Source organism: Bos indicus x Bos taurus, chromosome 29, assembly GCF_003369695.1.
Source record: "Bos indicus x Bos taurus breed Angus x Brahman F1 hybrid chromosome 29, Bos_hybrid_MaternalHap_v2.0, whole genome shotgun sequence".
Taxonomy (NCBI): domain Eukaryota; kingdom Metazoa; phylum Chordata; class Mammalia; order Artiodactyla; family Bovidae; genus Bos; species Bos indicus x Bos taurus.
In genome coordinates this window covers 4201990-4343074 of record NC_040104.1, presented here as the reverse complement: position 1 = coordinate 4343074, position 141085 = coordinate 4201990, and the positions used below count along the sequence as shown (strand labels likewise).

General features: G+C 52.5%; 3 protein-coding genes and 1 non-coding gene across 6 annotated transcripts; 2 read left to right on the top strand and 2 right to left on the bottom strand.

Moving 5' to 3' along the window:
* The first annotated feature begins 343 nt into the window (after nucleotides 1-343).
* Nucleotides 344-416, top strand: TRNAR-CCU. The gene has a single exon. It is a non-coding gene; the product is annotated as a tRNA-Arg (tRNA).
* A 28503-nt stretch (nucleotides 417-28919) lies between these two features.
* On the bottom strand, nucleotides 28920-96415 carry LTO1 (LTO1, ABCE1 maturation factor). 3 transcript variants are annotated; one of them, XM_027532921.1, is made up of 5 exons: nucleotides 96231-96414; nucleotides 94826-94931; nucleotides 93699-93769; nucleotides 33074-33185; nucleotides 28920-29240 (listed from the first exon to the last, which is right to left on the bottom strand). In XM_027532921.1, the coding sequence occupies exons 1-5, from the start codon at nucleotides 96278-96280 to the stop codon at nucleotides 29187-29189; spliced, it is 393 nt and encodes a 130-aa protein (XP_027388722.1). In that variant the 5' UTR covers nucleotides 96281-96414; the 3' UTR covers nucleotides 28920-29186. The 3 variants fall into 3 exon arrangements, with proteins under 3 accessions (XP_027388722.1, XP_027388720.1, XP_027388721.1); XM_027532920.1 differs by lacking the exons at nucleotides 28920-29240; nucleotides 33074-33185 and adding exons at nucleotides 89212-90568; nucleotides 90825-90942 and having other exon boundaries at nucleotides 96231-96408; XM_027532919.1 differs by lacking the exon at nucleotides 33074-33185 and having other exon boundaries at nucleotides 96231-96415.
* Nucleotides 68212-80699, top strand: CCND1 (cyclin D1). The gene is made up of 5 exons (XM_027532918.1): nucleotides 68212-68613; nucleotides 70188-70403; nucleotides 70911-71070; nucleotides 74868-75016; nucleotides 77416-80699. Exons 1-5 carry the CDS (start codon nucleotides 68416-68418, stop codon nucleotides 77578-77580), a joined length of 888 nt encoding a protein of 295 aa, XP_027388719.1. The 5' UTR covers nucleotides 68212-68415; the 3' UTR covers nucleotides 77581-80699.
* A 20434-nt stretch (nucleotides 96416-116849) lies between the features above and the next one.
* Nucleotides 116850-122079, bottom strand: FGF19 (fibroblast growth factor 19). Its single transcript, XM_027532384.1, has 3 exons — nucleotides 121703-122079; nucleotides 121198-121301; nucleotides 116850-118446 (listed from the first exon to the last, which is right to left on the bottom strand). The coding sequence occupies exons 1-3, from the start codon at nucleotides 121941-121943 to the stop codon at nucleotides 118135-118137; spliced, it is 657 nt and encodes a 218-aa protein (XP_027388185.1). The 5' UTR covers nucleotides 121944-122079; the 3' UTR covers nucleotides 116850-118134.
* Nucleotides 122080-141085: the final 19006 nt, after the last annotated feature.

Here is a 141085-nt window from a genome sequence, read left to right as displayed (position 1 = left end):
GGCTCCTCTGTCCGTGAGATTTCCCAGGAACGCAGCGTACAAAGCAGTGTATCTGGAATTATCCCACTTTCAAAACGAAACGTGGGCCTCTTCCCCGGGTCCTGGGGGGTCACCCTGTGCTGGGACTCCAGACAGTTGTCTCTCAGCTCAGTTTATTTCTGATCTTCTGAGACCAGCTGGGGACGACCTGGGTCCTTGGCCATGAGCAGACCAGGAGCAGCTGCAGTGCCACGCTTTTCTTGCTTTTCAAAACCCAAACCTTGCCTTTCTCCTCTAAGAAATAGGAATGGGGTCTCTCCATAGACAGATGTGAAGATTAAACATACAATGTCTGCCAGGGACTTCCCTGGTGGTCCAGTGGCTAGGACTCCGGGCTCCTAATGCAGGGGACCCAGGTTCGATCCCTGGCCAGGGAATTAGATCCCACATGTCCTCACTGAGACCTGGTGCAGCCCAATACATAATAAAATAAAAATAAATAAATATTTATAAAACAAGATAAAACGTTTGCCATGACGTCTGCCACGTAAAAAGCACCCAGCCCATGCGTCCTTCCCTTCCCACCCAGCTGTGATGATGGAGGAGCAGAGAGGAGGGGTGAGAGGGGACCCCTGTCTCCTGTCGCCTGGAATTTGAGGACCTCTGTTCTACGTTCTGCTTCCAGCAAGGCACGCACTTCCCACCATTGCCCTCCTGCCTCCCCATCTGGAACCCTGCAGGGTGGAGCCTGCCCCTCTGCCTTCACCCATCAGACAGTCCTTTCTCTTGGGCTTCCCTCTCTGTTAGTGTCTCTTTCAAGGACTCCTCCTCCAGGGAGCCTCCCCTGAACACATCGGCCTCCTGGGCCTCTTTCGATGAACTGGGACGGCATCTGTAGCCCACAGCACAGAGTTTGATGCTGGATGGTGTGCGCTGTGCATCTGTCTCGTCTTCAGGAGTCGTCACAAGCCCAGCCTCTTCTGTTGTCCCAGCAGTGCTGGCCATATTCCCCCAGGGGATCCCTCGTTCAGCAGGACTTTCTGATGCAAAGACAGAGGACAAAAACTAAGCATATAGTTGATGCTCATGTCAAGTTCTAGAAGCCCCGAGAAAGCTGAAGCCTCCGTATGGCTCCCAGCACAATAGGGCAGAGTTTGCCAGCTTTGACTGAGAACTCACTAGAGCGATCCAAGGCCTGAGTGGGAGCTGACTGCAAAGCGGCCAAGTGCCAGCCTGATGCCAGCGAGCTCAGGGATGTCACGACCGCCTGCTGGCGCATGCTGAACACGCGCGTGAGTCCCCCGACCGGTGAGGGTTGAGTTGTGTTCCCCCAAAATTGTGTTGGAACTAAATTGAACTGAACTGAAAATTATGTTGAAGTCTGAATCCTTGGGGCCTATGGTGTGACCTTATTTGAAATAGAATCTTAGAGATGCAATCAAATTAAAGTGAGAGCGTGCTGGATTAGGGTAGACATTAAATCCAATAACAGGTGTCCCTATTGTTGTTGTTCAGGCGCTAAGTCGTGTCCAACTCTTTGCAACCCCATGAACTGCCGCACTCCAGGCTTCCCTGCCCTTCACCATCTCCTGGAGTTTGCTCAAACTCATGTCCATTGAGTCGATTATGCCATCCAACCATCTCATCCTCTGTCGCCCTCTTCTCTTCTTGCCCTCAGCTTTCCCAGCATCAGGGTCTTTTCCAGTGAGTCAGCTCTTCCCATCAGGTGGCCAAAGGATTGGAGCTTCAGCTTCAGCATCAGTCCTTCCAATGAATATTCAGGACTGATTTCCTTTAGGATTGACTAGCTTGATCTCCTTGCAGTCCAAGGGACTCTCAAGAGTCTTCTCCAACACCACAGTTCAAAAGCATCAATTCTTCGGTGTTCAGCCTTCTTCATGGTTCAACTCTCACATCCGTAGAAGAAGGAGGAAATTTGGACACACACAGAGGGAAGTCAGGGAGGTGAGGACAGAGGTAGAAATCAGAGGAAGGTATCTACAAGCCAAGGATTGTTGGCAACACTGGAGGCCAGAGAAACAAGGAAGGACCCTCTCCTGGGGCCTCAGAGTGGGACGAGACCCTGTGACACCTTGAGCTCAACCTCTGTTCTTCAAAACTGTGAGAGAATCCACTTCTGACGGTTGAAGCCACCTGGTTAGGGGCCAGAGGACTGTACCCCACCTAACTAGCACGCGGTACAGAAACCCACATCTCTAGCAAGCTTTCTGTACAATTTTTTAATAATAAGTTTCATTTTCTCATGTTGCCATGATAAATGGTGATTATGTCCGGAAATGTTGCAAAGTATTTCCAACATTAAGTTAAGATTATAGCTACTCTGATAGTCTGCATAATACAAGGCACTTTGAGAAAGACGCAGTATTTTAAATTTCCCTAGTGAGACCAGTTGGCAGAAAACATACTAAACAAAAGAAAGCAACAAAAAATTAAATAATAACCAATAAAACTGAAAATGATAACCAATAAAACGCCAATAAAACCAAAATGCCCACAGATGTTTTTAAAAAGAGAACAGGTAAGAACACAGAAGAACATAAGCAGCCTGCTTTTGAAAATACCATCCTTTTCTGCATATATGGGACTGTTAAAAATTTTCTGGGGTATAGCTGCTTTACAATGTTCTGTTATCGTCTGCTGCACGATGAGGGTGGGGAGGACGGAAAGGAGATTGGGACTGACATAGCACGCTGGTGCCTGTTCAGTGCGTGATACGTTGCTTGCCAGAGCCCAGCACAGGGCTGCCTCTTTGATGACCTGTCATCCCCCTTAGCCTGCGGGGTCAGGGTGACAGGAACCACGTGTCCTCTGCATTCCTCCTTTCCTTCTGGGTTAGCACTCCTGGCCTGGCTAGAGGCCCCGGGCCCCTGGAGCCCACCCACTCTGGTGTCCAGCAGACAGTTCCTCCAGGGTCTTCTGAAATAGCATCTGTCTGTCCCTGCAAAGCATCTGACTTGTGATACTTTCCATCACACACACCGAGAGAGGGCTTGCAAAATATTTTCCATGGGTGGGTGTTCCTTGGATAACGAACTCACTCTTTCAGTGAACACATGGACGGTGGAGGGTCAGTCCCACACTCAGCCTCCCCAGGTTTATTTTGCAAGATGAGGCCAAAGGTTTGTGTGACTTGGGTATCCCATGGCTGTGGTCAGTGCTGTCAGACTTCAGCGAGCCCCCAGGGAGCTACGAAAATGCAGATTCTGGGGCCAGCTCAGTGGTTCCCATTCACCAGGTCCAGGTCGGGAAGGGGGGAATCTACATTTCTAACAAGCTTTCCATATGATTTTCATACTGGTGGTCTGAGGAACACTGTGCTGGAGAAATAAATACTGAGTGTGATCATCTTTTAAAGAAACAAAAAACAAAAACATGTTCTCACCAGGATCTGTCCTCATGGGTAGAATGTGGTTGTGTCTAAAGTCGGGGCCATGGACCTGAACCAAAGAAACAGCCAGTAATGAGGACCTTTTATTTCGCATATGTAATTTCCCAAACCTCGTAATGCTTTTGCAAACCAGTTATTCATTGCCAGGGATTTTACCTGCTCTTACTGAAGAAAATGAAAATATGGGGACATTGGTGGTCTGGTCCAAAGACTCACATCCAGAAAATCCTACATCCATTGAGAAGGGTGGAAACAACTTTATTGGGGTATATTTTATCTAAAAACAGAAAGTGAGAGTGTTAGTTGCTCAGTTGTGTCCGACTCTTTGTGACCCTATGGACTGTAGCCCACCAGGCTCCCCTGTCCATGGGATTCTAGGCAAGAATACTGGAGTGGGTAGCCATGCCCTCCTCCAGGGGATCTTCCTGACCCAGGGATCAAACCCAGGTCTCCTACACTGCAAGCGGATTCTTTACCGTCTGAGTCACCAGGGAAGCCCACATTTTATCTATGTATTATCCAATTCACTGATTTCAAGTGTACAATTCAAAGATAGTTAATATGAAGTGAACATACCCAGTTGCACAATCATCCCCATAAATCAGCTTCAGGATGTTTCTGTTGCTCCCACCAGATTTCCCATGCCCAGTTATGGTTAATTCCTTTCATTCTCCTCCCCCAGCACCTGCCCAGCTAATCTACTGTCTGTACAGATCTATCTTTTCTGTAGATTTCATATGAATAGAATCACAGGACTATGGTCTCTTGCAACTGGCTTCTCTCACGTACCACCATGTTCATCCATGTGGCCGCACCTTTCCATAGCTACTGGACAGCCCTTCCCTGTGCGGAGCACTACACACCGTCCATCCATTCTTTAGCTGATGGACATGGAGGTTGTGCCCATTTTGAAAACGTTCCTTATTTTAAATGCCGCAGCCTGGGTGCCCTTGGGGCTATCCGGGTGGGAGGTTGGCAGTGAGCTGGTTGAAGTGCCGTGAGGACTCCATCAGCTGAGTCTCCTCCTGGCAGCACAAGGCACGCATGGCCCGCGTGAGGCTGGTCCTCTGGACACGGAGCCTGGTGCAGGTGCTTTTTTGAGGGACAAGCCTGAGAGGGAGGGAGAGGGGGAGCTGGGATGAACAGGGAAGGGCTGAGGGAGAAGGTGGTTTCAGCCAGTCTCGCTGTGGCCCAGGGCCTGGGGATGGTCTGCGCCAACCACATCACCAAGGTGTCTTTTTCTGAGGCTGGGGCCTGCCTTTGGAACCCCCGTGCATCAGTCACTGGCATGCACTGCTCCTTGACTGGGGGCCTCCCAGTTGGCGCTCATGGTAAAGAATCCGCCTGCCAATGCAGGAGACATGAGATGTGGGTTGCATCCCTGGGTCGGGAAGATCCCCTGGAGGAGGAAATGGCAACCCACTCCAGTGTTCTTGCCTGGAGAGTCCCATGGGCAGAGGAGCCTGGTGGGCTACAGTCCGTGGGGTCACAAGGAGTCTGACCTGACTGAAGCCACTTAGCACACACACACGCTCTTTGACTGGAGGGGGTCATGTGGGTTCCTGGGCGAGGTGGATTCCAGCAGTACGGATGGCAGGTAGCCACGAACCACTGGCAGGCAAGACTCTCAGCCACTGGGGTGAGTGTCTCCACCCTTAAAGGGCACCCGGGGGGCACCCAGAGTGTCTGCCACAGCCCCACCTCACCCGCACATTCTCCAAGTCTGGATTCATCAACCAGCTCGTCCCACCTGAGTCCAGCCTGTTCTCCAACTGCCTCCCTGCTGGCCAGGCCCCCCAGGATGCCAAGCCTGGCTCTACCTCAGGGCCCTCATGCCTGCTCTTCTCTGTCCCCCCAGTGCATGGCCTGATAGCCTCTCCTCCTGAAACTGCATAGAGTGCACGTGTGTGTATATGCGTGTGTGCATGTGTGTGTACACGCATGTAGCTCCAGGCACAGGAACAATGGTCAAGTCCATACCAGGAAACCTCAAGGGGCTCTGACGACATGGATCATCTCAAAAAAACTGCTCAGGGACTTCTCTAGTGGCGCACTGGTTAAGAATCTGGTTAAGCACTGGTTAAGACTTGCCTGGTGGAGCAGTGGATAGGAGTCCACCTGCCCACGCAGGAGACCCAAGTTCCATCCCTGGTCCAGGAAGACTCCACATGCTGAGATACAACTAGGCCTGTGCACCACAACACCCTGGGGCCTGTGCTCCCCAGCGAGAGAAGCCAGAGCACTGCAACTAAAGAGTAGCCCCCGCTCATCAAAACTAGAGAAAGTCTGTGCACAGCAATGAAGACCCAGCATGATCAAATTTAATTAATCAATTTTTTTAAAATAGCTGAGTATAGGTCAGCCATGCCCATGGTGCCCAGTTCTCTGTTCCACTGCAATCAGGTCACGTGGGCAAGGCCGAGGAGGGAAGACGAGCACAGGGCAGTGTGGGAAGTCTAATCAGGGAGATGTTGGAATGCCGCAGCACCAAGAGTGACCCAGACCATGCCCAAGGTGGGTCAGGGTGAGCCTCCTGGAGGAGGCAACAGCTGGGGAGATTCTTTGAAAGTAGGACTCAGTCTAGTCATAAAGGGAGCAATGGAATTCAAGAGAGGACATGGCGTGAAAAAGACAAGGAAGCAAAGAGGCCTTGCTCCTTCAATTCAGTTCAGTTCAGTCGCTCAGTCATGTCTGACTCTGCGACCCCATGAATTGCAGCATGCCAGGCCTCCCTGTCCATCACCAACCCCGGGCATCTATCCAAACTCATGTCCATTGAGTCGGTGATGCCATCCAACCATCTCATCCTCTGTCGTCCCCTTCTCCTCCTGCCTTCAGTCTTTCCCAGCATCAGGGTCTTTTCCAAGGAATCAGTTCTTCCCATCAGGTGGCCAAAGTATTGGAGTTTCAGCTTTAGCATCAGTTCTTCCAATGAACATTCAGGACTGATTTCCTTTAGGATTGACTGGTTTGATCTCCTTGCAGTCCAAGGGACTCTCAAGAGTCTTCTCCAACACCACAGTTCAAAAGCACCAATTCTTCGGTGTTCAGCTTTCTTTATACTCCAACTCTCACATCCATACATGACTACTGGAAAAACCATAGCCTTGACTAGACAGACCTTTGTTGGCAAAGTAATGTCTCTGTTTTTTAATATGCTGTCTAGGTTGGTCATAACTTTCCTTCCAAGGAGTAAGCGTCTTTTAATTTCATGGCTAGAATCACCATCTGCAATGATTTTGGAGCCCCCTCCCAAAAATAAAGTCAGCCTCATTGCTCATTCAGGGACTGGAAATTTGCTGGAGCCGGAGTTCAGGGGTGGGAATGGAGCCGGGGGGAGGTTGAAAACCCAGATCACCAAGGGCCTTTGGAGTCTGAGTTTGAGCTCAAAGTCAGTGAAGACCAGGACACAATATGAGCACAATTGATTGTTCTATTTGCTCTCCAGCCTCTCTGTCCTAACAGAGTGGACATCTGTCACCCCTGTGGCTCTCAGGGGTGACCGGGAATAGGGGAGACCCCAGCCATCAGCACCCAGCTTCGACTGATTTCTTATTTCTCCCACTTCTCGCCCCAAGGTGTGGCCCACTCTGAGGCTCTTGTGGGCTCCACCCCTTACATGGAAAGATTGCTTACTTCTAAAGAACCCAGACCAGAGGGGCTGTGCTTAAACAGCAGATGGCCCCCAAGCCAAGGGAGGACTTGTCCACGGATGCCGCGTTTCTCCTGCTTTGGCCCCAGAGCGGTTCTGGGGAGGCTCTGACTTCACGCAGCGGTCGGAGTTGTGTGTTTCCTCTGTGGATACTCTCGTTCTCACCAGGCCGTAAGCCAGCTCTTTGTCACTAGGGCCAGAGAGCAAAGTTCTGGGTCCCCACCCGTGCTGGCATCTGTGCTGGGAGGAAGGCAGAAGATGATCCGAACATTTCCGGTTGGCTTTGGAATTCAGCGACACCTGCTCGAGCTGTTGCGGGGTCGGGGGGAGCTGAGTTCACGGGATGGGTCCCCAGCAGGCCTGGGTGGGGTGATGGATGAGAAGACCTCTGGGCACCCTGGGGAGATCGTAGGCACTGGGAACAAACTCCCTGGACTTTGTTGCTCTTGGCAAGAGGCAAAGCGTCTTGGAAATCCGTAGGCTAGGAAAACCGGTTGGAAAGTCTTAGCTGATTGTGACTGAAATTCCATGGACATGAGTCTGGGGGCTTCCCAGCCGAGCAGAGAGGACTCCCTGAGCCGATCTGGGCCCAGCTCAGCTCCCAGGGAGCCTGAGACCTCCACTTCCTGGGTCTCTGGGGGACTACTTTCCTCCCCATCAGCCCAGACCTCCTCAGGGCTTGGGGGGACCCCAGAGGCTGCGATGGGCAAGCGTGTTCAGAGGCCGTGAAGCACACGGCCAAAGGGAAGAATCACCCTGACCTGCGCTTCCACCCACGCCTGCCGTGAGCTCAGGGCCCAGCCATCCCGGCTCTGCCCACAGGCCTCCCTGGCCTGGCCACCGCCTCCCTCTGCCCGGCCGAAGTCTGCCTTCTTCCTCCCACCACTTGGCCCCAACGCTTGCTCATCCCTCAGTACCCACGTGAGTCAGCCTTACCACCTGCATCCACCCCTACTCCAGGCCAATGGCCCCTCGGATCACCACTGAGGCCACCCAGGGTCAGACCCAGGGTCCCCCATGGAGCGGCAAGGATGGCCTCCTTGCCAGCCAGGGCCCTTCCTCTTCCCGAGCTCCTGGCTATGCTCGTCTGGGGAGTTTCCTTGAGGGTTTGTATGGAAGGTTCACCGCTCTGTGTGTCTTTACCTGATCTCAGCCGGATGGGTAGCCACGTGAGGTCAGGGACCGCCCTTACACTCTGGGGACTTGGAGATGGGGACAGCAGACGTGCCTGGTGGAGACCGGGTTCATGCTTTGTTCTCTGAAGTCACAAGAGCTCCCTCTTCCTTCATTCTCTGTCTCTGTGTCTCTTCCTCTCTGTCTTTTTCCCCACCCACTGAGCTCCGAGGCTCTCCTCCAGGACACTTTCCTCACTGCCCGAGGCTCTCCGAGGCCCATGGGATGCACTCCAGCATCACTCCGAGTGTTCTCAGGCCAGAGGCAGTGCGGAGAAGGAAAGAATGTATGAGAATGCCCAGGGCATCCGCGGGCGGAAGATGCTGACTCACAGGGCCACAGGGCGGCTCATCCTGGGTTTCAGGCCTTCAGCAGGTGGAAGAGATCGCTGGCATTTGTACAGAAAACCGCTTCACCTCAGCGGGCCACCCCAGGCCAGCTGTGGGGACTGGGAGCCCAGAGGACACTGGAAGGATGGGCTGATGGCTGGCCAGGCGAGGCGGTCCTGTCTCAGCCTCCGTTTCCTGATCAGGAGAGGAGCAGGTGGGCCGAGAGACTTCAGGAGCCCTCCAGTGACTCACTCTCCGGCCCCTCATCTTGGGCTGGTTTCATGCAGCCTGGGCATCCCGAGCTTGGCCCTTCCTTTGCTCTGCTGGTCCCCACGCTCCAGAGCAAGGAGGATATCGGCGGGGGGGCGGGCGGGGGAGGTTTCCAATGCCAGACCGAAAGGGTTTCCAGTGGTGGGTGTTGGGCAGCCCTGTGGCTTCTCAGGGTGCCCTGAGTCTGTCCCCTGCTGGGACCTGCTGCCTACCCCGTCTGGCTCACACTTGGTCTCAAAAGGAACTAATTTGTGGAGAGACCAAACTGGGAGCAGCCTGAATCCAACCTCAACTTGCAAAGCAGACCCCCACCCACCCTCCCAGTTCAAGACGGTCTCAGAAGGTAGCAGCCATGGAGCCGCAGGAATGACCCAGTCCTGGGTCACCTTCACCAAAACTCCCCTGCAAAGAGGTCCCTTCGGGGTGTCCCGATGCCAGGGTGTGGGGTGTGCTATGGAAGCATCACCCATTGCCCTTCCTGTCCCTGGATATCAACTCGGGTCACTCATGGGTCTTCCACAGGGTGGCCTCCAGGAGAAGCGGCTGCGTACCAGGCTCAGACAACTCAGAGCCGGCCCTCGGGCAATTAAGCCACATCCTTCCCCAGGGATTGTGTTAACCACTGTTATTGTAATGTGCTCACACAGGGCTCTGCGGGTGGGGAAAGAGAGACGGAGAGAAGAAGAAACACAGAGACAGAGACTGACGGAAGAGCGGGCTCTTACGACTTCAGAGAAGGAAGCATGAACCCAGTCCCCACCAGGCACATCCGCGACCTCACCTCCAGCTCCCCGGGGAGTATAGACAGATATAAGCACTGTCTCTCAGCACTGACCCCAAGCCCAGGACGACCTCTGGACCTCCTGAGGAAGGGGTGTCGGGCCGCCCCTAACCAGGGGAAGACCCAGCCCCATTCAGCCTCCCCTGGTTTCTCCCCCCAGGTAGTGAAGAATGAAGTTCCCATTGTTCCTCTAAATCGCTCTCTCCTGGACCACGACCACTGGACATTCATCTTCACAGTCACGGGATCTCAGGGCCGCTGAAGACCCTACAAGACCGTTTCTACCATTAAAGCCTCTCCAAAGAAAGGCAGAGTGCTTCCCAGGTGGCGTGAGTGGTAAAGAACCGATGCAGGAGCTGTCAGAGATGCGGGTTCCATCCCTGGGTCAGGAAGATCCCCTGGAGGAGGGCAACCCACTCCAGTATTCTGGCCTGGAGAATCCTATGGACAGAGGAGCCTGGAGGGCTATGGTCCATAGGGTCACAAAGAGTCGGACACAGCTGACCGACTAACGCTTTCACACTCCATCATATACACTGCTTTATTGACTTAATGTCTGATTAGTTGTGATTCATTCTGATTAGGCTACAGAAGTGATTAATTGCATATTAGTTTTCAATGTAATAATTTAACGTAATTTTAGTTGAGCACCTACTGTATCCCAGATGCTGTTCTGGGCAGGGAGAGCCCACATGGCCATTTTTGTCTGCCCTGCCTTTGTGAGGCTCACCGTCTGCAGGGGAGGCGACAATAATTGTTACAGATTATGCAAATATATTCTCTTAGACTGCCCATGACATGAAAGCTACCACAGACTAAATTGGGGGAACAGATGGTGAAAGCTGGAGCTGAGACAATGGGAAAATAACAACATATCTCTCTCCCAAGTGCCAGACACCATTTTAAGTGTCTTTATATTGTCCCCTCGTGGCTCAGCTGGTAAAGAATGTGCCTGCAATGCGGGATACCTGGGTTCAATCCCTGGGTTGGGAAGATCCCCTGGAGAAGGGAAAGGCTATCCTCTCTAGTATTCTGGCCTGGAGAATTCCATGGATTGTGTAGTCCATGGGGTCGCAAAGAGTCGGACGCGACTGGGTGATTTTCACTTCCTATTGTCAACTAGGAAAGGTGGTCTTACTCCAAGATGCCCTAATGTATTCACCTAGCATTTTCCTGTACCGTTTTCCTGGGTTTGGTTTTTGTCCTTTTTGCTTTGTCATTCAGTGATTTTCAGTCATCTGGTGTTTATTTGGGTGTAGAGCGTAAGTATGGATCTAAGGTTATATTTTTTCCATCCACTCTGTTAATTTAAGTACAAACTATATTCTACACCCTTTAGGCCTGATACTGAATTTCCTCTTTCATTCCATTAATGTGTAAGTCTGTTCCTATATATAGGCATCATATACCGTTTCTATATCTGCACTGCACTTTCATGGGTATTTTCTTCACTGTTCTTGAACATTTATTCTTCTAGATTACTTTTAAATTCTCTTTGTCAGCTTCTTCCAAATATTCTGCTGCTGCTGCTGCTGCTAAGTCGATTCAGTCGTGTCTGACTCTGTGCGACCCCATAGACGGTAGCCCACCAGGCTCCCCCGTCCCTGGGGTTCTCCAGGCAAGAACACTGGAGTGGGTTGCCATTTCCTTCTCCAATGCATGAAAGTAAGAAGTGAAAGCGAAGTCGCTCAGTCGTGTCCGACTCTAGCGACCCATGGACTGCAGCCCACCAGGCTCCTCCATCCATGGGATTTTCCAGGCAAGAGTGCTGGAGTGGGGTGCCATTGCCTTCTCCGAATATTCTAGTGGGATTTTATTTGAATTGTGTTAAATATGTAGATTATTTGGGGGAGAGAATTGATATCTTTAAAGCCACAGGCAACCTATTAATAGAAAAGTAGTCTCTGTTACTCAAATCTTCTTTTTCCTCAGTCAAGTTCTAAATTTTTCCTGTTTTATGGTGTTCTTCCTGCAGGTTCCTTGCTTATTACTCAAGATTTTAAAAATTGGGTTGCCTTTGTGAATAAGTCTTTTATATTTCCTACGTGGCTATTGTCTGTATGCAAGATAGCTATTGGTTTTTTGTGTGTTTTTTTTGTATAATTAGTTTTTAACCAGCCACCTTCCAAATTCTCGTACATTCACTGATCATGAATATTTTAGGATTTGTAGATAGACAATCAGATTACATAAAATGGGTGTATTTTATCTTATTCTTACCAAAACTACACTTCTGCAAGGACTTTTGGAAAAATATTGAAGAGTAGTAGCGATAATGAAACCTTGTGGCCTGTTTAGGACTTAAGTAGAAATGTGTGTAGTGCTTAGTCATTGAGTGTAAAAGTAGGTGTTGGAAATTATCTGGATGATTATGGTGATTTTTCTTCCTTTTTAATTCAATGTAGGGAAATATGTTAGTAGATTTAAAAATCTAAGCTCGTCTTCCTTTCTTTGAATAAACCTGCCTGGTTAGGCTATATGTTTTTAAAAGTCGGCTGGACTTGGGGACTTTCCTGGTGGTCCTGTGGTTAAGAATCCACCTTCCAATGCAGGGGTTATGGGTTCAATACCCGGTCAGGGAACTAAGATTTCACACACCACAAGTAACACACCGCCTCATGACACAGCCACTGAGCCCACATGTTCTAGAGCCCACGCTTGCAACGAGAGAAACCTGCAGGCCACCGGCAGAAAAAGGCTTCATGCCGAAATGAAGACCCAGCGAGGCCCAAATTAGAAAAAGAAAAAAAAGCTCAGTTGGACTCGACTTGCCTTTTTTCTCTTCTGGAATCGTACCTGATGGATTTCTGAAACTATGTTGAGAATTTAGGTATGCATGCAGTTTTGTGTAAATAGACTTTTTATCTTTTTTTTTTTTAAATTAGTAAAAACAGTCTACATTGGATAGGGGTGACCACTGAGGGTTTAATGGAGTACACCCTTTTGGGGAAATGTTTCTTTGATAACTTCTCAATTTCTCTTACGGGTGTTTGTGTTTTCAGGTTGTCGGCCTTTTCTTAGTTCTGCCATGGAGCCATTTGCACTTCTCTGGACAACAGTGAACTCATCACAAGTTCCCAGTAAACCCGACGGACATGTCAGCAGCAAGGGCCACACACCTTCTCTGGAACTGGGTGAATTATCCCCATCTCTGGAGCCACTCCCCATTCTCATTCTTACTTTTCTCCTTATTACAGCTTATTGATAAAAATGTTTAATCTGTCTCTAAAAGCAATCTTGACCACACCCCATAAATGTCAGCATGGCTGTGATTTCAATTTTTACTTCTGTTTTGTCCTAATTTAGAAGAGTGTTTTTTAAAACCCTGTAGCTGGATTATAATTTTCTAGCTTTCTAGCTTTGTAATCACAGCAAATGATTTATGTAAACATGATGAAAGAGTCAGAAAATATTTCTTTTCTCTATTTGTATTTTATATCTACTTATATATATATATCACACACACGTATCTAGAAGATTTCATTATATGTAATTATATCATATGCTCTATTTTTTGCCTATTTCATGGATCTTATTATAGCTTCACAAACATTTATCCAAATTCATTAGAGTGGGCAAAGATTCAGAATTCAGAATTTTTTAGTTTTTAGAAAGATGATTCGTGGTGGGAAAAAAGTGACAGTGTTAGTCACTCAGTCGTGTCCAACTCTTTCTAACCCACCAGGTTTCTCTGTCCATGGAATTTTCCAGGCAAGAATATTGGAGTGAGTGGCCATTTCATCCTCTGGGGGAATTTTCCCAACCCAGGGATCAAACCCAGGCCTCCTGCATTGTAGGCAGATTATTTATCATCTGGGCCACTAGAGAATTTTATGCAAAACCCCAAGAGATTGACTCAATAATATTTCTTTAGTGACATACACACATATTCACAGTGAGTGAGATGAAACTCTGCATGAGTTACGTGAGCTCAGGTCCAGTTTTCCTGTCTCTTTGGCCTCAGGTTTACGAAGCAGTTTTTGCCTTTTAGAGTTTTGGAGGGATTCAAGTACGAAAAAAAAAGATGGTGAACCTTGGTGGATTTCTGTCCATTTCCCCTTATAGTTCTAACGATTTCACATTATATATGTTGGGGCATTTCTCCTTATAGTTCTAGCGATTTCACATTATATATTTTGGGGAATAGTTATCTACCACCAAAAGGCTGGGGTCAGTTTATCTTTATTGTGAGTTATATCATTTCTCAAAAGGTGATTGCCTTCTTCGATCTGCTTATGCTTCTGTTGTTGGATTTTGCTTGGGCCAGTTTTATCATTGTGACCCACGCTTTCTCTTTTATTTGCGTTCATTTAGTTCATTTACCTACACACTTACTTTCTGCCTTTTGAAAACTATTTTTAAGTGCATTTCATAGAAATGACATGTTTCAATTATTTTATCCAATTTTATAGTCTTATGAATAAAGAATCTATTACATTTACATTTACTTACTATTATAACTAAGCTATTCAGTCTTATATCTGTTGCCGTAATCTATGATCAAGTGCATGGGTTTCTGGTCATTTATTTTGTTTCTGTCTTGGTATATATAATATATGCTAAGTTTAACGCTGTAATTGCCTATAATCAGACATGGGAATTTTATAGGGTTTTGCAAGGTTCGGTCTGATACACAGCCGTTGTATTTTCTTTTGCCGTTTTGTCCATGTTAATCTGTCTCTTGACTTTTTTTTCTTCTAAATCCTGTAGGTCATTTCCACGACACTGCGTCCTGTGGACACTCTCCCATGTTTCCTGGTTTGTCCCGTATCAGTAAGCTTGTTCTTTTCAGCTTGTTTTCTTGCTTTTAAAAACTCTGAGCAAGGCAAGATCTGTTCAGGTGCTATGTTTGTAAATGAACAGGCACATCAGTCACGTTTGTTGGGTTCCTTTTCTGGGATCCCAACAGGAAAGCAGATGTTGCTCAGTTCCCATCCTGACTCCCAGGTTCTTTGGCAGGTCCTTGCCCAGGACACCATCTCTCTCTCCCACAGGAGTGGATTTTCATCAGTTTTCCCCCAGTTTTGACATGAGGCTTTCCTCTCTCTGTTTTCTGTGGCATCACACATTTTTATGTTACCAGTGTCTTTGGGCACATTTAACTAGAACTTTGAAAAGAATGATCTCTGGTTTCTATCTGTCTGTACCCACTAGCTAACCCATCTCCCAGCAACTCATGCTACCACATCTCATGTAAAGTTTGGCTCTTCTGAGTCATGCACTGAACATCTTGAAGATTTCAGCACAAACATGTAAACACAAAATGATGATGGTGAACAAGACAGACCAAAGCGTGAGACAGATGCCTTCATCTGCTGCTGCCGCGTCGCTTTAGTGGTGTCTGACTCTGTGCGACCCCATAGACGGCAGCCCACCAGGCTTCCCGTCCCTGGGATTCTAACTTCACCTAGACACATATAACATTGGCTTTCTCAACCTCATACTGACCAGACTTCCTTTGCAACGATCAGGGTAACAGGCCCAGCAAAAACTCTGACAATCACGACATCAGTTGCTGCTGCTGCTGCTAAGTCGCTTCAGTCGTGTCCAACTCTAGCGACCCCGTGGACTGCAGCCCACCAGGCTCCTCCGTCCATGGGATTTTCCAGGCAAAAGTACTGGAGTGGGGTGCCATTGCCTTCTCTGTGCTTAGCCTTAAAAAATAATGCTCCTGAACTTCCCTGGTGGTCCAGTGAATCCACCTGCCAACACAGAGGAGACAAGTTTGATCCCTGGTCCAGGAAGATTCCACATGCCGTGAGGCGACTAAGCCCTGCAGGCTCCGCACTGAGGCCAGCTTCATCATGCCCAGAGGCCTCCTCCCCGCCCCCTGGACATCATTTGTCCTCTCCGTGGCTCTGCTCCATCCCTCAGCATGGCCCACCCACCAGGAAGAGCCCCCCTCCTTCCACCGACCTCCTCCTCTTTCTGGTAAATCCAGCTCACCCTTCAGGACCCACAGTCTTCCCTGACATGCCACAGCAGGCTCAGTCGGTATCTCTGGGTCCCATCAGAACCAGGCCTCATCCCAGCAGGTGCCCTAAGCCATCACCTCGTGTTCTCATGGCATCACAGTCCTGGGACTTTGAAGGACGTGCCCACGGATGGGCCTGGGAGGTGTGCGGCAGAGAACACGGGTTTGGGCTCAGACCTCCCAGACGCACAGCCCCGGGAGGGTCAGTGGTCCTTTCCACCTCACATTCCTCATCCAAACTGGAGTGACCATCCACAGCATCTGCCTCGTCCTTGGGACAAGGTGAGAGTGTTTGTCACAGGCTTCCCCATATAGCCCACAACAGATAATTAATGCTTGCTTTTTGTTGTCACTGTGATTGTATTTCGGTTATCTTCATCACCTTTGTCTCCTGGAGCCTCAGATGTGCCCCTGCCAGGGTCAATGTCTGGAATATAAAGGAACGCCTGTCTGGGAAGCAAAGTCATGCCCTCCCCACATAGCAGTCGGTACCTGACACTTTCCGCTCACCTTTTGACTCACTGTTACACTCCCTCCCACCCGGACTGAAGTTTAAAGCAAAAGAAGTAACTTCCAAAGAGATGAGTCTGGACCAGTGGTGGTCCGGTGGCTTGCTTTGTCTTAAATGCTGTTTGCAAACCACATCTAACTGTTTACAGCAGCTCCCACATCAGATGGTTCCCTGCTCACCCCACCCCGGGTGGTTATCAGCCAGGACCTGGCACCCCTTACAGTTCCTGGCCACACCCTGGGGAGAAAGCCAACAGGCAACGTCATGAACATTCTTTTGCATCTCAATCATGTGTTTATGTTTTCCTCCAGAAAATCCACAGCGCATCCATCGGTAAACAGAACTCGATAGAAAAACCTGCTGAATTTTGACTTTCAAAATTTGCTTGTAGCTCCTTCCCCTTCTTGGAATAAAGAACCCAGGACAGACCCATGCTTCCTCTGACCGTATTCAGGAAATGAATTTTGATGACCAGGATTACGTGTATCTGTGGCATGTTTCTGATCAATGGGAGTTCTCTAGCGGCTGGTGTTTTTGTGTGTTTTTTTGGATTTTTTTCCAGTTCTGTAAGAGCTTGTTGGAACTGGACACAGAAGAGTTGAGTCAAGTTCCTCAAGTTAGTTCTGGATGTTCAATCAACAAGTTCAAGTTCTCTGCATGACCCAAGGCTGAATCACCCGCAGTCTGGCCTCTGCCCAGGAGAATAAACTTAGATGCTGACGAGTCAACTACATAATTTTTATAACAAAGTCCATTCACCAGGAAGACCGATGGCTGACCTAGGATAACATAAGCCCTGGGAGGGTTAAGGATCTCTCATATATAAAGAGCTCTTAAAAATCAATGAGAAAAAGAAGGAAAATCTATTGGAAAATGTAGGAAACACATGAGCAGGCAATGCACAGAAAAAGCCATCCAGTAATCAAGTACAAATACGAAAAGTGTCCAACCTCACTGCTAGTTAAAACAGTGGAGACTGAAATAAGGGCTTTTGCTTTTGTTTTCTACCAAATTGGCAAAGAAGGGCAAGGCTGGCAGCGCCCAGTATCACTGACTGTTGGTGGGAGCATAAATTGGTCAAGGTGGGGACCACGTGGACCTACTGATCAAACCTTAAACTTAATACATTTTTATGGCAATTACACATCTAGGAATCAGTCTAACCTAAAAATATACTTACGTGCACAAAGATAGATATAAAAGGATATTTGCTGTGGCATACCTCTTAAAAGCAAATTTTATAAATACCCCTCCACCTCGAAAAAGGACCAAGCCTGTATGTTGTTCAGCTGTTAAGTCATGTCCAACTCTTTGTGACCCCCATGGACTGCAGCATGCTAGGCTTCCCTGTCCTCTTTCACAATAAAACAGTCACGAGCCTTTCCTTCCAATACTGTTGAAAACTCTCTCCAGCAGAGAGTAAGACAGAAAACTTTCCAATTATTCTCATAAAGCAAGCGTAACACTGATTCCAAAACTTGATGAAAGCTTTAGATAAGTATCTCTTATAAATACCACAGGGAAAATCCAAAACAAAATAGAAGCAAACAGAATTTAGAAGCACATTAAAGAATACTACATTAAGACCACACCTAAGACAATACTAGGAAATGTGCTAATATACTTACTTGATCATATTAATTGGACTGCAGAAGAATTAAATGATTGTTTCCATAGTTGGAAAAGCATTTGACAAAATTCGATAAAATAAGAATAGATGGAAATGTCCCCAATATGACATAATGTATCCATCTCAGCCAGGCTCAGTCTCCATAAGGAAACTCAAAAGGCGTCCTGTCCCCACCAATGTAGGCAATAATCATTATCTCTATTGCTATTGATTTGTTCCAGAATTACTGGCAAATGCAATTGGAAAAGAAATTAAAAGTATAAAAATTGAAAAGGAGAGAAAGTCTTATTATGTGCAGAAAACTTGCTTTGATTCTGGAAAACTCCACATGATTTGTTAAAAAGTGATTACAAGCCATAAAAGAGCAAGAGAACAGAGTTACATTAAAAAAAAAAAACAGTATCTTTCATACACACACATACTCACACACCCAAAGTTGCATTGGAAGAAAAAAAAATGATTTCAGGTACTTTTTTAAAAAGATAAAATACTAGACATAAGCATTATAAGAATTTTTAAGCTCTACATTAAAAAAAAAAAAAAAACTTGTTAAACTGTTGATGCACACAAAAGAAGACAATTGGAAAAGCAAGCCAAGTTCTAGAGGCCAGTGCTCCCTTTGCTAGTTTAAAAGGCTAACTTGATGCCAATGAAAATGCAGTTTCTCTTCCTTTGACAAGACAAGGCGATACTAAAATTCATGTGAAAAAATTAAAAAGACAGCCAGGAAAACTCGGAAAAAGAAGAGGAACAAAGAGAGAGATTCTCCTGGCAGATATTAAAAATATTATAACACATCGGTTATTAAAACACTGTGAGAGTAGAAATGAAACAGACTGGACTAAGCCACAGCTGCAGACGGTCCAGATAGACTCAGGTCACGTGTAGGACTGCAGTACAGGAGAGAGAAGGCATCTCAAATCAGCCGGAAATAAATGGCCAGCCTATGGGCCGCTTACCCCATGTGGCAAGATAAACTACAAGTGGATTAAAAAGTCAAGTGAGAAAAGAAAAAAAATCATCCAATATACACACAACTCGGCATTTAAAAGCACAAACTATCTGATTAAAAAATGAGCAGAAATGAATAGACATTTTTCCAAAGAGGACATGCACGTGAAAAGATGCTCAGCATCGCTAATCACTGGGAAGATGCAAACCACAAGCACAGTGAGAAATCACCCCACACCTGTCAGAATGACCCTCGTCAAAAAGAACATGAGTACCAGGTTGGTAAGGATGTGGCGAAAGGGAACGCTCATGCGCTGTTGGTGGGAATGCCAATGCATGAAGCCAGGATGGAAAACAATATGGAGGATTCTCAGAAAACGGAAAACAGAACTGCCCTATGTCCCAGCAATCCCACACTGGGCACGTATCAAAAACTAGCAAAACTACTAATTCGAAAAAACACATGCCCTCCAATGTTCATACCGGTGCTGTTTACAATAGACAAGATATGGAAGAAACCTAAATGTCCATCGGCAGATGAATGGACGTTCGCTCGTGTCCATGCATGATGTGGTGGACATACATACACACAACGCAATCCTCCTCGGCCACAAAAAGAGAGCAGAGTGTCGCCCTGTGCGGCAACGCGGATGGAGCGGGAGGGCACTCCGTGAAACAAGTCAGACGGAGAAAGACAAATACTGTATGATCTCACGTGCATGTGGAATCTAAAAAACAGGACAATCTAAATAAATAAATAAATAAAAGAATCTAGTAAGTAAATCCAAAGAGAAACAACTCACAGACGACAGGGAGCAAGCTGGTGGTTACCGGTGGGGAGAGACTTGGAGAGAACGGAAAAAGGGAAAAAAAGGTTATTATGGAATTACATGAAATCATGTGCGTGAAACAAATCATCGAAGGGTCAGAAGAAAACATGGAAGGCTATAAGGGGGAAGGTCTTTTCATTGTTTTGATTTCTATCAAAAAGTGGATTTTAAAAATTCAGCTGCATTAAATGTGCTACATAAATACAGACGCTCACAAAACAGTGAGTCGGAAGGCGCTGCCATCCTCGTCTTGTCTTGTTCAGACAGAACTCCTTGCTCTGATAGATGAAAGCAAAGTTCACTTACAGTATCTGCCCACCTCCCTCATACAGTAAAACTAGACTTTCATTTCCTTGTGAGATACAGCACATGGATGTGTATATGTGCGTTTCCTTATTGAAGTAGACTTGATTGACAGTGTTGTGTTAATTACTGCTGTACAGCCAAGTAATCTGGTTATACACATATATACATTCATCTTTACATTCTTTTCCGTCATGGTTTATCATGGGATATGGATCATAGCTCCCTGTGCTCTACAGTAGGCCCTTGTGGTTTATCCATCCTACATCTGCTAACCCCAGCCTCTCACTCTATCCCTCCCCCAACCCCCGCCCCCTGGAGAATCACGTCTCTTCTCTGTGTCCGTAACTGCTTCTGTTTCGGAGATGGTTCCTTTGTGTCATATTTTAGACTCCAGGTATAAGTGTTAGGATAATATGGTACTTGTCTTTCTCATTCTGACGCACTTCACTTCGTATGATAAACTCTGGTTGCAGCCACGTCGCTGCTCATGGCACTGATTCATTCTACGTAGTATTCCGTTGCGTATACGCACCACATCTTCATCCCTTCGTCTGTCAGTGGACATGTAGGTTGTTCCTGCGTCTTGGCTATGGTACATAGTGCTGCTATGAGCATAGGGGTGCGTGCATCTTTGAACTACCGTTCTGTCTTGATATATGTCCAGGAGTGGGATTGCTGGTTCGCGTGGTAGCTCTGGTTTTAGTTTTCTGAAGAACCTACATCCTGTCTTTCACAGCGGCTGCACCAACTTACTGGGCCAGCAGCAGAGGAGGAGGGTTCCCTCTTCTTTGAGATACATTTTTAATGAAGCAGTTAGTTTTCACACGATTGTGACAGGCTCTGAGAATTTTAGAAAGAAAAGAAACGTGAGCGCTCATCTGAGATGACCCCATCAAATCAGGTGGATGGAAAGTCTCATGGGCTGAACTGCACCCACTGACCAAATTTAATATTTTAAGGTGCTGACCCCCAGCGCCTCAGAATGTAGCTGTATTTGGAGATAGGCTCTTTCGAGAGGCTATTAAAGCGAAATGAGGGGGATTCCTTGGTGGCCCAGTGGTGAAGAATCCGCCTGCCAGTGCGGGGATGGTAGGGGTTTAGTCACTCAGTCGTGTCTGACTCTTTGCGACCCCATGGACTGTAGCCTGCCAGGCTCCTCTGTCCATGGGATTTTCCAGGCAAGAATACTGGCGTGGGTTGCCATTTCCTTCTCCAGTCAGTGCAGGAGATGGAACCAATCCCAGGTACAGGAAGATCGCATGTGCCACAGAGAACTAAGCCCACATTCACACCACAAAAAGTGAGCCCGTGCTCTGCAACAAGAGAAGCCACTGTAATGAGAAGCCCCTGCTCACCACAGCTAGAGAAAAGCCCTCGCAGCAACGAAGACCCACCCCAGTTGAAATAAATTGCTGTTGCTGTTTTGGTCGCTAAGTCTTGTGTGACTCTTTGCAATCCCATGGACTGCAGCACACCAGACTCCCCTGTCCTTCACTATCTCCCTGAGTTTGCTCAAGCTCATGTCCATTGAGTCGGTGACACCATCCGCCATCTCATCCTCTGTCGCCTCCTTCTCCTCCTGCCTTCAATCTTTCCCAGCATCAGGGTCTTTTCCAAAGAGTTGGCTCTTCACACCAGGTGACCCAAGTATTGGAGCTTCAGCTTCAGCATCAGTCCTTTCAATGAAAATTCAGGGTTGATTTCCTTTAGGATTGACCAGTTTGCTCTCCTTGCAGTCCAAGGGACTTTCAAGAATCTTCTCCAGCATCACAGTTCGAAAGCATCAGTTCTTCTGCGTTCAGTCTTCTGTAAAGTCCAGCTCTCACATCTGTACATGACTATTGGAAAAATCATAGCTATAAATAAATAAATAAAATTATTTTTAAAATGAAGTAAAGTGGGGTCACCAGGTCAGGCCCTAACCCACTAGAGAAGAACAATGCTCCTTGCAAGCACCATCTTTTCCCCCAGACGTTGGTAAGCAACAAGGACCCATTTCCAGGCGCTATAACCAGCTTCATTTCCACCCTGAAAAATTCTCCAAAAGCAGTCATGTTCCTTGCAGCCTGCTGCTTCTTCTCACCCTTTTAGAAGCTCAAGTATTTTGAGAGAAATTTAATCCTTATGCACCAGATTCATTTATACTGAAATCATCAAAATGCTTTGTGTCTGTCTAAGGGGATTGTGGTGTTCCTTTTATAGACCCATCTAAGCCATTTTTGCTTTGAATCACGTTTCGGCAGCTATAAATGAATTCAGACCCTCTCCTGTCCCCTGCATCCCGTTCTGTTTCATTGTGAGAACACTCCAAGTCAAGAAAAGCGCTAAATTTGGCCAAACGAGTTTTGCCCTCGTCCCCTACTGAGATTGACTTGCTGCTTACGGAAGAGGTTGCAGGAGGTTCCGTGGGCTCCTGGGACCTGGGGGGCTTACCTGTCCTGTGGCCATGGAGTCCCCTGGTCTGGATTACGAACAAGGCAGAGACCCCAGCCTTGGGGGTCTCTGGGGGCAGCGGAACCCTTCATTCGAAGGGCACATTCCCCACTCCTAGCCTGAAAAACTGCCTGGTATCTGGCCCAGCGCTTCTCAAACGTGGCTACATCTCAGAATCACCTGGAAGCTCTAAACAAACCCGAGTGGATTCAGCTGGTCGGCCAGTGGGTGGCCTGCCCTCTTCTCTCAAAGCTGCTCCAGATGCCCCTGCAGGTGAGAGCTGCCTGCACAGTGCCATGCACGCAAGGAGTGCCTGACAGAGACACAGGCGGGAAAGTTCCGAGGCATGAGGCTCGGACAGCCCTGGGAAAGTGGCCAAGGGCCTGGACCTCTGGAGCATGGCTCTCCCAGCCTCTGCCCGCGGTCCCCACCCACAGGGAAGGCAATGGGGAGCCTCCTCTGGCCACTGGGGTTGCCTCCTTGGCTCCACACTCCTGTCCAGCCTGCGGGGGCCGGGGTGGCCACGGTACCCCTTTAAGTGTCTTCTTGCCTCCTGGACTTTTAACCTGTGTCTCCTCAGCTGGATGTAGATTCCCAAAGGCAGGAACTGTGTCTCTGAGCCACTCGTCCTCCTAGGGGACAGCGTGGGGAAGTGGTCTCCAGGACAAGAATGAAGATGGAGGACTCGGCTGGTCCCAGAGACCTTGGAGAGTCATTAAAAGGCATAAAACGGAGGCTGACATCACGCAGTGGACTGTCAAGGGGGTGAATGGGAGAATGCGGGAAGCACTTAACGTGGAGCCAGGCAAACCCGCCACAGCCCCCTGCAACCCTCAGACCATCGGCATCCACCTGTCCTGGCCGACGGCCAGACCACCAAGGAGACCAAGATCCATCTGCTACCAGAAGAAGCCAGAGGTTCTTCCCTTAGTGGCAGCAGGCTGGCACCTCCACCCCCGGGGAGTGGTGACCAGTGGAGGGGTAACGGGTACCTGCCAAGTCTGCCTAAAATTCGGGGACCCCGGAGTGGTCCTCACGTCTCCCTCCAGCCCTGAGGCCCGGCTAGCTTACAGCACAGCCTGGCCACCACACGGGTCCTCTCGGGACCACTGACTCAGCCCTCCACCAGCTTCATCACAGACGTTTCCCTTCAATGACAAGTCGGCCTTAATGTGTCCCAGATCCGGCGACCACCAGACCCTAGGGAGGCAGGTGGGGGTGGGGCACAGAGCCAGCCTGCCCAGTGACTCTCCGACTTGGGGCCACCAGGTGAGGGGTGCTGTGACCAGCCTGGCCCTCTCCAGCACCTAGTTTTAACCACCATCCCCAGAGGCAAGGGACAGGCCCTGGCTCCACCTGGGGGTCCAGCTTCTGGGTCCCCTCCTCTGGGGCTGCAGTAGGAAGAGGACCTGTCAGGTTGGGCCTGAAACTGGCCCCCCAGGTGAAGATGGAGGGGACGCTACCTGCGGGGCTGCCCACAGTCACCTCAATTCCTGCTGTGGTCTCAGATTCCGGCTGGGAAAGCCCGGCCCAGCCCCAGGCTCCAGCATGTGACTCTGAGTCTCCAGGACTGGGTTCGGCTTGCACACAAATCCAGGTGTGTGGAGGCCACCCCCGCCTCCCAACCAGAAGCCCTGGTGATGGGAGAAGGGATGGGAGGCACCCCAGCATTGTGCCTTCTCTGCCTAGGCAGACTGATCACCTTGTCCTCTGTCCCTGGGACAGCATCTCTCCAAAGGGTGGTTCCAGCCCACAGCCTCTGTGAGCAGGATGAGGGCTGATTCACAAGATACATCAGTCTGCTCGGCTGCAGCAACAGTCCCACACACGGTCCCTAATCAAAGGCATTTATTTCTCCCAGTCGGAGGCTGGAATCCCAGACCCAGGTGTAGGCACGGCTGGTCCTCCTGAGGCCTCTCTCCTGGGCGTGCAGACAGCCGCCTCCTCCCCCTGTCCTCACAGGGTCGTGCCTCTCTGTGTGTGTTTGTGTCCTGACCTCTTCCTATAAGGACCCCAGTCCTGTGGGATCAGGACCCACCCTAGTGACCTCATCTTAACTTGATCATCTGCAAAGACCTTGTTTCCGACTAAGGCCACACCCAGGTCCTGAGGGTTATGACCCCCACATCTTCTGGGGGACACAGGTCTGTGCAAAGCACAGCCTAAAGTAGATGGACTCTACGGGTCCGTCCCTCCAGGCCAGGAGATGCACTGCCCCGCACCCACCCCGGGGAAGCTGGGCAGGAAGCAGGCCCTGCCCTCGCACTTGCCCGTGCGCTTGTGGGTGAGGGAGCCATGCAGGATTCTTCCTCTCGCCTGCTGGTCGCTCCAGGCAGATGCAACCAGAGGCCAAGTGTGCAGAACTGACCACACCTGGCCAGAATTTTTTCAATTGTTTACTACTGTTGTCCCTGAGTCAGGAAGATCCCCCTGGAGGAGGGCATGACAACCCGTCCAGTATTCTCGCCTGGAGAATCCCATGGACAGAGGAGCCTGGCGGGCCTCAGTGCCTGGGGCCACACAGAGCCGGACACGACTGAGTGACAGACGCTTGTACTTGTTGTTATCGTGATGTAGCCACCGTTCCTCTGTTCAGAAAAGAAACAGCCTCGAGCCTCTGTCACTTCTGATCTTGGCGTAAGTACAGGTGTCCCCCAGCTGTGAGCACTGGGCCCTGCCCCTGGCACCTGCCCCTGGCACCGTGGGCAAACACCCACTGAGTCCTGGTCTGACAGAGAACTTCCCCAGGAGTCCGACCAGGGAGATGGGACCTTTTCTACAGGTCACCTGAGTCCCACAGCCCTGACTCTCAGCTTGGATGACCGTCCCGCCCCGACGAGGAGCTTCAGAAAGGAAGACTGCGACTCTCCTCCCCCGGCAGCACAGCCCTCCTCGTTCCTGCTGGGGGGCCACCAGTGGCCCCCAGTCACAGTCCCAGCGTCAAGCCTGGGAAGCTCTGGTTAGTGGTTACTCATCCCCCTCGCCAGGCCCTGAGGGCCGCTGGCTGGACAGTGAGGTGTTCACAGGTGGGGTTTATACCCTGTGGTGCAGCCCCTCCACATGGAGGGGAGAAGTAGGTACTGGAAACCTTGAGGGCGGGGCTTAGGAAGAGATCTGTGTCCACCTGGTCAAAGCCTGCAGGGACCTCTGGACCCCTGGACTCTCTTGGGGCTCACAGGCAGGCGGAAGTGGGGAGCACTGCCCCTCTGCCCAGAGAAGCACCCTGGACTCCAGGCCCAGGAGCCAGAGGCCTTGGGGACTGGCTGGTCGTGGAGGGGCCCCAAAGCATGCCCACCCCAACCACTGGTCTCCTGCAACCAGAGACGAAGACCCTGGTGGAGAAGCCAGGGCGGCAGCCAGCCTCCTAGCCGGCCCGAGGGCCCGGGGGCTGCCTGGCCTTTGTGCTTTTGTGTAGGTCCCTCCCCTGGAGAGCAGGATGTGCTGGAGAGGCCGGCTCCTCCCTGGGATCCTCTCCCCGGGGCAGCCGGCCGCCACATTGTGAGGATGCTCGCGCAGCCTGTGGGGAGGCTCGGGGTGAGGACATGAGGCTCCTGGAGGTGGCTCCCCCGGCCCCGCCAAGCCTTCAGATGAGGACGCTCCAGCCACACCTCAAGTACAATCTCACGACAGACCCGGGGTCAGGGCCACTCACCTGGAGCCCCTCCCCAGTTCCTCCCCCTCAGGAACTGGGAGAACGAAAGTGTACTCCTGCCTTCAGACGCTGCGCTTGAGGGGTCCTTTGTTACGCAGCACTAGGGAACTGACGGGCTTCCCTGGTGACTCAGGGGTAAAGAATCTGCCTGCCAATGCAGGAGATGCTGGTTCGATCCCTGGATCAGGAAGATCCCCTGGAGGAGGAAATGGCAACCCACTCCTGTATTCTGGCCTGGGAAATCCCATGGACGGAGGAGCCTGGCGGGTCACAAAGAGTCAGACAAGACTTAGCGACTAAACAACAGCAACAAAAGGTAACTGATACCCGCAGCGAGGTTTACAAGCTCGGGATCAGGGAGTGAAGTCTGGAGGCTTGGAGGCTCTGGTCAATTCAGCTGTACAGCCCTGGGTCCTGGCCCGGAGGCGGGCACCCACAGCCAAGGTTCCCAGAGGAAGCCACAAGTTATGAAACAGGATCTCAGGCAGGGCAAAATGCTCAGAGAGGACAGAAAGAGCAGTGACTGGGCATCTATGCCCCTCCTTCAACGCCTGCCAGCGTGGACAATTCCAGTGAGGTCAGCCAAGCCAAGACCCAGGTCTTAGACCTCAGGTCTGGTGCTATGAGCATCCAAAGTTATATCTGATTATATTTGACAGCTGGTTGTTACCAAGTCACTGGCTCGCTCCAGCTAGGCACTGGAGAATAAATCCCATTTTCCAGAGTTGAAAACTGAGAACAGAACAGTTAATTAAGTACCTAGAAGTGAGAGACAGAGACAGGTGTTCCTGGGGGTCTGGGTGCGGTGGAAGTGCAGCAAGGTCGGGGGGACCAAAGTGCCTTCCTCCACCCGAGGCACATCGCTCCCTGCGTGAGAGGACCTCGGCCAACCTGCATGACTTCAGCTTCCCCCAGATGTAGGTCCCGGGAGAGACCGAGCCAGCCGGTCCCAGGTCCCACATCCTCAGCATCTGCCTGCAGGCATCTATGCAAGGCGAAGAGGAACGGCTGACCACAGGCAAGGAAACGGGTTAAAGAAGCTGGAGATGGATGTGGAGATGCTCATTCAGACTGAAAGAGCAAAACAAATACCGTGTAATAATGCATGTATGTGGAATCTAGAAAATGGTACAGAAGATCTTACTTGCAAAACAGAAATAGAGACACAGATGTAGCGAACAAATGAATGGACACTGAGAAGGGAAAGGGGGGATGGGATTAATTGGAACTGACATATATATGTTATTGATATTGTTGCTGCTGCTGCTGCTGCTGCTAAGTCGCTTCAGTCGTGTCCGACTCTGTGCGACCCCATAGACAGCAGCCCACCAGGCTTCCCCATCCCTGGGATTCTCTAGGCAAGAACACTGGAGTGGGTTGCCATTTCCTTCTCCAATGCATGAAAGTGAAAAGTGAAAGTGAAGTTGCTCAGTCGGGTCCGACTCTAGTGACCCATGGACTGCAGCCTACCAGGCTCCTCCGTCCATGGGATTTTCCAGGCAAAAGTACTGGAGTGAGGTGCCATTGCCTTCTCCTGATACTGTTACTAATAGATAACTAATGAGAATCCACCGCACAGCCCCAGGAACTCTCCCAACGCTCTGTGTGACCTAAATGGGAAGGCAATTAAAGAAGAGGGGATGCACACATACGTACAGCCGATTCACGTGGCTGTACAGCGGAAACTAACACAGCATTGTACAGCAGCTGTACTCAACTAAAAATTAATTTTAAAAAAGGAGAACCTGGAGATGCCAAGAAGGGCTGGGTTCAGCCCACCCTGCAGGGGTGTGAGCAGCCCTGCCGAAGGGGTCCCAGGCGACCGTGACGCGCCGGCTCTCAGTGGCAGTGGACGCCTCCCTCGGAGTTCCCAGTCCTCCACCTTCCACACACCTCTGCCTCTTGAAACGAGATCCCACAGGCCATCTAAGCCTTCAGATGCCTGTAATTCCTTGGCTAATGCTTAGCTTAATTAAGACATTGACTTTAATGGCATTCTCACCGATTACTTTACGAAATGGCAGGTCTGTAAGAGGATATTTCCTGGTGAGCGGGGATATCGGGATGAAATCTCCAAGTCATCATTTCAACACAGGAAGTTATCGGCTACCTGGGGCAGCGCTGGCCCGGCCACACAATTGGCCCGCTGTTCCGAGCGTTATTTAAGAGGCTGAGGCATCTACGTCCCCCAGCAGCCAGTGAGGGGGGAGAAAGGATCAGTTGAGGAGGTTAGATCTGCCTATGGGCCTTCTCGATGTTTGCTTTGCTTTGATGCAAAGGAAAAGTAAGCGCTATACGTTTGAACCCATGGCTTTATCTTTGCCAGACTTCTGTCGTGCCTTCTGGTCGACTTTAAAAAAAAAGTCGTCTTAGGTTCAACTTGCATTTCTCCCTTTCTTTCTTTGTCTGTCTTTATTCCCTTTAGTTTTAAAAAAAAATAAACAGCATATTTTCATAACATTAAGAGACCAGAATGTTTGAAACTCAGCGGTCCCTCAGGAATGAGGCCACCATGCAATTGCTATTAGAACGCAGGAATCCACTAACATCTACAGGCACACCAGCCATCCACCTGATGGTTAGGACTGGGGGACAGGGGGATGGGAGACTGTTCTGTAAGGAATCAAATGCACGGTTTCTCAAATGACTCTAACAGGAGGGGGGTCTACCGCTTTGTTCAGGATAGAATCCCTTTTATTTTTTTGGCTATGTTACAAGCCATGTGGGATCTTAGACCCCCGACCAGAGATCGAACCCATGTCCCTGCTGCAATGGAAGCACAGAATCCTAACCACTGGACCTTCAGGGAAGTCCCCACATCATATCCTCTTTTTCAGCCTGCAGCTCCGTTGCCAGAAAGAACAGTCTGATGGGAGCAGAAAGTGAATACGTCCCCAAGCTGACCTATGGGAGTGCGTGAGGGGGCTCTTCCAGGGTCCCTGTCCATCATCAAAACAGGAGCCCTGTCAGAGCTGGGCTAGCAGCCCCCCACCTGCTCTCCATCCCCAGAGTTCCAGATGGATTCAGCAAGAGGACGCATCAGTGGTTCGTGTCCTTTATTAACCAGACAGGCATTGAGCGTCCATAGCAGGAAGAGGCGCTGCTGAGAAGGCTCAGAACACTGCTCGTGAATCTCACAGGATGTCGGCTTTGGAGAGGGTGGTTCCCAAGGCAGATCTCACCACGTGAACCTCTCCCTGCCTGCGCTCGGTGCCAGATTCAGACACAGCACCACTCCTGCGTGCTCCAGCACGTGACCATCCTCCAGCAGGTGTGATGATGGTGACGAAATCAGGAGGGCTTCCCTCAAACCCACAGTGGATGGAGCTGGCCACGGAGGACAGGACCACCTCCGACAAACTGGGGAGGAAGAAAGCCTGCCGTTAGTCATCCTCCTCCTCACTCTGCGTACCCCTGGGCTCCACGCCCCACGAAGAGGAAGGACCTTGCCCCCTCCCGCACGGCTGACGCTGTCCAACTTCTCACTTCCTTGGCCTCTGGGCAGCGGGCTCCTCTGCAAAGATGCACAGTCCTCTTATATACCCAGTCCCCTCGGATTTACTCATCAGGTTGAAATCACCTCTTTTTTTCCTTTTCCTTTATAGGATTCAGAGTTATGTTGTTTATTCTAAAGGTTAAAAAGAAATCAAGATCATGAAAAGTTTATAAAAAGCAATCAACTCTGTGATGTTTAACATAATTTCCATAGCTCAAAAGCCACTCAGAAGACCTTTAGAATCCAAAAGCAAAGAATGAGAAATCACCTCTTTTTAATAAAAGCCCAAGGAGAGGCAATGGAAGTAGCTCTCTGAATGCAGAAGTTGGTCCAGGGCTGGCCCACATGGGTTTTCTCATAGCCCCTCTTGCAGATGGCATCATAGACCCAGTTGACATGAGTCTGAGCAAACTCCTAGAGATAGTGAAGGATAGGGAAGCCTGGCATGCTGCAGTCCATGGGATCACGAAGAGTCAGACACAACTTAGCAACTGAACAGCAACTCTTGCAGGGTCCCTGCCACGTGCCAGGCTGGGGGCGGGGGGCAGGCCAGAGAGACCAGGGGCAGCAGTGTAGCTTCATCCTCAATTTGCCCCCTTTCAGTAGCTCTGCCCACACCCCACCCTCACCACTACAGACCTCCGTGGTCAACCCACAAACGCAGCCACTCTGTCCCCTCAAGCTCACTGCACCTCTGGGAAGCATGGGCACCCACTCGGGTCCCCCAGGAGCTCGGCTGCCAGGAGCACCTCCAGCCTCTGATGTTGGCTGTTCAGGCAGCTCCTGGTCCAGTTGTTGCTGCTGTTGTTGCTCAGTCGTGTCTGATTCTTTTCGACCCCATGGACTGCAGCACACCAGGCCTCCCTGTCCTTCACTGTCTCCCAGAATTTGCTTAAATTCATATCCTTGAGTCAGTGATGCCATCCAACCATCTTATCCTCTGTCGTCCTCTTCTCCTCCTGCCTTCAATCTTTCCCAGCATCAGGGTCTTTTCCAGTGAGTCAGCTCTTTGCATCAGGTGGCCAAAGTATTAGAGCTTCAGCTTCAGCCTCAGTCCTTCCAAAGAATACTCACGGTTGATATCCTTTAGGATTGACTGGTTTCATCTCTTTGCAGTCCAAGGGACTCTCGAGAGCCTTCTCTAGCACCACAGTTCGAAAGCACAGATTCATCAGTGCTCGGCCTTCTTTATGGTCTAGCTCTCACATCCGTACTTGACTATGGGGAAAACCTTAGCTTTGACCTGGTCCTCAACCCCATGGGAGCCCTGGCTAAGAACATCACGCTTTGGCCATCCTGGGAAACCACAGCCAGTGTCCAGCTAACCTGGTGGGGGGTGTACAAAAAGCCCCCATGGTGGCCTCAAGAGGCATCAAGTCTATTGGTGCCACATCTGACACCCCAGAGCTCCATGAGGGCCCAGGCTGAGGCCAGTCTCCGGCTGAGACCACCACCTCACTGAGGCTTGCCCCCTGCCCCATCCTGCCTCCTTCACTTCCTTTGAGAGACCTCCCTCAATAAATCATGTGGATCCCAGCCCTTACCTCAGGCTCTGCATCCGGGAAACCTGACCCAAGACCCTGCCCTTTTGTGTCTCTGGCTTTGCTGTCTCTATAACATCATGGAAGGACCACCTTCCCTTTGTCAGGGGCCAAATTGTCTCCCCCAAAGAGCCCTGTGTTGGGGTCCTGACCCAGCACCTCACGATGTGACTGTATCTGGAGCTGGGCCTTTCAAAAAGTGATTAAGGTAAAAATGAAGTCTTTTGGGCGGGCCCTAGTCTCATAGAGGTCTAGTGGCCTTATAAGAAGAGGCGGTCAGGACACAGACACACTCAGAGGGACGACCCTGTGAGGACACGGGCAGGAGATGGCCGTCTGCACGCCCAGGATGGGGCCTCAGGAGGACCGGCCCCACCCACACCCGGGTCTGAGGTTCCAGCCTGCAGCCCCTCTGGCTGGGGTGCTTTGTGACAGCAGCCTGAATAAAGTCACAGAGTCTTCCTCTCACTGAGTTTCCATTTATCCTTCAGAACCCATCTGAAATCTCATCCTAGTTTCTCTGAGACAGAAGAAATCATTTATCCGAAACGTTTTCGTGCTTCTGTGTGTGTGTCAGTGTGCGCTCAGTTGCTTCAGTTTTGTCTGACTCTGCGACCCCAGGGACTGTAGCCCACCAGGCTCCTCTGTCCATGGGATTCTGTAGGCATGAGTGGGTTGCCATTTCCTCCAATACAGGAGTGGGTTGCCCTTTCCTCCTCCAGGGGATCTTCCTGACCCAGGGATCAAACCCGCATCTCCTGTGTCACCTGCATTGCAGGTGGATTCTTTACTACTGAGCCACTGGGGAAGCCCACCTCTCTTTATATATATAATGCACATATACATATACATCTTTACATATATACATGCACATATATCTTATCCTCACTTGTGTTACAGTAGTCACATACACTCCTGTCCCTCCCAGTGCAGATTTTGTGATTTAATTTATCCATCCATCCACCCTAGTAAATTCTCCATCCATGGCTGTCGAGCTAAAACGGCCTGGGATTGAGTTTCTCGAGTCCCCAGGCCGGCCACCTCCCTCCTCCCCCGCCGCCCAGCGCAGGGGCACCCCTGATGGTATCGCAGACCTACACGAGGTGCAGGACAGGCTCAAACACCGGCTCCATTCAGACGGCCCTAGGGACACAGGCTGGAAACTTAAATTTCTTCCCATGCGGCCCAAGTCTTCCTGGGAAGTCGCTGACTGAACACACCTCGCCGGATAGATTAGAGATGAAACTGAGCGGCCGGATCGGTCTCGGTTTCCCGGGGGGCCCCTAATCTGCAGGGCCGGCTTCCCTCGACATCGACCACAGGAGTGCGGCTGCTGGGCGGCTCACCCAGAGGTCGGCTGTCCGATATGGCCGAGCCAAAGCTATCTGTTAGGCAGACAACCTGTGTGTGTGTCAGGATCCGCAACCATCATCCTTGATGCTGGGTTTTTTCTTCCTCGTTGAAATGGATCTTTTGAGAGCCAGTCAAGGGGAAAGAATGTGGAAGGATGGAGTGCAGTGGGGTACCTCCATGAAAGAGGCGCTTGATTATATGGGAAACATTAAAAACAGGGAGTTTTCCCTTTTACCACTCATTTCCTTCAGTTACCTATAAATTTCACTGTCAGAGAAACTACCCATCTGTTTTCCTGAAGAAGCGGGTAGAAAACATCCAGAGTGCAGCATATTTACCACAAATGTTCTCCATTGTCAGGAGCTGAGTTTTTGAAGTACATGTACATGCCTCTCTCCCTGCCCCCACCCCCCTAAGAATACTAAGAGCTGCTTTGCATAAGCCGCCGGTTGGGCAGACGGGGAAGGCGAATGCAAATATCATAGGATGGATTATGATCGCCCGGCCCTTGCCTTATGGACAATAGATTTCTCGACAGACCCAACATCAGCGACAGCCAGGTTGCATTTTCAAAAGGACTTTTGTGCATTTTTTTTTCTCCTTCTTAGTACTTAGGAGTCCCCGAAAAGACATCAAAACCGTTTAGTGCAGATATTCAGAATAAATGAAAGTCTTTTTTTTTTTTGCCCTTGTCGGTTGCCTTTGTAATAACGGTCTCCTTATGTGTTTGGATACTTATGTAACTTAAGATGAAAAGACATCTTATCGCCTCCAAGCAGAATGATGGGAAATTAGCGGCATACCTGCAACTCCAATTTGCCTGGGACGGAGTCCATTCCAGACCATGGGAAAGGGGCGCATTTGCTCCGTGGGATCAATCTCACGCCTTCCAATATTTCCATACAACGACTTTTCCTAAAAGCATGTAAAAAAATACCTTGGCTAACTGGTTTTGTTAATGAACATGAGAGGAAGGTGGTCATGGAGAGCCACGGAGGGTTTGCCCAAGAATTTGAGTAACTGGTTTTGGAGTAGATTTGTTGAAATTTTCATGTCCCTCACTGATTTCGCGACATTAAAATGAACCAGGCAAGTCAGGGTGGAAAACAGAAAAGTCTAGATCAAAGTCTCCAAGCAAGTCGGCTCATCTTAAAGGGCCTCAGATGACCCTGCGATGAAATGGGTATAATTATACCCAGTACATCAGGTCGCTGTGAAGCTTAATGACAACCTGAAAGTGTTCTGAGATCCTCAGATGAAAATAGACCACAAACACAGTGTTATTACAGAATTCAAAAGGATGCTTTCCTTTCTGCAATAAAACGCCGTGGGCACCGTCTGAACTTTGTCCCTTCTGGCCCTGACAATTCCCGCCATGTCCGAGTCTTCACCACACCTGCTTCTCAACCCCTTTAAAGTCCTTTGATTTCTGTGGGCCTCTTCACATGCCCCAAGACAATGGTCTTTCATTATGAATACGCTCCTTAGCAACAGTCTCCAGGAAGGAAAAGATATCTCTGCTGCGCCCAGTGGATTCTTACTCATTTCTCCATCATCAACAGCATCATCCTGGGGGTGACTGTGGTACCCACCACACCTGACTTGGATTCCACCAGATCACAACGGCCTTTCTAAAGAGCAGCCAGGGAGAGGTCTTGGGTTTGCCTCTTTTATTTATTCTTTTTTGCTGTAATCAAGGAGAAAGACTTGACTGATCATAACTAAACTTGGTCTCTAATAAACGGATGCCTGCTACACATATTTTTGTTTCCCCTTTGGATCTGCCATCTTCAAATCACAATTTTCTTGTCCAGATTATGTCCATCGGCAAGAAAAATGGATGGAGGACCCTGTGAAGCCCCTGGGCTCACCAGTACATGAAGCAGTTACATAATCCTGCTAAGCCACTTTCTCAGGGGTATTATGTGAAGTTGAATATTTTTTATTTCTAGACACTGAATGCGCTGGAATGGAAAAGACCCTCATCTCCATGAGGTGGTCCCCTGCTATCCCCTCTTAGAGGAGGGAATGGCAATCCCCTCTTGCCTGGAGAATCCCATGGACAGAGAAGCCTGGCGGGCTACAGTCCATGGGGTTACAAAGACTCAAACACAACTGAGAGACTAACGCACGCTATCCCCTCCATCCAGAACACTTCCCTCCTGATGGTCACCTGACTCCCTCCTCTTTCTCATCAGAGCTGCACACAATGCCTCCTGGCCTCTCTAGCTTCCCCCAACCCCACTGCCTGTCTCCCTCCACTGGCTCTTGGGATCTCTTGTTGTTCAGTCGCTCAGTTGTGTCCAACTCTTTGCAACTCCACGAACTGCAGCACGCCAGACTTCCCTGACTTTACCATCTCCCAGAGCTTGCTCAAACTCATGTCTATTGAGTCTGTGGACGATGCCATCCAATCATCTCATTCTCTGTCACGCCCCTCTCCTTTCCTCAGTCTTTCCCAGCATCAGGATCTTTTCTGATGAGTCAATTCTTTGTATCAGTGGCCAAAGGATTGGAGCTTCAGCTTCAGCATCAGTCCTTCCAATGAGTATTCAGGGTTGATTTCCTGTAGAATTGAACGGTTTGATCTCCTTGCTGTCCAGGGGATTCTCCAGAGTGTTTTCCAGCACCACAATTCAAAAGCATCAGTTCTTCAGCAGTCAACCTTCTTTATGGTCCAGCTCTCATGTCTAACCTTCATCTGTCAGTTTCCCCCCTCCATCGGACAGAGGATCAGCCCACAGAATGTTGACTTCCCAGCACTTCCAGATAGTGTGTGTGAGGGCTAAGCACACACCCATGGCAGTCCTCAGAGGAGCTTAGGGGCAGGAAGCAAGAGGCATGTTCAGCACGTACCTCCAGCGAGGCACCTGGTGTGGGGGGTGGGGGCGGCGGTGACAATGAGAAATGGCTCTCCTACTCCAGCCTTTGTTCTTGAACCCGTGAATTTCAACTTTGGGGGTCACAGCACCATATCTGGCTATTGATTGGGTGCACTGATGGGTAGCTGAGTCGTTCACAGGATGCTCTTGTATTCTCCCAGCCTATCTGCTTCTGACTGATGAGAGTAGGTCCTAAGACCAGTAGACCACAAGGCCGTGTGTTCAATGTGGTATCTCCCCAGCTGTAAAATGACTTCTCAATTCAAGGTGTGCAGTCAGACCTCGGGGATGGATTCTGTAAGCCCTTTGATGGATGCTGGGAAGCACTGTGAGCAGAGGAAGCAAAACCCATACCAAGAGTAATGGCAGTTCCAGAAAAGACAAACTGCTGTTCTACCCAGATTAGAAGGGCTTCCCTAGTGGATTAGCTGATAAAGAATCTGTCCGCAATGCAGGAAAGATGGGACTAGGGTTCAGTCCCTAGCTCAGAAAGATCCCCTGCAGAAGGGAACGGTTACCTCCTCCAGTATTCTTGCCTGGAGAATTCCAGATTAAAAGAGGGTGATGGACTCAACCTGCCGCTAAGGGGCCCACTGGTGCTCTCAAGGCAGGGTGTCACGTTGAAGGGTCATCATTTGTCTTGGTTGCTGAAAGTCTGGGTGTCCAGCATGGGTATTGGTGTCTATGGGCCACTTAACATGCCCCAAGACCATAGTCATTATTTCTGAACACTCTCGTAGTAACGTAATTTCCAGGAAGAAAGAGGTATCTTTGCTGTCTCCTGTGGATTCTTGTTCATTACTCCATCATCAATAGCATCATCTGGGGATGACTGTGGTCATCCAAAGAGAGCAGCCAAAGAGAGATTTGGGGTTCATCATCTTTGATTTATTCTTTTGTGCCATAACCAAGGAGAAAGACTGGCCATCATCTCCAGGACAGGTCATCCCACTGACCTGGTCCCTGCGGGCCTGAACTATGGGACAGGTCCTCTGAAGGCCAGTTGGCATCCACACACTTTTGCCCACTGCTGTAGGTCCGTCTCCAAACTAAGTTGTTCCCGATCTCCTAATACGGTTCCTTTCAGGCTCCTATCCCATAAGACAAGCCGTGTGCCCATGTCCAGGCGTCTGTGGATTTTCCTGCTTCTGGGTACTTTTCTATGTACAGTGGATGGCCAGTGTGCTGCCTGCGGGATGCCCCCACCGCCCCTGCTGTCTTTCAGGGTTACTTCTCAGAGAGGACGTGATGCAAAAAAGAGTCAGTCTTCAGCCAGCTCATGAGAGGCACTTCAGCTGCACAGCCGCCTGGAGTGCCCTGGCCAGGTGCTCCAGCCCTGTTGGAACCTACTAGCAACTCACAAGCTGTTCTTCAAACCGCCAGTGGCTTCTATATTGTAGAGAGCACATCTTGGGGCTTCCCTGGCAGCCTAGTGGTTAAGACTCTGCACTTCCAACAGAGTGGGGCACAGGCTCAATTTCTGGTCAAGAAACTAAGATCCTGCATGCTGCACAGTATGGCCAAAAAAAAAAAAAAGAAAAGAAAAATTTCTAGAAAGAGCATGTCTTCACTCAAGAACCCCACAGGTCTATGCTGAGACGTTCCTGGAGAGGTTTTCTGCACTCTCCACCTGTGCAAGCCTTCATCACCTTATCTGGTGGATCGCAAGCCCCTAGGGACAGAGAAACTTACACTCCAGGCTCTGCCTGCCACCGAGCCCTCTAAGACCTGCTCTGGGTCTCACGTGAGATAGAAAGCCTTTCAAACCACTCAATAAGCTGGTTAGAACAGAATTCCTGAGAGTGCTATCGATTTCCACCTCCCCCCAAGTCCAAACAACTTTAAGTTTTGTGCTTCTTTCCTGCTAGCTGTAGAAGATGTAGGATGGGCAGCAAATGGTTCTTTGCTTTAAAGGGAAGCCCCACGGGCCCTGGACACTGGGTCCCTGCTCATTTCATTGGCATGCAGCCCTTTATATTGTCAGAAGTCTCTTTCTCACTTTCTGCATACTCTATGCTCCGTGCTCACCACTTCCAGTTCACATGGGTTATCAGTACAGAAGACCAGCCTGATCTATAGAATATCAGGATGACTATGGTCCCTATGAGGTGTCTTGTTGGGAGAACAGGAGAGTTAGCTCCAGTCTGGAATCAGAGAGCGAATGTGAACTTCTGTCCTTCTCCTATGATGACAAATTGTTTTTTATCCTCTTCACCAATGGGATTGGAGAAGAACACTTCTAGATCAATAGGTGCATACCATTTAACTTCCATTTCTGGCTCCCAGATGGAGAAGTGACTACCAGTGGAAGCTTCCTGCCATAAAGAACCATAAAACTGGGGGGGAAAATATGAAGCAATCTTGTTTGGGCAACAGAAAGCAGGCATTAGAGACTGTGATCCCTGAGAGAAGGGAAATTCATAAGGCAATCCCATTAACTGCCCAGCCTCTCTGCCTGGGGAAATTTCCTGACCACAGTATAGGAGCGAGAGCAGAGGAGAACAATCGTATTGAGCGGAGGGGACTGTGAAAATGATGTGAATCTGTGGTCAGGGTGCCAGAGAGGAGGCAGCTGTGCCCACAGGAACACCTCAGACATTTGCATGAAGATTACCTGCAAGTCTTTGGCTAAGAGTGGGGTTGTGAGTATATAGGGAAAGACTATGTAAGAATTACCTGAGATCAGGTGTTGTGGAGTTGAGAGACCAAAGTTTGCTGAGACACACTGAAGTTTCCAGCCAACCAGAAAGGAGAAGAGACATCAGAAAATTTGTGCCTTAGGAGTAAAGACCATAACTTATAGCAAAGTCTAGTCTATCTAAGTCTAGAGCCTTAAATCAACTCTCAACAAAGCTTGAAGACAGAATTCAGAAGGAGAGTCAAAGCAACTTAGAGGGGCCCAGGAAAAGCCAGATCCAAGTCTATGCAAGTTCAACTTATCAGCCAGGAATATCCACCACCTACAAGAATAAAACCAGCAGTACTCAGAGATAAATATCAAATTCAAAATCTCTAAAATGTGTCATCTGAAGTTCCAAATAATAGGAAAAAATCTAGACAAGCAAAGCACAAGGAAAATATAACTCATATGCCATAAAATAGGAGTCAATTGCCACTGACCGGAAGATAGCCCAGATGTTGGACTTAGCAGATATATAAAGCCATTATTATAAATATGTTCAAGGATTTAAAGGGAAATATGGCCCTAATGAACAAATCAATAAAGAATCTCAGCAGATAAATTAGAACTGGAAAAGAGAACTAAATGGAAATTCCAGAATTCACAGGCACAGTAACAAGTGAAAAAGTAAGTGGATTCAAAGAAGATTAGAAATATCAGTAGAAATTACCTGAAGACAGATCAATAGAAACTATCCAATCAACAGAGAGGCCTTCTCTGGTGATTTAGTGGATAGGAATCTGCCTGCCAGTGCTGGGGACATGGGTTCCACCCCGGTCTGGGAAGGTTCTGCATGCAGTAGAGCAACTAAGCCTGCGCACCACAACTGCTGACCCAGGCCGCCTGGAGCCTCAGGTGCCTGGAGCCTGTGCTCCACAAAAGAGAAGCCACTGCACGAGAAGTCCGCGCATCGCCGTGAGGAGCAGCCGCCCCTCACCACAACCGCACACAGCCACAAAGACCCAGTCCTACCAGAGTAAATTTTAAAGAGAGAGAGGGAAATCTAAAGAAAGTTAGCAAATGCTCAGAGACCCTTGGAACAAAGTCACATGGCCTGGAATATGTGTAGTTGCAGTCCCAGAAATAAAACAGAGTGAAAGGAAGCACAAAAAGACTGAGTAAATAAAACAAAAAATTCCCAAAGTTGAAGATCTCCATATAATAGGGAGAAAGCTATTTACAGATCCAAGAAACACAATAAATCCCAAATAGGATAATTACAAAACAAAATCCCAAAAAAGCCTGAAAACCATACCTGCACACATTGTCATACTACTGAAAAATAGAAAATCTTGAAAGCAGCCAGATAAAAGAGCACATTACCTATCCAGGAAGAACCCAACACTCATGGCTGATATCTCATCAGAAACAAAAGAGATCAGCAAATAGTGGGAAATGATATTTAAAGTGTTGGAAGGAAAGACTCACCAACTCAGAATGTTATACCCAATGACAATGTCCTTCAAAAACAAGAGAATTGAAATAAAGGCATTTTCAGATCAATAACACACAAGGAGATCAAACCAGTCAATCCTAAAGGAAATCAGCCCTTAATATTCTTTGAAAGGACTGATGCTGAAGCTGAAGCTCCAATACTTTGGTCACCTGATGCAAAGAGCCAACTCATTCCCTGATGCTGGAAAAGATTGAGGGCAGGAAGAGAAGAGGAAAGCAGAGGATGAGATGGTTAGATGGCATCACCGACTCAATGAACATGAATCTGAGCAAACTCTGGGAGATAGTGGAGGACAGAGGCGCCTGCCAGGCTGCAGTCCGTGGGATCACAAAGAGTTGGACTTGACTTAGCAACTGAACGACAACACAAGCAAAAATTTACTGCCAGCTGATCTACATGGCCAGGACGCTCTTCCGGTGGAAGCTTCACCCAACTGACAACAAGAGTTTACAGGAGGAATGAAAAGTGCCTAAACCAGTAAATGAGTGAGAACACAACCACATACAGCGTCAGGGGCCGTGTCAGTCTCCTCGTTACCATACACCGCCTCTGGCGTGGTTTACAGAACGTCCTGCGTGCTTTGGGGTCAGATGGGTGAGCGGAATGGGAATGCGATGGGGCAGGACCCCCGCATCCTTAAGTGTTTTGTGATGCACCAAGTCTTTGCAGCTCCTCCTGGGGTGGTTTTGCTTCTGCCTCACTGCCTCAGCCAGGAGGGGACAGTTTCAGGTGGCTCCACTTGGCTCCTCCCACCGAATGACTCCTTTTCTGCAGGTCACAGAATCAAAGCCAGGGTCCTGCCGACTCTGGATTGCAGCCCCCCGAGTTACACAATAAGGGACCGAGAAAGTGATCGCAGGTGAGCCCCTGGATTCGCTGTGACATGAAATTGGGCCAGGACTCTATTTATCACTGTCATTGGGGTCAGCAACAGAGTTTCAGGTCTCCTGGTAGCAGACCCTGCATCCAACAATCCTGGAAAGTCTTTTCTCAGGACACACATACCATGGTCAGTAGCCATGTATCTATCACTTTGGGGAAGGATCAGGAAAATAATGATGGCATCAACCGGCAGTGACATTTACAGGATCTGTCCTCAAAGAGACTTGACTTCTAGTTAATCGATCAATAGTGTCCGGGTCTGTGAACAGAGCCAGACCAACCATCACGTGTATTTTCCTGGTTCCATTGGCACCCATTACCAGCTCCGGCTCTCTTCATTGCCTGACATATTTCTCCTCTGCAGACATCCTGATGGCCAATCTTAGTTATCAGCCTTACCAGTCGATGTATTGAGGGGCCATGGGTTCCATTAGGGAGGACAAATGTCAAGTGTCTTGAGTGAGGCTCTGGGAAATATCTCCGAGAAAGGGGACACGTCCCCTCTGTCAGAGGTAAGGAGATTGCTTCTGTTGATGGGGTGGGAGCCTGTGTGTAAGTGTGACTGCTGATTTCAGGGTGCAATTCCATACCCAGCCCAGCCTCCATGGCACTGCTAACTCAGAAGTTAACATTGTCAGCCAGAGGACTTCCCTGGTGGCCCAGTGGCTAAGACTTCAAGCTCCCAAAGCAGGGGATCGCAGTTTAATGCCTGGTCAGAGAACTAGACCCCATGTGCCGTAACTAAGAGTTCACACGTCGCAACTAAAGATCCTGTGGGCTGCTACGAAGACCTGGCACAGCCAAATAATTCTTTTTAAATGATCAGACAATAGGCTGCCCGGATGATAAAAAGAAACCTGCAGATCTAAAGACACTGAAATCCCCTGGATGTTCCGGAATTCATACCAGAGTCTGCCTCATTCCCGGGTGGCTCAGTGGCAAAGCATCTGCCTGCAATTCAGGAGACCTGGGTTCGATCCCTGGGTCAGGAAGATGCCCTGGAGGAGGGCATGACAACCTGCTCCAGTGTCCTTGCCTGGAGAATCCCGTGGACGGAGGAGCCTGGCGGGCTACAGTCCATGGGGCCCCAAAGAGTCAGACACGACTGAACGCACACGTGCTGCCTCATCCCAAACCTCTCGGTCTGCCTACTAGACAGATTTTGTTCTGAGAATTCAGGACCACCAGCCCAAATGGGCCCCCGGTTACCTGAAGAATAATTCGAGTAGGGTGAGTGAGGTTCAAGTTTGCTTAAGGAAGAGGCCCAACAAGCCAGTGGACTCCCGAGGGCTCCCGAGGGCTTCACTGTGGTCTCCACAGGCAGGAAGTTTGCTGTCTCCCCGAGGTTGCTTTCTAAAATGTAAACACAGCTTTTCTCCTCCTCCTTCTTCTTCTTTTTCTTCTCCTCTTCCTCCTCTTCTTCCTCCTCCTCCTTCAGTCTGTGGGATTTTCCTCTTTGACGGTACAATTTGCTAAAAATGAACATTTTGACAAGAAAAATATGTGGGCACCAGGGCCAGGAGGGAAGCTGTGAATTCTCTGCCCGCTGTCCCAGAGGGAGTGGGGGGAGCGGGGGCCGGCCTCGCGTTCCTGCCCCTGGGGGGCAAAGGGACTCCACCTGGGTTCCTCGCACCGTCCCATGCGGCCGCTGTCCTCAGTCCTGCCCTGCAGGGTGGCTCCTGGTGTCCCCCACCACCAGCCCAGCGGGAGCCCTCATGGTGATGACCAGGAAAAGGACCAACTCAGCCATCCCGAGTCCAGTATTCCCAGTGCCTGGCCTTAAGCCACATGACCTGGGGGTGGGGCCAGTGAGGCTCAGAGATGTGGAGCTCAGAAGGAACAGGGTTCAAGTTCAAAACCAGTCCTTCGGACCCCAGACCCCTTGCCTTATTTTTGCTCCACTCCGGCCCAGAGGCAACGCTAAGCACCAAGGACGTGGCTGAATGCAGAAAGAAGTCCTATTTGGTCAGAGAACTCCTCAGCCAGAGGATTCAGGGATGGAAAGGAGCTCCCAGTCAGGCTGCTCCTTACCACCTGCCCAGGTGTGAGCAGTCTGGGTCCTCAGGGAGTCTCAAAGGGCCTTAGTGGTCTTGGAGGGCCTCCAGGGGTCTGGGACCTTCAGGGATCTGTGGGGGCCTCTACGGTCAGGGAGGAACTCAGGAGTGGACCTTGGGAAATCTGGGGGCCAGCAAGGGGATTTGTGATCTCAGAGGCCTAGGGGGCCTTGGTGGTCTGGGGAACCTCGAGGAGTCTGGGGGGACCTCAGGGAGTCTGGGGGGAACTCGGGAAGTCTGGGGGGATTTCAAGGAGTCTGGGGGACCTCAGGGCATCTGGGGGATCTCAGAGAGTCTGAGGGAACCTCAGGGAGTCTGGGGGGACCTTGGGAAGTCTGGAGAGACCTCAGGGAGTCTGGGGGAAACTTGGGGAGCCTGAGGGGCCTCAGGGAGTCTGGAGATACCTCTGGGAATCTGAGGGGCTTAGGGATCTGGGGGATCACTGTCTTGCTGAGAGAAACCAGTAGGGTTGGGGAACCCCAGGGGTCATGGGGCACAGAGCTTATCCCCAGATTCAGTTCATGGTGGGACGTCTTGCATGCTTGCAGCCATGTGCCACTTCCTACTCAGTAAACCCAGTGTGATCAGCTCCAGGATGGGAAGCCAGGCAGGGGACCAGGGAACATCCCTGAGGAAGAAGAGAAGTGGCAGCCGTGCAGCCAGAAAGCCTTTCAACTTTCAGGGTCAACACAGCCCCTCCAGATGCTCCAAAGTTAGGAAGCGAACGGCAGCGGCGAGGGTGTCTCGGGGCTCTGCCTGCCCACACCATAGAAGTCACTGTCCGAGTGAGTCACTGACATGTTCCTGCTCCCTGCAGCACAGGGCTGGGCGCCAGGACCCCGAGCAGGCCATCTGCTCCCGGGTTCCATCAGCGAGGCCACCTGGCTTCAAAGGAACCGGAGTGAAGTCACAAACAGAAAATCTGTGTTTAAAAGCTCAGGGCCTTTGGGGTCACCTCATCATGGGAGCCTGGACCTGGGCGGGGCGGGGGAGGGGTGGGCTCCCACAGTGGCAAGGCACACAGCGAGGAGCTCAGAGAGCCTGTCCAGTTCATCCTGAGCAGATGGCCTGGGGCACTTTCTCGGATGTGTGGCCCATTCATGACTTTCCTGGAAGGTTTTTAAAATTTTTATTCATTCCTGTGACCACATCCTCCAGGAATCACATCCACAGGGAATCATCCAGAATGCTCTGATTTCAGGGCTCAGGTTTGCATTCTTCGGGGGAGCGGGGGGGTGAAAAGATTACCAGGGAAAGGGGTCTGCGTTATTTCTGCAACGGAAACTTGTTATTGTTGTTTGCTGTTTGGACGGTAAGTTGTGTCCAACTCTTTGCAACTCCACGGACTGAGGCATGCCAGGCTTGCCTGTCCTTCACTCTCTCCTGGAGCTTGCTCAGACTCATGTACATCGAGTCGATGATGTCATCCAACCTTCTCATCCTCTGTCATTTCCTTCTCCTCCTGCCTTCAGTTTTCCCCAGCATCAGGGTATTTTGCAATGAGTCAGCTCTTCGCATCAGGTGGCCAAAGTATTAGAGCTTCAGCTTCAACATCAGTCCTTCCAGTGAATATTCAGGGTCGATATCCTTTAGGATTAACTGGTTTGATCTTGCTGTCTAGGGGACTCTCAAGAGTCTTCTCCAGGACCACAGTTCGAAAGCACTCTGCCTTCTTTATGATCCAACTCTCAGATCCATACAAGACTACTGGAAAAACCATAGCTTTGACTATACAGACCTTTGTCGGCAAAGTGATGTCTCTGGTTTGTAATATGCTGTCTGCGTTTGTCATGGCTTTTCTTCCAAGGAGCAAGCGTCTTTTAATTTCACGGCTGTAGTCACCATCCACAGTGATTTTGGAGCCCAAGAAAATAAAGTCTGTCACTGTTTCCATTTTCCCTTTAATTGGCAGCAGCTAACGGAGACCAGCTGGACACAGAGAGAACACTGGCTCCTAGGCAAGGATGCAAGATGAGTGAGATACCGCCCCCTCGAAAAGGCTCTCAGTTTACTGGGACTTCCCTGGTGGTCCAGCAGCTAAGACTCCACACTCCCAATGCAGGGGGCCCAGGTTCAATCCCTGGCTGAGGAACTAGATCCCACATGCCTCCCCTAAAAATGATCCTGCGTGCCACAACAAAGCCTGAAGATCCTGCGTGCTTCAACAGAAGACCGAGCACAGACAAATAAATAAATATTTTAAAAGAAAACAAACCCCCAAAAAAGAAGTTTGCTGGTTAAGGGGTGTGATCGCCTAGGTGGACTAGAGAAGAGGCAGCCCAGCCTGATCTTGTACTGCAGAGTCAGAATCCCACCTCCACCAACACTACTTCCTGCCCTCAGCCCCGTCCACCCCATCAGAACTTTCCTCCGCATGAAGACCCTGGGCATCCCCTCTGCATCCCTGAAATAAATCCCAAACTCCCTGGCCTGACTCCCTGCCTCCTCTACTCGGGCCCCGCCTACTCCTTGAAGTTGCCCTTCCCCCATGCCACTCGCCCGCCTTCCCCACCCCTGCTCCCAGGGAACTCCACCCTCCTGTAGGATAACAGCTCTCGCTCCTGGGGACATCCTCACACTTCAAACCTGATAGCCCTCTCCTCTGCATGTCCTCTCTGTCTCCTGACGGTTGCCCATTGTTTTGTGATGGTTTGTGTAGGAGTCAAGTGTCCACCTGGTTGCCTGCTCCAGGTGGAGCGAGGTGGTACCACTTCCCCAACAAGCAGGCTTCTCTGGTGGCTCCGTGGTAAAGAATCCGCCTGCAATGCAGAAGATGCAGGGTCGATCCCTGGGTCAGGAAGATCCCCTGGAGGACGGCGTGACAACCCCGTCCAGTATTCTTGCCTGGAGAATCCCATGGACAGAGGAGCCTGGCGGGATACAGTCCATGAAGTCACAAAGAGTCGGACGTGACCGAGCGACTTAGCACACACGCACCCCACCCAGCACAGCTCAGGACACAGGAAGAGGCAGGAAGATGCTCAGGAGCCCTCAGGAGAGTCCCTGACCCAGGCTTCGGGGGACCATGGCCATAGCTCAGGACACAGGAAGAGGCAGGAAGATGCTCAGGAGCCCTCAGGTGAGTCCCTGACCCAGGCTGCGGGGGACCATGGCAGAGGGCAGATAAGAGACTGAAAAGGGGCAGGGACCTCAGAGGGGCTCCCTGAAAGGGTGAGGAGGGCTAGCACCTGCCCCTCTGAGCTCTCAGATCTGGGAGTAAGGGGGTCTCTAGAGCTGGTTCTTGGGTAAGCTCTGCGCCCCACCCCCCGCCCCGAAATCTTCAAAACTGTAAAAGCCATAAGATACAACAGAAAAGCCTCCTGAATCCGTGCTCTGCTCCCCACCGCACACAGCCTCAACCAATTTTCTTAGAAAGTCATATGTGAATCTCTGACTGCACCTTTTCAGGAGGGCAGGGCCGGCAGGGCTGGCCTGCCTGCAAATGGAAACTTTGCCGAGAATGCTGTGGTCTGGTGACCCAAACAAGCCCATTTGCAAATTGGCAGGTGGAATTGACCCCGTGGAGATAAAAGGCTTGACTGGGGAACATTTCAAGAAGTTGTTGAGTTTTTTGTTTTTTGTTTTTCTTTTACTGAGTGCAAAAGCAAGAGAGGGCAAAAAAAAAAAATCAAGTTAATAAAAATTGTACTGAATGAAGTTAGACACAATAGTAGTATTTTAAAGCAACAACTTCCACGGAGGCTTTTAAAACAGATTTTTACAAGCTGTTTTTCTCTTTCCTTTTTTCTTGCTTGTTTTAAACCGTGCTCAGTGAAAAGCCTTCTAAATTACTGTTGACCACATTATTTTCAATTCTTGAACCACGATTTTTCCCCTGTGCCTGGGGAGGCTCCATCTCCGAATTTACAGACAGGCCGGTTCCCAAAGGACAGCTGCTATAATTCAGCTCTAAGATTCCTCAGTGTGAGTCTGCAGAAGCGATTTAATGATAACCGTGATCCCAAGGGACCCCAAAGGCCTTTGATGGGAGACTTAACCCTAGGAGCCCTTGTGATTACTCAGCGGCCCATCTCCACGTCTTCCCAAAATGAGAAGATGGGGTGAGGAAAGACCCATTTGTGGCAATAAACCATTTGAGATCAAAAGGAGGGCTGTGGACTGAATGTTTGTGTTGCCCCAAAGTTCATATGTTGAGGGCCTAGGGAGATGGGAGTGAGCTTTATTCACGTCGCAGCAGGGAGAGTTTGGGAGGTTCACACGGTTCTGGGAAAGAAAAGAGGCAGGCTGGTCAGAGGGCTATCTGGGTCGCCAGTGAGCTGCCCTTGTTGGCCATTATGAGAATGGAGCTGCGCCTGCCATGCCAGGGGTGGGCACAGGCATCCTTTGCTGCGAGTCCAGCCCCAAACTCCCCCACCTTCGTCCCCCACGCTGGCATCTGGGTGCCACCCTGCCAGAGGAGCTGCCACTTTTGCGGACACTGTCGGAAACAGGGCAAGGGTGTTTCCCCATCCCTGGAATGCGCCTCCTTTGTATTAATTGGCGTAGAATTGCTTTGCAGTGTTAGGTTAGTTTTTGCTGCACAGCGAAATGAATCAACTACATGGACACATGTCCCCTCCCTCGTGAGCCCCCCCCCTGCCCAACCCCATCCTTCGGTCATCACAGAGCAGCAAGCACCTGCTACTCGGCAGGTCCCCATTGCTTTACACCGCGTGGGGTGTTAACATACATGCCAATCCTGATCTCCCGACCTGCCCACCCCCGCTCCTTCCCCCCACGTCCGCATGTCCCTTCTCTACATCTGTGCCTCTATTCCTGCCCTGCACAACGGTTCATCTCTACCTTCTTTCTAAATCCCGTGCATGTGCGCTCAGTCATGCCCAACTCTTTGGGACCCCATGGACTATAGCCGGCCAGGCTCCTCTGTCCATGGGATTTCCCAGGCAAAAATACTGGAGTGGGTTGCCATTTCCTTCTCCAGGGGATCTTTTCAACCCAGGGATCAAACCAACGTCTCCTGCATTGCAGGTGGATTCATTACCACTGTGCCCCCTGGAAGCCCACCTGCATTAATATAGGAGATTTGTTTTTCTCCTTCTGACTTACTCTACTCTGTATGACAGACTCTAGTCCATCCACCTCTCTACAAGTGACCCAGTTTTGTTCATTTTTATGGCTAATACGGAATGCCCTCCTTTAAATACAGCCCCATCTTGCCTACCAGGTCCAGCTGTCTGCACTTCCAGCTGCTGTCTGCAGGCCCTGAGATCTGCCCTGGCCTCCGCTGCCCTTTCGTTTCAACACTGTCCCCAAACCAGAGCGAGTCAACCCTCCTCTGCGGGCGGAGAAGCCCCAGGCTCCCTGTGTCAAGGATGTGCTTGCCCTCTGGAAGGAGAGGTAGGGGAATGAAAGGAAGCTCTTGTTTTTTTGGATTCTTCTAGAACAGCCTGAACACAGATGCTTATCACCATATGGAACCGCCCCTGTATGTCTGTCCACCTGTCTGAATCATGGAAAATTCATATCCTTCAAGGAAGAAATAGTTCTTCTTCCATTCAATAGACTCTTATAAATATGTATATGGGTGGGGGACAAATTAGGAGTTTGGGATTAGCAGGTATAAACTTTTGTATATAAAATAAACAAGGTCCTACTGGATAGCACAGGGAGCTATATTCAAGGCCTTGTAATAAACCATAATGGAAAAGAATATGAAAAAGAATATATATGTGCAACTGAATCACTTTGCCTTACCCTAGAAACGAATACCACACTGTAAATCAACTATATATATATATATATATATAGAAAGAGAGAGAGTACATTATGTAAGTATAATACAAATAGAGTTTTGAATCAAACTGAAAAGAACAGAGAAAAAGTATAGTCTAGCCTCGATCATAAACATAGACTTAGGGATGCAAACAGTAAGGAAAACTGGAAAAATTCAGTGAAGCCTGGAGTTAACAGCAATGTCCTGATGTCGGTCTCTTGGCTTTGACGCCCCGGCTGTAGTTATGTGAGATACTAACAACAGATATGTCATGAGGGATATATAGGAACTTCCTGTGTATCTAAATTATTCTTAAAACAAAAAGGGTATTCTAAAATTCTAAATATGAGCAAAGACTTTCAGCACTTAAAAATATAAGTGTCTACAGCGACCAAATAGGGTCTGTCCCAAAAATATTGGTGGTGATAAAGCAGGAAAATGACGTATCATATCAGCACAAGAAATAATAAAAGGTCATTGAATTATACCAATAGATATCAATGAGACACTTTGGGAAAAAATCATTATTTAAAAATTTGTAACAATTAAACACATTTCTTATTTTAAACATGATGAAGTTGTGGATTTAGAACCAAAAGCCAGTGTCACTTAAGTAACAGGTCACGAGCCTTAAAGATCAGTCATCCTGTGATGTGTCCTGTCCACTGATTGTTCCCATTTTAAAATAAACCTAGAAATACCAGAGAAAGCTGCTTAAGAAGCAAAAGAAATAACATAGAAATGTAGAAAAAGGAGGCATACAAATATTCTTTCTCTTGTGGTCATAAGGGCTTCCCTGGTGGCTCAGAGGTAAAGAATCTGCCTCCCAAAGCAGGAGACGAGACGTAGGTTCAATCCCTGGGTTAGGGAAGGTGCCCTAGGGAAGGAAAGAGCAACGCATTCCAGTATTCTTGCCTGGAAAATCCCATGGACACAAGATCCTGAAGGGCTACAGTCCATGGAGTTGCAAAGAGTCAGATACGACTTAGCAACTAAACAACAACAATATCGCAAGTATAAACCTGGGAAAGCAACCGGTAAATTAACTCTGACGATACGGCACATACAAAAGCAAACGTTACCAAGTGTGTATTATGCAAGTGTCAGGCAATTAGAAAAAATGCTTGTAAAATAAGAGATCCCAAGAGCAGTAAAAAAAAATCAGATAATTCATTTTTAATCATTTTAATTTAATTGTTTAATAATTGTCTTCCCATTTACTAGAGAATATACAACTTAGCAGGCCCTAATAGGAGAGAGAAAAAAAAAGGAAGGCAAAAAGCAGAACTGTATTTTGCTCTTGAGGAAGAAGAAACACAAGAAAGATGATGGGCCAGTGGGCAGAACCCAAATGTTACATATTCAGGAAATTCACAAGACATTGGCCACGTCCTGAAGAGCTCGAAATCAGCCATGTTGGCCACGATGGGAGTATTTACACCAAGGGGATCACCAAGCATCTTGAATCAGGTCTTTCCTTCCTGCAGAGCCGTTTTCCTAAACACCGTCACGTCTGGTAAAGACAAAAGACTTTTACTGGTACTCTCAGCAATGTGATAAATTGACTTTGAAATTCCAGAGGAAGAGTGTACGTGCCCCTGTGCACATGGATAGATCTATGTGCGTGTATGTGCATGGGTGTGACCACTTTAAAAAATTAGAGTTAAAAATGTTTAACTCGTGTATGAACACAAGGGCTTCACAGGTGGCTCAGGGATAAAGAATCTGCCTGCCAAGGCGAGAGATGCAGGGGGTTCAATCCTTGAGTCAGAAGATTTCCCTGGAGGAGCAATTGGCAACCCACTCCAGTATTCTTGCCTGGAAAACCCAAGGGACAGAGCAGTCCATGGGGTCGCAAAGAGTCGGACATGACTTAAATAAATAACAATGAACAAACAGAAAAATCCAAAAAGATATATAAAGAATATTACCAATGCTAGCTGGGTGGTAAGATTGTAGGTCCTTATTTATTTTTCTTATTTTTATTTTTCATAACAAACATCTATTGCTTGTATGATTAGGAAACCCTTTTTCATTTTTTTTTCAGGTTTTAACAAGCTAGAAGAAAGTAGAACAGCACTTTTTTCCCCATCCATGTAAAAGAAATTCTGACTAAAGAAATGGAAACATCTCATTGGATACAAGATGGAGGGGTTTGATTATGTTAAAAAAAATTAACTTCTTTCATAATCATATGCATGATAAAATTTTAAAAGAGCAATGCTATGCTATGCTAAGTCACTTCAGTCGTGTCCGACTCTGTTCGACCCCATAGACGGCAGCCCACCAGGCTCCCCCATCCCTGGGACTCTCCAGGCAAGAACACTGGAGTGGGTTGCCATTTCCTTCTCCAATGCATGAAAGTGAAAAGTGAAGTCGCTGAGTCGTGTCCGACTCTTCGAAACCCCATGGACTGCAGCCCACCAGGCTCTTCCATCCATGGGATTTTCCAGGCAAGAGTACTGGAGTGAGGTGCCATTGCCTTCTCCAAAAGCATTGGGAAAATGTGTAATAAACAAATAAAAGTTATAAGAAGTATCCGTATGAAACATACAAGATCAATATTCAGTTTCAACTTAAGTGATCAGAGAAGGAAAAACAATTAAATTTATACACCAGAAAATTATGGTGACACATTGTCACACAGGAAAATGCAAAGCTTCTTTACTAGCAATTAAAGAAATAAAACTCTAAACAATACGAAAGTATTATTATACCCCTGTGAATCCAGCCGAAAAAAAACAAAACGATAAGATTCGCTTGGAAGAGCTAAGGGAAAACTATCTTTGCACACTGCTGATGGTGGGACCTGCTGAAATCTGGTTGGGTCTGGTGAGGATTCTGACTGAGAGGATCTTCGAGGATGTCTGATTGAGAAAAAGAGACAAGCTATTTATATTTTTTTATATCACGTTGGAAAATATGCTGTGAGGCAGGGTTTCCCAGGAAAATTTCTCGAACCCGGCCAAACAAGCACATTTCTACTCTGCAGGACTCCTCAGTGCCTTTCCATGAATCCCCAAGAGTGTGTGACATAGACCCAGGTAATTGGCCCTCAGAATCTTTTTTATGGTAACTTTATTGGCATCCCACAGCACACTAGGCTACTGGAAATCAGAGAGAAAATAAGAGAAGCATTTTGTCTAAAGATGTCATTTCTTAAAGTGAAATCTTGGAGACAGTCTCAATTTACCTGAACGCGAGAAAGGTTGTCCAATTCCCTTGTACCTGGTAAGAAATCTTTTGCGTGGAAGTTCCCTCTTGTCTGCCAGGTAGATAAGCAGGCTTTTTGACTCCTAACTGAAGTCACTGAGAAAGACTTGAATAGGACGAGAGCCCTGCACTTGTCACTAGAGCTCCGTGTCCTGAGATGCGTTGCTCAGGGGTCCTTGTTTCATTGGGAAAACTAACTGGATTCCATTATCATCTTATCCAGAGATATTATCAAAAATCACATGTCCTACTGCAGGCAGACCGGAAAAGTATTCTCAGCATTAGATGCACGCATATCTCGGTTAACCCTCAGAAAGGGGAAGAAACCGAAGCCTGGTTCCCCATTGATGGTGTCAGCTCAGCCAACTGACCCCTGATTAGATCTTAGTTTGAGTTAGGATCGGAAGGATAGACGCATGCACATCTTATTCAGTCTCGTATTCTGCCGATGTGTTTGCCTTCGGGTTTCCTAGAAAGCATTCCTGTTTGAAAATGTCCAGTCTTCTCCCAGCCACGTGGAGGGAAAGAGGAAATTCACACTGCTTTGGTCACTGGTGGGGGTGGGGAATTGAACCAAAGAAACATAAGTGGAAAACCGGAGCATCAAAGACTCACGCACAGGTTAACATCCGTTTACAAGGGCAGTGGTGATGAATACAGCCCATGCCACCCTGCAGGGACAGAGAGGCTGGGGACCCACAGCTGTGGACAGCATTCCCCCCGCCCCCACCCCTCACCTCATCCAACCACTTGCATCCCATAGCTCCCACAACATTTCACACATACACACACATGCATGCACGCATGCACAGAGTTTGTCTGTTTTCTCAGTAGCCTGATCTTGGTAATTCAGGAAGCAAGAGAAAGTACCAAAGTGGTCACTAGCCAGAGAGAACCCATGTGTTCCCAGCAACATTCAAATGACCTTGGCCATCAGGAAGACCTCTTGGGGCAGACCCCAGCCTGGAATGACCCCTGAAGGCCATCACTCCTCAAGCCAAAGACACATCTGTTCCCATTCATCCCATTCACTTCTCATTCCTTGGCCCAACACATCCGTGCAGAGCCCCTCAAGGTGCACGACCCCAGAACGGGGTGAGTTTTCTGTCTCCCCTCCTGCCGCCAAATGTTCACAGTCTAGGACACGGAGCATCTCAAAGACCCAGGTCCAGCAAAAATGAAGCCGGCCAGCTGCGTGCATTTAGAACGAGATGGCAAATGAGACTTGTATTTCCAGGTTTCCAAAGCAGCCACGGAAAGGGCCGGTCTCCACGGCCCAGAAAGGCCCAGCCTTCCCAGCCTGTTGCGGCTGCAGGAGAAGGGCCTGTGGGCCACTGGCTTTGATGGCTGCCCCTGGGGGCCGTACTCCGTGGCTGGTCACCAGCGGAGGTTTGCGAGTTTATCACATTAACTGTGTCTGATCCCCGAATCCAAATTACAGGCCAAAGCCACAAAATTGTCTCCCAATCAGAGGCCTCTTGCTCAAGTCCCCCACAAACACCAATCCCCCTTAATCAGGAACCGGGGGACGGGCCAGGCACTCTGCAATGGGGAGCACACTCATTTTTTTTTCCAATTTTACAAAGCTCCTCTGCAGCCTCCCTCTAATTTTCCAGCTCAGGTTCTTTTGAGGAGGTTTTGTGCCTTGCAAGCCAGAGTCCTATGGCAAGCAGAACAACGGGAGGAACGGCAAAAGGCCAAGCCAGAGCCCAGAGCGGGCTGCCAGACCAGCCTCCACCCCTCGAGGTCTCCTGCGAGCTTGGCGTTCATGTGGTCTTGATGCTTTAGTCCAGGCATCTGACCACGAGACGCTCGAAAGCTATGAGCTCCGTGCTTCTGCGTGATTTCCAAAGAGCTACCTTTGCAGGCAGAATCCCACCTCCCTGCATCCCAGCCCTGCATTCCAAATTCAGAGGGAGACAGCATCCCTGGAGGACAACCTGGGTTTCTTTTTCCCTTGAGCTCTTTGCAAGGCCAGGATGGTTGTGGGAGGGGTGAGTGGTCACCGATTCTAAAGGAAGCAACCTAGGCCCAGCCATATGGGTGGGCCCCACAGTGTGAGAGGCGGACTGCAGAGCAGCCTTTGCGCACAGCACTGGGGTCTCTCTCGAAGGCCAAGCTGTCGTGCACTTGGGGCTGGAGGACCACCGCAAAGGGAGGCTATAGAGGAGTGGAGCACGCGTGGAGGTTTCATAGGAGGAGTGGGAGGGATGGAGCACGCGTGGAGGTTTCATAGGAGGAGTGGGAGGGAAGGGGGGAGGCATGGACGTGGGCAAAGAGGGTCTTGGAACGCCAGGCTACTCATTGGAGAAAGTCTTCAGGGGGCCTTGGGGGGCCACTGGGGGGGTACCCGAGCAGTGGAACAGTCTTAACGTCAAGCCAGGCGATCATTATAGTAGCAACACACACCTTACCCTCATGGTGGCTCTGCTTGTCTGCACAGCTTTACATTAAGTCCTAAGGCCAGTAGTATCAGTCCTCAGACTTTGTTCTTTATACCGTGCTGGTTTTCGCCTGCCCATATAAACTTTAGAATCAGTGTGTTGATATCCACAAAACAACTTGCTGGAATTTTGATTAGATAGCATTGACTCTCTAGACCAAGTTGGGAAGAAGAACTGATATCTTGAGAAGCTTTTTTTCCGAAACATGGAATTTATTTTGTTCTCTGATTTTTTTCATCAGAGTGTTGTAGTTCTTCTCAGATAGAGCTCACACAAATTTTGTTAGATTTATTACCTGGGGACGGGGTATGCTAATGTAAGGGCTTCCCATGTGGGCACTAGTGGTAAAGAACCCATCTACCAATGCAGCAGATGTAAGAGATGTGGGTTTGATCCCTGGGTCGGGAAGATGCCCTGGAAGAGGGCATGGCAACCCACTCTAGTAGTCTTGCCTGGAGAGTTCCATGGACAGAGCCTGGTGATCTATGGTCCATAGGGTCACAAAGAGTCAGACATGACTGAAGTGGCTTAGCACAGACGCATGCATGCTAATATAAACAATATTGTATTTCTCATCTCAAATTCTACTTGTTCATTGCTGGTACTTGGTGAGCAGGACTGACTTGTATATTAACCTTGTACACTGCAACCTTGCCACATGCCTTTACCTTTTAATGATTCAACCCAAAAGTTTTACTCGTCACTTTTACTCATAATTTGTTGGCTAGGACAAGTCACACGGCCGTACCAGCAGCAAGGGAGACTGGGAAATGTCATCTTTCCGTGAATAACAGGTGCCGAGGAAAAATCCCGTTTTTGTAGGGAATGGATATCAGAGGATGCAGTGATACCCGGCCCCTAGCCTCCTCCCCGGGCAGTCTCTCCTTGCGTGATTCTGTCTATACGATGCCCTTGTTAGGAATCCAGCCTCCTTCCAGGTATCTTTATTTGTCCTAGTAGACATCAGGTAACCACTGGATCAGCACACACGTGCCTCCCAAGTTCAGTTCAGTCGCTCAGTCATGTCCGACTCTTTGCGACCCCGTGGACTGCAGCACGCCAGGCTTCCCTGTCCATCACCAACTCCTGGAGCTTGCTCAAACTCATGTCCGTTGAGTCGGTGATGCCATCACCAGCTCCCAAGGACCACTTGAATTCTTAGAGATGATGCGGCCCACGCCCACATCAAGGAGAGGACAGCTGCCCCAACTCCTTCTCATTCATGCTCTCAGCACCAGCGCAGCCTGGTGAGGGAAGAGCATTTTACACATTGGTCTGTATCTGCAAGCTCCTCTTTGCATTTCCTCCTGCCTTCAGCCAACACCCTACATCTCAGGGGGCATAGTCTGGACTTCCTCTGCTCTGAAGTGGTCACTGCCCAGCGATGATCATACTGGCTATGTGTTTACAAGTGTCGTCTACCCTGGGGCCCACTAAACTCTGCCTAGGGCACCAGCTTCCCACCCCTTTGTCTGCTGGAGCCATGTGTGAATTCAGGCTCCTCCTGGCCTGGCACCTGGGATGCTCCTTGGTGACAGGGAGAACCCCATGAGGCCACGTCCCGATGAGCCACAGGGAGTCTGGCTCAGGTGTCCCAAGGAAAGACAGGGGGCCTGAGGGTCTGCAAAATGCCTGGGTATCCTTTGGAGTTGTTTTGGGTTTGATTCTTTTTTTCTGGTTTTAATATAAATATTTGTTCATAGGAGGATAGAGTGTATGGAAAGGACGTGGTAGAGCATAGAAGGAAGGGGAAAAATCAACCTTATCAACCCTTCAAAGCTCAGCTCCTTCCATTTTGTGATATGTCCTTCAAACCAGCTACGTACGTCTTACAGTTGAGCTAGTGTGGTACCTGTGCATTTGTATCTCGCTATATATCAACCTCTGGATATGCCATAATCCACCATCCCCTGTGATTGGACATGAGATCATTTCTAGGATGACTCTTGTAAGTTTCTTGTTTGGCAGTGAGGTCACAGGTCTTCGTGCAAGCCGCAAACGTGCTCAATCGTGGCGTCCTTCTCATCCAAGTGTTCGGTTGCAAGCAACTGAAACCAGTGCTGATGGGGTTAAGCAAGAAAGGAAAACCAGATGGCGAAAACGGGCTGGGCCAGGGGAGGTGAGGCAGCATGAACTCCAGCCAGACCAGGCCCCGATCCTGTCTCAGGAGGCGCTTGAACCATCCCCAGCACCGGACCTGCGCTGGCCCAGACCTGGTCAGCAGGTGCTGTGACCTCATCGCTGCGCCTGAATCTGGACGCCCTGCCAGCCCTACAGGAGGGATTTCCTGCCTCTTCTGATCCTGTCCACCACCGGTTCCCATTCAGCACGGTATTACCTCCACTGCGGCTGAGGGGACAAAGCAGAGGGTCCCTGCATGGACACATCCCAGATCTTTCCCCACAAGATCTTTCTTCATAGAGCATGGACCTGTGCGTGGCTAATCAGGACACATGCCCACCCTGTCAAGTTTCTTAATGTCTCACACACGCACACACACACACACAATTTCTGATGCACTCTTATTCATGGTTCTAGACCTTAGGACCTCCCTGAAGATGGAAGAGAAAAGATGAAAGAGAGAGGACAAGAGATAGAAGGACCAGGCAGGAGGTTTGACCAATGAGAAGCCCTCTTTGGATGTGTCTAGATCTCTCCAGTCCCAGAGAACAGCCCTCCCCCGAAGACTGACCCTTCACTTGATTGTATAGAAAAGATGACCCTTTATACACAGAGAAATGAACACATGAGTGTTCAGAACAGCATTATGCTCACAGTCCAAACACAGAAGTAACCCAGATGAATCCATAAAATGTGGCACAGCCATCCAGTGGAATATTACTCAGCCATAAAAAGGAATTAAGCACTGAAATGTGCTACGAAACACAGATGAACCTTGGAAACATTATGCTAAAGAAGACACAAAAGCCCCCATATCAGAGGACTCCGTTTACGGGAAACAGTCAAATTAGGTAAATCCATAGCAATAGAGAACAGGTTACTGGTTTCCTGGGGCTTGAGGGGGTGAGGGGCAGAGGAAAAGGGTGTGTCTATTAATGGGTTCATGGTTTCTTTCAGTTCAGTTCAGTCGCTCTGTCGTGTCCGACTCCTTGTGACCCCATGAATCGCAGCACGCCAGGCCTCCCTGTCTATCACCAACTCCCGGAGTTCACTCAGACTCATATCCATCGAGTCAGTGATGCCATCCAGCCATCTCATCCTCTGTCGTCCCCTTCTCCTCCTGCCCCCAATCCCTCCCAGCATCAGAGTCTTTTCCAATGAGTCAACTCTTCGCATGAGGTGGCCAAAGTAGTGGAGTTTCAGCCTTAACATCATTCCTTAGCATCATTACTCCCATTCCTGGGAGTTTGAAAATTCAGATTTTCATCATCATTTCCTTCCAAAGAAATCCCAGGGCTGATCTCCTTCAGAATGGACTGGTTGGATCTCCTTGCAGTCCAAGGGACTCTGAAGAGTCTTCTCCAACACCACAGTTCAAAAGCGTCAATTCTTCGGCCCTCAGCTTTCTTCACAGTCCAACTCTCACATCCATACATGACCAATGGAAAAACCATAGCCTTGACTAGACCATGGTTTCTTTAGGAGTAATGAAAATGTTCTAAAATTAAATAGTGACAATGGTTGCACAGCTCTGCAAATATACTGAAAATCACTGACTTACACACTTTAAATGGGTGAACTTTATGGTGTATAAATTATATCTCAATAAAGCTGTTTTTAAAATGGTGAACACTGTAATTTCTAGGGGCTTCAAATTTTGTCATTCCTTCCCCTGGGTTTTAAAGTCCGACAAAGCCAGAGGCATCCCAGCTTTGTCATAGCTAATGACTCTGTGGGCCTCGATTTCCTCATCTGTAAAATGGGGAAGAACTGACTGTCCTCAGAGGCTGATGTGAAGATGAATTAGCTGCTCTCTGTAAAGCAGCTGTGTGGGTAGAGAGGAAGAGGATTGTGTGTGTGTGGGGGGGGGGGGCGGGGGGCAGTTCCTAACTTTCCTTCCTGTTCCCACCTTCCTGATCGCTGGATTCCCCTCTCCTCCCGCCCCCCACCTCTAGGCATTGCAGTCACACCTTCCTTGCCACCATCCTTATCTTTCATCTCCTCTTTCCAAACCCCCTCTTTCTATGACTTTGAAACTTGCACGGGAACTTGCTGGTGGGTGGACTCCGAGTTTGGACTCATCAGCCAGAAAGGGCAGGAAGAAGGGATAGGTGAGGCTTGGGAAGGGGCCAAGAAGAGCCTCCCAGGTCTCCGTCTAGGAAAGCTCAGATTCCTCTCCCCCCCGAGAGCTGCTCTGACGTCACCCCTGTGGCCCCAACCCTGCCCTCTGTGACCCTCAGTGGCTCGCTTCCTGCTGTTGTAATCCCAGCCTGGGAAGCCACAAGTTCTGAGACCTGTTTCCAATCCATCCAAAAGCACAGAGCGAAGAGTGCATTCAGCCAGGACAAGGCAGCAACACCCAACTCCCGCGTATTTCCCCCAAGTCCGGAAGGCTATCGACTCGCCTAACAGCACTGCTACCGCACTGCGCAGAGCGGGGGCTGCTCTCCAGTTGCGGTGCGTGGGCTGCTCATCGGCGGGCTTCTCTTGTTGCGGAGCAAGGGCTCTAGACGCGCATGTTGACCGATCTTATTGGCAGTTACAGAAGCTTTTGATTGAAAAAATGAGTTGAGTTGGCTGTGACTTAATGAAGGGGCTCTTTTACACGACTACAATTTTCAGATTTATAGTGCGCCTCAGGGCTTCCCTAAAGAATCTGCCTGCAATGCAGGAGACCCAAGTTCCGTCTGTGGGTCAGGAAGACCCCCTGGAGAAGGGAAGGGCAACCCACTCCAGTATTCTTGCCTGGGGAATTCCATGGATAGAGAAACCTGGTGCGCTACAGTCCATGAGGTCGCAAAGAGTCAGACACGACTGAGCAACTGCCTTTTCACAGCTAATAATGGCTGCCCTCCCCGTGCCATCTGGATTCACCCGCCCAAACTCATTTAGTCTCTGTGAAAACCCTGTGAGGTCAACACTATCCTTAGCAGTCCCTCACATCCACGGGTTCCCTATCGTGGATTCAAATCAACCACGGGTCAAAAAATACTCCAAGAAAATGAAAATTCCAGAAAGCTCCCAAAAGCAAAGCTTGAATTTGCCGCACAGTGGCAACCACAGCCGAGCACCGACAGTGTCGTCGGCGTCACCCGTAACCACGAGACGACTTCAAGTGTACGGGAGAGGGGCTTCCCGGGCGGTCCAGGGGCCAAGAACCCGCCTTCCAACCCAGGGGACTCAGGTTTGATCCCTGGTGGGGGAACTAAGATCCCACCTACTGTGGGGCAACTAAGCCCGAGTCTCAACTAGAGAGCCTGCATTTGGCGACTAGAGAAAGCCCGCGTGCTGCAAATCCAACAACAGCAAAAAAAAAAAAAACAGAAAAAATTTAACAGTGAAGCCTAATGGGAAGCTGTGTGTGGGTTATATGCAGGCCTTTATAAATAAAGGCCACAAGTACCAGCAGATTGGGGCATCTAAGGGGGTTCTGGAATCGGCCCCCTGTGGATAATGTCAACGATTTATCTCCGTTCCCCCCACCCATCTGCTTTAAAGGGTTCAGACTCTGCTTTTCAGCCAAGTGCATACCCTGCAATCTCTCCTTGCGGGGTTTCCTTTATACTGTTCAAACACCTAGAACATTGTCTCCTCTCTCTTAGCCTTCCTCATTCTTGGATAAAGCCTTTCTCTTTACTCCTCCCTAAAATTCTAACTGTGGGACTTCTCTGGTGGTCCAGGGATTAAGAAGCTGCCTTCCAGTGCAGGCGACGTGGATTCGATCTCTGGTCAGGGAATTAAGAGCCCGCATGCTGCAGGGCAATGAAGCCCGCGCACTGCGACTCAAGAGCCTGTGGGCCACAGTCAAGATCAAACCCAGGTCTCCCGCATTGCAGGCAGATTCTTTACTGTCTGAGCCACAAGGGAAGCCCGACTAAGATCCTATGCAGCCAAAAATAAAGAATATTTTTAAAAGAAAATTTTAATCACAACATGCTTTTCATGACTTCTCCTGTCTATCTCTGCAAAGGAGTGAATACGACAGGGATAGCGGTTGCCTATAGAAGGCATCTGCCTATTTTGCCACAAACTTTCTCTCAAAAATAATATTTCCATGTATTATTTCTCAGGCCTCCAGTGGAAAGTCCTGGAAGACACACACCATAACTCAGTTATGCTTGGGCCCTGTCCCTCTGCCCCCTGACATAAACCAAGACCTTACCAAACACAAGGATTTGATGGCAGAGTTTAAACTTTAAGACCCGTCCCATCTTTGCTCTTCTTCCCACCTGTGGTGGGCTGAATGGTGGCCCCCAAGAGTCGTGTTCCCCTCTTGACCACCAGAGCCTGTGCATTCGATGGCTTTTGGAAATAAGGTCTTTGCAGAAGTAATCAAGTTTAGGATCTTCTTGGATTATCCAGGTGGTCCCTAAATCCAACAACAGATGTCCTTATAAGAGACAGAACAGGACAAGACACACAGAAAAGAGAAGGCCCTGTGAAGACAGAGGCAGACACTGGATTGATGTGGCCACAAGTCAAGAGACAGGGGAGCCCCAGAAGCTGGAAGAAGCAAGCACAGGTCTCCCCAGGATCCTGCAGAGGGGACAAAGCCCTGCCAACTTCCTGATTTGGGACTCGAGCCTTCAGAACTAGGAGAGAATCGGTTACTGTTGTCTGAAGCCACTCAGTTTGTGGTCCTCTGTTACAGCTGCTGCTGCTGCTAAGTCACTTCAGTCGTGTCCGACTCTGTGCGACCCCATAGACGGCACCCGCCAGGCTTCCCCGTCCCTGGGATTCTCCAGGCAAGAACACTGGAGCGGGTTGCCATTTCCTTCTCCAATGCAGGAAAGTGAAAAGTGAAAGTGAAGTCGCTCAGTCGTGTCTGACTCTTCGCGACCCCATGGACTGCAGCCCACCAGGCTCCTCCGTCCATGGGATTTTCCAGGCAAGAGTACTGGAGTGGGGTGCCATTGCCTTCTCCGTCTGTTACAGCAGCAGGGGGAAAGCATACTTGGCCTGACTCACCAGGACCAAAGAAGGGTGGAGGCTCACAGGGGAGGGAGCAGCGTGACCAGCCCTCTCACCTCACAAGAGCTCAAGGAGCATGTATTTGCCTGTTGGCCAAGCTGCCGGCACTAAGCTTGCGTTTTGCTCGGAAATTTCCCAGCTGCTTTTTCCAGTTTCCTCTTTGGGTTAGAAAGGCAATTAAAACTTTCTAATCACCAAGAAAGAAAAGAAAGAAAATGAAGTCGCTTAGTCATGTCCCACTCTTTGCGGCCCCATGGACTGTAACCTATCAGGCTCCTCTGACCATGGGATTTTCCAGGCAAGAATACTGGAGTGGGTTGCCATTTCCTTCTCCAGGGAAATCTTCCTGACCCAGGGATTGAACCCGGGTCTCCTGCCTTGCAGGCAAGCTCCATTCTAAAGGCTATGACAAACCCAGACAGCAGCATATTAAAAAGCAGAGACACTTTGCCAACAAAGGTCCTTATAGTCAAAGCTATGGTTTTTCCAAAAGGCATGTATGGATGTGAGAGTTGACCATAAAGAAGGCTGAGCACCGAAGATCTGATGCTTTTGAACTGTGGTGCTGGAGAAGACTATTGAGAGTCTCTTGGACTACATGGAGAGCAAACCAGTCAATCCTAAAGGAAAAATCAACCCTGAATATTCATTGGAAGGACTGATACTGAAGCTGAAACTCCAGTTCTTTGGTCACCTGATGTGAAGGGCCAACTCATTGGAAAAGACCCTGATGCTGGGAAAGATTGAAGGCAGGAGAAGGGGGCAACAGAGAATGAGATGGTTGGATGGCATCACTGACTCAATGGACATGAGTTTGAGCAAACTCAGGGAGATAGTGAAGGACAGGGGAGCCTGGCGTGCTGCTGTTCACGGGGTGGCAGAGAGTTGGACACAACCGAGCAACTGAACAATAACCACTGAAGGAGAGAAGGGTTGACCAGAGTCCTTTGGGCACCGGGAGGCCCTCCGGACTGGTGGTCCAGGACTCCTCTCTCCCCAGTAGGCCCAAGCCTCAGAGAAATGTTTAAACCAGCCTCCCCTGTCCTTCTTCCCTTCGGGGCCCCTGAGGGCAGCCTGTGCCCTGGCCATGGGCTGACGCTGTCAGCAGCTTCCAGTCCGATGGCTTCTTGACACTTCTGCCTCTTTGCTTCCGCCAGTGTCAGTGACCTGCACGTTTGGTCAGTTTCACTTCTGATCACCTCTCCCTCCCCCCTTTTTTTTAAATGACTCTGGGCCCCACCTATCCAAAGACCTGGGTAGGGCCTCAGGCTGTCCACCCTCTTTGACCACCAGAAATCCCCCTTTTTGTTTCTGACCCTCAGCCTTGCCTTGACACTTTAACCCTTAACTAACATGCTTCCTTTTTTAATCATTGGGGTTTCCCTGATGGCTCAGCAGTAAAGAATCTGCCTGCAATGCAGGAGACAAAGGAGACATGGGTTCGATCCCTGGGTCAGGAAGATCCCCTGGACAAAGAAATAGCAACCCACTCCAGTACTCTTCCTGGAGAATCCCATGGACAGAGGAGCCTGCTGGGATGTAGTTCATGGGGTCACAGAGAGTTGGACATGACAGTGACTGAATGGCAATTTTTAAAATTCACTTTTTTACTTCTTTTGCATGTTGAGAAGTAAGAAGGGAAGATTATCGTGGTTAAACTTTTTTTTTTTAATGCGTGCTCTAGGATTTAAATCTCATGAACACAGATAGCTCAGGAGAAGTCAGCAAATAAAAGTGAGTTTATAGACTATAAAGCCATTTTGTAATCCTCTTTCTGAATATAAACTGAAATGTTTAATTAATTCCACATACAGCCTGCATCACATGGCCTTCATTCTGCACAAGAACAAATACATGAATGAATAAATCCAACAGGCCTTGACATATGCCAGGCCCCAGGCTAACGCCCCACACGCGTTACCATAATTACTCGTCTCCACAGCCTTCCAGACACACAGTCATGCTCCCTTTTACAGACGGAGAGAGATTTGCCGGATGCACACCTACTGGCTGATACAGGTCTGTGTGTGATACTCTTCTGCAAGCTCACAGATATGCTTGCAAATTTCCTGGCACCCTGAAAAAGTGGTTTGGTTTTGCATGAATTTTTGAAAAGTAGATCATTATTCTGGTTCTCAGAAAAAGACCCCTCAGGATTTTTTTTTTTTTTTTTAAATAATATAGGTAGCAACCCACTCCAGCATTCTTGCCTGGAGAATCCCATGGACAGAGGAGCCTGGCGGGCTACAGTCCATGGGGTCGCACAGAGTCGGGCACAACTGAGACGACTGAGCACGCAGGCTCTGATGGTAAAGAATCAGCCTGCAGTGCAGGAGATAAGGGAAATGAGGGCTTGATCCCTGGGTCGGGAAGATCCCCTGGAAGAGGAAATGGCAACCCACTCCAGCATTCTTGCCTGGAGAATCCCATGGACCCAGGAGCCTGACAGGCTACGGTCCATGGGGTCACAAAGAGTCGGACACGACTGAGCAGCTAAGTACAGGCAGCTTTATGGACGTTCCCTATGCTCTAAAAAGGCTTACCTGGTGGCTCAGAGGTTAAAGTGTCTGCCTGCAATGCAGGAGACCTGGGTTCGATCCCTGGGTCGGGAAGATCCCCTGCAGAAGGAAATGGCAACCCACTCCAGTATTCTTGCCTGGAGAATCCCATGGACGGAGGATCCTGGTGGGCTACAGTCCATGGGTTTGCAAAGAGTCGGACACGACTGAGTGACTACTTCACTTACTTCACTATGCTCTAAGGACGTCATAGGTTCTGTTTCCCAGTCTCACGGATACTGGGTTGAGCCACCGACTGATTTGGAATAGTCAGAAAAAGAAGAAAGTCCTCCTCTGCCTGCTGCAAGTCCTCCACTAAGCTCTCACCGCTGTGAAGGCAGAATGGTCATCGGTCCGGTTCCGTGACGTTCCTGAGATGGAAGTCATCCTCCTGACATACCAGTGGGACCTACCAATGGATGTGTCACAACTTCAGCTGTAGGCTCCTTGTTACGTAAAAAGGAGCAACTTCTGGCTATTCACCCGGACAGAGTAGGCAGGTCGGGATTCACCCTGGGAGGTCCGCAGGCGAGCCCAAGCTGGGTTGTGCGCCTCTCTTCTGAACCTTACGGTAAGCACGGCGCGCGCCGCGACCACGTGGCGGCGGAGCCGAGGCCGGGCGGGAATGTGCGGAATGCTCGGCGCGGCCCTGGAGCCCCGGCCCGGGTTCCCGCGGCGCGCGCTCTTCCCTCCTCTCTCTCTCCCCGGCCGGGCCGCACCCCAGTCCCCAACTTCGTTTCCCCGGACTCCCAGGGCAGGCGATTCTAGCGCAAGCAGGCGGGCGGGGCGTGGGGACAGGGCGCGGCCTTTCGAGCCCCTAGAACCCCGAACCCCAGAATTCCCCAAAGCCGTGTCCCGCCCTAGCCCCGACGTCGCGAAGCCAAGGGACCCTAGGAAACGCGTGCAGCGCGCTAAGTACGCAACCCCTCTCTCCGCACTTGGAACTCTGCCCCCGCCCCCATCCCCGAAGCCAGTGTTGGGAGCCCTGGAATGTCTAGACGGCCCTTAACTAAGACCCCCCGGCCCTTCCCCAGGGCCAATTCAAAGGATGGGAACGTTTTCAGGGCGTTTCCACGGCAGAAAGAAGCAGGCTGGAAGGCTCTAGTACAGGGGGTCCTCCCCGCGGACACTCTCCGGGAAAAGGCGAGGACGGGGGCGCGAGTGACAAGTCCTGAAGGAGGCGGAAGGTGTGCCGCGGGAGCCCACGGGGGTCTTAGAGAGGCTCCTTCCAGCGGAAGTTTTCCGACGCCTCGCGGGTCTCTGCAGTGGCGCCCTGCTCTCTGGGCGGAGGTTGGGCGTCGGGGACGCGGGGCGAAGGAGGGGGCGTGGGGTGGTGTCCTGGTCAGCCGCGGGTAGGCTTGTTCGAGGGAGACGCGGGAGGGGTATGGCCTCCTAGGTCGTTATCCCCACCCACCGCCCAATTCCTTCGCCTTGGCTGGAGGTGGTTATCTATATCAGCCGGGGCACCCGCCCCGCGGTCATTGGTTAGAGACCGGCCAGGGGGCCTGAGCCAAGGGGCCAGGCAATTCCTGGTGAACTTTGGGGGTTCGTATTGCTCAGGGAAGCAGGCGGTGCGTTTTGAGGGGCAGAGGTCAAGGAGTTCGAATCTCCTTTCATCTCCGAGCGTGCACCTTCTCCCTTGGGATCCCAGAGGCTTTGAGGGAACCGGGCCCCGCCCCCCAACCTGTTGGGGTTTGTTTTTAGCTCCCGCGCGCACTTCGCCCACGGCCTTAAGGGCTGAGGGACTGTGGTCCCGTCCCCCGCTACCTGCCCGATAGCTTGGGGCGGTGGGAGGCGAGGTTGCCCCAGTTCCCAGCCTGTGAGTGTCCGGGTGGGCCCTGGGGCCGGAGTTGGCTCCGGCTTGTTCCGCAACTTTGGGGCGCAGGGGATCCGCACCGCGTATCCCTGGCGGAGCTATCTCAGCACGTGGACCGCCGTACGCGCCCCGCCAAAAGCGAGCACTTTGTGGGGGAAGTGAAGCCCCCGGAACCCTGCGGCCCGCACTCGGAAGCGTTTTCCAGAACGACTTAAGGGCTTAACAATGGAAAACTCGCAGAGCTGGAGCCAAGTCCTTTCAAGTCGCCGCCAGGTATGCGGCTGCAGGTGACCCCACCTGCACGCGCCCGCCCGCCGCCCAGTCCTCTCCGGGGAGGGCAGGGGCCGGAGTTCTACGGCCGGAGGAAGGTCTCCGCTGGGCCCTGCACCCCCTCCCCAGAGCCCCCCGGCTCAGCGGCGCGCAGCCGCGGTGCGTCCCGGAGTCGGCGCCGCGGCGCGCTGGCTCCTGAATGAACGCGCTCCCTTCCCCCGCCGTGAATGAAGGTTCCCACAGCCAGGGACGGTGGCAAAGGCGCCCGCCGCGGAATTGGCCCTCTCGGGACTGGCGTCCCTCCCGGCTTGAGGTCACTTCGGCGAGGGGACCAGGGGGCGAGGAAAGGTGATCTAAGTGACTTTTGCATTTTCTTCCCAACCAACTTGGTTTCCCGTTGAGCCACTGGCCCTTTGTTTCAAAGGGTCATCAAGAAATAGCACAGAGCACTCTAAATGAGCCCAGAACTTGTAGTTCCTGCTTCGTGGTGGGTTTTATCAAGGCCGTGCAAAATTAAACCTTAAGCCGTGAAGTGTTTAAAAGTTGCTTTTTCTCTCAAAAAAAAATACATAAATAAAACGCGTCCCCTGCTCTCCTATAAGCAGCCTTTATTAAAGGCCCGAAGCTGTTGCCACCACCACCACCCCCTCCCCACCCCGGTTCTCCAGGGAATGCGGATCTGGGCTCCTCAGGGTGGGGGCTGGGCGGCGGGCTCTCCCCACCCGGCACCAAATTCCAGCGCCTCCCCCCGCGGGTTCCTGGACGGCTCTTCACGCTCGGCAGCCGGGCTTGCACTTTTGCGCCCGTCCCTGAGCGGGGAAATCAACGAAGTTCCTCGTCTAGATCTGCCCGGCCCGCCTAGTAACAGCGCCGCTCCCCCATTGGCTCATGCTAATTCCAGTTTCCTCCGTCTTTCTCCGGGGTTAGGGGGAAGCTCCCTCCTGGATCTGGAGTCCGTCCCGCCGGAGTGGGCGATCCTCTTTACGACCCGCTGCACCTCGCCGTGGCCAGCCTGCCTCGGGCCCGGGTGCGGGCACACGCGGGGCTCGGGCCCCTTCGCCTCCCGCCCTCCGGGACAGAAGCAACCCGGTGGTAGCGCGCAACCCCATAAATCATCCCGGCGGCCGCCGGGTCGGGATTTTATGAATGAAAAGCAACCCCGCCGCCCTCGTGCACGGGCTGATGCTCCGAGGCTCCCGCGTGCCGGGGCCCAATGCGAGCCTGGGTGCCCAGGGAGGGGGACACGGCGGTGGGCGCGCCCATGTCGGGCCATCCGCTCCTCCCGAGGCGTGAGCCCAGGGTAATTACCCTCCTGGACCCGGAATATTAGTAACCCTGATCCTCGGCGGGGGAGGGGCGCGGGAATCAGCTCTGAAAAGTGAGGGGGTCTTGTCCTGTTGTGTGCGCCCTTGCGAAGGGGAGGGGGGGCTTTTTAATCCGTTTTCTTTGAGCCTTTAACGTTAGGGTATCAGATGGTTTGATGACACTGGACTACATTCAGAGGGAAGTTAATGAACAGTGTTCTTAATTTGGGGCAGGTAGAGTAAAAACTAAAAAAAAATGTTAAGACTGGGTAAGATGTCCTTTTATTTTAAAAATAAGCACCAAAGAGACTGAATCTTTTCATTTTAAAAAACTATATTCTTTTATATTCTTAGAAGTTGGCGATTAATATTGGGGACTCGCGTATAGCCACAAATATATATAGGTTTTGTTTAAAATCATCAGATCAATACACCTATTTCTTTAACTTGTAATTGTTCTGATTGTTGCCAGACCCCCGCCAACCACCTCAGGCTCACGAATGCAGCCCCCGGGCAAATTCTAAAGGTGAAGAGAGGTCCACACCCCCAACAAAGCCAATTAGGAAGTTTCCGGTGGTCTTCTCCCAGGCGGGGAGGCGACTAGTATTTCCAGCGATTTAGCTTAATTTTTAATTTAAAAAATGAGACAGGACAGAGACCACTATTTTGCAGCCTTCCTTTCAGAGTGTTTTTCTAGCTGTTAAATTGCCGGCACAGGGCGGGGACGCGGGGGGAGGGTTGCGGGCCCCCCGCAAGAATGGACTAGCTAAGGTAGGAAGACAGCGCGCAGATCCCCCAGGCGAGGAGGACAGGGCGAAGGAAATGCTGGCCACCATCTTGGGCTGCTGCTGGAATTTTCGGGCATTTATTTTATTTTATTTTTTGAGCGAGCGCATGTTAGGCTGAAAGCCCTTTAACTTTGGGGGTTACCCCTCCGGCATTTGCACAGACCCCCCTCGGTGCGGGAATGAAACCTCCACCGGGGTTGTCGGCTCTGCCCTGAGTCCCTGAATGGTAAATGGTTCCTGAAATTTACACGTGTTAATGAAAATGAAAGAAGACAGACGCTAAGATTCTTTGGCTGCCTCCGCCCGTGGGTGCCCTCGTGGCGTTCTCGGAAATGCGCCCATTCTCCCGGCTCAGAGTGTCACCGAACCCCAGCGTCCCCCCTCCATGCGGTCTCCCCCAGCTGCGTGTGGCCTGCCCGCCCTCCTAGTTGTCCCCCTCTGCAGAGCCACCTTCACCCAACCCCCCAAATCCTGCGGGACCCAGTCGGGGAGGACAGACCCCCCCCAACCCCCGCTCCTGCACCCCTCTTCCCCGGCGGGGAGAAAGGCTGCCTTAGGACGGTTTGCATTTCTATGAAAACCCGGCTTCGGGGGCAACACCGCGCGGTGCAGGCGCGGCGCCTCCGGGATGGCTTTTGGGCTCTGCCCCTCGCCGCTCCCCGGCGCTCGGCGCCCGCGCCCCCTCCCCCTGCGCCCGGCCCCCCTCCTTCCCGCTCCCATTCTCTGCCCGGCTTTGATCTCTGCTTAACAACAGTAACGTCACACGGACTACAGGGGAGTTTTGTTGGAAGTTGCAAAGTCCTAGAGCCTCCAGAGGGCTGTCGGCGCAGTAGCAGCGAGCAGCAGCGTCCGCGCGCTCCGGCGAGGGGCAGACGAGCTCGAGGGAGCGCGGGGCAGCAGGAGCCCGAGCCGAGCGCCGACCCAGCCCCGGACCCACCGCCGCCCCCCGGCCACCTAGCCGAGCCCCCAACCATGGCACACCAGCTCCTGTGCTGCGAGATGGAGACCATCCGCCGGGCGTACCCCGATGCCAACCTCCTCAACGACCGAGTGCTGCGGGCCATGCTCAAGGCGGAGGAGACCTGCGCGCCCTCGGTGTCCTACTTCAAGTGTGTGCAGAAGGAGATCCTGCCGTCCATGCGGAAGATCGTGGCCACCTGGATGCTGGAGGTGCGGGGCTCCGGGCGGCTGTCTTAGCACTTTCCTGCGACTTGTTGCGCAAGCCCACTTTTCTTTGCCACTCATCTCCTTCCCTTCTCTCCCACCCGAACTTTGAAGTTTGCCAGAGTGTTGCTAGGAATCGTAGTTCCAAAATATATAGATATTCAGGGTATTTTTTTGAACAGGGAGGGGGTGGGGTGGGGTCGTTAGATAATTCTTTTCGTGGGGGGGGGGGCGGCTGTCGAAGAGGGGTGCCCTGGGGGAAGCCACTGCCCGGGCCCCCCAGGTGGCTTCGGGGTGCGGGCCCGTAGGCTGGGCGTCCTTTGTGGCCCCCGCCGGGACCTCCGCCGCGCAGCCCCGCTGCGCCTCCTCTTGCCGCCGCGCGGCTGCTCAGCCGCCAGCTCCAGGGGGAGGGGGCATAGATTTGATTTTTAAATTAATATCCATGGACACGTATGCAAGGGCAGCTCGTGCCAGTATTATGCGCCATCTTTGTTCTTTTATTGCAAAGCAAAAGTGTTTATTAATAATTGGGGGCAGGGTGGGGGCGGGGAGCGGCCGGCCAGGCGCTTGGGGCCGCCGCGAGGGGCCGTGCCGCCGCCGGGAACCAGCGGGAGGGGCGCGGGGACAGAGCTCGGGTAGTTGTGGGGGGACCCCTCTCGGGAAAGGGGGCCCCTTTGTTCAAGCAGTGGGTCCCGGGGAGTCCCGCAAGGCCAGCTTGGGCCGGAGAGCACGCCGGGCTGCAAGGTCGCGTGGCCCCCAAGACGCTAGGAATGGACCCTCATCTGCCAGGATCTCAGCTTGGGGGACCTGTCTGGAGCGAGCTGGGGGCCAGGGGCACGTTTGCAGGCTTTCAGAGGGCTCCCCGGGGCACCGCAAGTATTTTAAAATAATTTTTGAAAGTGCGGCGTGGTGCCCTTGCGAGAGGGAAACGGCGCCCGCGCCCAGGGGGAAGGGGGGCCCCCGAATTTGAATTCCTGGGGCTCTCCCCTGAGCCCGCAACGAGCTCCCGACTCCCGGCCTGGGTAAAGGACAGTCTGAGGGTCATTTTCAGGGGATTTTTATGTACCCACTTAATTTTTTTATATTTTTAAATATTTTTTGAAAAGATGACGTCTGGGGAAATGCGGCGCGGCGGCCTGGGACGCCACCTTTGTGTCTCGCAGGGGCTGCGAGCGCGGCGCCCAGCCCCGCGGCCCTCCCCGCTACCCTGCGCCCCATTTTTTGCCGACCCCAGGTCTGGCAGCTCCCGAAGCACCCACGCGGGCCGGGGTCCCCGGGGCCCACAGCCCGCGCACGGCACACGCCGCCCAGCCGTGCCCGCTCCCGCCCCCACTGTGCCAGCTTAGCTGGGACTTTCCCTTTCAGTTTCGGGGTGGGTGGGTATTGGGGAGTCCCGGGGAAGGGGGGCGCGGCAGCGGCGGCTTCTGCCGCCCCCAGCCCCGACCTTCCGCGCGCTCGGGGACCCCGCAGTCCAGTCGCCCTGGCGCGAGCCGGGTCGGGGGGCGCGAGGTCTCCGCAGAGGGGGCCGGGCGCTCCCGGCGGCGGCGGCGGCGGTCACGGCCCCCGGTGCTCCCCGGCAGGTCTGCGAGGAGCAGAAGTGCGAGGAAGAGGTCTTCCCGCTGGCCATGAACTACCTGGACCGCTTCCTGTCGCTGGAGCCCGTGAAAAAGAGCCGCCTGCAGCTGCTGGGGGCCACCTGCATGTTCGTGGCCTCGAAGATGAAGGAGACCATCCCCCTGACGGCCGAGAAGCTGTGCATTTACACTGACAACTCCATCCGGCCCGACGAGCTGCTGGTAACCCTGGGACCCCCGCCACGGTCCCCGAACGCCCCGTTAGCCGCGGGACCCCGGGGTGGGGGAGGCGCGGGGGTCCCGGGCGGGCCGCCGAGAGACCCTCGGCCCCCAAGGAAGGCGGCCGCACGGGCGGGGCCCCGCGCCGCCCCGCAGCCGCGCCGCCTCCCCCCTGGCCTTCTCTCCGACTCCCACCGCCTCTGCGCCCCCAGCATTGCGAAAAGTGGGGGGCGCGCGCCCTCCAGCGGCGGCGGCGGGGCGGCGCCCGCGCGGTTGACCCGGCCCCGCGTTCCAGGTGTGGGCGGATCCCTGGTCTCCGCGGGCCCAGGGTAGGCTGAGTTTAGGGCAGGACCCTTGGCGAGCAGCACCGTCCCTGCTCGGAATGTGGGGTCGCGCGCTGTCCCCCTCACTTCCCGGACCCTCCAGCGACCCCCATCCCCTCTCCCCGTCCCCTGCTCCACTGGGGTCCTCGCCTGCGCCTCTCGACACGCGTTTCCCCCGGGTCCGCAGCACATGGAGCTGGTCCTGGTGAACAAACTCAAGTGGAACCTGGCGGCCATGACCCCGCACGACTTCATCGAGCACTTCCTCTCCAAGATGCCGGTGGCCGAGGAGAACAAGCAGATCATCCGCAAACACGCGCAGACCTTCGTTGCCCTCTGTGCCACAGGTAGGGTGCTGGCCCCGCCGCTGGTGCCCGGGAGGAGCTGCTTGGCCCCCGCCTCGGTTACCCCGTCGGTGGAGATGGTCCCCGGGCCCCTCCCGTTCTTGGAAGCGCTCCTCTGTCCCCTGTTCTGGGGAGCAGAGAGGGCTGGGCTGCTTTTAAGGGCTCCAGGGAGGGGGGCGTTGCCTCCTGGGCGGGGGCAGCAGAGGCTGGTCTGTTACCACCCAATGCCTGGGGGCTGCGGGGGCGGGTGGCCCGCCTGCCTGTGTCCAGCTGCTGTAGCTTCTGCTCCCCACTGCAGGCAGGGGTCACTCTGTGCTGAAAGGGGTCTACCTTGGCCGTCCAGCCCCCACTGTCCCCCTCCCCACCCGTTCTTCCCATGTCCTCAAGGAGCCTGAGCTGCGGGGTCCCCCTCCTAGCCTCTCCCAGGCTGGGCCACCTGCCAGGGGCGCCTCCAAGGGTGGGGAGCGCCGGCCGGCAGTGCCTGGACCACGTGCTCTGGGCCGCCGGCCGCGGCCCTCACGCGGGGGTGGCCAGCAGAGGCGCTTGTCTGCCTGAGGCCCTGCCAGGGGCGCCGGCTCTGCTCCCTGCTCTTCCTGGGAGCAGCTTCAGAGCGCCTGGGCTCAGGCCGCTGCGGTTGGCAGCAGGAGCCCCACCCACCCACCCCCTGCAACTCCCCTGGCACCATTCTGGACCATCCCTGGGGGACCCTCCCTGGCAGGGCCCTCTCCCCAGCCCCCAGGCGGCCAGTCACTCAGAACCCAGGGAGACACAGATGCCACCTCCTGCTTCTCCCAGCCCTGCCCCCTGAGCCCTTTGACCCCTTCCTCCCTTGGATCCCATGCTCTGGGCCCAGGACCCCTGGGGACCCTGACCAGGGACCCAAGCCCCGTCCTGCCCAGCTCTTCTCTGGGCCGTCTCTCCCCCTCACCAGGCCTCAGCAGTCAGATCTGTTGGGGGCTCCCTCTTGGCGACCTGAGGACCACGTTCCACCAAAGAGGGGTTGGGGTGGGGTCCCCCACCCAGCATCTTATGTCACCCTCTCCATGTCCAGAGGCTCTAGTAGCTGAGGTTTCCAGGTTAGGGGAGGTGGAGAGATTGTGCTACCTGCTTCTTCTGCCTGCTCAAGGCGTGAACCCCTCTAAGAAGGACCCCTCAGAAGTCCTGCCAAGTGAGCCGTGGGGTGGGGGCAGACAAGAGGCCAAAAACATCTCAGCTTGGATGGATCTGAGGGGTGAGGGTGCCCCCTCCCCTGGCTCTCCTGCCCCACAGCACCCGCCCTTGGGCAGGGACAGTGTGGTGGTGGTGGGGCTCTCACATGTGTCTCCCCGGCCTCCAGGGGCCAGCCCAGCAAGCGGGCAGGGAGGCATTCTCTGGCTGAGATGCCTCCGAGAAGAGAAGCCTCCAGAGATTTGCAGGCAGCCTTTTATGGAGCTGAAAGTGGTTCAGAGAAACGACCAAGTTTCCCGCAGATAATGCAAGGAACGGTTCCTGCACGCGCTCCCCGGAGGATGGCTGGGACAGCCCGGAGGCCCCCCCGCCAACTCCAGGGACCCCTGGGAAGTGGGGTGTGTGGCCTGGGTGGGGTGCAGACAGCACAGAAGCTGGGCACAGAGGCCATGCCTGCACTCTGGCGGCTGTCTTGAGAACTGGCCCAGCCAGTGCCCCTGGCCCGGAGTTACACAGATACCTTCTCACACCTGGGGTGAAAGAGGGGGGATGGCCCGGGGTGACTCAGCATTTCATCTGCAGCAGCATTTGGGGGGGCCTAGGGAGCAGCACCCCTCAACCGGGTCCTGAGCTGTTGAACTTAAGCGGCACAGCTGTGTGCTTTAGTCACAAGTGGGGGTGGGAGGTAGTTTCTTGGATGAGAAGGGCATGTTACAGCCTCAAACAGGTTTTGTGAAGTGGAGGCATGAGTACGTGTCCCAGGAGATGCTGTGTCCTCCACATGGCAGGGGTCCCTTTAGAAGGTGCTGGAGAGGGGGGTGGTTGTCTGCTCCTCCTGGTCCATGTGCCTGGCAGACCTAGGTTCTTGATTAGGTGCCCAGGGGTGGTGGGGCACATCACCCACACACCAGGTAGGGTTTTGCTCTGCTTCTAATGTGTGTGTCCACGTGTGCACGCTCTGTGCTCAAGTTTTGCTCAGTTGTGTCCGACTCTTTGCGACCCCATGGACCATAGCCCACCGGGCTCCTCTGTCCGTGGGCTTCTCCAGGCAAGAATACTGCAGAGGGTGGCCGCTTCCTCCTCCAGGGGAATCTTCCCAGCCCGGGGATCGAGCCTGGGTCTCTTGTATCACCTGTTCCGGCAGGCAGATTCTTTACCAGGAGTGCCACCTGGCCTGTGGGTGTACGCAGTAGAGCGTTTCTTGTGAGGAGCGCCTCTTTGAGGCTGGCACAGTACCAGGCTGAGAGAACAGGCCCGAGGGGGGTCAGCTCCAATGCCCACTGGCGTTGGCCCACTGGACTCTTGGCCGCTCAGTCGTGTCTGACTCTTGGCGACCCCATGGAGTGGGCAGCAAATAGGAACGGCGCACACGGACGCACGCTTATGCTTGTGCATGCCGTCCAAGCATGTCATCCCTCCCTGCTGGACGGGGCTCTCAAGGTGCAGCCAGTCAGAAGCCATGCTCTGGCCACAGCGATGTCTGGGATTCTGATGGGCCCTGATGAAACGCTCCCAGGCTGGGTGGACCTGCTCCTGTTTAGAGGGAAGTGGGGGGCACACCTCACGGGGGCATTTCTTTTTTAAGTGGTTAGAGCGTGCAGCCCCAACTTTGTCTCCCCTTCAGGGCTGGCTGTCTTTCTCCCCTCCCAGCCCTTCTGCGGGCTCCCACTCCCTGAAAGGAGGCCCTGGCTGTTCGCTCTTACAATGAAATCTCAAGCCAGGCCGTGGGGCGGGGGCGTGCTCCCCCGTCCCCCGGGGGCCGCACTGCCTTTGTGCCCTGTCCCCTCCCACGCAGCTCAGTGGTGCAGGGTGAGGCGGTGGGGACTGACCTCCTAGAGCCCAACTCCAGGCCGAGAGGACCCCCCCCTCCGCCCCCCCATTCAGATGCTGAGATTAGCGGCCTCCCGCCAGTCATTCCTCATTGAAAACGACAGAGGTAGCCTGCAGGCCCTGGGTCACTTCAGTATCCCTTGTGGCTTTTCCACCTTCCATGACACTGTTCCCCCTGAAGGGAAGCCAGGTGTGCGTACAGCAGGGAGTGGCTGACGGGTGACCTTGGCTGGGTGCCACCCAGGGAGCCAGCCTCCCCCCACCGCCCCGCCGCCTGGGTGGACACTTGCCCAGCAGCGTGGGGAGAGCTGCTGAGGACACGCAGATGCAGTGATGAAGTCACGCTGCACCCCTCCCAAGTCCCTGGGGGCAGGTAAATGGAGTGAACATCTGGGCACGCTCCCACGTGGAGGATGGCTGCCCCGGTGCTTGGGGTTCGCGTTGTAGAGGGACACCGCCTTCCTTGTGGGCGCTCCCCACCTTCTTACGACTCTTCTATGTACTGTGTGAATAAGCGATCCGTTCATAGGCTTACATGCCAAGAGGCCTCCGCCAGCAGTTTTCCTGGTCTGCTTTCCTGGCGTCTGTAAATGAGCGTCACGGGCCATGTTCAGGGAGCCTGAGCTGACTTGCTCTCTCTGCCGCCCAGGGTGATGACCAAGGCTGGGGCGTGGGGAGCCTCGCCGACTTCCTGACCATCCCTTTGAAATTTGCAGGACAGGCCAGGGGTGGGGGGCCCTGAACACAGGGTCCCAGGGCGCCCTCACTCAACCCCCTTGCCTCTCTGTCTCCCCCTGCCACAGACGTGAAGTTCATTTCCAACCCGCCCTCCATGGTGGCCGCCGGGAGCGTGGCGGCCGCGGCTCAAGGCCTGCATCTGGGAAGCGCCAACGGCTTCCTCTCCTATCACCGCCTGACGCGGTTCCTCTCCAAGGTGATCAGATGTGACCCGGTGAGTCTCCCGCTCCCGTGTGGGCAGGGGGCCTGCCCGGCTCTGGGCACTAGAAGATATCAAGGGCCTGGGAAGCAGGGGCCATGTGGAGGATGGATGGACCGGCGGCTGTCTGCATCCGGCAGCACGGGCCAGGCTGCAGCCTTGGCAGAGTGCCTGGGGGCACTCCACGCCCTTTCCCCGGGGGGTGGGGCTCCTTTGGGGAGAAAAGACTCCAGGAACTTGTCAGTGGGTAGGAGGGTGGTCCCCGGGGGCCCCTGGAGCCTAAACCCCTCCCGGGGTGGGGGAGCCATCCAGGAAGAGGGGCCACAAGGCAGGCGGGGTCAACGGTCCGTGCCCTAATGCCGTGTGGGGTGGGGACCGGTCGAGCTTTGTCCGGGCGACAATGTGGATGCCCGATAAATGGAAGCTTTACAAGGGCTCCTGTGAGGTCTCCCTCCACGGCGAGCCCGCTCCAGACAACTTGTTTTTATGGCCCCTTTTGAGAGGCTGCTTCTGTGAAAGCCAGAGTCCATTGTCTCTTTCTCCTTAAAGATGCCATTGTCTTATCCCCCATTCTTTTCCTAAACAATTAAAGTGACAATTACAAGGGTCGGGGGCATTTACCAAATTAGACCAGCAAGGTTTGGTGGCGGGGGAGTCACACCGGCCCTGCCAGGGTCCCGTGGGGGAGACAGTGACCGCCTTGACCCCCGTCCAGGTCTGGCTCGGGCTGCTGGTGGTCCCCCCTCAAGCAGGCGGGAGGCAGAGGAAGGCGGGGTGTGGGGTGGACGCCCGCCTGTCCTCTGCCAACGGCGCTTGGCCGCAGCCTGCGTGACCCCCAGAGGAGGAAGCTTTCCTGTCTGGAGGTGTGGGCATCTCGGAGAGGGAGTCCCGTGGAAGGAGCGGGCATCTCAGCCTCACTGCCAGGGGTCAGCCTCAGCTAAAAACGCCAACGATGGTGCTGTCCCCAGACAGTTGTAGGAAATGGCTGCGTAACCCCTCATTTGAATAGAGATTGTTTTAATTAGACCTGAGACAAAGGCTTCCCGGCTGAAGGATGGGGTGGTGGGGGAATCGTTAGTCTGGTGACCAGGTGACAAACAGCACTGAGTTCAGACAGAAAGTTCTCGGTGGTGGAGGCGTGGCCCCGTCTGCCTTCCATGGGATGAGGCTGAGGGGGCTGTGGGGTGCGGGGCTCCGCAGAGAGGGGGCCCTTCCTGTACCCCTCTGCTGTAGCTCCACCACACAGCCCCCCGAGTTACCGGGGCAAGTGAGCTGTCCCCGGGAGGGGAGAGGGGGCCTTCCTGCTATGGTGGTGGTGGGGCTTTCCGGAGGCAGTGGTGGGTGTTTGAATGGGAGCCTGAGGAGGGTGTCGGCAGTCTTGGGTCCCCCGCCACACCTTCCGGGCCTCAGTTTCCGCTTCCGTAAAATGGGGCCATGTGCACATACATGCCTTCTTCCTTCGCCATGATGAATATTGAAAAGGCGTCTCGGGAAGCCTCCCCAGCCCGTAATCCCTGTACCCGTGGGAGATCCCCAGGGGTTCACTCAAGCCCTCCTGGTCCAGCTTCACTTTTCTGGGGTGATGTTCACCATAGCCAGCCCCATCTAGGTGGATGCTGGGGGTGCCTTCTCATGCCAAACCTTGCTCCTCCAGTGGGAAAGGCATGGGTCTGGGCTCTGGACTGCCCTGAAGCCTTCTCCTGGTTCCAGAAGAGAAGGCCTGTGTGGCCTCTGTTTAGCCCAGGAGCCATGGCCACCCGACTACCAGCGGCGCCTTTGAGCTGCTGGGAGATTTGCCCCCGGGTGGGACCAGCAGAGGCCCACAGCCTCCATGGTTCCTCCTCCCCCTTGAACTCGTGGGGTGGTCGCTGCGGGAGGAGGTCTGTGGCAGGCGGGAGCCGTGCCCAGCCGGAGTATCTTCCGGGATGCAGGCCCGAGCAGGAGAGGACGGCGGTAAAGGACCCAGGTCCCCCGGGGCCGCCTGGCGTTCATCTTCTGTCAGGCATGGCCTAACGCTTCTGACGGCCGTTCATCACAGGAGGCTGGGTTCACCACCAGGGCTGACACGACAGAGGTTAAGTCCAAGAAGTGGGGGCTCAGAGGGCCTCCTGTCCGGGCTCAGATGATGCTGCTGAATGTGCTGAGGGGGCCGCAGTGGGGCCAGTGGGAACCTGGGGGCTGGGCTCTGCTGGGGGCTCCGGACAGGTGGACAGGGTCAGCTGTGTCCACCGGAGCCCCTGGGTCCTGAGTGGGCTTGCCACCGCTTGGGTGATCTGCGGGCTCCTTGGGCCAGGGCAGGGGAGCAGCTGGTAGCCAGACAGGGTCGGCACTGTGGATCCTGGAGTCTGAGGGAAGCAGCATTTGAGGTTAGTGGAGCCTCTTCTGAGAGCCCCGTGCCCACCCCCCTCGCCCAGGACTGCCTCCGCGCCTGCCAGGAGCAGATCGAAGCCCTCCTGGAGTCCAGCCTGCGCCAGGCCCAGCAGCAGAACTTGGACCCCAAAGCCGCAGAGGAGGAAGAGGAGGAGGAGGAGGTGGACCTGGCCTGCACGCCCACCGACGTGCGTGACGTGAACATCTGAGGGCACCGTGGCAAGGGAGGGGCCGCCCCGGCCTGGCCCCCTCGGGGGGACAGCGGCCCCCTCCTCACTGTCCTGGTGTTTTCCTTTGCTCTTTTTCCCTTCCGTCTCTGACTTAAGCAAAAGAAAAAAGTACCCAAAAAGCTGTCTTTAAAAAAAAGAGAGGAAAAAAAAATAGTATTTACATAACCCTAAGCTGGAGAGAGGGAAGAGGGTTGTGCTACAAAAATAGAGGATTTTAAGCCCCGTAATCAACTAGTTTTGATATTCATGTGTTTGTGTCTCCGTGTTGTAAGAATAGACATTAACACAAGGAGCGAGTCTGCGGGAGAGGATTAGATTTGATTCTTTATGTGTTTAAAACAAACAAAAAAAGCATAAAAATGTTTCTTAAAAAAAAAATAATAGAAAAAAGTCCACATCCCATTTTTAAAGTAGAAGAGGATTTTAGATAGGGGAGCATACTCGTGTGCTTTTCTTAAGGACACGGCTTTAAAGCAGTTCTAGGCATCCTGTATCTTGCTTATGCATGTAGTCACTTTATAAGTCATTTGTTTATTTTATTTTGTAGGTAGGCGTGTAACCTTCACCTTGTCAATGGCTGATGTAATGTAACCTCTCGGCTAGGGTAGCATTAGAGTTTGGCATCTTGGAAAGGCTAATCCTCTTTCTCCCTGTGGACTGACCACCAGGGGGTCTGTCAGGCGCCGGCCTGCATCACGGTGACGGAAGGCCGCCACCAACTCCTCGTCCACTACAGGAAAGAGAAACCGCAATAGTGACCTAATATATTCTATTTTTATAATCTTCATATTTTTGTAGTTAACCTGTTTATGAGATGCTGGGTTTTTTTTTCACTCAACAGACCTGCAGCCTGCTTATATCCAGGTGAAATCTACAGCTGTTCTGTTCTGTTTTGTTGGTTTTTTTTTTTTCCTTCTCTATATTCCAAAACCATTCCATTTCAAAGCACTTTCAGTCTCTAGGTGACATCTCTGCTTCTGTGGTGTGTGGAGGGCGGGGAACAGTTTCCAAATGGAATGGTTTGGGGATATTCCAGTACTAGGGTGCAGACAGGACGCAAGGCAGGTGCTTGTCACTGTGGTGTTAGCAGAAGGGGGTGGTGATACTTTGGAGGACTAGGTTCTGGTCGAGGAGAAGAAAGTGTGCATTCATTCTTCACGTTGCCAGGATGGTGTGTTCCTTTCCTTTTCTGTAGAGAAGCTGAAGTTTAGGAATCCTTCAGTGCCAACTGGTGTTTGAAAGTAGAGGCCTTAAAGGTTTGCCTAGAGAACCAGCAGTTTCAGAGTTAACTTTAGATGTTTTGCAACGGAAGGTTTTTAAACACTAAAATATATAATTTATAGTTAAGGCTAAAAAAGAATATTTATTGCAGAGGGTGTTTGTAAGGCCAGTATGATTTATAAAGTAATGCAATCTCCCCTTGATTTACACACACACACACACACACACACACACACACACACTTTTCTGCCTTAGATGTCGCAAGTGTAGGACAGTTTATTAAAGTTAGATCCTTTTATAGGAGAGGGGGGGAAATCCCGAGAGAAAAACACAAAGACGTGAATTCAGCTGATCTGGCCTGTTTGGTGTTTCCCAGAGTGATCCAGTTGGAGAGGCATCAGTTTCGAGGACAACTAGGATGCTTGGAGACAAGTTCAGTTCTAATACGATCTCTGACCCCTCCTTTCATAAAAAAAACTTAGCAACCGATAGGTAATTTGCACATCTTGGCTGTGTACCTTTTTGTAATTATCCTGTAGGGAGAGTGTGAAGGGAGCAAGGAGGTGAGAGTGGAAGTGTGCGGAGGGGAGGCGGGCGGGGACCACGCGAGGGACAGGCTGCGGTTCCGTTTTCTTTGTTCGCTGCTACCGATGACTTCCCAGAACAGTCTGGAAACATCCACGTTGCTTCTCTTTATCTTTCACATTGTTTTGCTGCTATTGGAGGATCAGATTTTTTTTGGTTTGTTTTACAATGTCATATACTAGCCATGTTCTAGTTTGAATTTTCTCATAGAAAAAAAAAATGTATTACGGATGCCTTTTTTTTGTAGGTTTTTTTTTTTTATGTGATCAATTTTGACTTAATGTGATTACTGCTCTATTCCAAAAAGGTTCCTGTTTCACAATACCTCAAGCTTCACTTAGCCATTTGCAGACCAGGCGGTCAGGCCGTCTGACCCACGGCCTCCTGCTTTGGCAGACAGACACGTGGACGAGAACCCAAAAAAAGGGGCCCGGTGGGGATCCCCGACCCCCGGCCACGTTCACGAGGACCCCTGGGCGTCTCTGGAGACCGGCCGTGTCCGTTTCCTCTGCCCTGCGCCTGTTGTGCTGGACTCTCCACCTGACCTGAGATTGACCATCCAGTAGGTTTTTACAGCTGTGTCGTTCTTTGCGTTTAGCTATGAAAACTGCATTACTGTTGTTGATGTTGTTGTAACAAGTGTGTCTCCATGTGCCACCGTGGTGCTGTGCTGTAGGACTTGGTCATTTGGCATGATTGCAATCGCTCCCGGACCATGTCTCGGTTTGGGGTGTGTTGTATGTGTTATATTAGTGTTCTGTTTGTGGTTCTGGTCATTATAGCAAAAAAGAAAAAAAAAAAAAATGCTCATTTAAAGAGACTTCAGATCTCAACGATAAGCCAGCTAACGGGGCTGTATGCCCAAGAGCCGCCAAGCACGCTGCCGAACCAAAAGGACTTGCGCCGTCCACCGCAGCCCCAGACGGGGCAGCCGCGACCCCCAGGCCCCTGGCGGGTGCAGCCCCACCTCACCCACCCTGCAGCCAGACCCCCGCTTGCGCTTACCTCAACCCTCCTGGCTGCGGCACCTCTGTCTGAACCAAAAGGGGTCCGAGCGGGACGATCTGTCCATGGCCAAGGGTGGGGGAACGTGTGTGCTCAGAGGCCAAAGGCGGGGGCGGGTCTGGGGGCAGTCTGTCCCGGGGCGGCGAGCGGGCGGGCGCTCGGGGGGGTCTGTGTGTGTTTATGGTCGCACACCGCGGTGTTTCCCAGCACAGACATGTAACCGGCACGTTTCCAGCAGGAAACAAGACAAACGCGAAAAGTCTAGAAATAAAATTGGTAAAACCCCAGTGCAGCGCCTGCTTGTCTGTCTCCTGGGGCGGGGTGACAGGTGGTCCACTGCGGACACCGGGGCCGGGTCGGGCCGCCCCGGGCGCCGTGGGGTGTCGCAGGGTGTCTGCCCGCCTCCCTGGCCTCCACCCGCTAGGTGGCAGGACGTCCAGTCGTGACAACCGAGAACACCTCGACGTATCAGCGGTCCCCTGGCGAGCAGCAGGGGGAAATCCAGCCCAGAGGTCTGCGGTGGGGTGGGCCACGTGGGGCCCCCAGAGATGGGGGACATGCTTGCAGGTGGCCCTGACCGCTTCAGACAGCGGCTCGGGGCCCAGTCATGCGACCGTACTGTCCCCCCGTGGATCAGCCCACGTCTGACCGGTTTGCCCTCCCCGGTTATTTGCAGATAGTCAAGTAAAGTTGGCATTCCTTACTCTTCTGGCGCAAAATGCTGTTTGCTCTAGGTGAATTGTGGCCCCAAGGGACCCTGAGCCCGGGGGAGTGACGTGAGTGTCCAGTCTGCAGTCCAGTGGCCTCTACCTGGACCTGGCGGCCTGGGAGGCCTGCTGGACACCTGCGAGGCATCCTCTGGGCTTCAGAAGCCTGTGAACTGCCCACATTCCCAGCTCCAGGAGGAAGTAGTATGTGAACCTTGGTCCCAGCCCTGCAGGGGCCGCGGCCTCTTCTCAAAACCTGGGGGTCCCCGAGGTGCCCTCCCCCCGCCCCCCACAAGTGTTCACTGAGCTAGGAGCTCAGGAGCCAGGAGCAGGCCTGGGTCACGTGGCCAGTCCGCCACTATGCACCAGGTCAGCTCACTGCAGCCCTTAGGAAACGCCTGCTGTGTACCAGACTGCAGGGAGAGGGGTGGGGGACCCATGAGTCCGTGGAACCTGTAGCTTCTGGGAGAGGGTGGGGTGGAGGGGCTTGAATTGCAGCCTCCTCGCACCAGCACTGCCAGCTGGATGTGGGGAAGAAGGCAAGGTCCCTGCCCCGGGCGCTCCAAAAGGGGGTCCCATATGGCAGGGCGGAGGGATGGAGCTGCGGGGCGGGGCGGGCACCTGAAGGCCAGGGCCCAGTCTGCATCTCTGCAGTGGCTCAGTCCAGGACGTGCCAGGGCCCAGAGACGTTGACGGTCTGTCCCCGCGGACTGCAGGCCTAGAGGGGCCCAAGTGAGGCTCTGATGCCACCAGGGCCTCGGGGTATCTTGAGAGGCAGTTTCAGGGGGGAGTGGGGGCTTCCCTGTTGGCTCTGTGGGTAAAGAACCCGCCTGCAGTGTGGGAGACACAGGAGGCACAGGTTCAATCCCTGGGTCGGGAAGATCCCCTGGAGAAGGAAATGGTGACCCACTCCAGTCTTCTTGGAGAATCCCATGGACAGAGGAGCCTGACGGGCTGCAGTCCATGGGGTCACAGAGAGTCGGACATGACTGAACACACCTGTGTTCATCACACAGTGATTGTGTTAAGTTCCAGTGAGAATCGACAGAGGAAGCTGTGGGGGCAGGGGGTGGGGGGAGGTGGATGCTGGGGCAGCCGGGGCTGCAGGCTGTTTTATGGAGTCTAGGGTTTCAGGTGGAAGATCTGTTCGTGGGTTGACAGGTCGGACAGTGGAAGGAACAGGGCGTGACGGGGAGGTGGCCCTTGTGTGTGGAGCATGGGAGGCGGGGAGCCAAAGCGGGGGACCCCGTGTGGACGAGATGCATGACCCCCAGCACACAGAGGGTCTGGGCTGAGGGTCCTCCGGGGCCCATCTTCCCAGCACCGAAGCCCCAGGGAGGAGCGGGGTGGGCTCCCCTCAGTTGTGCTGCATGCCCAGAGCTCTCCAACTGCCACGGTCCCCTTGGGGTCCCCTCCTGGGATGGCAGGGAAGGCCCCGTCCCCTGGCGGTCTGGCTGCCCCTTGCCTGTCATGAAAACAAACCTGGGCCTTTGCGGGGCTTCAGAGACAAAGCTGTCCCATGTCAGTCCACCGTCCCCTTCCGGAAGCCTGGTCTCAGTTGGACCCATGGCCACTCACCTGGGGCCTCCCTGCCTCCCAGCCGGTCTCTCTGCCTCTGGCAGCCCCTCCACCCTCTGCCAGACCTCCCTGGGGCTTCTAGCTCCTTCCAGCTCCGTCCGAGGTCCTGGGGCCTGGGCCCGTCTCTGGGGCCTCGCCCCCATCTCCCCCAGCGTCACCCCCCTCTATACCCGAAGTTCCCGCCCTCAGGACTGCAGGACACGCCGGAGGACTAGACCCCTTGAGTTTTGTGTCTGGAGTCCCCTCCCCCCGCCCTCCCCCAGGTGACCTAAGACCCTCTGCCTGCATTCTCCACCCCACCCAGACGGGCGGCTCTGGGTGGTCCGGGAACCATCGCACACGGTGCTTCCCTGCTCCGGACTGTGAGCCCTGGAGGACAGCCGTCTGGCTGGTGGGGTGCACCCCTGGCCTGCACACAGTGGGGCCGCGTGGAGCTGCAGAGGCCCTTCGGGACCCGGGTGTGGTGGGCAGGCCCCTCATGTTGTGAGGAATCCGGGGCTGGGGGCTCCCCTGGAGCTGGCCAGCTCCTGATCCTGCTGAGGAGGCCCAGTAAGCTCCAGGACACAGCCTGTGTGCTAAGGTCAGGGCGGGGGGTGGTCCCTGGGCAGGCATGTTTGCAGAGGAGGTCACAGTCAGGCCCTGGGTGACCACGGCCGCGGGCCAGGCTCCCACCTCCCGCCTACCCCGACCCTGTCCCCCTGGAAGCAGGCAGCCGTATCTCTGGGACCTGCAGGTGGCAGGGGTCGGCTGTCCCACCATGAACCCAGCCCCAGCTCCGGGGGGCGGGGGGCGGGGGGGCCTGTGTGGGGGGTGTGTCCCGCATGCTGGGCCGCCTCCCAGTGCACAGGGCTTTGTCATCCCAGGAATGCCTTTGATCAGGAGTTGGTGCAGGGGGGACGCAAGCCGGCCCCTGGCCTCTAATCCGTTCCCACAGTCCCCCTGCCCGCCGGCCCCTGCCCTGAGCCACACCGGGGCCCAGGAGACAATAGCCTCGGCCGGTGGGCGGGCAGCTCAGCGACGGGGCTGGAGGCCCACATCCGGGGGCATTGTCACTGCCAGCCCAGGGTGCACGGGGGGACGCGGGAGCCCTCACCGAAGGGCTGCCACCAGCCGGGGCAGCTCAGCTCGTCCTTATGAGCTGCAGCTAATGGCAGCCGAGATGGCCTCTCCAGGGCAGTCCTCCAGAGCAAGACCCGTTTAGCTGGAAGGTGAGCCCACAGCCTGGAGCTCGCAAGGCAGTGGTCCTCCCGGTCCCATTGAGGGAGGCCAGTAGCTCAAGTTCACCAGTCACGCCCTGGGGACCAGATATCGTGCTATGGGCCAAACACATCACTTCTCCCTAAATCTTGAATCAGCCTCCAGGGGTTCTGACAGGCAGGGGGCATGCCGGGGATGGGTCCCGCGGAGCCCACGTTCACTCTGGGAGGGACAGTTACCCCATCTTCCAGGTCAAGGGTTGGCAGGCTTTCCACAAAGGGCCAGGCCAGGCAGTGGGCACTTGGGACTTCACAGGCTCTGTTCTCCATGCAGCTCCTTGAACCTGCTGCATGGAGCCCCGGGCACAGCCAGCCTCCGTCTGGGTGAGGGCGGGACTGAGCCGACCTCTGCGGCAGGTGTGGAAACAGGCCCAGGGAGGTGAAGTCACTGAGCCAGGACCACACGGCGGGGAAGTGACGGAGCCAGGCCAGTGGCCGGGTTTGTGTCTCTGGGGCCTGCGCTGCACCCCCCGCCCCATCAGTCAGCCTGGCTGCCTGCTGAGAAGGGCACAAGGGCTTCAAAAACGCACTTGAAGAAAATGCACGCAGTCTTCATTTGAGTGTCTTCACCCTGTGCCAGTGCTAGAGGAAGTCAACCCTGAATATTCACGGGAAGGACTGGTGCTGAGTGAGGCTGAAGCTCCAATACTTTGGCCACCTGATGAGAAGAGCCGACTCATTGGAAAAGACCCTGATGCTGGGGAAGACTGAAGGCAGGAGGAGAAGGGGACGACAGAGGATGAGATGGTTGGATGGCATCACCGACTCAATGGGCATGAGTTTGGGCAAACTCTGGGAGGTGGTGAAGAATAGGGAAGCCTGGCATGCTGCATCCATGGGGTCACAAAGAGTCGGACGTGACTGAGCGACTGAACAACAACCACCCTACGCTTAGCGCTTCCACTCGGGGCCCTGATGTGCCCGGAGGCCCAGGGGTTGGGGTCAGGTCCACCCAAGGCGTCTAGTCAGCGGTCCCTGTGGTCAGCGCAGCATCCTGGTCAGCCGGTCAGGAGAATGGAGGCCAGGCGCGCTAGCAGCGGCATCTGATGTGGTCAGTGGTTGTCTGAAAGACACACCTCTCCCCCATGAGCACATTCAGAGGAAAAGATCCAGGAGGTGGATCTCAGCTCTGCAACTTTCAGGCTGCGTGGCTTCTCCTTCTGGGCCTGGACTTTCTTACCCAGAAGATGGGGATCGTCGTGGGACTTCCCTGGGGGTCCAGTGGTTAAGAATCTTCCTTCCAATGCAGGACGCACGGGTTCGATCCCTGATCAGGGAACTAAAATCCCACATGCCTTGGAGCAACTAAACCCACGTGCTGCAACTGCTGAGCCCTCGACGCACAGCTATTAATAGAAGCCCATACAAGGCGATGAAGGTCCAGCGAAGCCAAAGTTAAAAAAAGAAAACTGGCAACAGCCCTGTCTATGAGAATGGAGGCTCCAGGAGCGCGTGCTAACGTCTGTGACACGCCCAGCGGGAGGTGAGATGGGCTCTGTCCAGTGCCCGCCTCCGGGGGTGATGCGAGGACAGATGACTCGAGGTCCATGAGGCCCTGAGCACACACCAGCTGCACGGGCATCACTGAGTAAGGGCCCCCGTCCCGCCAGGGCCATCGCCGTCACCCCGTGCAGTGTCCAGCTGAGCAAGGAGGCCCCACTGGTCCCCGAGGGCGGTTCCCTCCCCTGGCAGTTCCTGGTCTTCATGCCTCTCTCCTGGTGTTGCCAGCCCCCAGATTTTGCTCGGTGGGAAGCACCATTCTCAGCTCCGTGGCTTTGGGGGGACTGGCCCCCTCCCCGGCTCCAGGACAGGTGCTGAGGCGCTCAGAGCCAGCAGCACATCTGCCCCCTGGGAAGAGTGGCAGGTTCAAGGGTAGATGTGAAATTTAACAGCCAGCGAGACTTGGGGAGAGATTTTTCTGGAGCTTCTGGCCAAGAGAGTCCTCCACCCTGATCCTTAGGACTCCGGGGGTTGGCACAGCCCTTCCGCCGCCTCGCGAGGGGTACCTGGGGAGCTTCGGCCACTGAATGGAGCCTGAGAGCAAGCTTGGTCGGGCAGGAGAGCAGGAGAGGGGACCAGGCCTCCAGGAAAGCTGCTGGATCGAGCCAGCCCCCTTGTTCCAGGAGCCCAGGACTGCTCCTTACTGTTGGAGTTCGTCTGATGTGGCCTTCCCGGCATTTTCAGAGCTTAACGGCCCCACGGTCTGCATGTTTTCGACCTATTTCCAAAGAAGGTCCATTCCCAGGTGCCAGAGGCTGGAATGTTCTCGTGTCTTTTACGGGACACGGCTCAATCCAACAGGTGTGTTTGAGCTCTCAGAGCTAGAGAGCACATTCGTGGAGCACCCCGTGATCTCAGGGGTGCACGTCCACCGGGAAAAATGGAAGTTCAGTAAATCCTGGCTGAAAGGGTGGCGACACCTGCCACGAAGTCTTCAGTTTCGTGGCTGTTTACCTGAGCGAGGGGTTCCCCGCTCCGTCCCACTCTTTAGTCAGCAGAGACAGGACCACATTCAGGTTTCACTACGACCCCGGCGACCCACAGCCCAGCCGATGTGATCACGGGGCACCCAGGAGCTGGGGCTGAAGCGCTGGCTCCACGGGGCCCCCCAGGGACAGACCAGCCAGGGCCTGGATGTCAGGTGAGGAGTGTAGTCACCATCAGGGCTGTGGGCAAGAAGCGACTGTCCTTGGAACCGTGACGTCCGTACTGAGCCCCATAGTACTGATGGCGCGGACAGGACCCTGCTGCCCTCGGGTCCTGGCCCGGCATCTGCATGACGCTCATGTCCTGGGGGAACTGAACAGAGCACTCACTTTTCTCTGCCTGATCAGACTCACTTGGGGACTCGTCTCCTGGGCTGCAGACCAGTTCCTCACTTCACTCCCTAAGGACTGGAATATCTGTGGAGTTGGGACCACCTTGCCTGTTAACTTGCAGCTTTTGATCTCTCCAGACTACACAGTGTTCTCAGGCAGGGTAGAACAGACATTCTCCGGCATGCTGAACACAAACGAAAGTGCCCAGTGAGTCGTGCCAAGGTCACCTCCTCCAGGAAGCCTTCCTGCCCTCCTTCCCACTCCCTTATTCCCCAGGCAGAGCTGAACACACCCCCCCACGCACATTTCCAGACTCCCCACCCATACTTCAGTGAGCCCTGCTCACAGGGTTGGGGGCAGGTGCTGGTCCGTTCTGCTCCCGCCTCTACTACCACAGCCAGCACGGGTCCCGACCCATAAATCCGTCCGCCTCCACTCCAATCAGCTAGATGCAAGACTGGTCACACAGACAGGCTGTGAGTTATCAGAAAAATGAGGCTCTGTCCTGGCTAAGGATAATTCATGCAAACCGCTCGACCCCCGCTGTGCTTAGTGAGGCCTGAGGTCGGCCACTTACTGCAGCCGTCGGGTTCATCACTCAGCTCAACTGGGTGCCCCATGCCTCCATCTGCAGCGGGGGTGGGGGGTCGGACGGCGGGGGGGGAACAACGGCCCCACCTCGCAGGCTTTGTGGACGCTTCAGGGACCTGAAGAAGGTCAAGGCGGCCCTGGACAGCCACTTGGCAAGTTAAGACTTCTTATCCGTCCCCCAGATCACTCCATTCTCTCCTCACCGCTGGTGGAGAAATACAACAGGCTGAAGGTGAAATAACTCAGTGTGGCGGGTGCCATCCAGCCCCAGGTGGGTGTAAAGCCCTTCAACCATCACGGTGCCTGAGAGCGTAGTCCCGAAGGGTAAGTTTGGCTGGAAGGTGGATTAGTCCGCTTATTCCCAATTATAATGTTCAAGAAAAACAAAATGGAGTTACTTCAACTTTTAAGTGGAATGGCGTTCTTCTCTCCCAAGTCAAGTCTGTCCAGGCAGCCAGACGGGGTGGCTCTTATGGGCTGAATGATGTCCCTACCAAAATTCATAGTGAAGAATGGATCCCCAGGACCTCAGAATGTAAAGCCGTCATCAAGGCAGACCCCGATCCAACAGGACTGCGGTCCTTAAGAACACAGGATGCCCATGTGAGCACATGGGGAGGAGATGGCCATCTATCACGCCCAGGAGAGAGGCCTCAGGACGGACCAGCCCTGCCCACACCTGGGTCTCGGATTCCAGCCTCGACTGGGAGACAGCAAACACCTGCTGTTTAAGGCCCTCGGTGTGGGGAATCTGCTGTGGCAGTCCGGGCTGACTGATAACGTGGCAAGAATATGCTGGGGGGTTTCCGATGGGGGAAGAGTGAGCAGGCCTTGGGAAACCTGAGCCCCCCAGAGAGGGGGTGAATCCTTGGTGAAATCCAAGGGTTAGGTAGACAGGAAGAGATGGGACAGGATGTGGGAGGTGAGCAAGGCATGGAAACCCCCGCAAGAAAGACAGGAGCAGGGCGCCATTTCCTTCTCCAGGGGAGCCTTCCCGACCCAGGGATCAAACCCATGTCTCTTGCGTCTCCTGTATTGCCAGGCAGGTTCTTTATACCATTAGCGCCACCTGGGAAGCCCAGAACCAGGGCATGCACCAGGCTCCTGTAACTCGAAGTCGGCCAGTGGGCGCCTCAGGGGCTGGTTGGCACAGCTGCTAGGGGACGACATCAGGGGGTCCCCCTGGCTTGGCCCTGCCAGGCGCAGGGGTGGCTCCATCAGTAGCTGCCTGTCAAAATTCCGGTATCACAGCCCCAAGGGACAACTTCCAAAAGAGATCCCGTCTCCTCCTTCCCCCGAAGCCCTGCAGCATCCTCCACCATTCCATCAGCCAGAAGAGCAAGCTCTCCAGACCCCGTGGCTGGAGGCAGCATCGTGGGGTCAGGGTGTGAGCAACGGAGCGGGGACTCTGTACTACAATCCAGGACATCTCTCCGGTAAGCAAGGTTTCCCGGCCATGGGGTCTCATCCTCCAAGAAGGAGCTGGGTGGGCACAGGGCAAGCCCAGGGTCCAGAGGCCCTGAAGACCAGCAACAAGGCAGCTGAGCCCCACGGGATGGGGGAGAGGAAGGGGCTGCTGGGGGGCTGGCTGACACCGGGCACAGGAGAGGCCGAGACGGGGCAAGAGAGAAGGGGGGAAGGGGGGCAGGGGGACGCGCGAGGAGCTGGGAACAGGGGCAGGGGGCAGCAGGACCGCCCTCCCACAGAAGCCGCCTCCACGTGTGTTAGTTGAAGCCGGACACAAACGCAAGAGGGGGCTGCCGGTGCGACCCTGGTTTCTGAACCCCAAATACCATGGAGGAAGGAACGAATTCACCAGAAGTCGCATCAAAAAGGTCCCAGACAGCCTTTGGCTTTAAAATATGCTGTTTATTTTTTTTCTCCAATTATAAAAATAATACATTATCCAAACAGCTAGCTTAGGAAACACAAAATTCCGCCCAGGAAAACGATGACGAGAGCCCTCCACCCCGCTGGACGGAGATGAGCTGGTGGTCTCTGTGACGACGGCGCAGCCGAGGCCCGGCCCGCCCAGAGCTGAGAAGGGGCTTCAGGCCAGAAACACACAGCGAGACGCACGGGACGGAGCCACAGCGCGTCCATCAGCCTCAAGACACCAACCCGCCCTCCTCGGCACCCAGGACCCCAACATCCAGGCCCCGCAGGGACCCTCAGCAGCTGCCAGGGGAGCAGAGCACACCCAGATGCTCTGGGAGGATTTTAAAAGCTGGACTAGACTCACAGTGACCCCAAGGTGCCTGCATGCAGAGCGACGGCCTTCAGATCTCCCCTGGGACCATTTTTAACGACGAGTACTACCCCGCACCCGGGGACGCGGAAGAGCACGTTCCGGCTCCTCGGGCACAGGGCCGGCCTCTCCTCCTCTCAGCCAGATGCCCACGTCCACGGCACAGGAGGCGACGAGCACAGCGCTGTTCATGGGCGGGGACCCCGGGCCTGTGGGTGCGAGCGTGCGTCCCAGGGCACCAGGAGACAGGGCGAGCGCCAGGGCCGGAGTCCCAGCTCTGCCGCCTGCAGCCCTTGGACCGGGCGGTCTCTCAGGCCTCGGGTTCCTCTATAAACCACGAGTAACGCCTGCCTCGTGGGCTCCCGAAGGGAATAAATAAGACACCAGGGGCAGGTCACAAAGCGCTGGTGCATCTCTAGGGCCAGTATACGCCACAGTACCCGTCACTCCTGCCGTGCCAACCCTGTCCCCTCATCTCTGAAAAAACAGCCCTCTGAGCACTGAGCAAAGCCCGAGGAGTAACGGGTGTTGCTTCCATCCGGAGCCAGGTCTGGATCCAGCCAGGCCTGCCAGGGGGCAGGCACCCACGTGCCCACGGCCGGACCCCGGAGCAGAGACGGGCAGCCCTCGAGGGCTCTGCCAGGGCTGCACCCAGAGTGTGGGGCAGACAGGACCCGACCCAGGACAGGCTTGTGCAGAGCGGCCCCCGGCGGGGGAGGACGCAGGCCACACGGGGGGACCTCGGGGAAGGGGGCCCTTTCACCGGCCAAACTGGACCCGACCCTGCAAAACGATGGATCCTCCCCACTGTCTTGCTTTTAATCACGTTTTTCAACACTTAACACGTGAACCTCTGCTCCTTGATGTCCCGTCTTTGTTCATCTGTCCTCAGAATGAAAGTCCAGAACCTTCTGTGCTGATTTTAAAGTCGGGCTGAACGTTCAGTAATGAACAAAGCTGGAAACACAAGAGGAAAAAGGTGGCTTTTTAAATGAGCGCAGACCTCTCTCTAGGCCACCACCCTCCATGAGGTCCTCGCATCTGCTCCCCAGAGGGCCCCGGTTTCCTCACATCGAGGTACACAAGGACTTGCTTTATGGACCCAAGACACGGCTCTGGTGGCCCTAAAACCGTTAGCAAAGGGAGCCCCCAAGGCACCCAGCTACGCCTAAGACAGGCATCCTGATCAAAGAGAAATATGCGGGACACAAACCTGCTTAAACTTCCCTCTAATTCTGTCTAAGTCTTCATGAAGTTTATCGTAAGTAGGGTCATCATAAGGGAACTTCTGAATCATCCCAATCAATGCCTCTAAGACCTTCATCTTTTTGCTGTAAAACACAGAAAGAAAGACCTTCAGTCCCCGGCACTGCAGGCTTGGCCCATGCAGCAAGGTGCCGGGCGCGCTCCTTAAAGCAGTGGTGCTGAGCACGCCGGGGTTCAGGAGCTGGCGGCTAACGTAATCATCACTGAACAACCTTCCCCCGCCTGGCGATGGGCACCCACCCACCCCTGCGCCCGACATCAAGCGAGAACCGACCTCGCCACGCCGGCTGCGGCCTGGACCAGCGGCCGAGGAGACTCGACAAGCACCCAGACCACCGGTCCCAGGCCTGAGCCGGGAGCAGACACAACCAGAAGGAAAGAGCGCTGGGCATGGCCACGCCTGCTCCCATCTGGGGGGTTTCTCGGATCCAGAACCTTCACACTCAGGGCCTCAGGGAGTTTAACAGCAGGTAAACACCAAGCCTGCTCCGTCCACAGTGTCTGCTGCCTGAGTTCAGCCACTTCCCCAGGAAGACAAGGGGCTCAGGCTGGAGCAGGACTGCCCCCAGGCACTCAGGGACTTCACGGTTCTGGGACTCGGCATCCTCATCTGTAAAATGGGGCCCTGATGGCCACCTCCCAGGCTCAGGAGGATCAGTAATCCAGAGAAAGCCCAGGACATGCCACAGAACAGCGCTGAGTAACCGTCAGTCTCCACCAGACCCTGGAGGCCAGGGCTCCCATTGGGGAGGGCAGGCGCCCTTCTGGGTCATGGACAAGTGACCCTGCCCATCTCCGATCACCGGGCGTCAGGAGCATACTAGGTATCTGTTCCCAGGGAATTTCGAAGGACTTGTCCTTAGGATGAAGCTACAGCCATTCAAAGCGACCAGGACCCGCTCACGTTTGCTGTTCTTAAACCAGTTTACAAGAATTACAACAGCTGCCTCTCGGGGAAAACACAAAACTGCGAAGCGTCACAGAGAGTGAAGGAAAGCAACCAGGCGCTGGGTTTCCAGCAGATGGAAGGCAGATGCCACATGGGGAACGGCTGTGCGTGCCGGACGCGGGGACCACCGCCCACTCTCAAGGCCGCAAGCAGCCCCGCCCGACGGCCGGTCACCCCAGCTGCTCCAGACGCACTCAGCCCGGCGCACGGTCAAGGCCGGTGCACACCAGGGGGTGTGGCCCGCTCACGGCTCCAGTAAGGAAAACGGGGCTCCACCATCCTGCGGGAGGGCAGGGCAGCTCGGGGAGGGTCAGAAAGCCATGGTCACCCGCTGGACACCCCATCCTGCAGGCTGAGACGGGTTCCCACACGCCTTCTCCGGGTGAGAAGCCCCCGGCGTCACTGAGTGAGGCCGCTTCTCCTCTAACATCCTCACTTGGAACATAAGGCAGCGGGAGGTCCTCTGTGTGCCTTCTACCATTTTTCTTTTAAACTGTAGAGACTTAGAAAATCCAAAAATCACTCCTCTAAGATGAAAGGGTTTAGGCTGCAGTTCAGAGACCACCAGGCTCTGCTGCTGGGGTGGGGGCAGCGGGGCTCCCACCAGCCCTGACACAACCCACGTGACCCTCCCCCTGATGGAGCCTGGGGGCACGGCTTTAGGACGGCGGGGGTGGGGGGTGGGGCGAACCCTGCCCTGGGGCGTGAGTTGGCAGCCCCCAGGTACAGGAACCTTCACACCCTCCGTGCGCTGCAGACACCAGCAGAGGGACAAGGGGAGGCTGCTGGAGAATGACCGGGCGCGCCACCCCCAGCTTCGCAGGCCGGGAGTGCAGAGGCACCTTCAGCCCTGACCGGCCTGACCGCCACCCAGTGCTGCCACGTGCTGCCACCCACCGTCCCAACCAGATCACCAGCTACGCCGCCGCCCCGCTGGGCCTTTAGAGGAAAACCTCCTCGAGGTGTCCCTGCATGGTGGATGAGTCTGTTCAGCTCCCACTTGATCAGTGATGGGACAGGTCAGAGAGCAGCGACCCCAGAATCACCCAGACCCTGTCTCAAGCATCCCTGCTCTGACACATGAATACGGCAGTGGCACAAACTCTAGAAATTCAAAACATTCCAAATAAGACGACAAGTCACGTGGACGGGGGAATGCCGCTTCTGCCTCTGTCACTCACACTCCTGGAGCCCCTCCCTGGCCAGGCAAGGCCACCAGGCATCCGAATGACGCAGAGCAGCCGCCGAAGCCCTGTGTCGGCTCCCCTGAGCGGCAGCACAGCCTTTCACAGACGGCTGAAGGGTGAAGACCGCGGGTGGGGACAGGGTCCCGGGGCTTCGGGAAGTGGCACCCGTAAGAGCAGGTTCAGAAGGCTGCAAACGCTACAGAGGACGGCTGACGGCGCCTTAGCGCTTCCCGACCCGGCAAAACACACGGACCCGGCACCTCGTTAGACCTTCCGGCTACGTCACAAGTCCCAGTGCCGGTGGAGCCACCACTTCTGAGCCTGGGTCACACCCAGACTACCGTGCTCTGTTTATCAGAAGCTCAGGGGAAACGAGAAGATAAAATTGTTTTCAGCCTGCCTTGACTGGCAGGGAGTGCTTGAAGGCCTCCAGGGAAAAGGCAGGGGGGATCAGAGGACTCTTGAGAAAACAGTAGGTGTTCATCCAACACCCACAACAGGCCCGGCACCTTCTAGGTACTATTTCCTGTAAACCCTGTAACAATTTCATGAGGTTACTTCAACCCGATTATTTTCTCCGTTTTACAGATGAGAAGACTGAGACTCTAACCACCCGCGATCAGGGTGCACCACAAAACCGCAACTCCGGTCCAGACACCAAAGAAGAAAGGAGGTTCGGCCTTACCTGTCTCTCTCAGTGGCGCAACTGTGCAGGAGACCTCTCCAAGCAAACGCGAAGCCTTGGTAGCACCCGATCTGTGAATTGATGAGACATTTACGAGTACAATGAATAACCGAGCGCTGTATTTGATCTAATTACCAAGCTCTCAAAACTAAAGTGGGGGAGGGCGGGAGGGGGTGCTCCTTCTCGTGCTGTCCTGGAGCAGGAAATGGAAGTCGGAGGTCGAGTTATCAGCAGGACAGCCGGCCTCCAAGGCAGCCCACTGGGCCCCACCTCCCCACTGCACTGGTACTCACGCCTGCGTGGTCTCCCGACTGTGTCGGGTGGCCGTGATGAGCAGGACACAAAAGAGGTGGCACGTGGCCTCCCGATTAATGGGCAATGTCACCTCTGCCCTGCCCACCTGGGCCACCCACACAGGGTCAGGAGGACACTCAGGCGGCCCTAAGGAGAAGTCCACGTGCTGAAGACCCCGAGGGGGCGAGCCGTCTGACAAGTACCTCCTCTGGCCCCAGGCAAGCCTTCGAGTGGCTGACTCAACTCCAGCACCAAGGGGCCCTGAGCCAGAACCACCCGGCTCAGCTGCTCCTGGACCACGGACCACCAGGACCTCTGTGACATAAGTAACACTGGTTGTCTTAAGGCCATGGGCGTGGAATGATTTCACTTTGAAGCCACAGACGCCTAATACAGTTCCAGTGGCCTCAGACTTCACTGTTCATGGCTGGTCACCTGTAAGTGAGGGCCCATCCAGGACAAAAGGCAGGAGAAAAGGAAAATCGGGCATTTTATGGAATTCCTAGGTAAATATCAACAGCATGCTTTCACAGGACACAGGGGTGCTCACTCTGCAGGAGGACTCGGCACCATGACACTCGACATCCACCGAGGTGACGAGGGACCTGTTTTTTCCTCCAGCCCACCCGACTACGTCATCGCCACACAGCCACACGCTCTGCAGGCTCTGTCCTAGGAATATGCCTCCATCAGCGTTCTATCTAGCCTACTGCCGCTTTAAGAGACCTGAAATTGTGGCTTCACCATACTGACCGTCAAGGTAAACTGTCAACAGTAAAAGAACAGGACTCCTTTCTAAGTGACGGTGGGGCAGGGGGGAGGTCCCCACTCACTTCAGATCCAATTTTAGCTCCATGGAGGGTGCCGTGCTGTCTCCCTTCGATCATACCCAAACTGCTTCCTTCTTCATAGCCTTCTCGGTACCCTTCCCCGTGAAACCTGCGACGGAGAAGCAGCAAGTCTGAGTAAATAAACAGGAGAAAGAGGATTCTCCCTGGAAAAACTCGTCTCCTCCACGTGACCCAGACCTAGTATCACAGAAAAACAACAGAACCTGGACCTAAAACAGGCCCATGTCAGCTCCACCCCTCCCCGAGCCTGTGCTGTGGCAAGGCGCTGTACTCCTTGAAGCCAAATTCAGCTCTTTTACAATGAGGAAGCTAGGATAAATCAGGGATTCCCAAACCAGGGAGAACACTGGAAACACACAGGAAAATCCCAAAGATACAAATTCAGGAGCCTCGCCCCTCATCTCAGTAAAGCTCAGGAATCTGCTTTTTGAAATCTCCCCGGTGACTTAGTCAGCAGCCCCAGTTCTGTAAGTCTGTAAGTTGGACTGTTTGGGCAAGTGCTTCAAAACAAACAAACGAAACTCTGCCATCTGCACCAGGCTTTCCATCACACGTCAGGAGCCAGGCAGGGAGAAGGGCCATCAGGTCACCGCAGTGTACCGTGACTGCCGGGCCACAGGGGCCGGCAGTGGGACTGTACCAGCACAACCCAGGGCCACCAAAGTTAAAAGGGCTGGCTGGAGCCCCCGGGGAGGCCAAGTGTGCCATTCCCACTTAAACTGGCTCCCGCCCCCGCCCCGGGAGTGACCCTGCCTCCCATCCCAAAGACGGGATCTAGTTCACAAGTAGGGATAAAATAGATAACGGGGGTACAAGGCTTAGTTCAGCGTGCGGCTCATAGCAAGTTCCAAATGAACTGTCAGCGACTGATCGCTTCCTGCTCCCTCTTTCTCAGGGACGTCTATCGATGTCTCAAGCGGGCTGGGCACTGGAAGACAGCCATCAAAGCGGCCAAGAGCTCCCCCCCACCCCACCCTCCAACCCCGCCTTGTCACAGCCCCTAGGCGCTGCCCAGGGGCTCAGGAGGGAAAAGGATGATGCCTGACACCTTGATGAGCCTGTCCGTGAATGCGGCCGTCTGTCCTACTACTGAGGAACAAGAAAGAGGTGGGCAGCGCCCAGATGGCAGAGGTCCGCCCCACCCGAGGACGGGGCGTCCCTGGAGGGAGGCAGTCACCAGGCCGAGCAGATGCATGGGGGCAGCCCCGGAGGAGGGAGGCGGGTCTCGAGGAGCAGCTGGGCGCCTGGCGCTCGCCCGAGAAGTGGAAGTAACAGCATCCTGGGCCCTCCCGCGCCGGCCACCCCCGGGGCCCCAGGGCGCTCCCCCAGAGCCGCAGCCCAAAGCTGAGAGCCGGCACGCCAGGGCTGGGGGCCCCGACCCACCCACCTCTCATCTGCCATCACGACAGCGTCGAACATGTCCTGATCCCCGGCCATGGCGGCCGCCGACCAGCCCCCGTCCGTCGGGCTCCGCCGCCCCGCGATGGAGCCGCGGACACGCGAGGCCACAACTCGCGGAAACCCCGGCCACTCGCGACGCCAAGTTCACTTCCGGGGGCGACCGCGCGGGGCAGGCCGGGTAACGACGGCACGCCGGAAGGCTCAGCACGCGCCCGGGCGGGCCCAGGGCGCGTGCGCGGCGGCGGCGGCGGCGCTGGGCGGGGCTAGGCCGGGACGCGGCTCCACCCCGAGGCCCCTTGCCCCGCCCCCCGGCAGGGCCGCGAGCCGGTTGGTCGGTCCCCACCTGGAGCATCCACCTGGCCAAGCGGGGCTGACCCATGATCTCACTTTCCCAAAATCAGGCAGAGGCCACCGAACTGCCAACAGCGGCTCAGAAAGAACCACGGAAAGAAACTTGGAAAATTTATCAAAGAACCAAACGCCTCCCCCGGAGCTCTGGCCAACAGGCTCTGGGCCCGTGGGATTTGAGGAAAAGAAGTTCCAGGAAAGGCAATTCGCGGAGTGGAGACAGTACCCAGAGAAGAGTGGCCCAGTCCCCCGCCAATCCCGATCCACAGCCAAGGGCCACCCGCCAGGACCAAGTCAGACTTGAGACCCCCCGCCTAAAAGGCCACTGAATCCACGATAACAGTATTCCAGGGCATTTGGGCTTTTGTTCGAGAAACAACGCAGGGCTGACCCGACCCCCCGGGAATCTGAAACAGCAGTAGGTGACAGGAACAGCCTAGGTCCTCTTAACACTCAATGAATAACTGACCATAGACTGCCAGGCTCCTCTGTCCATGGAATTCTCCAGGCAAGCATGTTGGAGTGGGTTGGTATTCCCTTCTCCAGGGGAATCTTCCCAATCCAGGGACTGAACCCAGGTCTCCTGCATTGCAGGCAGATTCTTGACCATCTGAGCCATGAGGGAAGCCCCAGTAAAAGTAGTGAGTGGAAGTGGCTCCTTCATGTCTGACTCTTTGCAACCCCATGGACTATACCGACCATGGAGTTCTTCAGGCCAGAATACTGGAGAAGATCTTCCCAACTCAGGGATCGAACCCCGATCTCCCACTTTGCAGGTGGATTCTTTACCAGCTGAGCCACAAGTAAAAGTAGACCTATTCAAAATGCAGGCAGAGAGTCAAGAATCAGCACAAAAGGATTTGTAATTAACACCCCCCAGAGCCCTCTGTTCAGCTGAAGGCATCCCCCCTTTAAAAAAAAAAAAAAAAAAAGCTTCTGTTGTTAGTCCTCCCGTTTGTCATTTCCACGGCAGGTACTTCCTGGACATGATTTTTAAAGGTATGTCAAACTATCAGCCACAGTGGAACATAGATATGAATTACCAAAAGCTTTCCCGTTAAAATCAGGAGTAAAGCAAGAATGCTTTGAACACATCCAGTAAACCTAATCAGTGCAATAAAATCGAGCAAGAAGTCTTAACTATCTTTGGGGAAAAAAGACAACAAAGTGCCATTATATGTAGGTGTGGTGGTCCATCTAGAAATTCCAAAATAAGCATTTAGACCCTCTCAGAATTCATAATACAGTTCAGTAAGTAGCTATGCAGTTGAATTGCCAAAAAAAAAAAAAAATCACTTGCTTTTTGTTATTCTAACAATAATTAATACTGGTCTGAGCAGGGATACTCAGAGAAATCCACTTTACCATGGTCACAATAAGATCTGAGCAGAACCTATACAAGAATAACTACCCCACCACCCAAGATAGGAAGAAATGCAACCCCACATAATCCACATAATCTGGGGGAAATGTGTCAAACTCTAAATTCTATCTGGGAACTCCCCTGGTGATCCAGTGGTTAAGAATCCACCTTCCAATGCAGAGGATACAGGTTCAATTGGTGGTCAGGAACGTAAAATCCCATATGCCATGGAGCAACTAAACCCTTGAGCCACGACAAAGACCCACAGCAGCCAAAGCAATAAAAAAGTAAAATAATAAATCAATAAATTTCATCTGGATGAATAAGTTGATAAGAATAACTAAGATGCTTTTGAAAGAGAGAATGATATGGAAGACTTGCTATACCAGATGTGTAAAAAGAAAGTCTCCATAAAAGTATGGCTTCCCGTGTGGCTCGGTGGTAAAGAACGCATCTGGCAATGCAGGAGACATGGGTTCTGTCCCTGAGTCAGGAAGATCCCCTGGAGAAGGAAATGGCAACTCACTCCAGTATTCTTGCCTGGGAAATCAACCCCATGGGCAGAGGGGCCTGAAGGGCTACAGTCCATAGGATTGCAAAGAGTCAGGCACAACTTAGAGACCAAACAACAGTATCCATAAGAATACTGTAGCATGTTTGTTCAAGAACAGACAAATGAATGAAATAGGGATGGAAGGGCCTGGAAGGGGACTCAGGAAACGTAAAGCCTTCCCACAGGATAAAAAGCACCACAAATTAATGGGGGGAAGGGATATTCATCCATCACTAAAATGGGAAAACTTGTTGTCTGGGAAAAGTCAAGTTCCATGTATATCTCACGTACTCAATCACTCAGCCCTGTCTGATTCTTTGTGACTCCATAGACTGGAGCCTGCTAGGCTCCTCTGTCCATGAATTTCCCAAGCAAGACTATTGGAATGGGTTGCCATTTCCTTCTCCAGAGAATCTTCCCAACCCAGGGATCAAACTGGTATCTCTTGTGTCTCCTGTGTCTTCTGTGTTGGCAGGTGGATTCTTTACCACTATGCCATCCGGAAAGGCTTTATATCTCATACCATTCATCAAAATAGTTCTAAATGCATTAAAGACTTTTTTTTAGAGAAAAAAGCAAGACATTTAAAAATTTAGGTAGAACATTCAGGTGAGTATGGAGATTCGTTTTTAACACATGAAAAGCCACGGGGGAAATCACAAAGGGAAAATCAATGCAAATTTATGCAAGTCCAAGCGTGGTAATAGGACTTCCCAGGTGGCTCATGGGTAAAGAATCTACCTGCCACGCAGAAGGCGCAGGAGACATGGGTTTGATCACTGGGTGGGGAAGGTCCCCTGGAGAAGGGCACGGCAACCACTCCAGTATTCTTGCCTGGAGAATCCCAGGGACAGAGCAGCCTGGTGGGCTACAGTCTGTGGGGTCGCAGAGAGTTGGACACGACTGAGCGACTGAGCACACACACGTGCAACGTGGTAATGAACAGAATTAAAAACCAGAGGATAATCTGGGGATGTATTGGTCATAAATATTATAACTAAAGGAATAGTATTTCTGGTTTATGAAGATTCTCTTAAAATGGATAAGAAGTTAATGCATCTTAACAGGGAAAAGCATGGTCCAAGGACTTGAATATCCAATTCACAGAAAAGAAGAATATAGTTCTCTGGCAAACAAAAGCATAGCAAAGACAGACTCACTAGTAGTAAAATAAATAAAAGAAAGAAAATGTGGATCAAAAGAACGAGCCTCATTTTTTACCTTTTCCAAATGGAAAAAAAATCATCATTTTTAGAAGGAAAATACTGTCAGTGACCACAGATGCCCAAGTTAAAGCTACCTTTTGGCCTAGCAGTTCAAAAAGATAAGAAGGACAAAGGACATTTTAAATGTTTTTACCCTTCTGCCTAGCAATTTCCTTTCTAGGACTTCAGCTCAAGGAAATAAACAGAGAAAAGTGAAAATTCTTTGCACAATGATGTCCAATGCAGTATTATAGCACGAGCTACAAAAGCCAGAAAGAGAAAGCAGCTTACGACGGCAAAGTGAGGATGAAGCTACATATGGTAGGATACTCTCAGTGAAGACTTTTGAGCTCCCACCAAAAATAATATTTGAAATAAGAGTAATGTCACAGAGAAGGCTCCTGATGTTTAAAGAAAAAGAGAAAAAAAAATCCAGTACACCTAAAACGTGATATGGCAAATCAATGACATTTAAATAAAAAATACAAATAAAAAAATAGAAACGAAGGGTAAAAAATAAAGAAAAAGCTCTACATATACTCTGATACCAATGACATTAAATAATTACGCTTTTTAAAAACTAAAGTAAGTACACCCAAATGTTAACAGTGATTATATCTAGATTTTGGAATTACAGTACTTTTAAATTTCCTCTTTTATATTTTTTTCTGAATATTCCGTGTTCACACAGCGAACATGAGTCACTTAAATAAAAAGTCCAACAAAAATATATTTGTGAAGATGAAGTGAAGTAGACTTTGTATTATTTTGTTACCTTCTCTTTGTTAGTTTTTTGTCCATTTTTCATAAATCACAAAACATTTGGGATGTAAGAAAAAGGGCAACACACACAGCAAACAAATCCACTCTTGTCACCAATTCATTTCTGCTAATTTTGTCACGTTTTCCCCTTTGAATTTCCACAGAAAAATAATCTTCATATATGTACAACTTTACATCCACCCCACCCCCAAACACTTCACATCGCATTGCAAACACGTCCCATGTAAGGGAACTGTTCTCTTATTACATACATAAAATACATGTCATGAGCATAGCCCGTTATCTGCTGAAAGAAAGTAAAAGCTCTATCTTTTGGCACAGGGAAACTGATATATGATGAGAGAAAAAGAGACCGATTATACTGTACTGGGAAGATTCCCTGGAGTAGGAAACGGCATCCCACTCCAGTATGCTTGCCTGGAAAATTCCATGGGCAGGAGCCTGGTGGGCTACAGTCCACGGAGCCACAAAGAGCCGGACACAACTGAGCACTCCCACATAGCTATACGGTAAAACTCACAGGTACAAAGACTTGTACAGAAGAGCACAAGTTAATTTCAAGCTTTAAAGAAGTGTGCAAAAGCTTTAAAAGATTATATGTGCTACAAAAATCAACATTACTGACTCAAGCTATTAGTCTGAAAATTAAAGCTTTACAGGGACTCCCCACAACCACTGCATTTATTTCTCTGACTGTGTTCCTAAAATATTATTTTGAACACAGATTGTCTTAATGTTGAAGGCCAGGAGTTTGATTACGTTATTTTGGCTTTTTAATATTGTTTTCACAAATTGCTTCCTTTTCTAACAAGGGCCAGACTTTAAAGCTAGGGCCTTGAAGGTAGAAAAAGGCTAAGTTTTAAGTTCAAATATAATTTGTTGCAAAATTTTTAGCTAAATTTCAAATTTGATGCCCGAGTTAGCAACTGAACCCATAAGAAGCAAGCAGGAAAAATCGAAATTGGTCTCTCTCCTTGTTAAATCAGTTTCTGAGAAAACGCTGTGATGTTTGCTTGTATTTATCTCAGGAACTAAAATTTCTCCATCTAATTGAATGGAATAAAACATGGTTTGGGGAATTCTCTGGTGGTCCAGTGGTTAATGCAGGGGACATGGGTTCGATCCCTGGTTGAGGAACTAAGATCCCACATGCCACAGGGCAACTAAACCCAAGCCCCACAACAGCTGAGCCTGTGCTCTAGAGCCCGTGGTCTGCAACAGGAGAAGCCCCCACGGTGAGAAGCCCGTGCACCCCAACTAGAGAAAGCCCGTGTGCAGCAGCGAAGACCCAACACAGCCAAAAATAACTAATTTAATTTTAAAAACAAGAGATGGTTTATATGGGTACAACGGAAACTATCTAAAAAGGTTTTCAAGGGTATAGAACTTTCTAAGCTTCCAATTTTAGTTTCCTCTGAAAGCTGCCTTAATTGCACTTATTCCAATGGTTTCAAAACATTAATATTAAATAATTTATAACAAAAATGTAAAGGAGCTGGTATGATCAACTCCCAGTGAAGTGAAAGTCTCTCAGTTGTGTCTGACTCTTTGTGACCCCATGGAGTATACAGTCCATGGAATTCTTCAGGCCAGAATACTGGAGTGGGTAGTCTTTCCCTTTTCCAGGGGATTTTCCCAACTTACGGATCGAACCCAGTTCTCCCACATTGCAGGCGGATTCTTTCCCAGCTGAGCCACAAGAGAAGCCAGGGATCTACCATATTAACAAATAAAACACAGTTTTAAAAACAGAAATGTTTTCCATATTCTTCTTTCAAAGAGAACCAGGTGGATATAACTGAAATGAAAAACTTCATCAAAGTTGATTGGAAAGTGTTGTCTTATTGGAAATGATTTTTTTTTTTAATTTTTATATTCACAGTGAAATACTAGGCAACCTCCAGAATGAACCAAACCAAATGTGATCTGAGCTCTATAGTGGCTGACCTGGAAACATGACCATTTTATCAGAATGAAAAAGCAAACCAAATTAAAAACAAAATGTGTCATTTGCTCCTGTGGTGGTTGAAGAAGGAACCTGTAGGCATACTGACTGTTTTTAATATATGTTCAAAACTATATTGCAGAGTTGGGGTCCCTTTCCTAGTGTAGATTAATCCTATCCAAGTCCTTGAGTTACAGAGCTTCCTCTCTGGGGGATAGGACTGATGAGATCGTGAATAATATTTATTTTCTATGTTTTTATGAGTTTGATTTTTTTTTTAAATCACAAAGTAACATAGCCTTTCATAATCAGGGAAAAAAACAGATTTCAGTGTCTTAAACGGAAGTCATTAAATGACAACTCACTTCCAGGAAACAAATCTCCGTCTTGTACTATATGCATCATGAAGTGAAAGTGTCAGTCGCTCAGTCGTGTCCGACTCTTTGAGACTCCATAGGCTGTATCCTCCGTCCACAGAATTCTCCAGGCAAGAATACTGGAGTGAGTAGTATTCTTCTTCTCCGGGGGCTCTTCCCAACCCAGGGATCAAACATGGGTCTCCTGCATTGCAGGCAGTTTCTTTACCAACTGAGCCGCCCATAAGTGAAAAGGATTGGAAAAAGGTATTCTTCAGGCTTTCATCCAAGTTTGACCCACTGGGGCAGGGGACCGAGAATCCAAGGGTTGAGTCCCTTCCAGCCTTTCTGGCGGAGTCTCTTCTGCTCCTTGCCTGCCAGAGCCTCTCTGGAGCCTGCCTTCAAGGGCCATTTTCCACCCGCCTCCACAGGAATCTCCTGCAGCCACAAAACAGGAGACCTGGGGTGCGGGTGGGAGCCTGAGTTGTGACCCGTGACCACCACCAGGGGTCCCCTGAGCACCTTGAAGCATGGGTCCCCAGTCTGAGACCTGTTAGGAAGGCGGTGCACAGCAGGAGGTGAGCGGTGGCGACTGAGCCTTCCAAGCTTCACCTGCAGCTCCCCATTGGTCCCTCCCGAACCCTCACCCCCAACCCAGTGGAAAAATTATCTTCCACGAAAGTGGTCCCTGCTTCCAAAAAGCTTGGGGATCACTGCCCTAGAGAAGGGCCCTGGCCAGCAGAGGTCATTCTCTGCCCCCGAGGCAGCAGGGACCCCTGGGTGGTTGAACAGCACAGGCCAGTGCTGTGCAGGACAAGCCCTGAGATGCGGACCAGACTGTGTGAGCCCAGCCCCCCAGCTCCTGGCCATTCGCCTTTCTGCCTCTGCTCCAGGATCCACAGGGGCAGAGCCTTCGATTCCAAGTGCTGGAAGGAGAAGCAGGGTTGACTACCACTTCTTTTCTTGAAGGAAGCAAAGGCCAGACTCCTTGCTTCCTTAAACCCAGGCTGATCCCCGGGAGTAATGTGCTGACTGAGAAGCAGAGAGGACTTGGGGAGAGTAGCCCAAAGACAGGGCAACAAGCCCTGCACTGCCGGGGGGGGGGGGGGGGGGGTGCGGGGGGCGGAGTCAGAGGGGCGACTGCTCACCTTGTGTTAGGCTTAGCTAGGCTGGGCTGCAGGAACAAAGAAACACTGCTGTCTCAGGGGCTTAACCCAGGAAGGGCTATTTCCCATTTACACAGAATCCATTATGGGCTCAGCAGTGGTTTCTCCAAACCCAGGGGTTTCCCAGATGGTGCAGTGGTAAAGAACCTGCCCCTCAGGCCAATGCAGGAGATATAAGAGATGCGAGTTCAATCCCTGGGTCAGAAGACCCCGTCTGGAGCAGGAAATGGCTACCCACTCCAGTATTCTTGCCTGGGAAATCCCACAGACAGAGGAGCCTGGTGGGCTGCAATCCATTGGGTTGCAGAGTCAGGCACGACAGCATCTGAGCACAGCACAAAGGTGGAAAAGACAAGATAAACATCTTTGAGTGTTAGTATCAATAGATACCAAAACTGCAGAGCTCATTTTGTGCAGGATCAAGCACCGTGCAGATGCCCAATAGATGGCTGTCGAACGAGTAAGTGAGAGGCTATTGAATGAATAAGTGAGGGGACCCAGGGGCTGAGAAGCAGACCCCCTTGGAGGGAGGAGGGGCCAGAGGCCACCATGGTTGTGTTTGCCCACAGCGCCTTCCCGAAAGAGAAGGTGATCACAGAAAGGGTTTTCTTTCCAGAGCTCAAAGATCTTTCACCAGGAGGGGAGGCAGCCCTCTAGGAATGTACTGCACCTGGAGAGGCAGAGCCCCGGACCAGGCAATGACCGGTCCAGCCAGGCATGGTGTTCCAGAGATGGAAGGGGCCTGCCGAGGTCAGATGATGGGCAAAGGCACAACCCGTCCGTCCTGCAGGGAACACATGACTCATGACCCCAGAGCGGGTGCCCTCCAGTGTCGCCACATGGCTGACACCCCTTCTTTTCCTCAGAGGGGCCTCAGCTCTGGGCCTCCAGTGTCTGCCTCCCAGCTCTGTAGCCCCTCTGGCCTGGGACCCCTCTATGGGTTTTCCCGGCGCTGCAGCCCTTCCCCTCCAGGCAGCCCCTACCTCTTCCCCGTTCTTCACCAGCTGGAGGGTGGCATCCAGAAGGCCCCAAGTCAGGCCCAGAGTGGAGTCTCCAGCAATAACAGTGGGGTGGCGGGGGAATGGTCCTCAACAGCCTGCCCTTCCCTCCTCTGCTCTGCAGCAGGAAACCAGCTTTGGCATCATCTGAAATGGAGTCTCACCCACTGGCGTTAGTAGAATTCCCCTGACGGTGCCTCAGTTTGCCCATCTGTAAAATGGGAGGGGGAGGGAATATTGATACCCTGATAAAAGGATGAGTACCTGGCACGTGGGAAATAGGATGAATTCATAAATATTATAAATGCATTTTTAATGTCAGGTTGCAGAAGGGATGAAGCGTTCCTCTCCTTTCACACTCTCCCGGAGTCCATGATAGGAGACTCTCCCGCCTCCCGGGAGAGGGTCGTCTGCGAAAGAGGACGGGTGGGCTGCCACGGATCAACCCCAGGATGAAATCTGAGCTCGAGGATGGAGATGGCGCGGGAGCTGGCAACGTGAGCCTCCGGATCCGGAGCCGCCACTTGGGGGCACCATTGTGCTTCGGCTGTGCTTCCGCCGCACCCGAGCTGCCGCCGGCCTGGGCCAGGGCTCCCGTACTCCCTAACCGTTCCTACGGGTGCTGGAACATTCTACTCCCCAGCTTCCACTTCTCCAGTCCGGAACCATAACCACGATAAGGACCCACTGTGTGTCAGACCCTCTTCTCAGGTTATCACTGTCATCTTGAAAGCAGACGTGGAGACGGACTTTATCAGCATTACTCACAGAAGCTCCGGACAGCTACCGGGCTTTGCAGAGGCAAATGTCCAAGCCGGGAGGCCGGGGGTAGCCACCTCTGCTGCAACTCGACTCAGCCCCCTGACTGCCCAGCCCCGGCTTGGGACTGATCAACGAGCTCTGGCCCACTGCCCCCGTCGGCTCAGGGCCCTCAGATCACACATGGGGAGAAGAAAACGTGGGCCAGGGGACAGCTCACCTGGTTCTTATGGAAGAAGCCAGATTATGGAGTCCCGCCTTCCAAGTCTCCCAGGGGTGTCCTGGAGCCTGGTCCAGCCAGGTGGCTTGAATCTGAGTTCCGCTTCAATCCAAGGTCTCAGACTCCTCATTGTGGGCTGGCGTTGGGATCCAGGCTTCAGCCTCAGTCACTCCACCTGGGACCCCGGGCCCTGGATAGAAGAGCTGACAAGGAAGGAGGTGACCCCCATAGCCCCCAGCCTGCCTCAGGCCCCGCCAGCCCTGACTATGGGGAAGGCAGGGCTCCCAGCCCGGGATGGAGTGGGTGGTGGGTGAAACTGGATGAGGCATCATCACCACCTGTTCTCAGTCTCCCCAAAGTAAATGGAGGTCGGAGCTTCTGACAAGTCTGTCTCGTGTGCCCAAGCGCGTGGTAACGTTGCCCCTGGATAAACTGAGGATGCAGTCTGACAGCCTCTGGCAATGTTTTAAACGTGCATGTCCTTTCCAACACAAGGGCTTCCCTGGTGGCTCACGTGGTTAAGAATCTGCGGGCAATGCAGGAGACCTGGGTTCGATCCCTGGGTCGGAAAGAGCCCTTGGAGAAGGGAATGGCTACCCACTCCAGTAATCTTGCCTAGAGAATACTATGGACAGAGGAGCCTGGCGGGCTACAGTCCATGGGTCCCAAAGAGTCGGATACAACTGAGTGACTAACGGTTTCCAACATAGCAATTTTACTAATGTCTGTCCATCTGTCGTGGGTTGGATGGCCCCCAAAAGATATGATTAAGTCCTAACCCCAGAACCTGTGGATGTGACCTTAGCTAGAAAAGTGTTTTTGCAGGAATAAGGCTCTGATGGTGAGAACACCCTGTTTATTACCCACAAGGCCCTAAATCCAAGGTCCAGTGTTCTATTGTGACACAGAGAGCAGACACACAGGGAAGAAAATCAGGGCACGTGAAGATGGAAGCAGAGGCTAGAGGGACGCGGCCACAAGCCCAGGGATTCCTGGAGCCCCCAGAAGCTGGAGCAGAGCTCTGCCCACACCTCCATCTCAGACTGCTGGCCTCCAGAGCTGGTTGTTCAGTTACTCAGTCATGTCCGTCTCTGCGACCCCATAGACTGCAGCACGCCAGGCTTCCCTGTCCTTCGCCATCTCCCAGAGCTTGCTCAAACTCATGTCCATTGAGTTGGTGATGCCATCCATCCACCTCATCCTCTGTCGTGCCCTTCTCCTCCCACCTTCAACCTTTCCCAGCATCAGGGTCTTTTCCAATGAGTCAGCTCTTCACATCAGGTGGCCAAAGGATTGGAGCTTCAGCTTCAGCATCAGAACTGGCCCCCAGAACTGGGAAGGACAAATCCGTGCTGTTCCAGTCTCCTGGTGTGCGGTCCTTTGTTACGGCAGCTCTAAGAAATGACACCATCACCCTGGAGAAGCACTTGCAGCCGAGCGTGGAGATGTGTTCCGGGACATCTCTGCTGATAAGGGTGAGGCATCACAGCATCTGTGGGCCTCCACGGTACCGAGAGCGGTCCGTGCGTGGGACGGAATCCAGTGTAGACAAAAGGCAGGCTGGGTTAGTCAGTGTGGTCTGGAAGGTCTGCATTGAAGTGCGGGGGTGAGATGGCTCCAGACAGAGTCTAAGGGTGAAGGGTCACAGGGGAGGAGCCGTGCAGAGGCCAGAGAGGCTGGCAGAGAGGTGGGGGGCCGGGAGAGGGAGGTGGAGCAGGAGAGGAGAGGAATGAGGCAGGGGTGATGGGCTTGGGACGACAGTGGTGCCAACCATGGATGTAACCACTCACTCAGCGGTCCAGAATGGTGAGAGGGTGGGCAGCAGTGGGTGAGGTGGGGACAGGCCTTTTCTTTGCTCATAGAATTTGCTCTTTCACAAAAATAACTCATGCATCGTTGTTAGTGTAATTAAATGCACACCTTTCTAAAAGGAAAATCACATTGAATCCAAAGACCCAGGTTTGAGCCCCCATTTTACAGGTGGGAAGATGGAGGCCCAGAAAGAACCCAGCTCTGCAGCTGATGTCCGAGCTGTGACTGGTAAGGACTCTTCTCCAGGCTCCTCACTCCCCCTGGTTGTCCATCAGCCTCCCCCCCAGAAAAGAAACTACCCCCTCCGGGCCTGGAGTGGGCACAGGTTCCGCTGACTCTCGTGCAGGGAGCCTGCAGGTGTCCAGGGGCTGGGGGTACAACAGGGAGTGAACGTTAAAACCTGCCTCAAGGAGCTTACGTGCTAGGAAAGACGTGCCACCTGCAAGTTAAATCCTCTCATCTGGACTGCATTCTTGGCAAAACTAGGTGGGGATATTTATTAATTTGCCGAGTGTGTCATGGGCTTCCCTGGTGGCTCCGTGGTAAAGAATCCACCTCCAATGCAGGAGACGTGGGTTCGATCCCTGGGTCAGGAAGATCCTCTAGAGAAGGCAATGGCAACCCACTCCAGTATTCTTGGGAAATCCCATGGACAGAGGACCCTGGTAGGCTACGGTCCATGGGGTCGCAGAGAGTCAGACATGACTTAGCAACTGAATAACAACAAGTGTGCCATAGAAAATTATCCTGGAGTCCCACTCCTGGGCATGCATCTGGAGACGACTCGAATTCAAAAAGACACATGTACCCCAGTGTTCACAGTAGCACTGTTTACAAGACATGGAAGCAACCTGAATGTCCACTGACAGAGGCGTGGATAAAGAATGGAATACTCCATTATATACATTAAGAATGGCATTTGTGTATAGAGTGGAGAGTTAGCATATTCAGCCATAAAAATGAAATAACGCGATTTGCAGCAACATGAACGGACCTAGAGATTTTCATGCTGAGCGAGGTAAGTTAGAGAGAGAAAGACAAGTACCGCATAATGCCACTTATATGTGGGGTCTAAACTATGATACAAGTGACCTTTACAAACCAGAAACAGTCTCACACAGAAACTGAACTTATGGTTACCAAAGGGAAAAGGGGAGAGGAATTAATTAGGAGCTTGGGATTAAAATATATACGTCACTGTATCTAAAACAAATAAACAGCAAGAACTTACTGTATAGCACAGGAAACCATATTCAGTATCTTAGAATAGCCACTCATAGAAAAGAATCCATTAAAAGGTGTGTGTATATATATATATATATATATATATATACACACATATATGCTGCTGCTAAGTCGCTTCAGTCGTGTCCGACTCTGTGCAACCCCACAGATGGCAGCCCACCAGGCTCCGCCGTCCCTGGGATTCTCCAAGCAAGAACACTGGAGTGGGTTGCCATTTCCTTCTCCGGGCGGTTCTCTGCTGCTGCTGCTGCTAAGTCGCTTCAGTCGTGTGTGACTCTGTGCGACCCCATATACAGCAGCCCACCAGGCTCCCCCGTCCCTGGGATTCTCCAAGCAAGAACACCAGAGTGGGTTGCCATTTCCTTCTCCAATGCATGAAAGTGAAAAGTGAAAGTGAAGTCGCTCAGTCGTGTCCGACTCTTAGCGACCCCATGGACTGCAGCCCACCAGGCTCCTCCATCCATGGGATTTCCCAGGCACGAGTACTGGAGTGGGGTGCCATTGCCTTCTCCGAGATATATATATACACACATATATGTGTATGTATGTACGTATAACTGAATCGCCTTGCTGTACACCTGAGACTAATACAACGTAACTCAACTATTTCAATAAAACTTATAAAACCACAGACGAGAGCCTTAAACAGCAGAAACGTATTGTCTCTGTTCCTGAGGCTGGAGGCTGGAGGTTCCGCTCCTCCTGAGGCCTCTTTCCGTGGCTGGCAGCCCGCCTTGTCCCGTATCCTCCTGTGATTTTTCTCTGTGTGTGCGTCTGGTGTCTATTCTTCTTCTTATAAGGACACCAATCATGTTGGATGGGCAGCCCACCCTAATGACCTCCTTTTAGCCTCTTTAAAGACCTTATCCCCTCATACAGTCACACCCAGAAATATACTGGGGGTTACGGTGTCAACATATGAATTTGGGGGAATGCAATTCAGTCCATAATACAGATATATATACAGACTATATCCATGCTCTCTGTACTTCCTTCCGGAGAGGTCCCCTGCACACAGAAGCCTCTAGGAAGGACGGCAGTTGGTGACATTTACCCTAAATCCTAGATGGGAGGAAGAGAAAGCAAGCAGGAAGTTTAAAGTTATCAAGGAAGTTAAAAGAGAGGATGGAAGGAAGCTTATATAGATGCTATGGGTGAGGGGATGGCTGGAGGGGTGACGGATGGCTAGATGGATGGATGGATGGATGGAGGATAGATGGTTGGTTGGACAGATGGATGGATGGAAGGACAGGTGGATGGATGGATGGATGGCTGGATGGAGGATGGATGGGAGAGGAAGAGGGAAGAGGTTGAGTTCTATCTTGGTCCAGCAAGGCCGCCCCAATCTCAGACAAAGGAAAACCAGAAGGATTTGTTGCCAGCAACCCTACCAGTAAAGAATGGCTAGAGGAGGTTCTCTGAAGATTCAAAGAATTTAGAAGAAGGCTTGGAACTTCAGAGAGGAAAGAAAAGCATCAAACTGAGCAGTTACTTGTCACACCAGGGGGTAAATACTAACACTTGAGACTGTCCTTCTCAGGTGTTTCTTAACATCCCGTTAGACAGGTCAATCAAAAACGATAACCTCTGATGCGGGACTCAGCGCTTACAGAGGAAATACCAAAGGCAACTGTGCTTAGAAGGTGGGTCAGGGAGCAGAAGATCTAAATAAAAAGACGCTTCCTCCCCTCCACTCATATCACGGAAAGCCTGGAATCTCCTTTCTCCATGATGAGGCCGTCCCCAGCCAGCAGGGACCCCCGCAGTGAGGGGGTGATGTGTGTCCTGTGACACCCAGGGTCTCTTTCTGTCCTTCTCTGTCTTTCCCCCTCGTTGCAAAACACACTCCTCCTCTCTACATCCCCGTAGTTGAGCCTGCTTTCTGGTGCCCCGATAGCGCGGGAGTGGAATTTAAGAGTGGGGCTGGGAGGTTGTCCTGCCCTCTACGACTGGGTGAGCAGTTTCTGCATCCTGGCATGGGGCAGGATGCAGAAACTGCACCCTTTAGATCTCCCAGTCTTCTGGATCCTTTGTAGATGGCATGTCCTGACCCAGAAGCAAGACGCCCAGCCAATCAAGCACTAAGTGGAGTGTGTGTTTAGTTGTTGAATTGTGTCCGATTCTTTGGGACCCCATGGACTATAGCCCTCCGGGCTCCTCTGTCCATGGAAACTTCCAGACAAGAATACTGGAGTGGGTGCCCATTCCCTTCTCCAGGGGATCTTCCTGACCCAGGGATGGAACCCTGGTCTGCTGCATTGCAGGCAGATTCTTTACCATCTGAGCCTCCAGGGAAGACTCAGCCTAGATGGTGGATGTAGACATTTAGAGGGAATTTCTACCCCCCTGGGTTTTCCCCTAGGCAACCAACCCCCCCTCCAGCCCAGAGCTTCATGGGGACAACTCCTCCGGGGGCTAGAGGAAGTGACACAGCCCTGGCCAGCCAGAGCATCGTGACTCCTGGCTGTGGAGATCTGGTGCGGAAAGAAGATGGGACATGATAAGAGTCCACCAGACCTGGGACTCCTGCAGGAGCCGTTGATAGGAGAGACTTGTGCTTCACCCCTGCTGACGAGGCAGGAGGATGGAAGAGAAGCCGGAACCACTGGGGACGGCCTCGTCATCACAGAGGATGGAGATGCCTGGAAGCAGAGACGAGACCCTGACCCCGGATGCCGTCTGGGCCCAGAGCCAGCATGCACAGGCCTTGCCGGGGTATCAAGACTCTCACTTTACAGATAGGAGCCGGCCCAAACAAAGAATGGAATTCTACAAGGGTGCCCTGCCCATGGGGTCTTCCGGATTCTGCTTCTGGGCTCTGATCCCTGGCCAGGCTTGTCCAAATGAGCAACTTTCTGCCCCTGGCCCTCCCTCATCACTTCACCCCATGTCAGTAGTGAGGAGCTAAAGCTAGGATGGCCAGATGAAACCCTGGACATCAGTTTTACTTGAATTTCAGATGAACAATCAATAATTTGTTACTGTTGTTCAGTCGCTAAGTCGTGTCTGACTCTGTGATCCCATGGACTGAAGCATGCCAGGCTTCCCTGTTCCTCACCATCTGGAGTTCACTCAGACTTATGTCCATTGAGTCAACGATGCCATCCAACCATCTCATCCTCTGTCATCCCCTTCTCCTCCTGTCCTCAATCTTTCCCAGCATCAGGGTCTTTTCTAATGAGTTGGCTCTTCACATCAGGTGGCCAAAGTATTGGAGTTTCAGCTTCAGCATCGGTTCTTCCAATGAATATTCAGGGTTGATTTCCTTTAGGATTGGTACTGGTTTGATCGCCTTGCAGTCCAAGGGACTCTCAAGAGTCTTCAGCACCACAATCTAAAAGCATCAATACTTCAGTGCTCAGCCTTCTAAAATAAATTTTTAGTATGTCTCAAATATTGTATGGGACATACTTATACTGAAAAAAAGAGAGACAAAGCTTTGCTTATCTGAGATTCAAATTTAACTAGGCATGCTGAACTTTCTTTGCTAAATTTGACAGCACTATCTAAGCAGGGAGGGGAAAGACAGCAAGAAAGCAATCCACCTTTCTAGGAGGAGGCAGGGCAGGGGGGGTGGGTGGTGAGTGAAAATCAAAAGTGAAAGTCACTCAGGTATGTCTGACTCTTTGCGACCCCATGGACTGTAGCCTGCCAGGCTCCTGTGCCCATAGAACTCTCCAGGCCAAAATACTGGAGTGGGTAGCCGTTCCCTTGGATACACAACAAGGTTCTGCCATATAGCACAAGGAGCTGTGTTCCACATCCTGTGATAAACCATAATGGGAAAGAACATTAAAAAGCAATGTACATGCTTTTAAATATATGTGTGTGTGCATGACTGAATTACTGCTGGGGACCTTCCCAGCCCAGGGATTGAGCCTAGGTCTCCCGCATTGCAGGGCAGGGGGCTGGGTGCTGAGAGACAGTCTCAAAAAACTAATCTTCCCCATTTCCTGCCAGACTACCCACATCATCCATAGAGACAGTCATCACGACTCTTTGGCCTCTGGGTCAAGTGACCTGAAGATGTGACCTGAAGATGTGACCTGAAGAGAAGGCACATCAACCATCAACACTTTAGTATAAGTTAGTTAATGAAGTTGTGCGTTTACTCATCGTCAGCTATGCTGCAGGGAAGAGGCTCCAGGGTGGGAGGCACTTCATTTTTCTCCTGGAGTGTCTGTCTCTAGAGTAAAAAGGATGGGGTGTAAACTGTTTCTCTGGTTCTTAACCTAGGCTGCAGAGGAGAACCAAGGGGGAAGATTTAAAAAGTCCCTCTGGCCTTGAAAAGAGCTTTGTGGTTGCTAAGGGGGAGGGGTTTGGGAGAGGAGTGCGGCGGGAGGTTGGGGTTAGCAGATGTAAGCTATTATATATGGGATGGATAAACAAGAAGGGCCTACCGTCTAGCACAGAGAACTATGTTCCATACCCTATTGTAAACCATAATGGGAAAGAACATTAAAGAGTGATGTACATATATACACATATGTGTGTGCGTGTGCACAACTGAATTACTGCTGTACAGCAGAAATTAACACAATGCAGTAAGCCAACTATACTTCAATTTTTTTTAAATCCCTGTGTCCAGACCAGACTTATTCCAATTAAATCAGGATCTCCAGGGATGGGGCTAATCATCCCACCCCAGGGGATTCCAGTGTGCAACCTGTCGACTGAAAAGATACACCACCCAGAAGTTGAGAATTATGTTCTACTCCACAGACTTTTTGAGGACTTGAGCCTCTCAGACAGGTCTGAGGGACTGCTTTAAGAAGAACCCAAAGATAAACAAAACCATGTACTCGCATCAAAACCTTAGACATCAGAAGATTACTGTTACAGAAAAGCCAGACATCTCAAGTTAATGAATTTAGCAGTTTTCTCTGTACGGGCAGATGCAGGAGTCTGGGCTCATTGAAATCACTCCTTTGATTGAATCTCAGCTCTCTGGGGCCAGCAACCTGCTTTTCTCCATCCTGAAAGCCCTTGGGGTGCACAGTCTTGGGTGGCCGCCGTGACTGGGGGCTTGATGGCTGCAACACCCTTTGTTGACTGATGTGACAGGTGACATTTTTTATCCATAGCCAAATCTGAGAACCACTGGAAGTAATGGTTCAGGGTGGAGTGTTCTAGCCTCGGCGAGGGCTGCTGTTGCTGGCAGCCTACGCTGTATCAGGATCTTTCACACAAATGATACTCAACTGCAGGGGCTTCCCTGGTGTCTCAGAGGTAAAGAATCTACCTGCCAATGCAGGAGACATGGGTTTGATCTCTGGGTCAGGAAGATCCCTTGGAGGAGGAAATGACAACCTCTCCAGTATTCTTGCCTGGGAAATCCCATGGACAAAGGAGCCTGGTGGGCTACCATCGGTGGGGTCACAAAGAGTCAGACCAAACAACTAGGTTTAAAAAAAAAATACTCAATTTCCTCCAACAGCCCTGCAAGGCAGACATTGTTCATCTCACCCTTCTCACAAGGCGCAGACTCAGAAAGGGGCCGGCACTGACTCAAAGTCACACAGCAGGTCAAGAGCCTGGGGATTCCTTGCCAGGCTGGCCCGACCCCAGAGCCCTTCCGTCATCCTGCCTCTGGGCTGCGCAACTTTGCATGTGTGCCTTCCCCTCTCTGGTCCCACACTCCCTCGTCTATAACGCAGGGCTAGAGGATGATGCATCAGTAAGCGTTGTTACGTGGTTCTGTCTACCTAGGATGACGGGGCATTAAGGAGGGAAAGGCCCTCCTGACATGCAAATGAAAGTGAAAGTCGCTCAGGCGTGTCCGACTCTTTGCAGCTGCATGGACTACACAGTCCATGGAATTCTCCTGGCCACGATACTGGAGTGGGTAGCCGTTCCCTTCTCCAGGGGATCTTCCCAACCCAGGGATTGAACCCAGGTCTCCCGCATTGCAGGCGGATTCTTTACCAACTGAGCCACCAGGGAAGCCCTGATGTGCAAATGGCAGGATTCCATTCTGAGTGCCTTGGGGGTGTCATCAGTGTGAAAGATGGTTTAGAAGGTGGGGACCACTTGCTGGTGCAGTGAGAAGAGCCCAGTGAAATAGCCTTCATAGACTTTAACAAGGCTTCCCTGGTGGCTCAGATTGTAAAGGATCTGCCTACAATGCAGGAGACATGGGTTCAATCCTTGGGATGGGAAAATCCCCTGGAGAAGGGAACGACCCAGTTCAGTTCAGTTCAGTCACTCAGTCATGTCCAACTCTTTGCAACTCCATGGACTGCAGCACACCAGGCTTCCCTGTCCATTACCAACTCCCAGAGCTTGCTCAAACTCATGTCTATCGAGTCGGTGATGCCATCAAACCATCTCATCCTCCATCATCCTCTTCTCTCCTGCCTTCAATCTTTCCCAGCATCAGGGTCTTTTCCAGTGAGTCAGTTCTTTGCACCAGGTGGCCACCCACTCCATGGAGAATTCCATGGACAAAGCAAGCCGACAGGCTACAGTCCATGGGGTCACAGAGTCAGACACGACTGAGCAACTAACACTTCAAACATCGTAAGAGGCCCACCTAAGCACCCAGTCACCCTGTGCTGAGTGAGTGAAGCCGACATTTGTCCACACCAGGTGCTATTCTCTGCCCATTTACAGATGAGGAAGTTGAGGCTCAGCTAAACATGAACAGCCAGTAGATGGAGGAGGATCTGCTGAGCCTCCCGCAGTCCATTTTCCAGGCTTCACTCTTAGCCTCACTGCATTTGTGACCTGGATGGCTTGAGGAGCAAACATTTGAGGTTTTTATGAAGTCAGAGAACAGGTTCATTTTGTTTGGGGGTCTTGAAGGAGCCTTATTTTTAATTTAGAATTATTCTAGAAAAATTCTAGATTCACAGTAAGTGGCAAAGTTAGTATAAAGAGGTCCTGTATCCCCTTTGCCCAGCTCCCCACAGTGTTTACATCTTAAGTGATCCTGGGGCCACATCAAAACCAGGGAATCCAGGTCAGTCAAAGGCGTGTGCAATTCTGGCGTTTTATCACACGTGTGGAGCTGATGCCACCACCACCAGAGACATGCAAAACTGTCTCAGCACCACCTTTACAGTCACCCCACCGCCGGGCCCTGGCAGCCTGGTACCGACTTTCACATTTTGCAGCTGAATCCACGCACCTGTACTTGCATTTAGGAGGTAGGTCCTGAACTGGTCACTCCATGGGTACCAACCACCGCCTCCTTTCTCACGAGCAGACGCCCGGCCCCCATCCCCTTCCATCAGAGCAGCACTGTGCTGCACCTGCCACCTGCTTTCCCAGCCGGCCCTGCAGAGGTGGTGGGGTGAGCCCTGCGACCTGGCTCGCTTGATGCAGATGGCATTTGTGGGAAAGGTGTAAGAAAGCTTCGGCTTTGCACATGAGAGGCCAAGGCAGCTGCGAGTCCATGTCCCTGGCTTGAGAAGACAGAAGTTTCTACTGAAGGCTCAGTACCCACGCTGAGACCACAAAGCCACACCATGGAAATGCCACGAGAGTCACAGCACAGCCTGGGTGTCACTGGGCCTGTGACCCAGCATTGCCACTTGCTTTGTTACTGGGCACGAGAAACCCTGTACGTTTAGGCCAGAGGTTCTCAGTCAAATGAGAGGGCGCTTTTGTCCCCCAGAGAAAGGTAGCGACTTCTGGACATTTTTGATTACCATGACTGGGGTGAGGGGGTGTTACTGGTGCATTGTCAGTAGCGGCTGGGGACACTGTTCATCATCCTAGAACATTCAGGAACATGTGCCCCCAACAGAGAATCACGTGGCCCCAGTGATCAAAGTCTCAGACACAGCGGACACAGGCTCCTTCCCTCCCCTCTCCTCCTGCACAAATATTCCAGATAATTTTTGATACAAATTCCCCTTTAATGTAGAAAAAAAACAAAAAAACAAAACTCGTGTACATACATAAATACCATTTGGGGGTATAAATAAAGTAAGAAAATAAAGAGATGTACATATCAAACACAATAAATTACTCATAAATATCACAGTGGAAACCAAGTGCTGGAAACGGACTCGATCTCCATGCGGCTTTGACAAGTTACTGGTGAGATTCGGGGTTTTCAGATCTTCTTTTTCGGGGCTTTGGAATGAAAGGGTCAGGACCCCAGGCGGAGGACTTGCTCTGACCTTTTCAGGTCAACATCCCAGCGGGTAGAAAGGAGGTGGGGGTCAGACCCCGGAGTGAGGTGAGTGAACTGCGGGGAGGAAGCCTGTAGGGTTCCTTCTCTAAGGGCCCTCAATGACAACCCGAGATCGATTGCCTGGAAACCCCGGCCACCATGGCAAGGAAGATGCTGCCGGGACTGGCCACGCCTCTGAGCAGGCGGCAGTGCGGCCATTCACCTTAGGGGACCAGCATGACCCCGGGTAAGTGTTGACCACGTGCAGAGCAATGGTGAAGGGGGGGAAGAGGAGGGATGGATAGGCCGCCTTATCTGCCCCGGGTGGGTTGCCAAGGGGTCCCGTGAGGCTGTCCAACCCAGAGCCAGCCATAACAGGGAGTTCTCAAGATTGACCCCGGCTGGAGGGGCCTCTGGGCTCCCCCTGCTCTTGGAGCTTGGTGGTGCCTGCAAGTGGTTACTTCTGTGCTGGAGGAGCTTGGGGAGGCCCAGTGGTCCTTTCTTGGAGTTGAGAGCTGGAAGAATTTCCCCAGGCAGTAGAGTCAGATTTACCTGAGGTTTCACAAAATTGATTACCTGCCCATGAGTTTTAAAAAAATAACTGCTTTTCCTCTGGCCACGCGTGCTGCAAAAGAATAGGAGGAGAGAACTGCTGAGAAGTTCAGCCTGGCATAAGAACCTTGCCGGAGGCAGTGAGCTCTCCGCCAGTGGAGGTACTCAGGCAGAACCAGGGCAGCACACACTCGTCCAGCAGGGTTGAGGGGCTGGGGTAGGTAGAAGCTGGGTGGGTGGGGTGGAAGGCTTACCATTTTATGATCGTACAAGTCTATCCGCTAGAAACCGGCACAGCCCATGTAAAACTTTGTCTATGTACAAGTTCTAAATATTTCCTCCTAAAGCTACAGAGAACCTGGACTCAGGATCATACAGGAGTAGAAAACCCACTCCGCAAGCACCTCAGGCCTGGGGTCCTGGTCTCCAGGGCCAGGGTGGAGGGGAGAGGACAGAGCCTCCATTAATTATAGAAGCTGGGACTCTTCACCGATCCCAGTTTGGTGGCGAGCCCGAAAGGGTCCATGCTATCTGTTTTCAGGGGCAGAAAGAAATCAGGCTTCAGGGGTTCCTGGAGGTCTTCAGGTTCGGCTGGGATGGTGGACAGCATGGGCAGGAAGTGAGACAGCGGCAGGAAGCCCCTGCTTTTGAACAGCTGCCTCTGCCTGGAGCTGCTCAGGGAGACCGGGAGATGGTGCTTCCTGGACCAGTACACGTTGTAGCCGTCAGGACGGATCTCCTCCTCGAAAGCACAGTCCTCGGCTGAGTACTGGGTCTGCGAAGCAAAGAGACAGCCTCAATCGGGGCCCACCGGGCTGGGTGACCAGCAGAGACAGCCGGACAACCAGTTGCAGGTGAGTAGGTGTCCACGCCGTTGGCTAACGGCCCATGCCATTAGCCAAGGATGTGTGCAAGTTTATAAAGCACGGAGGTGTATAAAGAACATATATAAACACATATATATTTAGTATAATGTTATATATGCACACATATAAAATGCAAAGCATGTGTTATATTAATATACCCATTAGATATTACATCATATTAACATATAAATGTTATAAGTAATATATATGTTATAAATAAAACATAAATTATATAACATTAAATATGTGTTAGACATTAAACATATATACGAAACACATACGTTAGCATTGCAGGCGGATTCTTTACTGGCTGAGCCACAAGGGAAGCCCCAAAATATATATAGGTACTTATATATTCAGTATGAAAGCTTTTTGTTATATATTAATATGCTCATTAAATACACATCACGTTGAATTCACATGTAAATAGTAATGTCACAGAAAATACATGTGTAACATTAAACATATATACTCAACATATTAGACATATATGTAGTTTGTATACCTTTATACTTTATAACCTTCAACTATATACACATACTTCAGGTATATTTCATGTGTTCAGTGTATATTCTCAGTATCTATATATAACTCACATAGATCCGTTGTATTTTTTCACTAAGTCACATCACTTTTTAAACTTGGTCTTGTTCTGAGCAACATCTATAAAGTCACAGCCTTGACAGGCATGCAATGCTTCCCTCCCCGACGTTAAATATATAATTATTGCCATGAAAAAGTCCCTTGTATTCCACAGGCGGTTTGGGAAACTCTGCTAACTAGGTTATCCTTTTAGGATCAGTCTTTTAATTAAGAATCACGAGTAATCCAATCTGGAGCCCAGATGAAAGCATCTATTTCCCATTTAGACCCAAATGACTGTGGTCCTGAGCCTTTTTGTCTGGAGCTCTGGTAAGAGAAACCTCAGTCCCTCTGGCTCCTTTATTCAGTAGCTGCCCTCCAGGCAGCCTGCCAGGATCGTGGAGATAAAGGCAGCCCCCTCCCCCAGGCCAGGAGGAAGCCTGCACCCCGTGGGTGGCCAGAAAGTCAGAAGGCAGAAGTTTGAGAGTGAGCCGGTGGAGTCCCAAATGCAGAGGGTCAGTTGTCTTCAGGACACAAGAGCACAGCCAAAGGCGGGGAGCCAGGAGGGCTCGGCCATAAAATGCCCTGGGAGGCACCCAGTCTCATTTCTGCCCAAGCCTACAAAGGTCGCTTCACTGCAGGTGAGGGAGCGCTGTGCTCAGATAAGGCCCTGATAAGGCCTGCATCCAATGGAGCGATATGCCCAGCTCCCGTGCGGGGGAATAAGGCCACCAGATGGAGGGGAGAAATGCAAATTGATAAACAAGGGAATTAAAATCAAATAGAGTGACTATTTCACCCTGCTGGTTCTTTGGGAGAAACTGACATCTCATTTGCCAAAGAGAGAGTGTAACGACTTCGAGTTTCTGGGAGGATGTGGAATTGTTTATTTTTTTTAATCTTCAAGTTTTGCTAAACTGTGACCGCAGGACCTAGAGGCAGAACAGGATTTTAGTTGAGGGACCCTCAGTTTGGATTAGAATGATGATGGGTTAGACCCAGCCGCCCCTGCGGGGGCTCTGCCCCTGAAGCCCCCACCACCCCTAAGTAAACCTCACATGGGTTGCAACTGCGGGGGCTCGGAGTGGCTTTGGGTATCAGCTTTCTTGCCGCCTTTCTTGTCCTTTCACGCGGGACGCCATAAAACCTGAGCCAGGTTTATTTATCTCTGGATAAACAGAATAAAGGGGCACCAGAGCCACAAAACACTGAGACACTAAAGAGATCTGAGCCGCGGACAGGAGGGCATCCCTGGAGGGCCGGTGCCCTCCCCTGCCCCTGCTGCCCCCTGGCCCTCCATCGGAGCCCCGGCCCAGCAGGGCTGCATTGAGGCCCTGCGCCAGGCCGGGACCTCACACAGCCTCCGCTGCGCGCCCGGGGGGCTCAGGTTCCCTTTGAACTCTCAGCCTTTGTTCCGGCGACCAGAGAGCCGGCATCTGCACACTTCCTGCCCCCAGACTTCTCTGGCTACCTGGGCCTGCCCTCCCACCGCCACCCAAAGAGGCCTCTGCCATACAGGTGAGCCCGACAGGGGGATGAGTGCGGCCACGAAAATAGGACCCCAACGCGGCTACAAAATAATCTATTTTTTAGCGGGTAAAAATTAATTTTAAAAAGCCTCTTCAATCCCAAATGTAATTTTTCTTCTGACTTAAAAAAAAAATCCAAGTTGTGGATACACCCTTTTTCTTTTTTTCCTCCCCAGCCACCCCCCCCACCCACCACTTTAAAAAAAAAAACTACCTCAAGGAGGGAGGGGAAGGCGAGCGCCACACGCGCACAGGGCAAAGCCGAAAACGCCCACGGTGGGCTCCCCGTTTAACATCGAAGCGCCGACTTCCTCCGTCCGACTGATCTGCCTCTAGTTCAGGGGGAATGCAAAGGCGGGGCCTCACCCGTTCTCCATAAACTTACAAATTAGAAAGTGGGACAGAAGAGTAATCCGGGCCTCGCCGCCTTCCCCTCCGAGTTCCACACCGGCCGGGACAGAGCAAACAAGGAAACTGAACCTGACCCTGCGCGCCCTCCTGCCCCGCAGGCCCGCGCCCCCGCGCGTCCGGCCGGACCGAGACACCTACCAGTCCTTGCATCTTGCCGTCGGCGTCCATGCAGAGGTACAGCACGCTGCGCTCGCCCTTGATGGCTACGGTGCTCAGAGCGACCGCCCTGATCTCCATCAAACCTGGGCGGGAAAACAGCAGAAAACTGCAGCCGGAACCCGCGGGGCCCACAACTCGTGAAAGTGGTTGGTGGGTGTACAGGCCCGTCCTCCCCAACCCCCCAGCCCCTCTCCATGTCTGGAGGCTCGGGATGGGAGTGGAACGCCCAGGTGCCAAGACCTGGAGTTCCCCGGAATGGTGGGGGGGGGGCGGGGGTCCGCAGAAGCCGAAGTGGGGGAAGGGGAGGGGAGCCCATCGGTGCAGTAGGTCCACGCACCCGTTGCCCCCTCCCCCAGCTCCTCCCGCAGTCGGGGGGTCGGGGAGGGAGAGATCGCTAAGTGCCAAGAGCCGGGGTTCCGGGAGCGAGAAAGAGGCAAAGGGAAGAAGGGGCGCTGTGACGGGTGGGGGCCCGGCGGGCACTCACTGTGCGCGCTCTGGACCTGCGCGCAGTCCACGGCGCCGTCGGAGTGGATGCGCAGAAAGCAGCTGTAGAGGCCCTGCGGGCCCGCGGTATACAGGTGCCGCAAGCGAACCGACTCGCCCCAGCCGTAGTGCACGTGCGGCCCCGCATCCGAGAAGGCCAGGGGGCGCCCGGCTGCGGCCAGCCAGAGGCCAGCCAGGACCAGGGCGCGGGCCACGGCGCACCGGCTCGGAGCGCTCCGCATGGCACCTCCCTCGGGCTCGGAGCTCTGCGCGCAGATCTGGCGGTGAGGGTGCGGGAGGCTGGGCGGCGGCCCCGAGGCCCTGCGGGACAGAGCGTGCGGAGGAGGGGTGGCCGTGCCCTTGAGCCAGGAGACCGCTGCACGCTCCGGGCACCTGGGCACCTCTCCAGCTCCGACGGCGCGGCGGCTGGCGGCCGGAGACCTTATATAGCGCGTCTGCCCGCGATGCGAAGCCCTTATCGGGATTGCATCAGCCCTCCGCCCCTCGCACACACCCACTCACACCCCGCCCCCCGACCCAGCCTCTCCCTGGGCCCCGCCCGGGTGACCCCGCCCATATCTGGAAGTGAAGGAGGCCCTCTTTCGCTGGAAACTTGAGGGGAGCTCCTCCTGGCGGCGCTGGGGCGACGCCAGGTCGCTTCCGTCTGGGCGAGTTTGATTTTGTAAAGAAATGAAGCGGACGGCGGAGCCCACTCCCACCCCCCCGCCCAGGCCATTGGTTTCAACCGCCCACCCCCCGGGAATGCTCTCGTCGCCGGGCGCTGGCCGGGGCTGCGCGGAGCCGGGGTCCCGACATCAAAGACGGGGACGGGGGACACTGAGCTTTGCATCCTTCACTCCCGGTGGGAAAAACCCCGCCTCGGCTTTGGGGCCCCCTCCCCTGCAATCCACATCCACTCGCTCACGCCACGATTCCAGCCCTTAAAGCCCCGGGGGTAGAGCGGTCCACTGGAATTTATTTTCCCCCTGCAGCTCAGAGCCTCTCACGTTATCCGGCTTTATGTTCTTCAGATTCCTGCCCGGCCCCCCTTTCCACGCCAGTACTTTGTCCCCCGGCTTGGGGCCAGGCGCGACCTGGGCTCTCGGAGGAACAATAGGGTCGCGCGGGCGAGCGCTAGATGGCGCTTCAGCCCGGGTATCGGCCGGGCCCGGCCCGCGGCGGTCCCTGGACCCGGAGCCTGGGAGGAGGGCGCCTGGAGTGGGGCAGGGTGGGCTTGCAAGCTGCAGACTGGGAAACTGACTTTCCAGGGCGCGTAGCGCAGGGAGGCTCCTCTGTTTTTGCTGTGTCTTTCGTCGTCGGTGCTGTCCTTGGGTCCCTGAGAGCTTCTCCAGGGGCTGGGCGTGCAGTTCGCGGGGCGCGCGGCGGGCAGGAACAGGGGAGCACCTTACCTGGTGGGGAGGGGCAGGGCTGCAGTGGTGGGCGCTGCTTGCGGGGAGGAGGGGAGGCGTGGGGCGGGGAGAGGCACCAGTTGGGGAAACTGGGGCCACCTAGTGAAGTGGCCACCCCCCTCCCCCCGCCACCCCCCCGCCCCGCAAACCGGATGGCTTTTCTGATGAGGCTCAGAAAAAGTCCACATCTGGAGAATGCCCCTGCGGGAAAGAGAGGGGTCCTTCTAGGGACGAATGTTGGCTCAACACTGGTTCTTTCTCATTATTCCTCCAACCACCTGCCCCCAACCCCGGGATGTGGGGCTCCAAGGAGGCTGGTTTTGGGGAAAAGCCACACTGGCTGAGCCCAGGAGCGCGGGGGAGGGCCCACAGTGGAGACAGGGAGAGAGAGCCACGCCAGGCCTGATGAATTTCAATGAGTAAAGACCACGTTCATACCCCAGCCGGTGACTGGCGTTAATGACGGAGCGCACAGAAAATGTCACCAGGAAAGTCTTTACAAAAAAAGACATCATCTCGAAAGCTTTATGGGCCAGGGACCCCCACGCTGAGTGTCTTGGTTCAGAAAGCCGGGGCTTCTGTTAAATCTAATTACTTCCCCCCTGTGGCTTTAAATCGACAGCGGCTCCTATTAAACTTAATTACCCTCCCCTGCAGCTTTCCTTGTAAAGACCCTGGATAAATGCAGGGCATTGAAGAGGATGGCAGAGGGTGCGCTGGGGGCCATGCCCCAAATCTGGCTGGGGGAGGAGGGGAGGCGGCCTCTGGTCCCACCCACAAGGGCTCTGCTGCCCCTCCTAAGGCCAAGTGGGCGGAGAGAGGCCTGCCCCAACCCCCTCGGCCCCCATGCAGGAGTTCAGGAAGCTGGGAGAGGCCTGGGCAGCTCCCTGCACCCAGGCCCTACTCTGAGCATCTTCTGCCCTCCCCCAGTGAACAGGTCTCAGTTCAGTGCAGTTGCTCAGTCGTGTCCGATTCTTTGCCACCCCATGGACTGCAGCACGCCAGGCCTCCCTGTCCATCACCAGCTCCCGGAGTTTACTCAAACTCGTGTCCATCGAGTTGGTAATGCCAATGAACAGATAGGGGGCCCCAGAGTGACCTGGGGCTGCCCGGGTCAGAGTGCCAGAGTGACCCAAGTTTGCACAGTATGTAAGTGGTGAACCCAGGCTGTCAGGCTTGTAAATCTAGGTCAAGCTGCATTTCAGGGAGGCTGTGTGGCCTCCTAAAAGGGGCAAGGGTCCCAGGGTCAGACCCTCGGCAGCATGGATCACGCCCGGCCACTCCCCGGGCAGGTCATGAACCCGCTGGGGCTTCTTGCCTCCTTATGCCTCCAGCCTTGTCTGGAGTCGCACTGGAGAGTGGACAGACAGTGCCTCAGATACAGTTCACAGAGAAGGACAACCATCTGCTCAGGGGCTGCCGCGTACGTGGAATGTCGTGGTCAGAGCAGTGTTCTGCAAGTTTCGGTGATTTATCCGTGCTACACGTGAGGAAGCTGAGGCTTACAGACTTGGCCAGGCAGCCAGCGAGGGTTGACACCCTGGGTGGTCGGGCCCAGCGTCTGTGCTGGCTTGCTGGTACCCCTGGTCTGTGTCAATCCCGAAGGAAATCAACCCTGAATTCTCCCTGGAAGGACTGATACTGAAACTGAAGCTCCAACACTTTGGAGCCTTTTTCATTAGAAAAGACCCTGATGCTGGGAAAGATTGAAGGCAAAAGGAGAAGGGGGCGACAAAGGATGAGATGGTTAGCCAGCATCACCGACTCAGTGGACATGAATCTAAGCAAACTCCACGAGAGAGTGAAGGACAGAGAGCCTGGCGTGCTGCAGCCCACGGGGTCGCCAAGCATCTGAAACAACTTAGCGGCTGAACAACTGGTGTGTGCGGTTGGAGGAAGCGGGGAAGCGCAGAGGAAAGGCGGCGCTGGTCAGCGGGGGGCGCTGTTGCCCACTGTGGGGCTCTCCAGGTGAGAGCCTGATGGAGGTGAGGACCAACCGGCTGCCAAGCTGCTCACTGCAGACCCCGCCCCCTGCAGCCCCCGGTGCGCTGGGTGGAGCCGGTTTTCAGTGTTCAGGCTGCGTTTGATTTGGTCCAGGTGGCTGAGCCATCTGACTCACCCTGGTGAGTGGAGTGGACAATGCAAGGCAGGTCCAATCCCCGCCATGCCCTGTCATCCCCATGCAGGGCCCCAGGGGTCTCAGGCCCAGATGGCCAGAAGAGCTTGGCTTGGCGGCTTTGTTCTGGATCTGATGTTAGCTGCCCTTTTTAACCGCCCTAAACCCTTCTCCTGGGGTCTCCCCGCTTCATCTGGGTTTGTTGGTTTTGTTCTTCTGATGGTGGTCAATTTCCATTGTTTCTAAACCCACACCCCAACAGCTACAAAGGTCTCCTCTTTTAGCTTGACTTCCAGGCTTTGCATTGTAAAAGTAATCCCTCTTCTTTTCACTTTTCAGTTAGAAATTTACGTTACAATGTCCAACATGCCTTCTTAAATACACAAGTACTTCTCTGTACTCATCCCAAACCCCCTGCTCCTACCGCTTGGCGGAGAAGTACTTTGTAATTACGGAAACTTCTGGGTGTTGGTAAAAAAAGGAAAGAAAGAAAATCTTCATCAGTAAAAAATAAGAACGTAGGGACAGAAAAATGGTGAAGTCTTGGATGGGTTGGAGAGGGACAAGCCACACAGTGAGTTCTGGACCTCCCTGAGACTGGAACTCTGGGTAGGGTAGGGGACATCTGAGTCTTAGCCTGTGACATTTTTGCTAGAATCTATTCCCTGGTGGCTCAGACGGTAAAGCGTATGCCTGCAATGAGGGAGACCCGGGTTCGATTCCTGGGTCGGGAAGTTCCCCTGGAGAAGGAAATGGCATCTACTCCAGCACTCTTGCCTGGAAAATCCCACAGATGGAGGAGCCTAATAGGCTACGGGTCCATGGGGTGGCAAAGAGTTGGACACGACTGAGAGACTTCACTTCACTTCATTTCACCCAGGTGGCGCTAGTGGTAAAGAATCCCCCTGCCAATGGAGGAGACATAAGAGACTTAGGTTCAGTCCCTGGGTTGGGAAGATTCCCTGAAGGAGGGTGTGGCAACCCACTCCAGTATTCTTGCCTAGAAAATCCCCTTGGAAACAGGAGCCTGGTGGGCTACAGTTCATAGGGTTGCAAAGAGTCAGACACGACTGACTGAGCGACTTAGCACGCACACACTGGGACATGCACTCTTTTCCCCAAAGTGTTCGGTTTCATTAAAGCCCATTTTCCCCCCGTTAGGATCATTATTCTAAAAAGAGGGCTCCCCGCTAGGCCAGAAAAGGGAGGTCTTCCGTGAGCCTCAGTTTCCTTATCTGTGAAACAGAAAAAGGAATGCTGCATATTTACAGAGCATCCACCTGGCGAATGAAGGTGTGTGACAGATGGCTTATCTTCGCCATGCTTATTATTTATTTTAAGATGTAACAGTAACACTAAAGAGACCCATCTAACCTACAGTAGCAAACCGGGCTGTGGTTGCCCGAGGCCGGAGAGGAGGTGAATCTGCTGGAAAGGATGCCTTCTGGAACGACAGGACAGGCAATGACGTTTGTCCAAACTAGGCGACATCTTATTTTAAATTAAGCCTCAATATAGTTGATATTTAACATTTTCATTGCAAAAATAGGCCTTGTTCCTGGTAGAAAATTTGGAAAACACAGCAAAGCACAAAGGAAAATTTTGAAACCTGGAATATCATGACCCCATTCTGAGTCACCATTTCTAACTGGGTGAATTTCTTCCTCAGACTTTTGAAAGTGTATACGTATCTTTTTCTTTTTACTTTAAAGTATTTGAATTGTATCCTCCTGTTACCAACTTGTGATCCAACTGTGTGGAACACAACAAACTGTGGAAAATTTTTCAAGTGATGGGAATACCAGACCACCTGACCTGCCTCCTGAGAAATCTGTATGCAGGTCAAAAAGCAACAGTTAGAACTGGACATGGAACAACAGACTGGTTCCAAACCAGAAAGAAGTACATCCAGGCTGTATATTGTCACCCTGCTAATTTAACTTATATGCAGAGTACATCATGTGAAATACTGGGCTGGATGAAGCACAAGCTGGAATTAAGATTGCTGGGAGAAATATCAGTAACCTCAGATATGCAGATGATACCACTCTAATGGCAGAAAGGAAAGAGGAACTAAAGAGCCTCTTGTTGAAAGTGAAAGAGGAAAGTGAAAAAGCTGGCTTAAAACTCAACATTCAAAAAACTAAGATCATGGCATCTGGTCCCATCGCTTCATGGCAAATAGATGGGGAAACAATGGAAAAAGTGAGTGTCTTTATTTTCTTGGCTCCAAAATCACTGCAGATGGTGACAGCAGCCATGAAATTAAAAGATGCTTGCTCCTTGGAAGGAAAGTTATGACAAACCTAGACAGCATATTTAAAAAGCAGAGACATTACTTTGTCAGCAAAGGTCCATGTAGTCAAAGCTATGGTTTTTCCAGTAGTCATGTATGGATGTGAGAGTTGGACTATAAAGAAAGCTGAGCACTGAAGAATTGATGCTTTTGAACTATGGTGTTGGAGAAGACTCTTGAGAGACCCTTGGACTGCAAGGAGATCCAACGAGTCAATCCTAAAGGAAATCAGTCCTGAATATTCGTTGGAAGCTGAAACTGAACTGAATCTGAAAATCCAATACTTTGGCCACCTGATGTGAAGAACTGACTCATTGGAAAAGACCCTGATGCTGGGAAAGTGAAGGCAGGAGGAGAAGGGGGCGACAGAGGATGAGATGGTTGGATGATATCACCGACTCGATGGACATGAGTTTGAGCTAGCTCCGGGAGTTGGTGATGGACAGGGAGGCCTGGCGTGCTGCAGTCCACAGGGTTGCAAAGAGTAGGACACGACTGAGCAACTGAACTGAACTGTTACCCACTTGGGCTTCTAGATGGCGCTAGTGGTAAAGAATCCCCCTGCCAATGCAGGGGACCCAAGAGACTTGGGTTTGATCCCTGGATCAGGAAGGTCTGCCTGGAGGAAGGCACGGCAACCCATGCCCTATTCTTGCCTGGAGAATCCCATGGACAGAAAGCCTGGTGGGCTACAGTCCACAGGGTGGGAAAGAGTCAGACAGGACTGAAGCAACTTAGCATGCACGCACGCACATTACCGGCTTACTGTAAACGTCTCCCATGGCATTAGATGGCCTTCTGCATGTGGCATCTCTCGGTGCCTGTAAACCCGAGTGGGGTACCCCGGGGCGTGCAGTCCGTCCCCTGTTGCTGTCTGTCTAGCTTGTTTCCAATTTCCTCACCCACATCACAGAGGGGAGGACGTCCGTGGAGGCATATCTCACACCTGTCCACTCTCGGAAGGGGAATCACTGGACTCTGTTCCCAGTGGATCCCGTCAGCATGAGGCCACTAGGTCAGCGCAGGCTGTGGGGACTTTCTCCTGGACTTAGGGAACTACCCTGCTCTGTCCACGCTGAGGGAGGTACACCTTCCTCCAGACATCATTGGGGCCAATCTGTTCTTTGCTTTTTTAAATATATATATATATATATATTTGTTGTTGTTGAGGTATAGTCGACTTACAATGTTTCAGGTGGCCAGAAAGGTGATTCAGTTGTACATGTACACATACGTTATTTTTAAAATCATTTTCCATGATAGGTTATTATAAGATATTGACTGTAGTTCTCTGTGCTATACAGTAAACCTTTGCTGCTCATTGCATATCTATTTTTTACATTGAAATCTAGCATTCTATTCATACTAAGTCAAACAAGTGCAATCAAAACGTCATCATTTTTTTAGTTAGGTAAAAATTCATCAGTTCAGTTCAGTTGCTCAGTTGTGTCCGATTCTTTGTGACCTCATGGACTGCAGCACGCCAGGCTTCCCTGTCCATCACCAACTCCCAGAGTTTACTTAGATTCATGTCCATCAAGTCGGTGATGCCATCCAACCATCTCATCCTCTGTCGTCCCCTTCTCCTCCTGCCTTCAGTCTTTCCCAGCATCAGGATCTTTTCCAGTGAGTCAGTTCTTCGCATCAAGTGGCCAAAGTATTGGAGTTTCAGCTTCAGCTGAAAATTCATAAGTGTTCTATTTTTGGCCATACCACACAGCGTGTGGGTTCTTAGTTCCCCAACCAGGGATGGAACCTGTGTCCGCTGTATTAGGCGCACAGAGTCTTAACCACTGAACCGCCAGGGGGTTCCCCACTGGGTGAGTCTGACACTGTGTTTAAGTCATGGCCACCACCAGTGGTCACCAAGGGGGCAGAGTTGCTGGGACTGGCAGCCTCTCTTGCTGCTGCTTCAGACGCTCACTCTCTCATGCTCACCACCAGGGCTTGAGACCCGCCAGCCAAGCAGCCCCACCCCCCACCCCACGTCAGGCGGGGCCTGGGTGTGGCTGCGCCTTACTTGCGTCGTTTGCAAGAACAGGAGGGGGCAGGTTTTCCAGGGATGGATGGATTCCTGCCTTTTTGGCCACAGAGGCGATTTCTGCCTGAGAATTCTATTTTCTCACTGCCTCTGTCATCAAAACGGAAAGGTGTCCCGATGGAAAAGATTTGGACCCGTCGGCGTAGTGACGTGAAAATGCAGCCACACCCGAAACGTGACCCAGGGAAGGAAAAAGTCACTTGATGAGGAAACAGTAACCGTGCTAGTTCTGACGGCCTTAAGATAAAGTTGAAATACTGAAATTGGAAAGTACCGGGACCCCAGGCTGCCAACCCAACGTCCACCAACTGACTGTTCCTCAGACTTGATACACAAAATTGTTTGTTTGTTTTTTTGGCCTTTCTCCAAAACTGCAACAACAGATGCATTTTCTCTCCCTGCGTTCAAAGGTGGTGGGAAATCCTGAGAGATGCACAGCCAGCCCAGTTTGTTGAATGCCTGTCATATACCATAGCCTTGACTAGACAGACCTTTGTCAAGACATTACTTTGCCAACAAAGGTCCGTCTAGTCAAGGTTATGGTTTTTCCAGTGGTTATGTATGGATGTGAGAGTTGGACTATAAAGAAAGCTGAGCACCGAAGAATTGATGCTTCTGAACTGTGGTGTTGGAGAAGACTCGAGAGTCCCTTGGACTGCAAGGAGATCCAACCAGTCCATCCTAAAGGAGATCAGTCCTGGGTGTTCATTGGAGGGACTGATATTGAAGGTGAAACTCCAATATTTTGGCCACCTGATGCGAAGAGCTGACTCATTGGAAAAGACCCTGATGCTGGGAAAGATTGAGGGCAGAAGGAGAAGGGGACAACAGAGGATGAGATGGTTGGATGGCATCACTGACTCAATGGACATGAGTTTGGGTGAACTCTGGGAGTTAGTGATGGACAGGGAGGCCTGGCGTGCTGCGGTTCGTGGGGTCACAAAGAGTCGGACACGACTGAGCGACTGAACTGAACTGAACTGAGCGGCTGGTTTTGGTGATGCTGGTGATGGTGATCCTGGTGATGGGATGAGGACGGGTTTGGGAGTGGCCGGCACTTCGTAAACGCTTAGTACATGCCAGCAGGTGTGCTGGGCACTTTATGTTCTCACCTTTAATTTTCACAGCGCCCATTATATTTTTATTGGAGTCTAGTTGCTTTACAATGTGTTTACTTCAAATATATGGCAAAGTGATTCAGTTCTACGTATACATGTATCTATGCTTCTTCAGATTCTTTTCCTGTATAGGTTATCACAGAGTACTGAGTGCCCTGTGTTATACTGTGGGTCCTTGCTGATTATTTCAGGACAGCAATATGTAGATGTTAATCCCAAACTCCTAATGCATCCTCCCAGCCTCTTCCCCTTCGATAGCCATGCATTTGTTTTCCGTGTCTGCAAGTCTGTTTCGGATTTGTAAACAAGTTCATTTGTATCATTTTTTTTAGATTCCGCATATAAGAGATCTCATATGATACTTGTCTTCCTCTGTCTGACTCCCTTTACTTAATGTGATCATTTCTAGGTGCATGCATGTTGCAGCAAATGACATTATTTCATTCTTCTTTATGGCTAAGTAATATTCTTTTCTATACACACACACACACACACACACATATATCACATCTTTTTTATCCATTCATTTGCCACTGGACACTTAGGTTGCTCCCATGTCTTGGCACTTGTGAATACAAAGGACCCATTTTAAAGATGTGGAAAGTGGGACTTAGAAAGTAGTTTGCCGAGAGACACAAATAATAAACAGCAGAATTTGGATTTGAATCCAGTGCTGTCTGAACTCAAGTTATAAAACTCTTAATTGTTTCACTATATTTTTGAAGAACAGAAAGAAGGGAAAACCAGAAGCAGACTCTCAGAAAGTTGAGAGGCCTGCCCAAATTCAGAGGCTAGGCCGGGGCCAGGACCCTGCCTGGCGATTCCTTAGCCCATCACTTGTCTGGCTATTTTCCAAGAGTGGTCATCTGAGCCCCTGGGTTGATTCCAGGCAGGAGAGCAAGAGAGACCCACCCCTCAACCCTTCAGAGTGGCCCCAGCTCAGTCACACCTGGGACTTGGGGTCATTATGGCTCTGTCTCTGCCCCCTCCTGGACACGGCTCCTCGGACCTCGTGCAGATTCCAACACGAAGTTGGTGGTTACGAAATATTGCTCAAATCATTTAAAGGAGCCACGACGTGTTCACGTGGGCCGTGAATTCACCGGATTGGACTGTTTGTCTGTCCTTTCCTTGTTCATTCTGTCCATCCTTCCACCCTTCCCTGGCTTTCATCACCGTGTCGGTTTTTCATTCATCCGCCAGCCCTTCTGAGCATTTCTGATGGGTCAGACCTCCTGTGTCAGACCCTCTTCCTGCCCTACGGCTCCCTGGAGTCGGGGCTTCCCCCACAGCTGGGGTGTGCTTGGGGCATCCAGAGATGCAGGCAGGGAGGCCCTGCACGGATGTGGTTGGCATTTCAGTCACAGCGTGGTTTGGGCCCGCCGGGTAGCGTAAATGGGAACCTTCTCAGAAGTCCGAAGCAGGATAGCCCCCTGTACCGTAATTACACTTCGGAGAGCACTGCTGGACTCTGAGATGTCTTCTGTCGCGTTCATCGTGACCCGAGGAATGCTGGAATTCCTCTTGGAGACAAATTGATAAGGAGAGAAACCCACCAGTGTTGCGGGGAGGAGGAATGGCGACTTTACCCGCGACCAGACCCAGTTCCTGTGCCTCAGAGACCTCATCTCTGGGGGACGGTCTGCAGTTTCCGCCTTCGTTGCACAGAATTCCTGCAGCAGTGAGCCGGCTGTTAACGCATTTGGCAGATGAGAGGTGGAGCCTCAAAGCCAGGCTGAAAGACCCACCGACGTGTGAGGGAGCCACGAGCGGGTTCTGGGAAAGGAACTGAACGAGGTCACCTGGGGGTGAGGGATGGTCTCCTCCTTCCTGGCCCAACTGCCCCCCAGGCCTGGCCAGAGACCTTGAGTCAGGACGGATACTCCCTGATGCTAAGCTTATGCGTGCTAAGTCGCTCAGTCGTGTCTGACTCTTTGCAACCCTATGGGTTCTGTCCGCGGGGATTCTCCAAGCGAGGACACTGGAGTGTCATTTCCTCCTCCAGGGGATCTCCCTGACATAGGGATTGAATCCAAGTCTCTGTATCCCCGGCATTGGCAGGTGCGTTCTTTACCAGGGAGCCACCTGGGAAGCACCCAGGGCGTTGAATGTGCTAGCCTATGCTATGCTAAGTCACTTCAGTCGTGTCCGACTCTGTGCGACCCCAGAGATGGCAGCCCACCGGGCTCCCCCGTCCCTGGGATTCTCCAGGCAAGAACACTGGCGTGGGCTGCCATTTCCTTCTCCAATGCGTGAAAGTGAAGTCACTCAGTCGTGTCCGACTCTTAGCAACCCCATGGATTGCAGCCTAACAGGCTCCTCCGTCCATGGGATTTTCCAGGCAAGAGTACTGGAGTGGGGTGCCATTGCCTTCTCCGTGTGCTATCCTAGCTCATTTGAAATGGATGAGCTCAGAATTCTGAGGCTAGACAGGACCAGCAAGACAGTTTCCTGGAAACTCCTCATCCCTAAATGAACAAAATAAAAACTAAGGAGGGGAAAGGATGGGCCCAGAGACCTCCAGCCTGTGGACAGAAGAGAGGGGACAGTAACTTAATCCATGCTTTTATTTTTAAATTAAAAAGTTTATTTATTTATTTGGCTGCACTGAGTCTTAGGTGCATCATGTGGGATCTTTATTTTCAGCATATGGGATCTATTTCCAGGGGTCAAATTTGAGCCCCCTGCATTGGGGGTGCAGAGTCTCAGCCCCTGGACTGCCAGGGAAGTCCCCAGGAACATATTCTATTGTAGTGACATTCCTTCTGCTCCTCCCGCAAAAGCACACACAGTCTAGTGTGACATTGGATTTGAATAAGTCTTTAGAAAAAGAACCCTTCCCGCCCACACACACTCTGAACACCCCTGCCCAGGGACTTCACCTGGTGGTCCAGCGGTTAAGATCCTGAGCATACAGGGCAGAGGGGCTGGGTTTGATACTTGACTGGAGAACTAAGATCCTGCATGCCATCAACAAATCAAAATTTTTTTAATTAAAATAAAGAGGGAAGAGTACTGCCAAAATAAAAGAATTAAACAAACAAAAAACACCTGCTCAGTCGTATTTCAAGAGGACGCCATACTGGAAAAGATCCCTGCACCTCAGTGTTCATAGCAGCAGTATTCACAACAGCCAGGACACGGAAGCAACCGAAGTGTCTATTGACAGAGGAATAAACAAAGAAGATGTGGTACCTATGTTATGGAATACTACTCAGCCTAAAGAATGAAATAGAGCCGTTTGCAGCATACTAGATGGACCTAGAGATGATTGTACTAAGTAAATCAAAAAGAAAAAGACAAATATCATATGGTATCATTTATATACGGAATCTAAAAAATGATGCAAATGAGGGAATTCCCTGGCAGTCCAGGGCTTAGGACTCAGTGTTTTCACGTCTGTGGCCTGGGTTCAGTCCCTCATCAGGGAACGAAGTTCCTGAAAGCTGGGAAGCAAGGGAAAAAAAACAAGATACAAATGAACTTATTTACAAAAGAGCAACAGACTCACACACTTAGAAAATAAATTTACACTTACCAAAGGGGAAAGGATAAATGATAAGTTTGAAAATAGCTAATCATCAAGGACCTACTATATAGCAAAGGAGACTCTATTCAGTAACCAGTATGGGAAAAGGATCTGTGAAAGAACAGATGTATGCGTGCGTGTGTGCTAAGCCACTTCAGTCGAGTCTGACTTTTTGCGGACCTGTGGACTGTGGCCCACCAAGCTCCTCCGTCCATGGGATTCTCCAGGCAAGAGTACTGGAGCGGGCTGCTGTGCCTTCCTGCATGGGATCTTCCCGACCCAGGGATGGAACCCAAATCTCTTACGCCTCCTGCCTTGGCTGACAGGTTCTTTAGCGCTAGTGTGACCTGAGAAGCCAGGTGTGTGCATACGTGTAACCGATCATTTTGCTGTACTGGAAACTAACATCACCTTGTGACTCGACTATACTTCAATATAAAATAAAAATGCTTTTCATTAAAAAGTCTTAAACCCATCAAAAGAAAGTAAACTGCTGTGAAGAACACTCCTGAGACCAGTGGGGAATGCGAATGTGGGCCGTCTGTTGGCTAACTGTCTGTGATGGTTCAGTTTCCCGAGTTTGCTCCTTGTCTTGTGGTTCTGTAGGAAATGTCTTTGCTTGCAAAGTATTTAGAAATAAAAGTGTCACATCCACAGCTAACTTTCAAATGGTTCAGAAAAACGTGTGTGCAGCAGAGTAAGGAGGTACTTCCCAGGTGGCTCAGTGCTAAAGAATCGGCCTGCAAGGCAGGAGATGTGGGTTCGATCCCTGGGTGGGAAGATCCCCTGGAGGAGGGCATGGCAACCCACTCCAGTGTTCTCGCCTGGGAAAGCCTATGGACAGCGGAGCCTGGCGGGCTGCAGTCCATGGAGTCACAGAGAGTCGGACGTGACTGAGCTCACACACACAGGAGAGTAAGGACGCAAACATGGCAGACACCAGTAACTGTGGAGGAAGCGGGGAATGGGGGTTTCTGACGCTGTTTGGGAAACTGCTCTGGAGGTTTGGAATTTTTCAAAAGTAAACATAGAGGGGGAAGCCCCACCCACCTGCCTGGAACCCACTCATGGCTTCTTGTTCAGCCAGTGACTGACCCACTGAGGAGGGCTTTCCAGCCCCCAACCAGGTTCCCAGACTGCAGCAAGAGTGCTGTGATTCCCCACAGTTGCTGTCATCACACCATTTTCCAGAGTAGGAAACTGAGGTCCAGGAGGCCACGTGGCTGACCCACGGCACCACGCACGGCACAGCGCCAAGAGGGGGTGGAGAAGTCGGGCTATTTTGGGTCCTCCAGGGGCGTATCTCCTGGATGGATGGGAGTCACGTTCCTCCCTGATGTCACAGGACATATTTTCCGAGGCAGCCGTCCCCTGGGCACTGACCCCAAAGGCTCTCCAGTCCTCAGAGGCTCTTCCCCACCCCTCCCTGCCAGCAGAGAGTGGCTCAGTCTGGCTTCCATCAGGAGCTTCTTTTCGCTCATAAGCAATGCTGGTTTCTTTGTTTGCTTGTTTGCTTGGCTGCACTGAGTCTTAGCTGCTGCACTCGGGATCTCTGATCTTCATTTCGGCCTGTGGGATCTTGTTCCCTGACCAGAGATGGGGCCCCGGCCTCCTGCATTGGGAGTGTGGAGTGTTAGCCCCTAGACCACGAGGGAAGTCCCTGCGATGCTGTTTGTAAAAGTGGGAAGCCATGTTTGCAGACTTGGGGGCTGGGTCTCATTCCATAGTGGGGAGTCAGCTCCCTCTTTGAAGGGATTACCTAAGAGGCAATCCCAAGCCTAGAAAACAGGGAACAGCCATTTTGGGAATCGGAAGGTGGTGAGAAGTCCAGCTTCAACCCAATGTTCCAGAGCATTCTGCACTGTTTATACTGACGGTCGTCACTGTGGAGCTGAGTCCAGGCTCTGGGCCAGACCTGTGTGCACATGTGTGTGTACCCGTGAATGTGCATGAAGGCGTGTACTCGAGTGTGCTTGCGCGTGTACCTACATATGTGTGTGTGCTTGTGTGCATATGCCCCTGGGACCTGTGGTTCAGGCCGTGGCCCCCCCGAGGGTACCGTCCTCATTTCACAGCTGAGGAAATGGAGGTCAGAAAGGACCCTCGCCTGCTTTACAGAACTCACAGTACTTCTCATCAAAGGATGGTTTTGGCTGTTGGTTCCGTATCTCCCTCTGCCCAGTGTCTGAGAGCTCTGTGGGGGCGCTGGAGGTGTTGGCAGGTATGAAGCCCCGGGTCCCCGCCTGGCCCTGGCGTGCACCTGACCTCATAAACATCCACGGAGGGAAGCGGGGGAGCCTATGAGAGTGGCGTCCTGAGCCGCCCAAGTCTCCGGCCCTGCCTTTCTGGAAGGTCAGCGGAGACCAGAGGTATTTCTGTTTTGAGGCATTTAAACAGATGCTCCGACCTCAGCTCCAGCTAGGGTTTCTGGCTGCACATACCACAGACCAAGGGCTTGGAGATTCCTTCCAGAGCTCCCGTGGCGGGCCAGGGACCGGCCCTGGACCCAGCTTCCCCATCTAGGAAATGGGACGAGACTTGCCTGCAGAGGGTGGGCCCCCAGGGTGGACCAGGGCCCGGGCCTGTCTGGAGGGCTGGTCCCCGCCCCCAGCACCGCTGCCGAGTGGCTCCCAGGCCGGCTGGTCTGCACCCCACCGCTCAGTCCACAGGAGCTGGTCGCAGCCTGCCCTCCATCCCAAGATGGCCCGTGAGCTCCCAGGCGACCCGACCCCTTGTGTCTGGTCTGAGTCTCATTTCCCCACCGTCTACAGGACGCAGCCCCTTTCTGCAGACGGGGAGACTGAGGCAGGGAGCAGTTGGCCAGCTGACCTTCACCAGTGGAGGTAGAAGGATGCTCCCAATGCCTTCGCCCTCTTTCCCACACACTGCCCGGCCCCGAGTCCTGGTTCAGGTTTTGATGTCCCTACAGAACAGCATCAGCTCATTCCTGGTCCCTGGATCCAGACCTATGAGCCCCTGAATCTCTATCCTGTCTTCCAGGAAGGGGTCAACAGCTTCAGCACCTTCTGCAAGCTGTTCCTGATCCCAGGACGCCAGGAATCCATCCCATGGATGGGCCAGGTCCTCCCCGTCCAAGGCTGGCCTTGGAGGAGACCTGACTAGGGCCCGCCACATACAGGCCACTCTTCCCCGCCAACCTGACCCCACTCCGAGCAGTTCTTTGACTGGATTCGAAGGCCTGAGTCTGGCAGCGGCCCTGTGGTCACTCCAGAAGGCTGTGTAAGCATCCCCCGAGGGTGTGTGGTCGTGGGGGTGTCCCTTGCAGAGCTGCTGGCCCCCGGGCAGTGGAGGGGACCCCTTCCCAGCGCAGAACGCCTGGCCTGTAGTGGGTAGAGCTTCCTCTTCCATCTTCAGTGTCTAGTTCCCATGAGTCCTCTCGGTTCCTTCTAGAAGCTTCCTCAGGAGCGTTGGAGAGATGGGATGTGTTCCCCTTGATCTCGGAACCAGTGACCCAGATGAGGAGCTGGGCTGAGCTCCGGTTCCTCTGCCCTTTCTGACGTGAGGTCGGCAGCTGCACTGGCCACAGGCCCCTCCGGCAGCCCTGAGACTCCCCACCAGGCATCACAGCCACCTGCCTCCCACCAGGCCACAGGAGATACTCCTGAGGGGTGGCCCTTGGCTTCCCGTCCTCTCTGACTGCAAATTGCCTGATGGCCTTTCCAGGCACCTCCGACGAGTTAGGCTCTACTACTACCCAGGTCCTCACCCCTGCGCGAGGGCATGGCTGCCCTTTTGGGGGGGCCAGAGTGCTTCCAGGCAGCAGCGCAGGGCTCCACATCGCTGTCCAGGGGCGACCGTACACATGACCCCAGCTGGGGCGGCTGGCACCCGCCAGCCTGTCTCTCACCGTCCGGAGCCTGGAAGCCCAAGATGTCGATGTGAGCAGGGCTGGTTCTTGCCCGAGAGCCTGAGGGAGGGTCCTTTCTGCCTTTTCTGGCTCGGGGGCCTCCAAGTGTCCCCCGGCCTATGGCCGCCTCTCTCCAGCCTCTGCCTTCATCATCACATGACTGCTCTCTGCCCTCGTCTCCGTCTCAGATGTCCCTCTGCCTCTCCCCTATAAAGACACTTGTCACTGCATTCGGGACTCACCTGGGTAAACCAGGGTGATCTCATTTCAAATTCCTTGATTCGATGACACCTGGGAAGAAAGAAAGTCACTCAGTCATGTCCGACTCTTTGCGGCCCCAGGGACTGTAGCCCACCAGGCTCCTCTGCTCATGGAATTCTCCAGGCAAGAATTCTGGAGTGGGTTGCCATTTCCTTGCTAGGACCTTTTGCCTAAATAAGGTCACACTCACAGGTTCCGGGTAGACCTCCTTGGGGGACACAGGTCAGCCACCCGTCAGCAGGCCGAGGTCAATGCTGTCCCACTCTGTCCACTGCAGCACAGTGGACCCCACCCTAGATGGCTCCTCCTTTGCCCAGAGAGAAGCTGGTGGGTGGCCGGGCTCAGAGCGTCCTGGAGCAGAGGCAGGGGATGTACCTGTGTGTGTGTACCAGGGGGCGGGCACGGGGTCCTCTGGAAGGGACATGGAGAGAGCAGGGGGGACGCCCAAGACTGGCAGAGAGGATAACCCCGGGAGAGGGCCGGGCGGCCTCTCGACACTAGCTCACTAAGGGGCTCCCCTCCTGGCACCCTGGGGGCCGAAGGGCCCATTGGCCTGGCTTCCCTCTGGCCTGCCATGTTCCCAATGCGCCCTCCCCAGGCCCCCTGCGCTCTGGAACACCCTGGCATAGTCCCAGCAGGCCAAATCCAACGATTGGAAGCTGGGCCTCCGCGTCCCATACCGGGCGAGGCCTGGAGAGAAAACCTGTGAATCTGAAACAGAAGGGAAGGCTGCGTGCTCAGTGCTTAACAAGCGGTCAGGTGAGCGGGGGAGCAACCAAACTCGCGGGTCCCCGATTGGAATCGTTTCCTCGGGAGGCTGAGCGCGCAGAGCAGGACACCAGCTGGGCGCACAGCGGCTTCTGACTCTGAAAACAAGAGGGAAAAAAAACCAAAACATGCACCGAGCTACAGGAGAAAGATAACTCCCCTGTTTCGTTCCTCTTTGCCTGGCTGTGCTTTCTCTGTCTTTGCTACGCTAAAAACAGATCATCTTTAAAATCGCAACACAGAAGCTCTGGCTAGAATCGACTGTTTCCGAGACGTTGACTCGGGGCAGCAGACAAAGGATTCCCGAGGAACGCTTGAGTGATTCTGATCTGTCAACACTGGGTGACCACACGCAGGGATGTCCGTGCGGCTTCAGTGGTCAAAGGTGTGCGGACAGCCCAGCCTTACACATCCCCAGGTGTCACCTTCCTCCCAAACATTCCCCGGCCCTGGGCACAATGGCCTGGCTGCTCCGGCCCTGCCAGCCGGAACCTTCCTGCCGCTTCCTTGGAGGGTCAGGGGAGCTGCCCTCTCGGGTGGAATCTGTGCCTGGCCGAGGCTGTGACCTCCTCCCGGGGGCCAGCCTCTCGTGGCCACTTTGTGCTCACAAAGCAGGCTTTTAACTCTGTGAAATGCTTTCGTGGTTCACGACCATGCCTCCTCCCAGGGGCTCCATGAAATTCTCAGAGACCTGTCACACCCAGTGAATCGGGAGGGCTTTGATTTAGCGGACAGATGCTTGCCAGCTGACACTCGGAGAGACTGAAGGAGGCGGGGAGAATTAAATAAGAAGTGGGGTGTCAGCTCCCAAAAGGTGGCATATCTCTGTCCTAATTCCTTGACGCCCAGTGTGCCTCAGAGGTCGGGGCTGTTAATGGGCAGGGAACAAATTGGGCGATGCCACCTGTGGCTTTTCCAAGGCAGGAGGGGGCTCCCCTTTACAATTCAGGGGCCGGTTTACTTTGAGCAAAGCCCAGGTGCTCCAGGGTCTGACACTCACCTGCTTTGTGGTGCTCGCCAGCCTCTCTGAGCTTCTTCCATGATGCTGATACTTATAAGAAAGGTGGATCAGAATACCTAGGCCTTAGGAGGCTTTGTCTGTCAGCTTCCTGGTCTCTGTGAGCCCGGGGGGCCCTGGCACAAGGCCGCCATGCACAGTGGCCCGGGCTGTGCACTGCACAACGCCACAGATCCTGGGGTGATGCAATATGGCAATGCAGCCCGGATAACTGTGGGGTGGGGTTAGGGAGAGAAGAGACTCAGGAAAACCTTCTACCCCAACACGACACGACATACGTGACTATTTCATTTGTACCTTCATTTACTTTCACGCTTCCCCTGCTGACGGCTCTTGAGGGCTTGTCCACCTGAATGGCGCTGTTTCTCCAGCACCTAGCACCTGCCCAGCGTGATGTAGCTGCTTGGGAAATATTTCTGGCATGAACAAAGTCAGGGTTCGTGTGCGGGGTGAAGATGGGCAAAGGGAAATTTACGAGCTACCGGCTAGCCCAGAGCTCCAGGCAGCCACGGGCGGACCAGCTTCACTCTGCATACTGACCACCCTGGTTTCCCCACGGGAGGGTTAAAGAAGTCGGGGGCTCAGGGTGTGGGTCAGGTGGGCTCTCAGAGACAAGACAGCTGCTGACCTGTGTCTGGTGGGGAGGGAGGCAGTAAAATGATGGCCTTGCTTCCCATCTGCAGCTAAGGGAAGACCGTGTGACCCCAAACTCAGGCCTTCAGTGCAGAAGTCTATGTACAGTGGCTTCCAATTCAGGACAAACAGAAACCCAACATGGCAGGGAAGAAAAAAAGCAGAGGAAATAGACCAGGTGACAGCGGCTCCAGGCAGGGGACTGCGGCGGGCTCTGTCTGCCCTCTTTCTTTTTCTTCCAACTCCCAAATTTTCTCTAAAGACCACGAACTATATTTATAATGATTGAAAAAAAAAAAAAAACCTGGTTAGAAGCAGGGGAACAAT

Excerpts from the sequence above, each read along its gene's own strand:
- FGF19 (XM_027532384.1), bottom strand. The coding sequence starts at position 121,943 with ATGCGGAGCGCTCCGAGCCGGTGCGCCGTGGCCCGCGCCCTGGTCCTG. Across the intron at positions 121,302-121,702 it reads GCAGGTCCAGAGCGCGCACA|GTTTGATGGAGATCAGGGCG; the intron begins GTGAGTGCCCGC and ends TTTCCCGCCCAG. Across the intron at positions 118,447-121,197 it reads ACGGCAAGATGCAAGGACTG|ACCCAGTACTCAGCCGAGGA; the intron begins GTAGGTGTCTCG and ends TTTGCTTCGCAG.
- LTO1 (XM_027532919.1), bottom strand. The coding sequence starts at position 96,280 with ATGGCCGGGGATCAGGACATGTTCGACGCTGTCGTGATGGCAGATGAG. Across the intron at positions 94,932-96,230 it reads GTCGTGATGGCAGATGAGAG|GTTTCACGGGGAAGGGTACC; the intron begins GTGGGTGGGTCG and ends TCTCCGTCGCAG. Across the intron at positions 93,770-94,825 it reads GAGCTAAAATTGGATCTGAA|ATCGGGTGCTACCAAGGCTT; the intron begins GTGAGTGGGGAC and ends ATCAATTCACAG.
- CCND1 (XM_027532918.1), top strand. The coding sequence starts at position 68,416 with ATGGCACACCAGCTCCTGTGCTGCGAGATGGAGACCATCCGCCGGGCG. Across the intron at positions 68,614-70,187 it reads TGGCCACCTGGATGCTGGAG|GTCTGCGAGGAGCAGAAGTG; the intron begins GTGCGGGGCTCC and ends GCTCCCCGGCAG. Across the intron at positions 70,404-70,910 it reads TCCGGCCCGACGAGCTGCTG|CACATGGAGCTGGTCCTGGT; the intron begins GTAACCCTGGGA and ends CCGGGTCCGCAG.